A 144,179-nucleotide genomic window follows, 5' to 3' on the forward strand; every position below is an offset into this window, starting at 1 on the left:
GCGTGTCCACTCTATAATAAGCCATTTATTGAAAGCATGTCCAATGGCTGAGGTGGGCCGCACATATTGGGAGCCGGATCCTGTCCACTGAGGGTGTCAATTAGCCTAGTCTGATTATTCGATCCGGTTCCAGTGCAGTTTACATTTTGACAAGTGAAATCAAAATTGAATCAAATAGGAATCAATTAAAATCTTAATCATTTTGCATTCGATCCGATTTTATCGTTTTCTATTCAAAATTCATTATCCAATTCACAATCGGTTTACATGTGGTTTGTAGTTCTGATTTTGAAAAATAGTAACGAAAACAATCTCAGCTTTTCAAACTCTGTATATTCTCGTGTTTCTCCATTCTCTCTCGGTCTCCCCTACTCATATTTTTTTTTATGAGAAAATGAAATATATTCCAAAAAAAAAAATTACATCATAGGAGGAAAGGGGTGTTCCTCACGGATACACCATATAGTCTCCCCTACTCATGTTGTCTCCCATGCCTATATGATAAAACTAATAAGAGTAAATTACTTAGACCTCCCCTCACCTTTCTAACAAATACGCAAACCTCCCCTGCGTTTCTAACAATTATTCAAACCTCCCCTACTTTTCAAACTTGGTTGCACTTAACCCCAATTAGTTAGTATTTTAAGGTTAGTTAATGGCTAAATTTGAAAAACGAAGGAAACCTGACCATAGTACCTATTTTCCCCCTTTAGGAAGTTACCCTATTGCCCTTATGAATAGCTAACTCAATCCCAATCCCATCTTCATCTTCTACCTCCCAAAACCCCCTCAACTTAGTCAGCCCTAACCTACAAATCTGATCAATCGATCCACCCACCTCCCATCGTGTGCAGAGAAAGGAATGGGTTAATCCTTGCAGGCGAAAAACCATTAGGAAACCCTCGTTTTCTCTTGTCTCTTGGTGGAGGTCCCAATCACATACGATTGGTTAACACAGCGGAGATGCAGGGCAACCTTTGTCCCAGATTCTACAAATTGGGTTATTTGCAAGTTAAAAAAAATGGGATTTTTACTTTACCCTTCTTCTCTTCCGTCTGGATTGCTTCTCATTACAGGGCCATTCAAGATTAATAGTGTTCCTCTCCGCCATGTTAACCAATCGTATGTGATTGGGACCTCCACCAAGAGACAAGAGAAAAAGGAGGCTTTCCTTATGGTTTTTCACTAGCAAGGATCCCATTTATTTCTCTGCGCACAATGGGAGGTGGGTGGATCGATTGATCAGATTAGCATGTTAGGGCTGACTGAGATGAGGGGGTTTTGGTAGGTAGAAGATGAAGATGGGATTGGGATTGAGTTAGCTATTCATAAGGGCAATAGGGTAACTTCCTAAAAGGGAAAATAGGTAATATGGTAAGGTTTCCTTCATTTTTCAAATCTAGCTGTTAATTAATCATAAAATACTAACGGATTGGGGTTAAGTGCAATCAAGTTTGAAAAGTAAGGGAGGTTTGAGTAATTGTAAGAACCCCAGGGGAGCTTCACGGAATTATCAGAAATATTAGAGGAAGTCCACATTTTCTCCCATCCTTTTCCTTTTCCTGTTCCTTGTTTTCCCCTTTTTTTTCTTCTCCACCTTCACATGATAAACAAACAATCTCTTCCATTAACAAATAGGCTTTTGTTATTCTATTTTAACATAATCGATCATTTTCAATTCGTACTTGAACATATGTTCGATTGAGAATTCATCTAGCTCGATCCAAGTTCATTCAAACTGATCCCATAGAAACTCGGTCTTTTACTGCAAAGCGGCTTCTGAATCTAGGCACACTTGTGGAAGAAGAAAACGTCCTCGTAGAGATGTGCAAGTAAATTCACAAGAATCCCAGACAAGCCCCACAGGGACACCCTCTTCAGCTGACTTCGAAGCATTGAAAAAGCAAATGGTAGAACTCCAGCAGATGAAGGAAGGTTCTAGTTTCATTTTGACACCTATATCCATTGTTCATATAGTAAAGGTTAATTTTTCTTGCTGCAGTAATTTTTGAAGTGACCAAAAAAAATACAAGATTACTCAACAAAAGGTTTTTTTTTTTTTTTTTTTTTCAAAAGTAGCATGCCCCCCTCTCAAAATAAGGGGTTAAAATAACCAAATGTCCACCCCCCCTATTTAACTAATTGTCACCCTCCTCTCCCTAATAGGTGGTCAAAATGGCCAAAACAAATAAGATTAACATAAAAACGAAGAGAGCACAACAACTACATTATCCTCTATCATCACATTCAACTTCTTAATCATAGCAACATGCACGGGCATGCCTCCTCTCACAATAGGGATTGATGAAATGACCAAATGCCCCCTATTTAATGAATTGTCACCCTCCTCTCCCTAATTGGGGGTCGAAATGACCAAAACAAATAAGATTAACATAAAATCAAAAAAAGCACAACGGCTGCATTTTCCTCTATCATCACATTCAGCCTCTTAATCGTAGTGTGATAAGCTAGCTAAGAACCTCTCAATATTATATTTTAGGTTTACTCAATGTAAGTATTGGTATTACAAAACTACCTAGAATAGTATTCCTCACCCACCTATCTATACTTTATTTACATATTTACCCCCAACTTCTTCTACCTGTTGGGTTTAGTGGCTTTTATCTAGACCGGTTAATGGGTTTTGTTCAATGGTTTAGTTGGGTTGTTCATTAAAGTCTTCTAATGGAAGGTGAGGAGTCTTTAAGTGGTGAATCTTTGAAAGGAAGTTTGAGTCTTCCAAGAAGGTGGAAGAGTGTAGAGTCTTCCAAGTAGTAAAGTTTTCAAGAAGGTGGAGGTAAGGGTGTCAAAATGGAACCAAAACCGGTTGTCGGAACTGGAACCGACCGTTTACGATCAAACCAAACTGCATCGTATAAAAACGACGCGATTCTGATTTCATAGGTTCTATTACCGGTTCGGTTCGATTCAAAATCAAAAAACCGTCAGTTAACCGAATATAAACCGGGTAGAAAACCGAGATTAGGAATATTCTTATTTGTTTAAGGATGGGGTTAAGCATTCAAAAATATTAGGACTCCTTATTGAGAATTTTTTGAATTTCAGTTTGAGTGACAAATTCATGAAGGGTCGTCGGAAGGTTTAGTACGAGCATGTCCTAGACTTTATTAATGAATTGAGTGGGGTATGGATTGGTGATGTCCTTATGTTGGTTTTCCTTGCAGTACTTTGTGGCCTTGAATAATCACTTAAAATTATCATTGCAACTAGCATGTCTAAGTGAACTTTGCTTAGAGTTAGATGTGTATGAAACAGTATAATTTCTCCCACGTACATAACAAGGATATGGAAAATAAAATTAAAGGGTACAAAAGTGAAATTGATATTACGAACCGCATGTAAACCAGATAACGAAAACCGAATGGAACCACTAAAACCGCACCGCATATAAAGCTATTCTGATTTTGGGTGATTCTCATCCGGTGCGATTTTGATTTCTACCTTGCAAAATGTGCACCAAACCGGAACCACATCGTATAATCAAAACCGCACCAATTGAAACCCTTGGGTGGAGGCTTCCAAGAGAGTAGAATTGGTGGAGTTGGAGTCTTTCCCAACAAGGTAGAGGAGGAGTCTATAAAAGGAGAGAGGTATCTTTCCAAAAGAGATAGAGAGAAAAACAGAGAGATGCATAAGAGAGAAGAAGAGAGAAGTAAGTGAGAAACCAATACTGGAGAGACACCAAGAGAGAGAGAGTGTGTACAAGGAACTTGGGTTCGGGTATCAAATCATAAGGGTTGTACCATATTTTCTTCTCTTGTTCTTAATGGAAGTTTGATCTCACTCTGATGGACGTAGGTGGTATTGTTGAATCACTTAGATCTCTTATTTCTTGTGTGTATGCTTGTTTTTATTTTTGTTCTCAATGATCCTGCACACGCAATTTTGTTTATCGTAAATGACACTACAAGAAATCTCATTTTTGGCGTCGGTTTTTTCCCGTTGCCAAAAATCACAATCCGTTGCTAAAAATGTTAAAGGCGGTTTTCTAAGCCGTTGCATTAACTTTTGCCTTAAATGCCGCAGGCCAAAATAAGCAACGAAAAAATGGCTCCGTTGGCCGGGAAAAATATATTCTACGACAGTCATAATTATACCGTTGTACAAAACTTTATTTTTAGCAACGGTATATAATAAACCGTGGCCAAAGATCATATTATAGCAACAAAATAAAACATACTGTTGCAAAAAAATATGATTTTTTGCAACGGAATTAAACCGCAGTAAAAAATAAATATCTGTTGCCTTAGTGGTCAATATTGTTAGGCTTTTTAGCTACAGTAAAAAAAGTACCATCGCCAAATCTATAATAATAATAAATAAATAAAAAAAAACCATTTTTTTTGCACAATTATATATTACTTGTAATTACATCCATATACATTGTCCATTTGAAAAAAAAAAAATGAACCATACATCGAAATAAGAATAAGCCAATGAAACAAAAGAACATATCTACTTTCGGAGGACGGGCAAACTAGCTTTGTCTTCTCGAATAATACGTTGAAACTCCCCTGGGGGCTGACTCCCAAAATGGAAAACGTTGGAGCTAGCCGTTTCGCACACTAAGTTAGCAAGCCAATCTATTGCTCTATTACTCTCCCTGAAAGCAAAGGAGATAAGAGGCCGAGTTGAGACGCAAAGAGCCACGTACTGTCTCCTGAAACTAGTACCACCCCGTCCATAAATTACACCTTTTAAGATTGATCATTCTTACAGTAGCAGTAGAATCCAAATTAACCACAAAGCCTGCAAAACCCAAGTCGGAGCACAACTTCAAACCATCCCACAAAGCTCTAAGTTCAGCCACCGAGTTAGTGCATTCACCATAGTAGTCCGCGCATGAACTTGGACAACCGTGATATGAGGATATTTTACAGTATCCTCGACTCCCACAAAGCTCTCTTTCTTGAGGAGACAAGAGAAAAGAGAATAGTAACTACAGTGACCCTCATCAGTTGTATTTATAATACTCCCCAAACCCTAACCTACTTCCACAATAGGCCATGCCGGTCCAGTGCATCTCAATAAAATAAGTGACACACCTATGTATTTTGATTCCCATCAATGATTGACCCAATAGTTAATCAAGCCCACACATCGTCGTTGGAAAATATCTAACAGACCCTGTCCAACTTATCCCGTTCTGGGGTCATCGTGACAATAATATTGGGCTTTGACGGTATTTACATGCACTTCTCATACCTAATCTCCGAAAGCGTTTTCCCGGATTAAGGGCCCTTCGTCGAGCCTTTCCTTTAGTGTTTGAGGGAAGCACGACGCGCATATCGTGTCATTGCTCATCCATCTTCTAAAAGAGATTATTCTCTAACCCATAAAAATGATCTTCCAAAATTATCCTTGAAAACAATGATAAACCTTCTATGTGTTTCTGATTAACAACAATAATCAAATAGAACAGAATCAAGACACACGGATGCAAAAGTACTGATTAGCCATTTTGGATCCCTTTGATTCTGATCCGATAACCAACCAGATGATGATATATGTTTTGACCAAAGAACTTCTTAATGAAAATGAGATGTTATTTGATATTGACGTTCACTAAAATCATAGAGAGGAGCCATCAAGGGGATTCTCCTTGTTGGTGTGAATGTTTTACGAGTTTATTCTTTGAAGCTTCTCCCTGGTTGACTGACTACCATAGATGATTAACAGTCTTGGTGATAACTTGTAGTAATACCCAAGGAAAGAAAATCGTTTAGGTTAACATGTAGTTTATTAGAAAAAACATGAACACGTGCTTCCCTAGTCCTAATTCATTAGTGATAATATGAAATAATAACAAGGCATTTACATCTGTACGCATTCATTCTACTGTACAGAAAGAACCTCCTATGATGAATATTTTACCTGATTCGTCAACCTCCATCAAACCCTGACCTGCAATCCAATTTGGGATATAATTATCCAAAGACCCGTACACCCTATCGAAAAATGAAACTTGAAGAAACCCATCTAATGAATTTCTTTTTTTGGACGAATAGATAAATATATACAACAATTCCAAGGAAACAAAGAAGTTTCCAAATAAAGGTGTGAAAGAAAAAGGAAAACAACAACAACAATCATAGGTCCATAACCTTATCCCAACTAAATGGGGTCGGCTACATGGATTTGAGTGTTGTTGGTGAAGCCTGATTTGGCCCAGAAAGTACGGTTGAGACCTTCGGAGGGCCGTTTCGGCCTCGAAACGACCTCAGAATGCCGAAAAATGGTGGGGCTCCACGTCAAAGGTTGATTGAGTCATGTGTTATGTTTACTTTTGAGCCACGTGTTATGTTTTGGTCCGGCTCAAGTTTTTTGGCAATTTTTGGGCTAGGGGCATTTGTGTACTTTCTGGGGTTAGGGCTTCCCTATATAATGTTCTTATCTATTTGAGATAGGGTTATGAGGGTTTGTAACATTTTCAGAGAAAATAGTGAAACCAGTTCTACTGCTCGGCCGTGGATGTAGCTTCCATTTTGGAGGTGAATCACTTAAATCTCTGTGTTGTGTGTTGTGTGTGCTCTCTCTATTTTCGTTTTTCTTCTGCAAATCGCTATTCTGGGCGTTGTTTTCTTAACACCAAGAAGGGTAATGTTCCAAGAAGGCACTGTATGTTTGTTCCTAAGGGACTCTCTAGCGATGGGCCAAAAGTGGGTGGGCTTGGGAATGATCTCAAAGGAGAATATTGCATCCCATATTTGATTGATGGTTCAGGATTTGGAAGTCCATTTCCTAAGGTTACAGTCACTCAAAATTTGATATATTGCGGCACAAGATACAAGTTTCCCCACGGTCTCGTAGCTGGTCCTACCGCCACAGTACTTATAGAACCAATGCCACTCCTTGTCAAAAGGAAATGGCTGCTACATTGTCGGGGTGCACTTTCAGAGGAGGCCCTAGTTCTCACACTGATGCCGAGAAGGGATAAGAGAAAAATAGATGGGGAATGTCTCAGAAAAGGCAACATCTAGAAGACGATCTAAGAAAGCAAGTAGTAGGAAGGGAGTAGGTGGGCGCTCTCCAGGCTATGAAGTTGTGGCGAGGGATGTTGCTTTTGAACCAAACAATGTTGTGCCAAGGGACCATCGGAGCATTCTGACGAACCACATTCCAAATAGAGGAAATGGAGAACAAGCCCGAGGTTGTCACCATCCATATAATCATGTCACCGCTCCCTCGAGATCTCTTGGGGATACCTAGCAAGACTTCGGCTAGGGGAAGACTCAGGACCGGATTAGACATGATGCTGATTTCGATAGGCATGCTCTTGTTTCTGACACCCTTCATGATAAAGGCCTTACCCCGGTGTAAGACTAATTCCAAATTGAGAAAAATGACTTTGTCTGGGAATAGTAGCTTATGCACCTAGACATATTATGACACGAAATATCCGCCCTACCCCTATGAAAGGTAGAAATTCCACCCCTATTAATGCTTTGAAAGCAAGAATGTTTCATCTTGGGTCGGGTTTGCTTATTGGACAAATTTTAAACTCAACCCAGTGAACCCACCCATGACCAGTTGGAATAGCAATATTGTGATACATCTCTTATTGGTTGTTGCTAAGAGACACAAGGCAAGCCACCAACTAAATAAAGCCAAACTTTACCATATAGTTTGACCAAAATAAAAATTTATCATATTTTGCTATTAATACCCTACCTTTTTAGCATTTCACACAACCATTTTATAATATATTATGAGTATTATGGTATTAGACACTACCATTGTTTGGTAATTTAGTTTGCGAGTACCCACCAACCAAATAAATTAGTTGTATCTTCTCTTGACTTCAGTCAGCTTTACACAAAAGAAAGCGACTCTCTTAGCTCCTTCTCATATTTATATTCCATATTCCAAAGTAGACACATTCAATATCCTTACTTGTATATATATAAGCACTGGAGTCTCATCCACCCTATATTCACAGTCTTGTCTTTGAGCTTAAAGAAGATAAGCAGAAATGGCACTTTCCAAGTTTTCTTCTCATCCTCATCCCTATCTGCAATGCCTAGCCTGCTTAATCTTCTTCATTTTAAGTATTTTTGTTGTTAATTCACAAGCAGATGATCCTTCTTTGACACAGGATTACTATGCATCTTCATGTCCAACAGCAATAGAGATTGTTAGGAAAGAGATGGAATGTGCAGTGCTCTCTGATCCAGGCATGGCGGCTTCGATACTTCGGTTGCATTTCCATGACTGCTTTGTTCAGGTTTGGAGTTTACAAACTTCATGATTAGTGAAGTAATAAAAAAAAAAAAGTAATTAACACTAATTGTTACCATCTTTGAATCTGTTATTGTATGTTTGGACAGGGTTGTGATGGATCAGTTTTGTTAGATGACACAATCACACTACAAGGGGAGAAGAAAGCACCCCCTAACATTCATTCTCTGAAAGGTTTTAGGGTGATTGATAGGATCAAGAGCAAGCTTGAATATGAGTGCCCTAGTATTGTTTCATGTGCCGATATACTTACTATTGCAGCAAGAGATGCAGTTATCCTGGTAAGATTCTAACAGATCAACTCAGAGACATCGAGGGTAATAGTGATATTTTCTCAAATATGCTTATATCTTATACATGGGAGATGTTGAGACTTGGGTAGAACTCATCCTTAAAAGTTAGTCGTTAAGGAGAATGTGTCCAAGTACCTATAAGTTTCCACATCGGATTACTCACATCGATCCCATGTAAAATTATTAATTCCACCTTTCGCATGAAATCCCAACAATCTGCCCCTCCATGTGGGAGCTACTGCTGTGGGATTATTAATTCCGCTTTCTGCTTGGAAGACCAACATGAGGATCTTCATTCATTCCAATTTATTATTGTGTGTTTCGAATTCTTGTACTTGTTTCAAAGTCTGTCCTGCTCCGACATTTTTTGTGGTAACCCAAAGGGGATATTTTTTGAGGTATGTGATGGATCGACCTGACTTGGAGGAGTATTTCCTTGTTTTATTATCTTGTTGTGTAAGCAAAAGAAAGAAATGAGATTTGAGGTTTTTCGAGTTAGGATTTTCTAGGGAGAGTTCTTTGTGCGATTTTTGGTATTCTTGAGAGATCTCTATTGTATTTTTCTTCTATTACATACTGATCATCTTCAACTTCAACCGTGGATGTAGCACACCAAATTGGGGTTTGATCAAACTATGTTAAATCTTGTGTCATTCTTGTTTGAATTTGTTTTGTTTTTTTCATAAATTTTTGTTTTCTTAGGTTGGTGGGCCTTACTGGGATGTTCCTCTGGGTAGAAAGGATTCAAGAAGTGCAAGCTTCAGCCTAGCTACCACAAACATTCCTACTCCTGATCAAGGCCTTCTTACTCTCCTTGCAAATTTCATGGAGCAAGGCCTCTCAGTCACAGATATGGTTGCTCTTGTGGGTAAGAGAGATATGTCTTCTCATATAGCGCTTAAAGAAATCTTGATAGAATGGAGTACTGATTCTCCCTTGTAATTTGCAGGTGCTCACACCATTGGTGTGGCACAATGTCAGAACTTCCGAGCAAGAATCTATGGAGACTTTGAAGAAACTGCTAGCATGATGAATCCATTAACAAAGACATACCTCAACAATTTGAGATCTATTTGCCCTGCTATTGGAGGAGACAGTAACAAGACTGCAATGGACTATGTTACCCCTAATTATTTTGATAATTCAATCTATCAAATACTGCTGAGAGGGGAAGGATTGCTGAACTCTGATCAAGAAATGTATTCCAGTGTGTTGGCGTTTGAGACAAAGCAACTTGTTCAGAAGTATGCTGAAGATCAACTTGCTTTCTTCCAACAATTCTCAGATTCTATGGTGAAGATGGGAAATATTATCAATCCTGACAGCTTTATTACTGGGGAAGTAAGGAAGAATTGCCGATTTATTAACACATAAGCTTTTAAGTTAGTAATTGTTTTGGTTCTGGTCAGCCCATGCCACTCAGTAGCTACTTATCCATCTCAATCCATCAATCAAATGTAGTATTTTCCTAACTGTATGGGTTGGCTAGTGGAAGCTTGTCCAGTGTGTTATTTGTTTCAGAATGAGAATATGAAAAAATATATATTAGTTTCATTGGCTTGTGTTTTTTTTTTGTTTTTTTTTGTTGGATAAACAAAACCTTACTGATAAGAATTTGTAGTACACATGGATTCCAAATTACAAGTGTCCCAAAGCCATGGAATGGAAATAGACTAGATGGTCCTACATGTCAAAGACCGGGCCCTCTTTGCAATTGAGTCAGCCAAATCATTTTCCCTCCCGGCCATGGAATAACGGTGAAATTACAAGACTCAGTACTAGATGTCACAAAGAAATATCTTAGATAGTAGGAATCACTATAATTTGTGGGTCAGATGAGGATTTTGTTGTCAGATTCAATAATCAAATTGTAACAACTATCTTTAATAGCTTGAAGGATGCCTGATTGAATCGCCATTGCTTCACCCATACTCACTGTTGAAAATATAGCTGGTTCTGAGGTAGCATGGAGGGCCATTCCTCTATTGTCACTGTTATTTGATCTTCCCCGACCAAGGTTCCCAAGTCAATCCCTTACCTTTTGTCTCTGATTTCTATCATGATCCATTGAAATTTAACATCAATAACTCTGTTATCTTAATGAAGAAGACGAACATTCTCCTTCCACATCAGACATAGGCCTCCTGCACAAACAATGCAATTCTCATTTATCATGTATGTGTGCCGAGGTGGACAATCAGAGCGTTCTCATTTATTTCTAAGATTATCAAACTTAATAACATTCTAATTCCTTGACCACTGATTGTTGATTGATCATCTTCTATGCATAATGAAGCTCACCGCACAAACAATGCAAAAGCTCCAGAGTCGATAGAAAACGTTAAATCAAGCCCTTTAATCTATCTTATACTAGGCTGGCCCAATCTAACGTCCATACTTTAGAGTGGGCCCCATTAGGCACATAACAGACCACCACGCTTTCATAGCCATCGTCCTCAGCAGTTCTCACTCTGGTCGTAGGTAGCTCTTTCTTGATTCACTCTACTCTAGGTAGCCCTTCTTCTAAGTAGCCATTTTCGTGAATCGAACCCGTGACATGGTGACTGACTCTGTACCAAATATCAGGTACTTGATCGATATGTCAAAAGCTTCAGAGCTGATGAAACACTGTAAATCAAGCCCTTTAACCTATCACATACTAGGTTGGCACAATCTAGTGCCCATACAATAGAGTAGGCCTCATTAGGCACATAACATTTAGCTTCCTCTTCAAAACCCACATCAATAGTAAAAAGTCTTATTTAGTCATTTGATCCATTTCCCTCTTACAGATTTCCTCAAAATTGGGATTCAACCATGATCCAAGGGTAAGAGGACGAGCCAATGTTTGAAAGTGAACATTGATTGCTGATACACTCTAAATACTACATAAAATTGATTAATCCATTTTCCCCTTCCAACTCCACGCCACAATTGTTTCAAGGGTCATGGATTTGGCAACCGAAAACTGTACAGAAGTTGTGAATTTTCCTATTAAAATGACTAACATGATCAGGAAGTAAATCTAAAAATAAACACAAAAAAACAAAACAAAGAAACAAAACAAACAAAAAAAAAAGATAAATGAATTCTAAGGCTCTTTTTGGTATGATTTATGTTTCTATTTATCTGAACTATTTCTATTTTTGTAAGTATTTGGTATGTTTTATGATGCCTGTTTCTATTAATTATAAATTAAATAAATTAGAAACTAAAAATTATTGAAGAGCTACTTGTGATTTATTGCTACTAATTATTTGCTATTGTTTAACCGCGAACTATTGATAACAATTTTGCTCCCAACTCCATGATTCCGAGTGAAATTGTTTTTTTTTTTTTTTTTTTTTAATTACATGATTTTCTAGAATTAACTCCAGAATTAGTTCCAAATATTTGTTTTTTGGTGGAATTAATTCCAGAATTGATTCAGAACAAAATTAGCCTGCTATACAATTGATAGAATCACTCCAAATCCTACAATGATAATTACGAAAATGCCATTTTAAGTGTGCAAATGCAAATTTTCATATTCTTAACAAATGAGACACAAAAAACTGACACTGGTCAGCACTGAGCTATTCCCTAGGGTTTTGATACCAAGAGAAGACCAGCACCATCGCAATGAGTTTCATTGATCGCTGATCCAATAGCGTGGTGACGAAACCCTTGCTTGCTCGCTCTCAGATTCTCTCCAATGATGCATTCTCGTATGGGAACAGCCGCCCTTTACTAGTTTCGTCTCACGGAAATTGAAGCATTTCCTGGGGTTTTGTTGATTCTGTCTTCGGACGGGTTCCTGGTTTCTCGAACGAAACCCCTTCTCCGTCGCTTGTACATGTTTTTCTCCGCCATTGTGCGTGTTTTTTCTCCGCTGTTTTTGGCGTGCCATTTCCCCGCCGTTTGTGTGTGTAATTCTTCTCTTCTCTGTCCACCATGATCCTTGGAACCGTCGGCAACGATGCCAACGATGTTGCTAACGATGACGACGCATCCACCGCTCTGTTCAAGGATCATCACTGCCCCGTCTTTTTCGTTTTCCTTGTTTGTCTGTTTGCAGGTGATGTTGTCCTTGATGTTGGTGGCACTAAGTTTATAATTGACTCATAAGCTCCAGCCGCCGTTCAACCTTCACTATACCTCTCCTGTCGCCGGACGAATCTCCACTCGCCGATCTAGCAGATCCTTGCAGATCTGTTCAAAAGTAGGTTGTGGCAGTGTTTCAGATGATTTTTTTGCTGTCTATCGAAGCTCCACTCGTCGATCCAGCAGACCTTTGCTGATCTAGCAAGTCTGTTTGAAAGTAGACTATGGCAGTGTGTCGGCACGCGTGGGAAGTTTGGTGTCGGTCTATTTGGCACGTATGGCCCCCCTCTATTGGCACGTATGTGCATGCGCTTATCTTTAGTTGTGTCTGCAGCTTTCTGTCTAGGGATATGGTTGTAATCCATCCCCTACTCTAGATGGCCCAGTCAATGGCATGTGAGACTGGGTCAATCTCCACTCCTTGATTTTGGATACCATATATCCATACCTTGTGTTTATCACGTTCTCTATCTATCTTATGTATTTTGTTTTCCTTTGTTTGGCGTTGGGCGCACATGAATGAATAGCTTTCTTCTCTACCAAAAAAAAAAAAAATGAGACAACTTGCAAAATTGTCACTAACGATTTTCTAACCATTCCAAATCCTGTTCTTACCCAAAACAAAAAAAAAACAATTCCAAATACTGTTATCTATTAAATTGTTGTCACAAGTAGCAGCACAACAATTCCAAAATTGCCAACAACGATTTTTTTTGGGGGGTAAAATACTTAGTTTAATACCATCACGGTACTTTTAATTTGAATAATTTTTGGGGATAGAGAATACCACCCGGCTGCATAGTACACACTGCCGCTGCACTCTGACACAAGGGCGTACGAAATGACCTCCACACCCCCTAAACCCAAGAAATGATTAAAGGTGCGACGATCATTTTGCACACCCCTGTCAGGGTGCAGGGGTGGCATGTCTGGCGTGACCAATTGGCATTCTATCTCCCTTTTCTTGTAGTGTTGGGCAATTCCAGCCCCTAGAGCCAACCTTTGGCCACCGAACTGGTCCAGCTAGTGTTCGTACTACCAAGTTTGTACTTCAAGTTTGAAGTTTTGTGATTCCAACTTCCAACATCTACCAGATTCATTTTGCAAGGTGGGGTGTTTAGGACACAAAGTGACAAGATATATAACAAGGAAATCGAATCCTTTACGACACTTCTTCCCAATGTGGATGGTTTAAATCAAAGTCCAACAACAGGCAACATCATCATGTACTGATCCATACTCTGTATTCATTCTCTTTTGTTGAAATGTTTGGATTTAAATTCTCTCACACAAAACACAACAATCCAACCTGATAAAGAGAGAGAGAGAGAGAGAGATGGGCCATCTTAGGTGGTCCAATACAAAGATTCTCAAGCCCACTTGAGAGAATTTTTATATCCACAACATCAAAAGGGTTTTACACTTTACATTCGAAGAGAAAAGGAGAGCTTTTAAGCAAGCTTTAAAAACTCATAATGAATATCGGTCTTAACAATTCAAATCATTGCAGAATCTGAATTAATCGAAATCAGCCCTGATCGATTCCAAAGCCAAATGGTCCAATTATGCCATTTCCGACCTTGACTTCCTGAATTAAAAATAAATAAAAAGGAAATGATTTCTGCATAGGAGCGTGCGGCTTGCACCCAAACACAAAGGGAGACAACATGATTACCCTGTCCCCATGAAAGGTTAAAATGCCTACCTTGTTGATGCTTATGTGCATGCTCCCATTGGCCTTCATGCGCGTTCAGAGATCACACACCCCCACAGAGAACTCTTTCCCATAAAAATAAAAAAAAAGAAAAAGGATTTTTATCTGCTCCATTACTGACACGCTCCATTTTGCTCCATTACACTCTTAAATGATTGACACATGTATCTGAAAGATCCAACTGTCAGAAAACTATTAAAAATTTACTTTTTTTTTTTACTTTTGCATTTTAACTTTCAAATTTTTTACTTTTGGTTTTTCACTTTTTGATTTTTAGCTTTCCCTCTCATTCTCTCTTCCCTTTTCGGATGAAAAACCTTTCGTTTCTCTCTGTCAAGGGTATCACAGCCACGTAGTTGTCTTTAGCTGGACAGCTAGACCTTCTAGAATTCTCTTCCCACTTGCGTAACTACTTATGGTTATAATGTAATCACAATTAATGGTTCTGTTAGAGTTTGTTATAATGTACTAGTATAATCAATCTTAATATAAATACAAGGCTAGCTCTCCTGAGTACTGTGGAGAACTATTTTCATAAGATGCTATCATCGAGTCAAGGTTTCCTTTTTTTGTTTTTCTGACCAGCTGTCTGTCTTGTCACCATCATCTCTGCAATCATGCCTTTTTGTCAACATCATTTCTGTAATCTTGCCTTTTGTCACCATCATCTCTGCAATTTTGCCTTTAGTTTCTTCTTCTTTTCTATTTTCTCATCTCTTCATACGCATTATTGATGGGACACATCCGTGTCCGACGCCTGATCCATTGGTTGATTCTTCGGTGATTGATGTTGCGATTCTTGCCTGGCGTCTGCAAGATCAACTTCTTTTGAGTTGGATTCTCTCCTCTCTAACGGAGCTGGTTCTTGCACAGGTTGTTGGCTTCACCTCTTCTCAGGCTGTTTGACAGCATCTGGAGTCTTCGTTTGCTTCTCATTCTCAAGCGCGAATCAGGAAACTCCGGCTGAATCTTCATAATATCAAGAAAGGCGGTGTTACAATGAGCGCTTATCTTCTCAAGGTCAAGACCATTGTTGATGAGCTTGCTCTGGTTTCTAAACCAGTCTCTGATGAGGATCTCATTCTCTTCAGTCTTGATGGTCTTGGTTCTGAGTATGATGCTTTTGTCACCTTTGTTTCTACTAGAGATTCTCCTGTTCGCTTGTCCGATCTCCATGGTATGCTTCTGGTCGAGGAGATGCGCTCTCAGCATGCTCTAGCTAATATCACTAACACCTTTGCTCAAGTTGCTCAGACTACTCCTAAGCAGTAGTCCTCTATTCCGCCAACGATTGATCTAGGGAATCATCGTGGTTGTGGTCATTTTTATCAAGGAAATCGCCGTGATCGTGGCCGTTACTTTTATGATCCGCGTTCTCACAACAACAATTATCCTGCTCAGCAATTTCCTTTGCAGTCCAATAATGTTCCTTTCGGCCGATATGTTCTCTATCAGATCTGTGGTCGCAATGGCCATTCGGCTGCTTCATATTATCAACGGTATCATTGGATGTTGGTGTCTCTCCACAGCCTTCTGGTTCTTCGAATGCATTTTTGGTTGGTCATTCTGTTGGTGATCAGGTGTGGCATCATGATTCTGGAGCTACTAACCACATTACCTCAGATCTTGGGGCAGTACGCATTCACAGTCCTTATCAAGGATTTGATTCTGTGAAGATTGGAAATGACTCAGGTTTGCTTATCACTAACACTGGTCGCAACACTGTTTATCGCAATGGTTCTTCTTTTTCCCTTAAGGATATTCTTCATATACCTCAAATTCATACTAATTTGCTATCAATTAGTCGGTTTGCCTTGGGTAACAATGTATATTTCGAATTTCAGCCTTATCATTTCTATGTCAAGGATCCATCCTCGGGGAATATTCTGCTGCACGGACCGATTAGGGATGGCATGTATGAGACGGTTCTCTCTACCTCCAAGGATTCTTCTGCAAATAAGCTAGCACTTTCTGGTATTAAAGCTTCTACTGATCAATGGCATGCAAGGCTTGGTCACCCTTCCTTTTCAGTTGTTCGGCGAGTTCTTCATTAGGCTTCATTGTCGGTCTCCTCTCACTCTGTCTCCAATCTCTGTGTAACTTGTCAACTTGGTAAAGCACACAAGCTCCCTTTTTCTGCCTCGGTCTCTACAACATCTTCACCGCTCGAGCATGTGTACTTGGATTTATGGGGGCCAGATCCATTACTATCTGTTGAAGGGCATAGATACTACGTAATATTTATGGATGATTTTACAAGATTTGTCTGGTTTTATCCTTTAGCCAACAAGTCAGATGTACTCAGTACTTTTCAAATCTTCAAAGCTATGGTTGAGAATTTGTTTTGCACTAAAATCAAATATTTTCAGTCTGATTGGGGAGGCGAGTATCGGCCTCTCTCTCAGTTTTTGGCTTCCTTTGAAGTGATTCATCGTTTATCATGTCCTCACACCTCTGAGTAGACTGGGGTTGTGGAGCGCAAGCATCGCCATATTGTGGAAGTGGGTCTCACTCTCTTGATCCATAGTTCTCTACCTTTGTCCTACTGGTCGTTTGCGTTTGACACTGCTGTTTACTTAATCATCTTCCGACCTCAGTACTTCAGATGGACACACCCTACCATCGTTTGTTTGGTGATCACCCAGACTATGCTTTTCTTAAGACGTTTGGTTGTGCCTGTTGTCCTTTGCTCCGCCCTTACATCAATCATAAACTTCAATACCGGTCGGCTCAGTGCTTGTTTCAGGGTTATTCCTCTAAACACAAGGGGTATCGGTGTTTTAATCCAGCCATAGGTAAGCTTATCATTTCTCGCCATATTATTTTTGATGAGCTTTTGTTTCCTTTTCTTCCCACTTCTGGGACTACAGTCTCCTCTATTCTGCCCAATGCTTTCATTCCATTTTCTTCCCATCCGGTTTCTTCTTCTATGGGGGGGTTCTTCTATGGCTTCCCCTTCTGTGTCTTGTTCACCATTCCAACCACAGTCGGTTCCACCTCCAACTCTGATTTCACCTACTGTACTTCCAACTATAGCTACTACTATGCCTATTTCTTCTTCGCCTTCTTGGGGTGGTTCTGGCTCTTCATCTGTCCCACTCTGTGACTCTATAGTGCAGCCCATCAATTCTTCACCTGGGCCGCAATGTGACACCACTGTGCAGCTCAATGATTCTTCTTCTGGGTCTTTGTGTGTTCCTGCCATTGGGCCCATTAGTGTTGTGGTTCCACCTGTCTCTGCACGGCCCATCACCACTTCCCACCATTCTCATCCCATTGTGACTAGAACCTAGGATTGCACTCGTTTGCCAAAGGTTCCCAGGAGTTAGTATGCTTCCATCACGTTCAATCGACATGTTATTCTCAAGCATCCAAATCGGTTGAATGGCGGGCTGCTATGGCGGCAAAATTTGATGCCTTGATTCAGAATGGTACTTGGGTACTTACTCCTACCCCACCGAATTGCAATATTATTGGGTGCAAGTGGATTTTTAAGATAAAGAAGCGAGCTGATGGGTCAATTGAGTGATACAAAGCTCGTTTGATGGCCAAGGGTTTTAGTCAAGAGGTCGGGCTAGATTACACTAAGACTTTTAGTCCAGTGGTTAAGTCCACAACTATTTGCACGGTTCTTTCTACTGTTGTTTCCTTGGGCTGGACTTTGCGTCAGCTAAATGTTAATAATGCATTTCTCAATGGTTATATTTTGGAAGATTTGTATATGTCCCAACCACCGGGATTTGTAGATACTCGTTACCCGGATCATGTATGCAAGTTGAGGCACTCCTTGTATGGCCTCAAACAGGTCCCTCGGGCTTGGTTTCAGCGCCTTCATGATTTCTTGGTACGCATGGGCTTTGTCGCCTCTAAGACAGATGCCTCTTTATTTGTGTACCGTTCCGAGGGCATCCTTGCCTATCTACTTGTGTATGTGGATGATATTATTCTTGCCGGTAATTGATTCCAAAGCCAAATGGTCCAATAATGCCATTTTCGACCCTGACTTCCTAAACTAAAAATAAATAATAAGGAAATGGTTTCTGGGTAGGAGCGTGTCGCTTGCACCTAAACACAAAGGGAGACAACATGACTACCCTGTCCCCATGAAAGGTTAAAATGCATACCTTGTTGATGCTTATGTGCACGCTCCCATTGGCCTTCGTGCGCGTTCAGAGGTCACTCACCCCCACAGAGAACTCTTTCCCATAAAAATAAAATAAAAAGAAAAAGGATTTTTATCTGCTCCATTACTGACACGCTCCATTTTGCTCCATTACACTCTTAGATGATTGACACGTGTATCTGAAAGATCCAATGGTCAGAAAACTATTAAAAATTTACTTTTTTTTTTTTTTTACTTTTGCATTTTAACTTTCAGTTTTTTTACTTTTGGTTTTTCACTTTTTGATTTTTACCTTTCCCTCTCATTCTCTCTCCCCTTTCCCGACCTGAAACCTTTTGTTTCTCTTTGTCAAGGGTATCACAGCCACGTAGCTATCTTTAGTTGGACTGTTGGACCTTCTAGAATTCTCTTCCAACTTGCGTAAATACTTATGGTTATAATGTAATCACAATTAGTGGTTCTGTTAGAGTTTTTTTTTTTTTTTTTTTTTTTTTTTTTTTTTTTTGGTTGAAAGAAGATTCATTGAAAACCAGAGTCAGTACAAGCAGTGGCCTCTTTCTCACAGAGATTTAGAAGCCACAGAGTGGAAACTGGCCAATCCATCGGTGACTCAACCGACAGGGCCGACCGGGCCAAGGAGTCTGCAACCACATTAGACGACCTTGGAATAAAGCAAAAAAGACAGTCAACAAAAGAACTTTGAAGCTGAAGAATATCAAAGCCCACAGCATCAATTTCATAGTCGAAGCTTCTTGAATTCAGTTGTTGAATCAGGCTTAAGCAATCCGACTCCACCACAATATGAGATAAATGGAGTTTAGCCGCTTGAAGAAGACCCGTTCTAATAGCAAGCGCTTCAGCGTAAAGACTAGAATCACAGGAGGTACCTGAAGAAAAAGCATGTATAAGAATCCCCCGATGATCCCTGATGATGACCCCTAAACCTCCTTTACCAGAATTTTTAACCCATGCTGCATCACAGTTAATTTTAAGGAAAGGCTCATTAGGGGAAGTCCAAGAATGGGAGGAAGGAAAATTTCTCTCTTCAACTTCAATAGAGACTGAGGGAGGTTTGCAAACCACCGAAGAGAAATCTTGATGAGCTTTCTCAGCCATGGAAATAACTTGCTGTGGTGACCATTGCTTATTGTTGAAAATCAAATCGTTACGCGCCTTCCAAATGAACCAAAGTAAGAAAGAGGCCAGGGAGAATCGTTCTTGAGCCAGCTTTTTATCCCTGCTAAAAATAGGATTCCAGCACTGCAACCAATCGCTCATCTTATTGAAAGTAGGCATAGAGGTTAAGTGAGATAAGGATGAGCCAAACCAAACGGCTCTAGCAAAGGGACATGTAAGGAGCGTGTGACCAACTGTTTCCAAACTTTCCCCACATCTGTTATAATGTATTACTATAATCAATCTTAATATAAATACGAGGCTAGCTCTCCTGAGTACTGTGGAGAACTATTTTCATAACATGGTATCATCGAGTCAAGGTTTCCTTTTCTTGTTTTTCTAACCAGTTGGCTCTCTTGTCACCATCATCTCTGCAATCTTGCCTTTTTGTCAACATCATCTCTGCAATCTTGCCTTTTGTCACCATCATCTCTGCAATTTTGCCTTTAGTTTCTTCTTCTTTGCTATTTTCTCTTCTCTTCATGTACTTTTTTGATGGGACGCATCCGTGTCCGACCCCTGATCCATTGGTTGATTCTTTGGTGGTTGATGGTGCGATTCTTGCTTGGCGTCGGCAAGATCAACTTCTTTTGAGTTGGATTCTCTCCTCTCTGATGGAGCCGGTTCTTGCACAAGTTGTTGGCTTCACCTCTTCTCAAGTTGTTTGGCAGCATCTGGAGTCTTTGTTTGCTTCTCATTCTCAGGCTCGAATCATGCAACTCCGGCTGAATCTTCATAATATCAAGAAAGGCGGTGATACAATGAGCGCTTATCTTCTCAAGGTCAAGACCATTGTTGAAGAGCTTTCTCTGGTTTCTAAACTAGTCTCTGATGAGGATCTCATTCTCTTCACTCTTGGTGGTCTTGGTTCTGAGTATGGTGCTTTTGTCACCTTTGTTTCTACTAGAGATTTTCCTGTTTGCTTGTCCGATCTCCATGGTATGCTTCTGGTCGAGGAGATGCGCTTTCAGCATGCCCTGGCTCACTAACGCCTCTGCTCAAGTGGCTCAGACTACTCCTAAGAAGCAGTCCGCTGTTCCGCCAATGACTGATCCAGAGAATCGCCATGGTCGTGGTCATTTTTATCAAGGAAATCACCGTGGTCGTGGTCGTTACTTTTATGATATGTGTTCTCGCAACAACAATTATCCCTCAGCAATTTCCTCTGCAGTCCAATATGTTCCTTTTGGCTGATTTGTTCTCTATCAAATTTGTGGTCACAATGGCCATTCGGCTGCTTCATGTTATCAACAATATTCATCGGATGTGTCTCTCCATAGTCTTCTGGTTCTCCGAATGCAATTTTGACTGGTCATTCTATTGGTGATCAGGTGTGGAATCCTGATTCCGGAGCTACTAACCACATCACCTCAGATCTTGGGGAATTACGCATTCACAGTCCTTATCAAGGGTCTGATTTTGTGAAGATTGGAAATGGCTCATGTCACACCCCAAACCGCCCCCTGAGAGGATTAGGTAGGTGACCCGAATTGCATAACGACAATCCGCCAAATCCCATGGATCTAGAAGCAGTTAATGCATTCACGGTCCCACATTCGTAACATTACTACAAGTAAGATCAGAGTGCTGCAGATAATCTACAATTATAACAAAGAAAGAGAAAGCGTAGCGATACGGGAATGATGATGATATACATACATAAGTGAGTTTGACACATTCCCCATTACACCCACAAACTGAAGAAAAAAAAGCTGACCGATACATAAGCGAAAGGGAAATACATATATGTACAGGGCGAGATAACTCAACCCCAAAAGAAGAAAAGACTAAAAACTAAACAAAAGCAGGAATGGGGATAAACTTCTATCAAAAGCAAAAAGGGGTCCCTAAGACAAAAAGCATCAAGTGCGCCCCTCACTGGTGTTCATCAATGACTACTGAGAATGCATACATCATCAACACGACCTCCGCCGGAGTCCATACCAATAGCATCATAATCACGAGGGCTCTCCTCCTCGTAACGAGCCTCCATGCCACAGTGGCATCTGTCTGCACAATCATCTAGAAAGAAAAACATATATAACAAAGTGTGAGCCCCACTGAGCCCGTGAATAAAACATATCATCATGCATGCATATGCAACCACAATCCACATGATCCTATATGATATGCAAGTCAAGATTATTTAATTAGCCACCTAACAATACAGCTAAGGCAGGTTAGTGCTACTACAATCCCCAATACATGTATCCCTGATGTGGGCTTGGTTACCCCTTCCCGAGATACACCCATTGAGTTGTCGGAGAGAACCAGCCGGCTCCAGCATCTCCCTACCCAGGTCAGCCCGACCGGCCCTCTAGATTGAACTTGTGAGGTAACCGACTCAATATAATTCACCTTTCAGTGCTTCCCGACATGTAATTCGAGGATAAACTTTATGTGGCATATAGCTATGATTCACCTAGTGGTGCTTCCCAAGCTTGTAGCCCAAAGCTTCCCAACATATTTACCCTGGGGCGTCCCAGTTGTGCTGAGGCTTCCCGGCATAAACGCCTAAGGTTTTACGGTAGTCCTCACAGCCATCCAACACCTTAACCCCTGTTGGCAAGGGTGCGTAGCACGGGTGATGAAACTCTAACCCCATGTCTATATGGCATCGTATGAGTCGGGTGGTGTCAACCGTATCCCATACTATGGGCTACCACCGGCCTCATTTCCAAGTCGACTATGGCATCTAATCTAACATTTACAGTCATCATGATATATTCAAGCAGAATTGATCAACAGTCACACGATGTGTAATAATTGAGAAATTTGAATTTAATTAAATAACAAGCAATATAATTTAAGAATTTAGTTTCCGGCACAATAATATTGTTACACGTACATACACAATAATATTTCACTCACCTGGGTCTGGTTCTAAGAATTCAGTTGTAGTTTTAGTTCCGGCTGCAGTCTGGCTGTAGGCCTCGAGCGCGGGATCAAACCCTATATATAAATCAAAAATATGTCATTTAATATTTCAAGCTATTTTTGGATGTCCTAGGGTTGATCTAGGCTCATGGGTTGACTCGGTGTACATTTGATCATCACTTGGAATTCTCTGGGCCTTGCACTGGGCCTTAGGCTTATGTCCCGGTGCATCATCCAGAGATTGTGGCCTAGGGGTAGAATATTCATTTATCATAGTGGTACATGTTCCTAGGTTATATTAGTCTCACAGTATAATCCCCAACTTGACAGTGCTGCAAGACCATCACAGATAGGGTTTCCAAGCCCTGCGAGGCCTACTTGGGTACCCGAGGTGTTCATTCATGTGGACAGATGTGGGGAGGGGTGTTTTGGTCATTTACCACCTCCCAACACTGATTTATGGCCTATGGTTGAAGGTCCCCAGGTCAGATCAGCATTACAGTGAAATTTTATTCACTGGGCGATGTCTCTGGGTGATGTCTGCATCGCCTAGAGATTGCAAAATCGGAATCAGGCTGAGATTCCAAGGTTTTTAATTATGGGCAGTGCATGGATCTTCTCCCCATGCATGTTAGGTCATCTTGGACCCCCAGGGGTATAGATTGCACTAGTCCTTGTGGATTTTCACTTGGGCCCACCACTTGGCTGCCAGGAGCTGCCCAGACAGCCCAGTAAATAGTAACCCAACATATCTTTGGCTGCAAATCAAGGTTTTGACTGCATGCAAGGCTGGATTCATTTGTAAAACAGCAATCTATGGCTGCTACAACCTAGGGTTAGGTTTCATACAGCTAGGGCACACAATCTGGACCCCAAACTGCCTATTCTTAGTGTAACAGGGCAATGCAGCCTGGCACAACCCAGGTTTCGGTTCCAAATGTAAAACAGATATGCAAAATACCATAAAATGCTCAGATCCTTCATGCATCATGTTTGTATATTGGATCTGAGATGGTCCATGGCAGCCCCCAGCTGTTCTGGGCTGCCATTGGCCAGAATTGCATCAAAACTACAAAAATCCATGGAGAAGAATGGTAAACAGTAAGGTAGAAGGTAAGGGTAGGAATTTTATACCTGCACTGGTCTAGGGCTGCTCGAATTAGGGCCTTGGAGACAGGGCTGCTCTCTTCCTCCTTCTCCTTCTCTTTCCTTCTTCTTCTCCTTCTCTTTTCTCTCTTTTCTTTCTTCTCCTTCCCTCCACGGTTTCAATAGTGCCAAGAGGTCTAAATGAGCCTAAGGCACACCTATTTATAGCCCAACCCATAACTAGGGTCTGTTTGGCTCTTAAGGCCCCTTTTGAAAATGCATTTTTACTGCATTCTCAGTCATTCTGGGCACCCAGGTGGGGTCCACAGTGATCCAAGGGTATGAGGTGGTCCCTCAGACTTCCCTCAACCTATGGAGGGTGCCCATGTCCAATATGTGGTCCCCACAGATCAATTCATGGAAAAACTGCATTTTCCCACTCTAGGCGATGTCTCTGGGTGATGTCTGCATCGCCCCGAGAATTCAGCAAGGATGTATCTCTGTGGGCTTGCACAGGGGTTTGACTCAGGGTCAGGGCCTTGCACCCACATGTCACTCAGGGTCTTTTGCACTCATTTTCAGGTGTGGAACCCACATTTATGGAGAGGAGAGAGAATACCTGGAGTCTAAGCAATACATTATGTTGTGGGTCATGCAACTGCAGGGATCTGTAATCCATCTTCTGACAGGTATGTAGGAAGACATCCTCAGGGTTTCTTCATCAAATTCAATCACTGGAGTGATACTCCAAAGTGTTCTTGGATGCCATGTCAGGGATTCCTGTCCTTCAGTCAAGATTCCAGTCAGTCAGGGGCAGGGTTTGATAGCTCAAGTTTGCTTATCACTAACACTGGTCGCAGCACTATTTATCGCAATGGTTCTTCTTTTTCCCTTGAGGATATTCTTCATGTACCTCAAATTCATACTAATTTGCTATCAGTTCGTCTGTTTGCCTTGGGTAACAATGTATATTTTGAATTTCATCCTTATCATTTCTATGTCAAGGATCCATCCTTGGGGAATATTCTGTTGCACGGACCGATTAGGGATGGCCTGTATGAGATGGTTCTCTCTACCTTTAAGGATTCTTCTACCAATAAGCTAGCACTCTCTGGCATTAAATCTTCTACTGATCAATGGAATGCAAGGCTTAGTCACCATCGAAGTTGACGGTTGATCAAACCGGTACACATTTCACACTTAATTGGACTTTGAAATGATTTGATGTACAGTAACACCTTGGCATATATAAACCAGTCCATGTCATCGATTTATTGACTTCATCTAAGGTGGTTTCCAGTCTGGGAATGCAGTCATGCTTGATCCGGACTTGAAGGAGATCACACATTCTTCTACCTACGCAATTTGATGAATCAAGAAAAAGGTGCTTGCCTAATGCGACTCCGTTCGTTTGGAGATTCACTCCTCACTTCACTCGTCGAAAACAAGAGTCTTTCTTATAGATTGTGGAGTAAGATCTCAATCGGCAAGTCAAAAGATCAATCTCTTAGCCGGTCTAAGGTTACCTCCCTCATTTCCCATGTAGTTTTCCTTTTCAGTTGTTCGACGAGTTCTTCATCAGGCTTCATTGCTAGTCTCCTCTCACTCTGTCTCCAATCGCTGTGTAGCTTGTCAACTTGGTAAAGCACACAAGCTCCCTTTCTCTGCCTCGGTCTCTACAACATCTTACTCGAGCTTGTGTACTCGGATTTATGGGGGCCAGATCCATTACTGTCTGTTGAAGAACATAGATACTATGTAATATTCATGGATGTTTTTACAAGATTTGTCTGGTTTTATCCCTTAGCCAATAGGTCAGATGTACTTAGTACTTTACAAATCTTTAAAGCTATGGCTGAGAATTTGTTTTGCACTAAAACCAAGTATTTTTAGTCTGATTGGGGAGGCGAGTATCGGCCTCTCTCTCAATTTTTGGCTTCCTATGGAGTGATTTATCGTTTATCATGTCCTCACACCTTTGAGCAGAATGGGGCTGTGGAGCGCAAGCATCGCCATATTATGGAAGTGGGTCTCACTCTCTTGGCCCATAGTTCTCTACCTTTGTCCTACTGGTTGTATGCATTTGACACTGCTCTTTACTTACTTAATCGTCCTCCGACCTCAGTACTTCAAATGGACACACCCTACCATCGTTTGTTTGGTCATCACCCACACTATGCTTTTCTTAAGACGTTTGGCTGTGCCTATTATCCGTTGCTCCGCCCTTAAAACAATCATAAACTTCAGTATCGGTCGGCTTAGTGCTTGTTTTTGGGTTATTCCTCTAAACACAAACGGTATCAGTGTTTTAATCCAGCCACGGATAAGCTTATCATTTCTCACCATGTTATTTTTTATGAGCTTTTGTTTCATTTTCTTCCCACTTCTAGGACTACAGTCTCCTCTGTTCTACCTAGTGCTTTCATTCCATTTTCTTCCCATCCGATTTCTTCTTCTATGGGTTCTTCTTCTATGGCTTCCCCTTTTGTGTCTTATTCACCATTCCAACCACAGTCGGTTCCACCTCCAACTCTGATTTCACCTGTTATACTTCCAACTACAGCTCCTACTTTGCCTATTTCTTCTTCTCCTTCTTGGGCTGGTTCTGGTTCTTCATCTGTCCCACTCTATGACTCTATACTGCAGCCCATTAGTTCTTCACCTAGGCCGCAATGTGACACCACTGTGCAGCTCAATGATTCTTCTTCTGGGCCTTTGTGTGTTCCTGCTACTCGGCCCATTAGTGTTACGGTTCCACCTGTCTCTGCATGGCCCAACACCACTTCCCACCGTTCTCATCCGATGGTAACTAGAACCCAGGATGGCACTCGTTTGCCAAAGGTTCCCAGGAGTTATTATGCTTCCAAGCATACTTTACCATTGGCTTTTCTATCCACTGTGTCTTGTCCCGTTGAACCGATATGTTATTCTCAAACATCCAAATCGGCTGAATGGTGGGCTGCTATGGCGGCAGATTTGATGCCTCGTTCAGAATGGTACTTGGGTACTTACTCCTACCCCGTCGAATCGTAATATTATTGGGTACAAGTGGATTTTTAAGATAAAGAAGCAAGTTGATGGGTCAATTGAGGAATACAAAGCTCGTTTGGTGGCCAAGGGTTTTAGTCAAGAGGCCGGACTAGATTACATTGAGACTTTTAGTCTAGTGGTTAAGCCCACAACTATCTGCACGGTTCTTTCTATTGCTATTTCCTTAGGCTGGACTTTGCGTTCGTTAGACGTTAATAACGCCTTTCTCAATGGTTATATTTCGAAAGATTTGTATATGTCCCAACCACCAGGATTTGTAGATACTCGTTACCCGGATCATGTATGCAAGTTGAGGCGCTCCTTGTATGGCCTCAAACAGGTCCCTCGGGCCTGGTTTCAACGTCTTCATGATTTCTTGGTATGCATGGGCTTTGTCACCTCTAAGACCGATGCCTCTTTATTTGTGTATCGTTCTGACAGCATCCTTGCCTATCTACTCGTGTACGTGGATGATATTATTCTTACCAGTAACGATCCAGCCCATTTGGTTACTCTCATTACAACCTTGGGTAAGGAATTTGCTTTGAAAGATTTGGGGACCCTACAATATTTCTTGGGCATTGAGGTCACCCCTAATGCTAAAGGTCTGTAATTGACTCAGCAAAAATACATTTTTGATCTCCTTACTCGATTGCACATGGAGGGTTCCAAACCAATTTCTACACCTATATCTTCTACTACATGGTTATCACGCACTTCAAGTACTCTTCTTCCTGATCCAATGGAGTATCGGAGTATTGTAGGCGCCCTTCAATATGTTACATTGACTAGGCCAAATATAGTGTTTGCTGTTAATAAGGCATGTGAGTTTAGTGCTGCTCCTACTGATGAGCATTGGTTGGCTGTCAAGAGGATTTTGTGGTACCTAAAAGGAACTATTTCCATGGGCCTTCAGCTACATTCCTCTTCTACATGGGCCTTAAGTGCTTTTTTGGATGCTGATTGGGCTAGCTACCCTGATGATAAAAATATACGGGTGGGTATCTTGTATTTTTAGGCCTAAATCTTGTTTCTTAGCAATCTCGCAAATAGAATACTGTTGCACACTCTAGCACGGAGAGTGAGTATCGGGCTTTGGCCTTAGCCCCCACTGAGCTTAAGTGGCTATACTCCCTTTTGGGTGAACTTCATGCCTCTTTGGTCTCTTCCCCGGTTCTTTGGTGTGACAATGTGGGAGCAACCTATCTCACAGCTAATCCGGTTTCTCATCCCCGTACGAAACACATTGAGATTAATTTTCATTTCGTCCAGGATAAGGTGGCTAAAAAGGATTTTGTGGTTCGTTTTCTTTCTACCACTGATTAGCTAGTTGATATTCTAACAAAGGGACTTTCTTCTCCTCGGTTTACTTTGCTTCGTTCCAAACTCAACCATCACTCCAGGACTGGCGAGTTGGGTTTACGGGGGGATGTAAGGGTATCACAGCCACGTAGCTATCTTTAGCTGGACAGTTGGACCTTCTAGAATCTCTTCCCACTTGTGTAACTACTTTTGGTTATAATGTAATCACAGTTAGTGGTTTTGTTAGAGGTTGTTATAATGTATTACTATAATCAATCTTAATATAAATATAAGGATAGCTCTCCTGAGTACTGTGGAGAACTATTTTCATAACACTCTCTGGTCTCCGGCCACTCTGAAGAAAGTCTCCGCCAGAGATGGAGCACCTGTGATGTGAATAGCTAGGATTTCTGACGAGGTGTCTGGTCCAACCTCTTCCGTCTCCAACCTCTTTCATCTCTCTCTACTCTTCCCAATCTTAAGAGGAGAAGCAGCATTTGAGAAGAAAGAAGCAAGAAACCAGAGCTGCGTTTGCGATTGAGCCCCTGCTCCAACCTCTTCCATTTGCTAGTCTAGAAGCGCGACCAGAGCTCTGTTGGAGTACCCTGACTCGGTGAGTTATCACAACACCATCACTTGTGTTTTTTTTCTTTTTTTCTTTTTTTGTAAGTGAGATCGATGATGTGGCCCTCCCTTATCGATATGATTTCTTCCTTTAACAACGAAGTTACTCACTTGATGGCTTGGCCTTCAAGTTCTTCTTTGATAACCTATCTTTCTCTAAAGAACCACACCCATAATTTTTGCTTTTCTCTGAAAACCCATTATAGATTTCGAATTTTTCATCAAACCAAGTCAAATCCATGTTTCTATTCTTATCTAATAACTCATGTTGTAAATCCATTGATGACCGTACCTGCCCAGTGTGCTTTGACAAAGGCACCACTTGCTTGTGATCAGAATAGCTTAGAAAATCCTTATCAAATCCTTATAGGACTTTGTGGGAGTTTCTGCATAAGGAGTGCTAGCACTTCAAAAATGGCTAACACTGCTCCTCCTTTTTCTTCTTCCTCCTAGCCTCTCTTCATCTTTCACAGATTGAGTAGTGGATTTTGTTTTCTTCTTTTTAGAAGCTGCATGATTGAAAAATATAATTCAAAAGCTTAGCAAGTCTTCCACTAGGAGAATTGGGTTGCTTGTTTTTCTTCTCTTTGAATTGCTTTTCCACCTGATGGGCTTGGGAAGGAAGTGGGTTTTTTCCCATTTCATTTATTTAATTATGTCTTTATTTTTTATTCTTTGACAGAATTTTGCTCTCTTTTTATTGACCAATACAGCCGTTCTCACTCTTGGAACGTGCTATATTGGTTCCCTTCCATTTATATTTCCTACCATGTATTGTGCATTCCGTTTATATTCCCTACCATGTATTGTATTGATTTGTATATATTTCCTATCTTGTATATCCACATGTGATATGGACTGTTTCCTATTATCACATGTGGGATCTTGATCTATTGGGGATTCTCTAACCCTCTATTTATACTCCTTGTAAACCAATTGCTAAGATTGAGAATAATATCCTAATTACCTAGTCCAATATGGTATCAGAGCCATTAGGACCACCCCATTATGGTTTGCTTTCTTTCCCTGTTAATTGATTTCAGTTTTTCCTATTTGTTCAAGTCCCCACCATTTTTTTGAGGCAGATTTTTGTTATATGTATAAAGCCACTATGGCGGGCCTCTTTCCAATTTGTTCAGTTTTTCCTATTTCTTCAATTCTTAAGCTGTATTTTTCTCAAGCTTCACGGATATATGATCAATTGGATTAAGAAGAAAACTTGGATTTGGGAACTGAAACTGAGGATGAAAAGGACATAGTGAAGAAAATGATTATAGTTGCTCTATGGTGCATACAAATAATGCCTAATGATCGTCCTTCAATGAGCAAAGTTATAGAAATGCTAGAGGGCAGTGTAGAACTTCCGCAAATGCCACCCATACCCAGCTTAATACCTCCAGCTTAAGATTGGAAACTCATACATTTTGCTTTCCATGGTTTCAGGTATATGGTGCAAGGCCTATCAGAAGATGGTTGGAGAAGAGAGTGGTGACTGAGTTATTAAGGATGCTTGTACGGGACGAGATAGATGAGAACTCTATTGTCTATTGATGTTGGTCCTGGGGGGGAAAGGAGCTCGTTTACAGGGTGGAGAAGAATAGTAGTATTGTTAATGCAGCAATTGGTCAAAAGTTGGATATATTAATCGAAATACCAAATGGGCAAATACTGTTCTCTTCGATAGAAAAAAATACAGCAATTTTATAAGTTTTCTTGGTCATATCCAAAAAAAAAACAAATACACAATACTATTCTCTTCGAACCATACAAAAATCATTTGAATCCCACCAATACTGTTCTCTTCAAACCAAAGAAAGATCATTTGAATCCCACCAATACTATTCTCTTCGAACCATAAATTCTTCTCCACCCTATAACGAGCTCCTTCCCCCTAGGACCAGCATCAATGTAGACAATAGAGTTCTCATCTATCTTCTCCCGTACAAGCATCCTCGATAATTTAGTCACCACTCACTTCTCCAGCCATCTTCTGATAGGCCTTGCACCATATACCTGAAACCATGGAAAGCAGAATGTATGAGTTTCCAATCTTTAAAAATAAAATTATATTATGTACAGCAGCACATTTTCATTCTTCAGAAAAATACACATTGGGTCATAGCTTTCTGCAAGCACTATGTCCAGAGCAGCATATGAGACTGCTAACACAATACCCCCACCTGTACGTTGTGATGTCATTTTATGAATTTATTATCACTAACTTTGAATAGTTAAAAAGCTTCACTTTTACCTTTCATTTTACTATAATGAGACTAACTGGAGAGGGATGAAAACTTTCTTGAAGGTACCTATTGTTAGGGTTTAGGGTTTAAGCACAAGGTTGCTTAAAGCAATACACCATGAGTATCTAGTTTGGAATACCCAGACTGTTGCCTCCAGCTAGTATTTATAGGAAAACTAGGGTTTAGGTCAGATGGACTAATTACTAGATTGCCCCTAACAGCCTGAATATTAATACAAGTTGGATTATATTAGAACATATGAAGGGATATTACATTAATATCCTTACAATCTCCTCCTATGTTCTATATATATCCACCACACATGTATAGAAACCATTGTTCAATTAGTAATTGAATCGATATAAATTGAATAAGTTGAATATCAATAATCCAATAAATCAAATAAGTAAACTTCAAGAAATAAAACTAGGGTTTTAGGTCAAAACTAAACCCAACAATAAATTCGAAGTTCCATAAACAAGTGGCTAAATCAAAAGAAATAGTCAAAAAGAAAAAGTCCTTATAATCCATGTGACTTTATTCATCAAGTAAGTCATCCTCATCGAGATTCAGATTCAACCGTTCTCCTCCATCTTTGTCATTCTCTATAATTTGTCAAATATGAATTTTATAAAATAATATGAATTCAATCATTTGCACAATAGTATCTAGTTCAACAATAAGAACTTAGTACATTTCATATATGGCTGAAGGTAAATAAAAAATAATAAGCATCATCATCAAGTTTTTTTACAAGAACTCGATCTTATATAGTCTCTATCATAAGGACTATACCATGTTTCCATTTGTAATACTGTGTTCGTCATATCAGTCATAGATTTATGTTGTATCATCAAATTTGGAATGGTACACAATACTACGAAAGACATGTCATCAAATTTGGAATGACATAAAGACTAGCACAATATCATTGAAACTTATCAGACATTTTCCATATTTCTTTGTGGAATAACAAAATAAGAAAATTTCACATGAAAATTTGCTACACCATCAAATTTGAAATGGCTTCACAAACCCCCATACTTAGTAACCAAACTAAATTATCTGAAACATGTAACCTGTTCCGAATGCTTACCAAGGCTAGATGAGATTCGAATAATTCAAAATAATACTGGGTTAGGTTAAGACCTGACTGAATGGTCTTTAACCCCATCTCCCCCGTAGTTTTGAATGTTCGATCTTTGTTCAATCCCTTTGTAAGGGTATCTGCCATATTATCCTTTTATCTCACATCAATCAAAGTGATAATCCCTTGTTCTGTTCGATAATTCAGCATGGCCTATTTCAGCCTAATGTGTCTCCTCTTACCAATAAAGAGTGAGTTATTCACTATCGCCTTTGTTGCTTGATTATCACATAATATAGATATAGAGTTTAACTTAAAACTCCTCAATGGAATATCCATGATCAGATCCTTTATCCACTTTGCTTCATCTCCTGCAGAAGCTAGAGCATAAAGTTTTGATTCCATAGACGACAGAGCAATATCAATCTGTCTCTTGGACTTCCATGCTACAGCTGCTCTTCCTAGTGTAAATATATAACCACCGGTGGATCTGCTATCTCCCAAATCTGAGCACCAAGATGCATCAAAATATCTTTCTAAAGTTGGAGGATGTCCAGTATAACATAGAGCAAAGCCTAGAGTATCCTTAAGGTATCTCATCAACCTCATTAGGCTATCCCAATGCTCTTTTTTAGGATTACTAGTGAAACGACTCAGCATGCCTACCGTAAAGGCTATGTCTGGCCTAATGCAACTCATTGCATACATGAGACTACCAATCACTTTAGAATATTCTAACTGATTCATGGTGTCACCTGTGTTAGGTTTCAACCTTTTGTTATAGTCATAGGGTGTCTCAATCGGTTTACAATCACTGTATCCCCAACTAGAAAGTAGCCTCTCAATGTAATGAGACTGACTAAGGGTGATCCCTTGCTCACTGAAGCTTACTCTCATCCCAAGAATGGTGTCTACTACACCAAGATCTTTCATATCAAATTCTTTGGACAAGGTTTCTTTAATGTCTCTCACTACAGAGAGATCAGAACCTAGAATCAATATGTCGTTTACATACAAGCAAATAATTGCGACCTTGTTTGACTCAGACAAAAAATAAAGGCACTTATCTAAGTTACTGGTTTGAAAACTAAGGCTCTTTACTGTCTTGTCAAACTTCTAATGCCACAATTTAGGTGCTTATTTAAGACCATAGAGAGATTTGTTCAATTTACAAACTCTTTTTTCAGAACCTTCCATGACAAGCCCTTCAGACTGGTTCATGTAGATTTCTTCGATTAGGTCTCCATTAAGGAAAGCCGTTTTTACATCCATTTGATGCACAACATAGTGCTCAATAGATGCTATGGTAAGAAGAATCCTTATCGTTGCCAAATGGCAGATCGGAGAGTAGATGTCAAAATAATCTATCCCTCTCACCTGGGCATAGTCCTTAGCTACTAACCATGCTTTATACCTGGCTATGGACCCATCCGGATTAAGTTTCTTCTTCAGTACCCACTTACACCCTATTGTCTTGGCCCCTCTAGGCAGATCAACAAGGTGCCAGGTCTCATTCTACATTAAAGAGCTCATTTTCTCATCAATGGCTTTTTTCCATAGCAGTGAGTCCGTAGATCTCATCGCTTCCTTATAGGTGGATGGATCAACCTCTAGTTGGTAGGTCACAAAATCCTCATCAAAATCTTTGGGTACTCAATCTCTAGTAGATACTCTTCTAGATTCTGATTCAGTAACCATTGTGGGTTGAGTATGAGAAATAATTGGTTCAGTATCCATGGGTGATTCTGTAACCATTTCTGTCAGACCAGACAAGGTTAGGCCTTTATCTCTGAGGAATTTATCTTCAAAGAATATAGCATCCCTAGATTCTATCACCACATTGGTTGATAGATCCAAAAATCGGTCTGCAGCACTGTCTTCTGCACAACTTAGATACACATAAGTGTTTATTCTAGTTTCCATCTTAGGTCTCTTAGGGTCTTGTATCCTAACATAAGCTATACAGTCCCAAACCTTAAGAGTGTCATATCTACGGGGATGGTTATGCCATAGTTCATAAGTTGTAGAAGTCAGTTTTGAATGTGGTAGTCTATTTAGAATATGATTTGCAGTCAACACTGCTTCTCCCCAATAGCAAGAGGGCATGCCAGCTGTCAATAAAATGGAGTTTAACATCTCTGTTAATGCCTTGTTCTTTTTTTCAGCTATACCATTTGATTGAGGTGAGTAAGGAATAGTAGTTTCGAGGATTATGCCCATAGAGGCACAGAATTCCTTGAACTCTGTTAATTTGTATTCTCCTCCCTTATCACTTCTAAATCTTTTAATTTCTAAGTTCAACTGATTTTCTACACTATTCTTGAAAATTTTAAAATTTTCAAATGCTTCATCTTTAGATTTTAACAGATATAAATGACAATATCTAGAAAATCGTCTATAAATGTTATCAAAAATTTTCGACCTCCTCTAGTTGTGTAGCTTTTAAAGTCACAAATGTCAGAATGTATAAGTTCAAGAAGTTGAGTGCTCTAAGAAACATCTGTTAAATCTAATTGAAGTGTCTAATGGTAAATTATGAGTTTTAGCTAGTTTGAGCATTTTCTTATAGTCCGTATGTTCTAACCTACAGTGTAGTATTTTGGGATCAAGTGAAGTATGGTTAACCTGGTTTATTATCTCATTAGCTAAACTCAACCTAAACATACCATTCAAATTGTAAATATATCCAAAATACAAAGAGTTAACAGACAGTGTTACTCTACCACTATTAAAGATAATAGACATGCTAGCATCAAGCAAAATTCTAATTGAAATTAAATTCTTTTCAAAACCAGGAAAGATTTTAACATTTTTTAAAGTAAGATTTTACCTGATGAAAGAACCAAGTTCGATGTCCCTTGTTGAATCACTTCCACAATGTCTTCATTTTTAATAGTGACAGTCTCTGCTACTTAAACAACATCAGTGAGCATGACTGCCATTCTTTTTAAAGTTAGTCTTTTTGGCCTCCAACTGTTGGGGTTCTTTCTTAGGTGGCTTGGACTGCCTAGGATTTTTCTTGGATTGTGAAACCAAATTGGAAGATGCCTGTTGTTGTTTTACCATCTTCAAGTTATTCCTGGCTCTATTCTCATCTTTGATTCTAATGAACCGTTTGAGATCATCCAGCCCCACTTGTGTTTTCTTCCTATGCATCTCAGTTTTAAAGGAATGCCAGGTAGAGGGTAACTTAAAAATAATTGCATCCACTAAGAATGCATCAATAACAGGGATATTTTCTTAGTTCAGTTTTGTTCTCAAGTTCTCAAAATCTGTTTCTTGAGGAAGTATTTCCTTGTCTTCTTGAAACTTAAAATCTATAAACTTGTCAACCAAGTGAGTTTTTGATAGGTCCTCCTCCTTTTTGAATTGGGCTTCTAAGTTTTTTCAAATCTCTTTTGCAATCTCATATTTACTATAGGTCTCTGCCAGCCTATCTGACAGACAGTTCAATAGGTAGTCTTTGCAAAAGTTCTCATCACTTATCCATTGGGCTTCAATTATGTTCGTACAATCAGAAAAAGTATTTACCATAGTGTAGAAAATATTAAGGTACTTCAGTCCAAACTGAGTCCTCCTTTTCCAAGAACTGAACTCAGAGCCACTAAAACTTTCTAATTTGATCATCTCAATTAGAACAACATGTTTCTACATTATTATGTGATTTGTTTATATGCCCAAGGAAAAACTCAAATAAAAATAAATGCTCCAAGGAACAATCACACCTGAGATGGAGAACCCTGGATTTAGACGGCGGAGGAAAGGATGATGGTGGTGTAGCAACGTCGATATTCGTGACATACATGCTAGTGCTGGCTGCTGGCGCGGGTGTTGACAGCTCGCGAGTAGTGGTTGAACCCAAAAACAATTTCTGCCAAAAGATCGTTGCCCACTTTCTCCCTTCTTTTCTTTTTTTTTTTTTTTTTTTTTTTTTTTTTGTGAATAACAATCAATCAAACGTGCAATCTTGATTGAAGACCAACACAATAAAGCCAAAACAGAAGGAAAACAAATTCTGCCAACGTTTTTTGGCGTTCTAACTTTTTTATTTTTTTGTGTAATAATGATCAAATCAAAAGTCACTCTTTTATCTCTTTCACTTTTGTGGCAATCAAAGAAATCAAAAGAAAACCTTTAAGAAAACTTGGTGACTTTGGCTTTTGGAATTGAATCAAAAGCAAATGTCCTTTCTTAATGGGTTTTTTTTTCTTTGTTTTTACTAAAGCTTTTGATAAAACCAAAAAAGGTGCAGAAAATCTTTGACAAATAAAAGGTTTTGAAGATCAACACGCACTAACCAGAACATTGAAATCCAAAATCGATCAAACGAGGAGCCGGCAAAACCGTGATTCTGTATAATGCACAACTAACCAGAAGAAAAAAAATTTCTGCATACTTCCAATCACCAACGAACGATCACTTTTCCACACTTTCTAGAAATCGATCTTCAAAAGACCAGAATCGTCAACGATAGATCACCAATGTCGAAAATCGATCTCTCAAGAAGCCATTACCGTGGATACGATCACCAAAACCAATCACACAAACTCTAAAGCCGATCAAAGAGGAAAACAAAATTAATCTAATGCTTTTAGATTGTTAGGGTTTAGGGTTTAAGCACAAGGTTGTTTAAAGCATTACACCCTAAGTATCTAGTTTGGAATACCCAAACTGTTGCCACCAACTAGTATTTATAGGAAAACTAGGGTTTAGGTTAGATGGACTAATTACTAGATTACCCCTCATAGCCTAAGTATTAATACAAGTAGGATTATATTAGAACATATGAAGGGACATTACATCAATACCCTTACACCTATGCTTGTCGTCCCCCCTCCCCAGCACCCCCATATGAGGATGAGGGTTTCTGAAAGGTTTCATTTAGTTTCATTCTGAACACAAAAGTAGCAGTTTCAAATGAGGAAGAGGGCTTTTGAAAGCCTGGGTGCTTCTAGGACACCCCTTCCACATAAGAAGTTAAAGCAGGTCAAGCATGGATTATGAGAAGAACCCATAAGCTAAAAACATGAAGCCTGAGAAAAATAAAGTAATTCCAATTGTCAATAATCCATAAAAAAAAGGTACAGCAAGTGAGCCCACCAATATTCATATGAAGTTACAATTTTCTGGCCATATCCATTAAAAAAAAAAAAAAAACAGATTAACTATGTTGCAAGTGAGCCCACCAATACTCTTCTCCTTCCCAAATAAGAAGTTACCATTTTCTGGCCATATCCATTAAAAAAAAGGATTAATGGCAAGCAAGTGGACCCACCAATATTGTTCCCTTCGAACCATATGGATGAGAAAAAAAATACTAAGGACTATATCTAACAAAGCCAATTGATGCATGCTATAAATTGTATCCCCAATTTGGGGGGGGGGGGATAGACCCATTTTCTAAGGACTTTCAAATCAAAGAAATCAATGCACAACAAATGTTGATGAATAATTCAAGTACTGAAATACATCGATCAAACGAACATCTAGAACATAATATCAAAAACTTAAGGAAGAATCACGAGACAAGTCAAACAACATTACTCAGATTTTAGGACAATTAACTTCCCTCCCACAGTAACAATGTAAGAAAAAACGCAAAGTTGAAACTAAGGGGCACCATTATTTAGGATAAAAACTAAAAATGAATACAAGAATACTTACAGATAATTTCACACCACAAATTCTAATGGCTCTGATACCAATGTCAATAAGTTACCACTCGTTAGGGTGTCACCTAAACGAAGATGGGAACTCAGCAAAAGGATCTCGTACGAATTTGGTTACAAGATTTACTAACTCGAACGATCTTCTACAATCTCTAGATATCTTGAAAGGCTTCTCCATGGAGAACTCTACACCGTAAATCCTTGGGAACAGATGGAATCCTACAGAGAATACTTTAGTAACTTGGTGAACAAGATTGACAGTGAGAGAGAGATCTCAATGATGCAAGAATGCAATTAGGTTTTGGGATGACTTGATTATATTTATACATAATCAGTCCCCACCTCCTCATAGTGTTCCACTCTAAATAGCACACACACAGAGGGACGAGACCCAAAGAGGGAAGACCACCTCCTTAGTGGCCAACCCAACTGGTCCACTTGGCTGCCCCATGGGTGGACGCCAAACCCGAAATGGGTCTGCCCATATTCGGTTAACAAGTTACATATCAAAGGTCACCCTCATCCAATTAATGATCCTCTCATCTGATCTCATGTTTTATCATGCATCCTCTTAGACCCATCACCCGTGCAACTTTTGGTAGTATTGGATTTTTTATATATTATTGTATTGTCATATGAGTAACTTTAATTGAATTAAAATTTAATATGTGAGCAAGGGACTTTGGGATCTACTTATCCATAAAATTTCAATTCCACCTATAGCACTCCCGAAATAGGATGTGTATTTTTAACATACAAACAACCACATCTCTTCTTTTTACACATAAAATAATGGGGCTACTAGCCAGAGAGGAGGTCAGTCGACGAAAATGGATATTTATCCAACTCCGGTTAAAAACACATATTACTATGGGGCTACTAGCCAGAGAGGAGGTCAGTCACACCTAATTGGCTAATTATGTTAATTGCAAATAGTGCACCTTAGTTTTGTTAATAATCATAAAACCCGTAATTGATAGAAAATATTACATATAGGTCCCTCCACTTTACGATATCCCACAATAGACCTTAAGACATGAAATTAAATTACTGTCACCACCCTAGTCCATTGAACAATTAGTATAAATTAAACCATTGTTGGAAAACTAGGTTTTGACTCGGACGAGTCACCCGAGTTGAGTCAAAAAATTAGGATTCCTGGTCAAGAGTCAAGGAGACTCGGCCAAGTATAAAAAAAGACAGGACTCGGTCCGAGTCACCATGAGTTTCAATTAACTCAAAGTTTGTGCCGAGTCATACTGGAATCATCTGAATGTAGTCAAGCAACTCTCTTCCCCCTCTGTCCCCCCTCCCTCCGTCAATCTCGTTACCACCGATTGGAAGTTTGGAATACAACATTCTACTTATCCCTCTTGCTCAACCGCTATTGTTATTGCTATTCTGTAACTGACACTCCCTTCGTCTCTGCTATTGCCCTTTTTCCACCGTTGCTACTACTACTCCGCCACTACTTCTGTTAGTCCATCGTTGTTACCTTTCCCTTCATTGCTGTTGTTGCCCCTCCCTTCAAATTGACCTCCCTTTATTTTCTGGAATCCCCTACTCTCTCTTTGCTGCCGCTGCCCCTCTATTAGCCGTTATTTTTTACTCCTCCATTCGAATGAACCACAGAAAATACTATCGCCATTCTTTCACCATTTTTCTATATTGAAGAAGTCTTGATTCTTGAAGAAAGAAATCTTGGTTAATGGGAAAAAGTATTAAAGAAGTGAATAGAGCATTATTGTTTGGTTTCCAAGGAGTCAACACGTCTATAGTCTACAAAGTAGGGAGTACACAGTACTTTATTAATGCCCATCTACTCATCACTGTCAGTTTTATTAGTATTTAATTTATTAAAATAAATGTAATAAAAAAGATTCATGACTCGTTCAAGACCAGGTTTGACTCGCCAAGTTTTGTGGAGGGCGAGTCGAGTCACAAAACTTGATTTTCCAACAATGGATTAAACGTTTAAAATATATATTTATTAAATAATAATAATTTTATAGATTCTTTTTATAAACCACAAAGCTCATAATTTTTGTCCAATTAAGTTCAGGATTCTCTCTCTCGATATTTTCTCTACATGGGAAGTGGATTCCTTAGTTAGGGTCACTCTTGTCCACAGGTAGACATAGTAGACCCAGTGTAGTGATGTATATTCAGTCGAATGTAAGCATCAAACTTATGCACACTAAAGTACACTGTGTTGGTCTGCAACGATAAAGACCTGTCAGGTTTGGGGACCACACAACTATATGAGAACTCATTTACACTAAACATCCGACAATAGACTATGCCAAGTTCTCAAATTATCAAGTACGATACACACACTAAAGTATACTCATATTTGTGTCTGGAATCTCCATTCTTAAAAACATACAATATAGCAACTATGCAAACAGAGAGTCCAACTTCATCCCTAGTCACGAACGCTTTGAGATCTTACTTTAGGCACACAATCACTTATATGTAACTATGAATTAATTAAAACAAATAATTTATTTGGATTTGATGAACACTATATCCAACAATTATAACATGGAAATTTAGACTCTGCTGGTAACATTTCTTAGATACTGATATACCAAAAATAACCCCTTCATAGGGACTGACACGTGGCAAGGAAAAGACAAGCTAACGATGATAGTTACCAGATATTTATAATCTTCGTTCGGTGATTACAAGTAGCCTCATCATTATAGGGCTATTACCTTAAAAGGTATAGACTCATACCTACGAATAAAGCAAATATATGATCTATGGGCACATTTATGGTGAGAGACTAGGATGATGACTTACACCGCTCCTGTCTTGTACGCATCTCATCTACTTAGAGGCAAGGCCGAATAATACAACCTAAGACAATGACGTGCAAGGTAGGTTCACACTTGGCCGCTCCAAGGTCCATCGAAGGTCATGGTTGCTCAACTTACTGAGCACATCAACATTTATTACAAACATCCCAAGGTTTAAAGTATCGGTATCGCGTATCATATCAAAAAGTGATTTTAAGAGACATACCATATTGTACTGTATTATATCATACCGTATTAAAGATATGTATCGTATGCTACGGATACACATGGAAATGGTCAAGGTAAACATGGAAATACACTTTTGGAGTGAAAAAACAATATAAATAAGCAATATATAACATGCATAATGCATAAACACTAAAATGAAGAACAACGTATAACGAGACAAGAGACTTTCATCGATTTGAGTACAAATCCTTGCAAATGATCAAGTTAGATGTATCAACAAACTTAGTTTTACCTAAATCTATCGTATAGCCAGAAAAAATAGTATTAAAACCAAGATTTAAATACAAAGATCAAGTTTTTCTGAAACCTACCTTTTTATGTGAAATCTCATTTTTCCATGAAATCTCTTTCAATCTCTGATCTCAAAAACAAAATCATAGTCTAATAGTCTCATGGGCTTTTAATGGTTGTATTACCATGTATCAGTTGGTATTGACCGTGTCGGTATGTACGTAGCGAGTTGTATCGGTTTGTATTGAGCCATATCGGCCGATACATACCGATATGTATCGATACTCTCACAGAACCTTTAACGTATGTATCTCACATATCACTACTTATTGATCTGTACATATCATATTGTATCAGTCCATATCGGTCGATACAATACGATACCAATTAAGACATACTATTTTCTAAAACAAAAGATATATATTGGTATGTATCGTATTGGTATTGACCGATACCGATACGTATCGGTCTGTATCGTATCATATCCGTCGATACTTTAAACAATGGGACATCCCCTTTGACAGATTGGTTTAACCTTTAATGTTAATCTTGAGGTCTATCATCATACACGCCAAGATATTGTGGATCCTCCATCATCATGACAAGTTAGATCACCTCTCAAGTTCTTCTATAAATACGAGACATGGGCTCTAGGTAAAAGGGCTGAAACAGTTGATATTCATCTCTTCTTCTCATAAGTTCATAGCTTTTTTCTCTTTGACCGATTACTCTAAGAACTGACTTAGGCATCGAAGGATCCCGAAAATCTGCACATCCATTTACTAGACAGCCAAAATCCTCACATAGATTTTATACGCAACGAATATGTTCACTAGGAGCAATGGGGAAATGTATAGGAGAAGAAACCAAATGGTGCCTTGTTCGTGCTACTAAAAATCTTGTGAAAATCCGATTGTTGTGCCCTTTTCTTGTAGTGTTGGGCAATTCCAGCCACTACAGCCAACCCTTAGCCATAAAGCTGGCCCAGCTAGTGTTCGTACTAAAACTATTTCAGCCGAAGTTTATGACTGTACCAAGAATGCCATGCTTCAATTCATTGCATGATGCAACTAAAAAGGTTAGGGCCACATTATTCCTCCCTTTGCTTTTGTCTAACTCACTGCAACTTTATGATCCATCAGTGCAAACCAATGCAATCTGAGCATCACTCATTGAACATCTGGTCGGATGGCCCCTCTATCACTGCAGGACCCAATGGGAGCATGCGTGCAAGTATAATTGGTTTTGAGATTTCTATTTTTCATAGAAGTGGGGTAATCATTTCGTGCCCCACTATGTCTAGACACAGGGGCCATGCCAATAAGTAGCATTCTTTATACCTAGTTTTACTAATATTTTTTTGTTTTCATTTGTAAATTCAAGTTTGAAGTTAGGAGAAAGTTTTTATCCACTCATAGGGTACGGTTAGTCAAAAGATGGATGAATATTATTAGGGAAAAAGAATGCTAAGTACTTAAGGGATCAGGTTCTCGTACGGTATGAGACCGCCTCACAAGCATACAAATGGAATCCACCATAGGTGGGACCCACATGGTGAATTCCATCAGTACTCCTGTTAAGCGTTTTTGTACGAGAACCTGATCCCAACTCTGCTAAGTACTGGTCATGTGATTCCTATGCCTAGACATAGGACCGGGTGAATTTACTGTTCAACCCACAATGAAATGAAAAATCCTGAGGCCCAGTTAGGCACATCCCCCTATGCACACTCTCATTGGGCCCACACTTGTGCCAACGCTAGACGCCCATATTGCATCTTAATTGTTCCATGAGAGAGAGAGAGAGAGAGAGAGAGAGAGAGAGAGAGAGAGATGGGTCATCTTAGATGGTCCTATACAAAGATTCCCAAGCCCACTTGTGAGAAGTGGATAGAACACGGAAAGGGCCAAAGGGGTTTGCACTTTACACCCAACGAGAAAGGAGAGGTTTTAAGCAAGCTTTAAAAACTCATAATGAATATCGGTTTTAACAATTCAAATCATCTCATAATCAGTCAAAATGGGTCAAACTCGGATGTGCATGTCTTGACTCGGCCTAACTTGACTGGACCGGTATACATAGAATCTGAGTTAATTGGAATGGGCACTGATCAATTCCAAGCCGGATGGTCCAATAATGCCGTTTCCGATCCTTAGTTTCAATATGGTTAACCAACGAAGTCAAATCTCCAATTATGTAATCAAATTGACTTTAATGCCAAATAAAAAGGATATTATGAGATTGTTTAGCACAAATCCTATCTTTTTATTGACTTCAGGTAAGAGTAGTGACCTTCCAGGCGTCACTATGCTAGTGAAGTACAACACTTTATTATTTGCTATTTAATGTTGTTGTTGTTGTTTTTTTTTTTTTTTTCTTATCTTGTGTGTGCAAGTCCTTATTGAGGACCCAATAGCCAAATTTTAGTTCAAAGAAAGTTGTTCAAACCTTGATTAAAAGTTGGAACAGAAAACGCTACTTAGGCGCTTGCAGTGCGCTGCCCTTGCGCCCAGACATAAGGGTTGCATAGTGACAGTCGTGCCTCAGGAATTTTTGTTTTTCCATGTGAGCACATTGATCATTCCACGTGCCTTTGTGTCTGGGCGTTCTTTCGCTCTTAAAAGTTTTAATAAAATTATCAAAATGACATCAAATGGAGATGAATAAAAAATACAACATGGCATCTCTTGTAATTTTAGCTACTTCCTTTACTCAATTTTAACTGAAATTATTCCAATGAGATGCTTGTCGGGCCCTCTATCACATGGACTAACTCATGTAATGTCGTGTGGCAAATATTGAATTTAATAGTTCATTAGGCATAATGATGGGAAAAAAACCATTTTATTTAAGGGAGTATCAACACCTCTATTGATGTATTTAGAATTTGACACGTTTTTTTAATTGTCCATTATCTTATTTCCAAAAGTATTTTTAAAGATAGAGGATAAATGGATTTTGAACCTTCGCCTCGACTATTACTTACATCTAAAGAATCCTAAGCCGAATGAACATCTCCAATTTTCTTGAACCAACATATCATGTAGTTTTTATCGAACCATAAAATAAACTAAAAGTGACATATCGTTGTCTCATACATATGAAATGACATTATTACCCTCATTGAAAAAAAGTATGTGTCATATTAAAAGGGTAAAAAAAATAGAAAAATTACAACTTATAACCTTCTCTTATTAGCCAGTTTGAAGATTTTAATGTTCCTTAAGTAAGGATTTCAATTACTGACTGACTTTTCATCGTTGGTTCTATTCCCAGGTTCAAACAGGCAAATCCTACTAATTCTTGAACCCGACTGAGTTAATTAGACCCACCCAGTTCAATCTGATCCATTTTGCCAATTCTTCTCAAATCACTAAAACGGTTGTGTATGATCCAATAACAAAAGTCTAATCCAATGATAACTTCATATTCCAGCTAGGCAATTAAGATCCAGTCATTTCACGTACAGCTACCCATTGGACAATTACACCTAGAGTTTCAATTATTTGTAGTACGGTAAGACTGGGTCCACACACGGAAGAAATCTTATTGATGTGATTCACAAGCGGTGACTCAATAGTCTAAATGTTAGCTGGTTCATGGTTGGCCAATTGGCAATAGAAAAATATAGCATGTGTAGGGTTAACGCATGGTTTTGTCTTGTCCATGCTTTCGGTGACCTGCTCTACTTGGTACTTTGCACTTTGCACTTCTTCTTCTTTCTTTTCTTCGTTTTTTTTTTTTTATTTTGGGAAATATCATTCCCTCCCCGCTAAGTTTCCTTAATATCAATTCAATACCCAAGTTTTGAAAAATGATAATGCCCTCCCCTGCTTTTTAAATATTCTATCAATCGTACTCTAACCGTTAAAAAATGCCATTAAGTGATGACATAGCATGTACAAAATTTCTAAAACCCCAAAATATCCTTAATATAATTTTATTCTAATTTTGCCCTCCCCTACTTTCCCTTTTGATCTTCTTTCTCCCATTTCCTCTTCTTCTTCTTCTTCTTCTTCTTCCGCCACCACCCCCCTCTGGAACCCCTTTCCCCACCATCTCTCGATCATTCTGTGATGATGCCCTTCTTCTCCGTCGAGCTCTACAACCAGGTGAATGCCCACATCGATTTGAACTTCTTCTCCGTTGAGCTTTGCAACCATGTGACTCCAAGCATACTCATCGAACGATAAAACTCTGATGATGCCCTTCTGCTTCTCCGTTGAGCTCTGCAACCAGGTGAATGCCCACATCGATCTGAGCTTCTTCTTCTCCATCGAGCTCTGCAACCAGGTGAATGCCCACATCGATCTGAACTTCTTCTTCTCCGTCGAGCTCTACAACCAGGTGATTCCAAGCATACTCATCGAACGAAGCCCTAAATCCCCAAATCGAAGAAGATAAAATCCCCCAGAATTCCTTTTCTTTAAGGTGTCAGAGGAAGCTTGGATTCGCTTCAGTCCCTCGTCTTTGTTAAAATATTCTTTCTTTGTTCGTTAGTTTCATTGAACTACTCTCCTTGTTATATTGGTTATTTGTTCTTCTGATCTTGAAGAATATAGAAGAAATAATAAAACCCAGATCAGAAATTCCAATATCTGAAATGGGTTTTACTGGGAATGGGTTTTGATTCTAAAACGGGTGCCCCCGTTCGTTAATTCCTTGCAGGGCAGTTTTTCGAGATGGGTGTTGGAGATTTCTAGGTTTTGATCATTTTCCTTGGCTTCTGCTTCCAAGCTCGGGTCTTGAATTCTCAGAACATGACCTGCAACTCTAAAAGTTGACTCAACAAGAAGAAGACCAAGTCATCAGACTTCCTGGACAACCTGTAGTGAAATTCAAACAGTATGTTGGGTATATTACTGTGAATGAAAGTCATGGAAGAGCACTGTTCTATTGGTTCTTTGAAGCCACAAATAAGCCTGAGAAGAAACCTCTCCTTCTATGGCTTAATGGAGGTATTAATTTTAACTCATTTCTGATTTCTCCTTAGTTGGATTCAATAATTAGGTTATAAGTGTTTGAAACTATTGGGTTTTTTCTTAAATGAATCTCCAAATAACTCTTTACACAGGAAAATTGGGATTTTAGGTTAAGTTTCTTTTCTTGATGGGCTGGATTTTGATGAATCTATGGCTTTTGTTGCTTATTCTGACGGGAGGCCGGTAGTGGTTATGGACATCGTGAGGGCAGCGGCGGTGGTGCATACAGCAGTGGTGGTGACCGTGGCTACTGGAAGAAGAAAAAAGAGAAAAGAGAATAAATAAGAAAGAATTGAGGTTAGAGACGAGGGTAATATTATCTTTTCAGATGGTGTTTTAATAGAGTTAGTTACTTAGAGTACGGTTGATAGAATCTTTAAAAAGTAGGGGAGTGGGAAGATATTTTTCAAAACTTGGGATTGGTTGATATTAAGGAAACTTAGAGGGGAGGGCGATGATATTTTCCCTTTTATTTATTTATTTTTGTGAGGGGGGTGGGGGGCTGATTGCCGTTTGGATTGAAGAATGCGGGCGTAACCTATCAACGGCTGGTGAATAAGATCTTCAAGAATCAAATCGGACGGAATATGGAGCTATATGTAGACGACATGTTGGTGAAGAGCATGGAGCGAGAAAAGCATATAATCGACCTCGAAGAAGCCTTTCAGGTCCTGAGAAAATACAACATGAAACTGAACCCCTCAAAATGTGCTTTCAGAGTCACCTCGGGCAAGTTCCTAGGGTTCACGGTGTCAAAGCAGCGGATTGAAGCAAATCCCTCCAAGATTGAGGCAATCCAAGGAATGGCTTCCCCCCGGACAATCAAAGAACTGCAAGAATTGATAGGGCACATTGTTTCACTAGGTTGATTCATGTCCAAATCAGCTGATAAGTGCCTACCGTTCTTCAAGGCCTTGAAGCATGCCAAACAGTTCCAAAGGACAGATGAATGTGAAGAAGCCTTCCAACAACTCAAATAATACCTGTCGTCACCACCGATGCTGACTAAGCATGCCAAACAGTTCCAAAGGACAGATGAATGCGAAGAAGCCTTCCAACAACTCAAATAATACTTGTCGTCACCACCGATGCTGACTAAGCCTGAAGCAGGAGAAGAGCTACAATTATACCTGGCGGTCTCTCAGGTGGTAGTAAGCGTGGCTCTCATCCAAGAAGAGAAGAAAACCCAAAGCCCAGTGTACTATGTTAGCCAAGTGTTGTTGGATGCAGAGACAAGATACCAAAAGGTAGAGTGCTTACGCACTTATTGTGGCCGCTTGAAAACTCCGCACATACTTCTAGGTGCATACTATTGTGGTACAAACAGACCAACCGCTAAAGAAGATCCTACAGAAGCCGGAATTCTCTGGTAGGCTAGTGAACTAGATGATAGAGCTGGGCAAATTTGATATCCATTACAAACCAAGGACCGCCATCAAAGCCCAAGCGTTGGTTGACTTTGTGGTTGAAAGCACTCTCCAGAAAAAAGATGGAGAGGAGAAAGAGCAAATAGCGGCTTGGACCATGTTCATCGACGGGGCATCGAATTCTTCAGGAAGCGGAGCAAGGCTAATACTAACCAGCCCAGAAGAGTTCAAGGTAGAATACGCCCTGTGATTCGCCTTCCCAGCATCCAAAGAACCTGGAATGATGGGATACTTAAAAATGGTGAAAGAAAAAATAGTCGGTTTTGAAGAGTTCCAAGCCCGCCAAATCTGTAGGAAAGAAAATGCAAGTATCGTTGCCTTGTCTAAATTGGCAACATCCGACTTCGCTCACTTAGGGCAAATGGTTTACATCGAAGTGCTACTACATCCAAGCATTGAAGAATTATCAACGGTCCTATCGATCGCAGAAGAACCATGCCGGATGGATCCAATCATCACCTATCTGTAGGGGGCACCCTACCAGAAGATAGGGAAGAAGAGAAAATGATACGGGATAGATGGAACCCTGTACAAGAGGGGCCATACAATGCCCTACCTCAGATGCATAAGACCATCCGAAACTGAATATGCTATGCGGGAAGTACACGAGGGGATCTACGGGTAGCATCTGGGGGGTAGAGCCCTGGCACAAAAGATTATAAGGCATGGTTACCACTGGCCACATCTACTACAACATGCAATGGAGTTTGTCAGGAAGTGCGCAAAGTGCCTAATGTACGCACCGATTTCACACCAGCCCACAACTCAACTAAGGTCGATCGCTAGCCCGGTACCCTTCGCTATTTGGGGAATGGACATCCTCGGCCCTTTTCCTGTGACATCTCGGCAACGAAAGTTCGTAGCAGTCGCAAGCGACTATTTCATGAAATGCATAGAGGCCTAACCACTGGCCGTCATCACCGAGAAGAACATGGAGAAGTTTTTTCGGGAGTCAATGATATACAGATTTTGCATACCCCAGGCATTGGTAGCCAACAACTGCAAGCAATTCGACAATGCTGAATTCAACGACTTCTGCAAGACCTACGAAATTGAGCACAAAAGCACTTTAGTTGGATACCCTCAAGCAAACAGCCAAACCGAAGTGATGAACAGGACGATCCTAGATGGGATCAAAAAGAAGTTGGACGATGCCAAGGGGCTTTGGGAAGAAGATTTACTCAACATCTTATGGGCTTACAGGACAACTAGTCGCACTGCCACAGAAGAAACGCCATTCAGGCTCACATATGGCACTGAAGCAAAAGCAGTGATTCCCGTAGAGGTTGGGCTCCCCTTACCCCGGGTAGCGCACTATACTAGAAAGCAAACAATGAAGACATGCGGGCAAACCTAGATACCATCGAAGAAGTGCATGAAAGATTCCAGCTCAGGATGGTGGCATACCAACAGAGGGTTGCCAAATATTACAACACTCATGTCAAAGAGAGGGTTTTTTAGCCCGGTGACCTTGTACTCAGAAAGACGGAGGTTTCTGACCCAAGGCATCAAGGAAAGCTCGCGCCTAACTGGGAAGGACCTTATAGAGTTGCCACAGTATTAAAGCCAGGCACTTACCACTTGGAAACTTTGGGGGGCAAGGAGATACCCAGTTTCTGGAACTCGGAGAACCTCAAGAAGTACTACAATTAGAAGCATCTGCCATGCTACCAGTCCAACTACTCAGATTTTTCAGTCACCTAGCTTATATTTCTTGTAATTTCCTTTTCATTAATATAGTTGCTTTCGGGCCAATGCACATGCCTGTCTTATCCCTCAAGTAAAGCAAATTGATCATTGTTTTTGTCAATGTCAGAATGTGTACTGTAAATACACCGAGGGGACACCCCGGCTAAGCCCTCCAACATGTAGAACATGTCGAGGGGTAATCTCGACTAAGCCCTCCAACGGGTAGAACACGCCGAGGGGACACTGTTATACCCGTACCCAAAATACACCCTAATTCTCCGGGCCAAGTTGAACTTTCATTGGTAGATGTTACAACGCTACCAACGATCAACACCTGTGACCTTGGGCCGTGACAGTCAAGGAGATAAGTGGAATAAAAGGGTGGAATTTCAATGTGATGGGTGATGTGACTGCATGAAGGTGAGCATTTAATCCTTAAATATCATGTGTATGTGCTCCCTTCGTAACCCTCGAAAGGTGGGCCAAAGCCCGAAGTTTATTGCCTTGCGTTTACCCTATTTCTGCAGGGCTGGACCCTGGATTGGACTCACAGGGCTGAATCCACCCATGTTGTAAGACTTAATTTTTGGGTAAAGTCTTGTGGGACCCACTTGTCCCATGTCTCAAACTTTGTGGTGGTGTCCCCAGTCATGATGGACCCCACCCTCTTTAGTTCTATTTGTGTTGGGCCTTAAAAGTGGGCCCTAAAGACCCAACTTAAACTAAAAAATGGATTTTGAGACTTAAGGACCAAACAAACAAGCCCTCACTTAACCTAGCTATAAATAGAAGTCATGACCATTAAATGGTCATAACTTCAGCAACCTACCTAGAGCCGTGGAAACAAAGAAGGGAAAGGAAAGAAGAAAGAAGAGAAGGAAAGCTAGGAGGGAGATTGGAGGAAGATTTAGGGCTCATGGAGCTTAACCATAGGTGCTTCTTCTTTTTTTGGCTCAGGTAAGCTCTTGGGTCTCTCTCTATCTCCTTTATTTCTTTTGGGTTTGGGGAAGAACCGTTGAGGTTGGGGGTTTCGACCTAGGGTTCAACTTGGAACCCAAGGATGTTTATGGTTTAGGTATCTTACCTTATTGGGGGCTTAAAGCTCACCTCCAAGACCTCTCTTTACCTTCTATTGGAATTTATTTCTTAGATCTAGGGTTCTTGATGGAGAAACCCTAGTTTTGGATCATTTGAAATGTTTTACTCATGTAGCATCTACACCAGCGTGGGGGCCAAGAGAGCGCACATTGGAGCATCAACATGAATGTATTTTTTATTTCAAGAGGAGTTGGGTGGTAATTATGCACGCTCATGTGTCTCGCGCAGGAGCCACACAACTGAATAACGTTCTTTTTTCCTTTAAAATTTTGTGATACCTTCAGTGTAATCAATTCAACCCAAGGGTATATCCAATTATTTGGGATTTACTGAATGAATCACAATCTGCCAGTCTATGTAGGACAATGTATACAAAATACGTAAGGTAGAAAAATAAAATAACAGATACAGTCAAATGTAGGAGTCTGCTTATTTTCTTTCATGGTTTAATCACCATAGATTGTCACACTCCGCCCCTTGACAATACGACTGGATATTCGCAGATATCCAACTAGGCCTACCAGGATCTGTACATGCAGTGTTCTAGGCTCACAAACCCACATATCATACACCAATTCAATAAATAACAACGGAAGCATTATAACAATAAGGAATCATATATATTAGCTAAGGTGATAAAAGTAGTTTAACAGTATTATACCAAAATTCAATGTACCAAGACATAACCATTAATTATATATCCCAGTTTTTATACAATCCAAAAGTCTAGATATCCAAAATACCCAAAAAGAACTATGAACACTACCACACCATGATCACGGTGCTACATAATTACAGTCGTCACAGGTGCATCCTAGCTCATGCTCATCGGGCTTTGGGGCCCACCAATCTCTTCCATCTCCGTGGAGAGAACAACTACATCCGTGCTCAAAGTATCCATCAGACCTGCATCATCATCTAAAAAAAGAGGCACACATGAGGTGTGAGCTTCAACAAGCCTAGTGAGGGGATGGAACATGCAAGCAATCACAAATAGTCCATGAAATGAAAGGATGTATGATTCCATTTTTGTTAGTAACCTAACAATACAACTAAATCACTGGTTAAGTGCCACCTAGTCTCGAAATTGTCTATTGGTTACTCAGTGATATCAAACCTCGATTTCATAATAGGAACCTGTCGGTCCCCGAATGAGCCATAGGTCACCCAACAAACCCCAATAACCCATCCTGGCGCCACGGTCCTGGAATCAAACATCGGTTACACGGGTTCGGTCTGCCTCCGACAACAATCGCATCGTACCACAGATATGGTATCTCGGAATAATCTCATCAAGCCTACTATAATGGGTTACCAACATCTATTCCCCTGTTGGCAAGGGGTCGTGGCACAAGATTTGTATATCTTAGTAGTATTCATTTCTATCATGAACAATTGGTATATGCATATGCAAATATTTAAGGCTGACGATGATAGTATCAGAATTACCCTTGGCCACACTTCTAACCCATCTCCTTAAACATTCACACACCATACAACATAGTATGGTAAATGCGATAATGTAACAAGTATTTCTAATGTAAATGGCATGACTAAATACAACATGGTATGGCAAACTAAATACCAGAATCCTCCCTCGGCCACATCGGGTTCCATCATACATACTCAATTCACATATCAAACAAAGAATTATAATTGACGACATAAGTAACATCATAACAATAATTTAACATAAACATTTATAGCAATCATTAAAATAAATGCACTTGCATGCGACATTCTAATCTAAAAATACTCCTCAAATTAAATCAAACCAAATCCACTCATCTTATCTGTTGACTTGGTGAAGATCCCAGGTAGAAAATCTCAAATGCACTGCGATTAGCTCTCACCAGGTGTCTTGTTTCTACCCTATGTTCAAGTGTGAAAAAGTGTCATTAAATATCCCCAAAATACCCCTCAAAGGGTCCCTCACAAGTCTCATTGCATAGCCCTATACAAGGTCAAAGTTGACCTAATCAGTTGGTGACACTGATTGGCCACCTAACCCTATCGATAGATCAGGTAGAAGCTTAAGGATTTTGGCCACAAAGCAGCTGACGGATCACCTTAGGATGAACCAATTGGTCAGTTGGGATAAACCAGCTCTTCTAGTGGGCTGATCTCAGCCTTAGGATGGTTCTACCACCTCCAATGGCCAATGGCTCGATAATTCATGTAGTTTATCCTCAAATTAACTCAATAAATCATTCTACTACAAGGGAAATCATCCGTGGAGGATCCAACTAGACCTACCAGGATCCGCACGTGCAGTGTTCAAGGCTCACAAACCCACACATCATACATCAATTCAATAAATAATAATAGAAGCATTATAATAATAAGGAATCATATATAAGGGTTAGCTAAGGTGATAAAAATAGTTTAACAATATTATTCCAAAATTCAATATACTAAGACATAACCATTAATTACATATCCCAGTGTATATACAATCCAAAAGTCTCAATATCCAAAATATCCAAAAAAGAATTATAAACATTGCACACCATGGTCATGGTGCTCCGTAAGCACAACCATCTTAGGCGCATCCTGGCTCATTCTCATCGGGCTCTGGGGCCCACCAATCTCCTTCCATCTTGTCCATCAGACTTGCATCATCATCTAAAATAATAAGGCACACACATAGTGTGACCTTCAACAAGCCCAGTGAGGAGATGGAACATACAAGCAATCACAAATAATCCATGAAATGAATGGATGCATGATTCAATTTTTATTAGTAACATAACAATACAACTAAGTCACCAGGTAAGTGCCACTATAACCTAAAGGGTAATATTCCTGGTCTTGAAATCGTCCATTGGTCACCCAACAATATCAAACCCCGATTGCATAATAGGAGCCTGTCGATCTCCGAATGAGCCATGAGTCACCCAGCAAACCCCAAGAACCCATCCTGGCGCCACGGTCCTGGAATCAAACATCGGTCACTTGGGCTCAATCTGCCTCTGACAACAATCACATCATATCGCGGATATGGTATATTAGAATAACCTCATCAAGCCTACCATAATGGGTTATCCAACATCTAGCCCCTTGTTGCCAAGGGGTCGTGGCACAGGTTTTGTATATCCTATTCGTATACATTTCTATCATGAACAATTGGTTATATGCATATGCAAATATTCAAGGCCAGCAATGACAGTACCGAAATTACTCTCGGTACATTGCCAAACCGTCTCCTTAAACATTCACATACCATACAACAGAGTATGGCAAATGCAGTACCAGAATCCACCATTGTTCACACCACAAACCCATTTTCAAGTCCTAATGCAACAAGTATTTCTAATGCAAATGACATGACTAAATACAACATGATATGGCAACCTTGGTACCAAAATCTTCCCTTGGCCACATCAATTCCATCATACATACTCAATTCATATATCGAACAAAGAATTATAATTAACGACATAAGTAACATCATATAAATAATTTAAGATAAATATTTCAAGTATAGAAATCATTAAAATAAATGTACATGCATGTAAAATACAACAGATTATCTAATCTAAAAACACTCTGCAAATTAAATCAAACCAAAACAACTCATCTTGTTCGCTAACTTGGTGAAGATCTTCGATAGAAAATCCCAAACACACTGATATTCGCTCTCATGTGGTGAAAAAGTGTCATTAATATCCCCAAAATACATCTCAAAGGGTCTCTCACAAGTCCTATTGCATAACCCTATACAAGGTCAAAGTTGACCTAACCAGTTGATGACAGCCAGCTGGCCACCCAACTCTGTTGGTAGATTAGGCAAAAGCTCAGGGTTTTTGGCCACAGAGCAGCCGGTTGGTCACCCTAGGTCGAACCGGTTGGTTGGTTGGGATCAACTGGTTCTCACAGTGGACTGATCTTAGCCTTAGGTTGGTTCTACCACCTCCAATGGCCAATGGCTTGATAGTTTATGCAGGTCACCCTCAAATTAGCTCAATATATCATCCTACAACAAGGGGAAACCATCCATGGAGGATCCAAGACCATTCCATTGGTCAATGGCAATCAAATAGAGTTCCAATTTGAGGAAAATATCAAAACATTGGGGGGATTTAGCAATCCTAAGCTATACAAGCTATAAGAGAGTATAAATCTCACAAATAAACCCTACAAGCTATAAGAGAGTATAAATCTCACAAATAAACCCTAGAGTATGAATTACATGAAGAGATCAGTACATTTTTACAAAACTACAATAATTAGGAGAGATTCCATGATTAGTTCCTAAGTAGAAATGTGGGGGAAAGGCTGAGGATCTCACCCACAAGCCTAGATCTTCCAATAACTTGCTGGAGATTGAAGTCCTTCCTTCTTCCAAGTTCTTCTTCCTTCCTTTTCCAGCTTCCCCAATTTCTTTTCACCAATTTGATATGAAATAAGTTGAGAAGTGATGCCACTCTCCTATTTATAGACCCAGGCACTTGAAGCCTCTTTGGCATGGTGTTTCCCAAGTTCTAAAACTATATCAAATTCCATTTAAGCCCTAGTGGGTCCATCACCTTAGCTCCATTTTTTGGCATGGATTATCGGCATAATCGACAACATTGGGGATCACAAAGGTGTGGGATCAATTCCCCAAAATGTTGGGTCCCACAGTCACAACATCACATAGTTGTGCTATCAAGACTACTGGTTGGTCTTGATCAGTCGACTGTGATCAACCGGCTACTGATTGGAGTTTGGTTTAGCTGGGTTTTACCCGAGTCTATCTACCCACTTTCAAGGTTATTTGATCAATGATTGAACATCATCCTTAAAACAAGACAAAAAGAAGGAGAAAGAATGCTACCTAGTCATGCAGTGCACGCCACCCCTGTGCTTTAACACGGGTATGGGTGCAATGATCAATTCGCACGCCCCCTTGCCAGGGTGTAGGAGCAGCGTACGCTGGGCGACCAGGTGGCATTCTCTTTCCCAAAAAGCAATTAGGATTGTTATCAAACAACAGCTTCTCTACTCTCCTTAGTCATTCACTCCCATCGCATCACGGAGTCTCCATCTATTTGCGGTTTTTTTTTTTTTCTTTTTTTTGGATAATCTCCATCTATTTGCGTTGGGGTTGTTTATAATTAGCGGTCTTCGAGCGGTGACTTGAAAAACGAACAAAAAAAAAAGTTAAAAAGGGTTAAAATCAGGAATAAAAATAAAATATATAAAGCCCTTCTCTCTCTCGCTCCAGTGTGGGTCTTTGCTCCTCTTATTAGCTCTTACTGACTCCCGAGTATTGTTTGAACTCTGCACAGCGAAACTCTCCAGAATCCTAACTGCCAGTGAATCAACCCCAAAGATCACTCTTCATCATATTCATTCAAATATTAACAAATATATATAGAGAGAGATAGAGAAGAAAAGAAATCCCACGAAAAAGCTCAGGCGATCGCTTCTTTCCGCTTCTTCAGAGTTGGTTAGTGTCGTCGTCGTCATCCTCATCATCATCTCGATTTAATTCTGATCATTCTGTTATGGATCAGTTCTTCCATCATTTTACATTCTGGTTAATCGTTTTTTTTCTTGTTTTTTTATTTTTTATTTTTTATGTTGATGTTTAGCTCGTTTGGGTGATACTAGATCCGGGTTGTAAGTTTTGAAGAACAGATACGTCTAAAAGTGTTTATGCCCATGTTTTAATTTACCTTTTCTTCGTATGGATTTTCTGTACTTGATTCCTTTCGGGTCTGTGCACGATATGTTCTTTGGTTTTGGTGCGAGAAATGACTTACAGTTTTTGTAATTTAATCTTATGGTGCCGCTTTTTGTTATTTTTTTATTTTAGTAGTAAGTTCAAAGAACGAAGATAGTTTTTCTGTTTGGAGGGAGGGGGTTGGGTTAATTTCTGATGCACAATGTTGCTTCCTTCTTTTATTTGTACTGGAATCTATTTTATGGTGAACGGTGAGTACCTGTTGGATTTTATCGTAGCGTGGATATTTAGAGTTTACATTCATTGGATACGTTCACTTAGGAGCAATGTGAACAGTAGAAATGCATACGGGTAAGAATCCAAATGGTCCATTGTTGTGTGAAATGTAAGCTTTCTTTTGAGAGATCTAGCTTTGTAGCTTATTGACAACAAAGAACCTCTGAGTCCAACCTTACCAGCAGCAGTCCATTGAGAACAGAGCTGCAGAGTTACCTTGACACTCTGGTTGATATGTAATATCTTTGTTGTGTAGCCCTTTGGAATCCTGGGATTGCATTACTGCTCTTTTCTGCTTTCTTCTTTATGTGTTGATAGAAAATTTGGGTTCTGGAATTGCTAGCATAACTTGAGTTCTTTTCCTGTATAAAGCTGGGAGGTGACAAACATCTGAAACAGTAATGCATTATCAAGCTAAATTTTGAACCGTCTGACTGCCTTCATATTCAAGGATGACGGCATGATTTGTTCATACACATGAAATGAAGAGTTCACTGTAGAGACTATATCCTGGACCAATAAGTTTCCAAGCCCATTACTATGCTAAGATTGAAAATAATCTTAATTAGTTACAACTGCACTATCATGTGATCTTTAGATGAGAGTATGAAGGAAAATCTGTACATTGCTTCTAGCAAACCATCAAATATATCAGCGATGGTGTTTTTTTTTTTTTTTTGGGGGGGGAGGAATTCAGTTGGCATTTTCTTTTTCTTTCTCAATTCTCCACTGAGTCCAAGGAGTTTTATTCTCGTTTATTGAGTTGCCTTTCTCTCCCAATCTGCCCTTCCTCTGAACCACCATGCTGTGTGAATGTTATTACCTTTATTAGCTGTACTGTGTGTCATGCTTGATGACTTGTTTACTTGAAAAGTAACATACTTCTTAAGAAAGTCATGAAGGATTTTATTTGTTTGGGATTGAATAGAGAGCTCAATTAGCCAACATTTGTACTGCAAGTCTGCAACCATGAGGTTGGGAATCCACTCCCAACTGACTGACCGAAAAGTAAAAGCTGTTCTCTTTAGAACTGATTAGAGAGTCCTCGTCGTCACTGTTGTTCTGTGGGTTGAATGTTCAATGACATATATTGTAGTAATATCCATCAATTCTTTGAGATTTTCTTCTTGCCTTTATTGTACATACTTTCATAACATATGCAGCAAGATGCTTAACTTTGAATTTCTCATCTCTTACACTGCCCAATTACATGGGCATGGCATGGCTGTCGGAGTCCAACATGGTTGGTGCCGAAAACTATATGCATTAATGTCAGTGCGACTCTTCATCATTACAGAAATTTCAGAAAATTAAGGTTCTTATTCTATAGGGTGTGAAGATGATCTTATCCTATTGAGATCTTTCATTTGATTGCTTTTGACATTTAATTTTGTTAAACTGTTAAACATAATTAACCTTAGATGTTTCTTTTCTGTTTTTTCCTCCATCACAGGGAAACCCAACATATCTTCAGGTTTCAAATGGCTCAAGATAATTCTGGTGCAGAATCACCTCATAGGAAACAAGGTCTCTTAAGAGATCAGGTCCAGTTGGTAAAACGAAAGGACTCTGATCGGTATGAGATTGCCCCAATCCCAGATCCACTGTCATTTGAGAAGGGTTTTTTTATAGTCATCCGTGCCTGCCAGTTGTTGGCCCAAAAGAACGATGGGATAATATTTGTAGGGGTAGCAGGTCCCTCTGGGGCTGGGAAAACTGTATTTACTGAAAAGGTACTCAATTTTATGCCTAGCATTGCTGTCATATCAATGGACAACTACAATGATGCCAGTCGAATTATTGATGGCAACTTTGATGGTAAAATTTACTTTTATTTTAGTCATTCTGCTTTTTGGCTTCCTTTCTGGAGATAGTTTGATAAATTGCTTCTTATAACTTTTGAACTTGAAGTTTTTTGTTGTAAGCTTTCTTATATTATGGACAACTTTCTTCTTGATTTTTTCTATTCTTGGCTGATTATCTTAGCAGGCCACCATGAATCCCCGGCATCCTCCGGATAAAGGTAAAGCTCACGCGACACCACATCGCAAGAGAAGAGGCTTTTTTCTTGCTCTTGCGATGTGGTGTCGCGTGAGCTTTACCTTTATCCGGAGGATGTCGGGGATTCATGGTGGCCTGCTAAGATAATCAGCCAAGAAATTGTTAGTACCTTTAATATGGACAATTTCATATTGATATTGATTAATAAAATTGGCCCAATTAATCTGGCGAGAATTAGTTTCTTTATTTTTGGTTTTCAAAAAATCACGTACCGCTTGGTTATCAGTACGAATCAAAAACTTCTCAGGTAAAAGAAATATTCTAAACCGTTGAATAGCATTAACAATGGCTAGAATCTCTTTCTCATAAATATTATAATTCTGTTGAGCAGGGGTGAATTTGCCAGAGTTATAGCCGCAAATTTGCTCGTGAGAAGGGTTTTTAAGGGGACGTGCTTTCAGGACACAGCCCCAATGTTCATTGCTAGCATCTGTTTCCAAAATTAGGAGATCACCAGCAAGAGGGAAATAAACCGAGGGACAGGATTGTGCAATCTCGGCTTGAATGTCGAGGACTGTCTGTGTGTCAGACTTGGTCCAAGTGAAGTCAACATCTTTTTTCAATTTTAATAAAAGACTTTGTTCTTTTGAAGAGAGGTCCTTTATGTAAGTTCGTCCATAATTCAGAATTCCGAGGAATTGCTGGAGATGTTGTTTGTCTCGTAAGACAGAGGGAAAATCCTTAATTTTTATAAGGATGAGTCCGTGATCAGTAAGGATGAGACCTAAAAATTCGATTCGAGTTTTTTCGAGTTCGAATTTCTTCCAATGATACCGTTTCTTCTTCCGAGAGAAAGGAAAGGGTTTAGACTTAGACTTGGAGACGTGAGATGGTTTTGTACCAAACTCAAACTCATTGTTAAGAAGATCCTTGCAGAGGCCAGGGGGGACCTTCTGTTTTAACTGTTTGGCTGCACGTGCCTTTAAACAGTGATCAAGGATGTGGCGAAACACGAAATTGATTCGGTTGCCAAGGGTATCAACGCTTTTGGAGTCGTTGATGAATTGGGGATATGTCGTGTGACATAATTCATCCCAAGGAGGAGGGAGTTTAGGAAAGAATTGTTCTTTCCAATAGTCAGTTTTTGAATGATCTAACAACTGAAAAAGAGACATGTATTTTTTAGAAAAAGCTTCAAATTCATTTAAATTATTTAGCTTAATCTTAGTGAGGTTGAAACTGACATCTTCTCCAAGCTTGTCAGGGTGATGGTAACCACAAAATTCTGATTTTAAGATTTTTGTGAATTCGACCAAGATTTTCTCAAAGTTTGAGACATAGGTGAGGAGGGTAGTTTTGGTAACTTTTCTATCTTCGGTCTGGTCAAATTTTTTAATGAATTGCAAGACATCACCTGTAGATTTCTTGTGAAATATATTTCTTTGGAAGTACCAATTTTTATTATGATTGGTTCTGCAGAAAAATAATTTATCCTAAAGAAAGGTCTATAAGCAATAGTTAGGCTTGAGTTTTCAAGTGATTGAACAACTTTCTGCAAAGATTCTATTGGAGTAGATGACTAAAATGAGTTGTGCAACTAAAAATTTTCACTGTTAGTAGTTATGTTGTAATCCATAGTGGTGTAGTTCGTGCTAGACAATAAGTGTACTAAAATTCCTTATGTCTGTTGGTTGTCTAGAAAGTGTGGGAGATTCCGGGCGGTTGCTAGGTGCCCAACACCTTTTCAGCCTGTAAATTTTACACTTACCCAGAGACTGGACAGACCTTACCTTATCCATTACTGAATCAAATATAGGCCTTCCCTTGAAAAGGGGTGACATTCATGGGGTCCTAGACCCTTATTTAGGTGGCGACTCCCTTTAGACGGAAAAGAGATTATCCTAATCCCTCTCTCTCTTGAGACAACCTCAAATTCGGACGACAACATTCGAAGACGAACCACTGTCTTGAGGATGTATTACTCCCCCCACACCAAAAAGGGGGAAGAGTATGTACAGTTGAAAGGTGGTACAAAATCATACCTCGCGACCCCACAGTTAGCGACCCTATTGGGGACGTCAAGACTCTTGTTTGTAGACCCTTCATGTGTGTATTGTTTATAATTTAGGCTGGTGTTCGAAGTGAAGTCATGCGACGAGGATGTTCATATTGTGTTCTGACCCCAGGGAAGTGTGTCACAATACGACATTCTAAGATCAATTGATAACCGCTTCCGCCACGATGTGTTCGAAATGGGACCTTGGCGAGGATGCTTTTTCATACTTTCTTGCTATTTAGTTGTTTGAGAACATTGTGGGGGATAGATCTTTTCCTACTCACTCTCTCATTCTCCAAATAGGGATTGATGAATCCAACCAAAATGGTGGGATTTTGTGAGATAGTATCTTAAACCTTAAAAATGGTGGGTCCCTCTCATTCTCATGCAATATCTTATTACAGCCAAACATCAGTGTGGGAAAATATGTCATTTCTTCCATATCTCTTCACTTTTTTACACTATTACACTTTCACTTTCACATACACATCACATTCTCTTGAAAACCAAACACAGCCCATGTGAAAGAAGTGGGCGAAATGAATAGCTTCATAAGGCATCTGGTTGAGTGAGTTTGTAGATTATCTTGATACAAATAGAGGCAATTATCTTTGACTAGGTACCCTATACATTGTTGACCTTTTAATACAAATATCTTCATTCTTCACCTCTTGGATAAAATTTAGTTTAGAATGGTTTCTGATTAGGTATGAGATGCTTAAGCTAACCCACTGCTCTGTGTCTGTCATCAACATGCATTGTCCTGGATAAACAAGTAACTGTAAATGCCATCAGCTATGTTTGTTGCATGGTTCGAAATTTTGGTTTCAACAAAGGTCGAAACGAAACCTAGGTCAACTCACTAGGTATGCAGAATTTCGACCAAAAATTTGATTTCGACTTGGTTTCTGTATCATTTCATCTAAAACGATACAAAACCTTGCATATAAAACACTGTTTTGGTCAAAATGGGTCAAAATTTTGATCCATTTTGTGAGTTTCGAGTGGTTTCGCCTGTTAGAGGGAAAAATTCCAATAACTCCTAGGTATTTTTTTGCCAAATCACCTACATTTCTTTGTAGAACAAAGTGTTGGGGGACTATTACAACGCATCTACAACAACGATTTGTCACATCTTTTCATAGTTTTTGCAAGATTTAAAATTAGAGGTATACCCTGTTTCCGCAAATATCTCGAGCCTACACAGAATTCTATGTGGTACTGACATAGAGTTGGAGCCTGGAGGAATGGTTTTGTTGGGGTGTCTTAACTTTGGTTGTACAATTGTACTTGAGTACTTGTAAAATTTGTACATTTGTACTGTATTTGTAACACTATGACATTGTGTAATATTAAATGATTTTTCTTCATTCCTAAGGCATATTGTAGTTGTTTTCATTGAATTTTGCATGTTCTAATACTAAATTATGTATAGAATGAGCTATATTTGGAAAAGTATACGGCAGGGTACGACATACACTACCAGTCTAGGATATGAAACCGAACTATCATTTTGGATGTTTTCTTTTACAATCTAAAGGTTCTATTATGTTTAGAGATGCTTAATTAGGGTTTCCTTGAACCATCAGGTTAGAATATGACCATTTGACCACCAAAATGGCCAGCCGAAACATGCAGAGTTTGGGTTGAAACCCGAAATATTTCAGTTTCGACCAGAATTGAAACAAGTTTGAAACCAAAATCTCAAACCTTGGTCTGTTGTACTATAGTAAAAGGATAAGGTGGAGGCCATAAGGACATCAATGGAGGCAATGAGCAATGATTTGGCGACTGATTGTCTTACAGAACTATCACTATACAGGATGGAAGGATAGTACAGGATTTCTAGCCAAGTACCAAACAATTGGATATGGCTTGGATGATGGCAGCGATGTTTATATTTTGCTTTCCTCCCTTTATGATGACTACCTACTTATTTGTGCTCTGAAGCACTATATGTCTATTGTCTACAATATTTTTAGTCATTCCTTTCTGGCTGTTGCAAATCAATGGGTTTTTCTTATCTCCAAGCAAATGACGTGTTAAAAGAAACTGATTACATGTGGATATCCTTCTCTAGGGCCATGTGGATGTGTTGATTTTAAAATTGCAAAGTTTGGATTTATATTCTTCTAAGTTTTGTATGAGTCCACATATATCTGGCAGACCACCATCTAAAAGATCTTATCGATTGTGTTATGGAAAGTAACCTTGTTTGTGTACCTTTTCATTTGATGCTGAATTTACGCAATTCTAATATGGAAGTCCTAAATATAAATCCTGTAGCTTGATTACTTTTGAATATTGGTATTACTAGGGAACTTCAATAAAATTAAGGTGGATTAATGATGAAAAGTGGGGGCATAATGCCTCCAAACTCTAATGTTTTTCATTTTATGTACCAGACCCTCGCCTGACGGATTATGATACATTGCTTGAGAACATCAATGGTCTAAAAGAAGGAAAGGCTGTTCAGGTGCCAATATATGATTTCAAGTCTAGCAGCCGCATAGGATACAGGTTAGATTTCTCATTATTTGATTATCCAAATAATACTCAAACTATAACCGCATAATTCATTCATATAGTTGTCAAGCAACACTAGGACTTTGGGTATTTTGTCAGCATCAAGGAAGGTACTCCCAAAAGTACCAAAGGAGGAGGAAGAATCTGGTTCAGTAACTCAGTAACTCAGCGTTGTGGTTATGAGTTAACTCAGCATTGTCCACCCAATTGTGGGTGATTATTTAGTAGTTTTATCCTTTTATCTATTTATTTTATTATTTTGTTAATTGTATGAACTGGAATGGGATTTATATGTTCCAGTTTCATTTGGAGTCTGTTGTCTTTATTTAATAAAGCGTTTCAGTTCAAATACAACTTCTCTTCTTACTTACGGCGTAGGAGTTCTATTGCTAGTTGTTTTGTTATTGTTTTACTTCATTATATGTAAGGAAGTTGTATCCTATCAGTTGTAAACTATCTAATGGCTAATCTGAAACAACGTACACTATTCTATAAATAAATAAGAAGGTAAACAGCCTCCCCACAATTTTGCTGTTATTTGAAAGCTGGATTTGCCTTCTTTGTTCTGTGGGATTCAGAAATTTCAGTTGTGAGATGCAACTACTTCTTGGTGTGATGCTGAGGTTGGCTGATGAGATGTTAGCCTAGTTCCAGGTGTGATGCTTAGTTCATATCCTTTAGTATATTCCTCCATTCTTGTAGCCTATCTATTATTGATTCAGTTTAGTAGTTTCTGGTTTTCTGTCCAGTGCTTATTCATATTATAGTTGCTCAAATTTTTGTTCTCATCGATTACATCTGAGTTTTCAAATCAAGCTTCATAATTGAAAATTGGATTTCATTCTAGACATTCATATGATTGCAAAATCTGATCTTTGATTATGTTTTGATAGAGTCCTATTGGCTTTTGCTACTCAACTTTTTGGAATTCTCAGGTCTAGTTTTTATTTTCGGCCATGGTTTCAGATTTTGTTTCTGATGCAGGCAGGGAGTACCTCACTTACTCCCGCAAGAAGAAGAAGAAGAACCAGGCCTTTATTGGCCATGGTTCATCATGGAGCCTTTGGCTTGAAGAAGATTAAGTCCAGTCCAGTTCGTGGGCTTAGTGTTAGTTGTTTATTTTAATTTAAACTCTCTCACCTTGCATGGGATGTTTCCTTTTGGAGTTTGGTTTCCTATTTGAGTTGTGTTTGCTATTACAAAGTGGGATTCTTCATTCCTAATCAGATTAGGAGTGTGTTATTAGTTTTCTTTAAAAGCAAGTGTTTGTGAGGGCCTTGCCCATGATTTGATGAATTAGAAAGTTTTTGTCTTCTTCATGAGGCTGCTGAGAGAATCAGTGTACTGTAGGAAACAGTGAGAGTGAGAACCTCTGGTTCGATTGGAGGGATTCCTAGTAGAGAAATCAAGTTATATCTCCATTATCCTTGCTCTGTTTTTCCATGTAAGTTGCTGTTTATTTTTTTTCAAAATACAGTGGGTTTAATCTGTTTCGGTGAGTTAATCCTCTACTGTTACCAATGTTGATACACTGTCATTGGTGGCAGTAAATTTTTAGCACGGACTACCAACAACTATCCAGAGACAGTCCTATTTTAGAACCCTTTTTGTCAAATCAAACAGAGGAAACAGCCTCTCCACAATTTTATTGTTATTTGAAAGCTGTCCTTGCTTTTTTTGTTGTGTTATTCTGTGGGATTCAGAATCTTCAGTTGTGAGATGCAACTGCTCATTGGTGTGATGCTAAGGTCAGCTGATGGGATGTTAGCCTTGTTCCAGGTAGGACGCTTGGTTCATACCTTCCTTCTATTCTTCCATTCATCTAGCCTATCTATCTTTGATTCATATTCTAGTTGCTGGAATTTTCTGTTCTCATTGTTTTCATCTGGTTTTCAAATCAAGCTTCATAATTAACAATCGGATTTCATTCTAGACATTTCTATCATTGCAAAATCTGATCTAATTATGGTTTGATAGAGTCCTATAGCTACTCAACTTGCTGGAATTCTCGGATTTGGTTTCTATTTTCGGTTATGGATTCAGATTTTTTTTCAGCTTGATATCTTATCGAGATTCCTTTAATACCGTTTTGATCCCATCATAACCTGAGATTGTTTTTCTATTCTAGAACCCTCTTTTAGTATCCTATTCCTAGTAGGACATTATCATAGTTTCAGATCAGACCATAGGATCTAAACCAAACTTTGAGGAGTTATTCCCCTCCCTATTTCAGACCTTCGACCAGAATGTTGTTTCCATTTGAGTTCTGATTTCAACTTATTAAAACTTTCTTGAATCTGGTCTTTTATTTCTTCACTACGATTCTGGTTTCTATTACTTAGTGACCTTATGTGACTAAAAACCCATCAATGTCTCTGTAATTGTGTATACATAAGCTCATATAACTGCAACAATTTTCTTTTTGACATTCCTCCTGTAGTAGGTTTTATGATTTTCATATCTTATGCTTGTATTTTGCTGATAAGTCCTTTCAATGCTTATATTTTGGTGATAAGTCCTTTCAAGTTTTTCTTTGTCTTTTCATTTTAAACATTGGATTTGATTAAATGTCTTCCTCCTTGGATCCATTTATTAGCTAGTTTTAATTATATTTTTGCACATATCCCTGCAGGACAGTTGAAGTCCCGAGCTCCCGCATTGTTATTATTGAAGGAATCTATGCTTTAAGTGAAAGACTACGGCCTGCTCTAGATCTTCGAGTATCTGTCACAGGCGGAGTGCACTTTGACCTAGTTAAACGAGTCTTACGAGATATACAACGTGCTGGCCAAGAACCAGAAGAAATAATCCAGCAAATCTCTGAAACGGTTCTTTTACTAATCCCATGTTAGATATATTTCTTTTGGAAAATATTGGATTTTTTTCTTTCTTCGAGCTTATCAAGGTTCTTCTTGATTAAGCATCTAAAGCTTCTATTTCTTAGTTCTCAAACAAAATATTCTACGTAGGTATATCCAATGTATAAGGCTTTTATTGAGCCAGATCTCCAAACGGCACATATAAAAATTATCAACAAGTTCAACCCGTTCACAGGATTCCAGAACCCTACTTATATTTTAAAGGTTAGTTCCATTCATTTTTTATCAACTATTATGCATCTCTCACAAGCGAAAGTCACTTTACTGATTAGTTCTATTATTGTCTTCATTAAGCACTGAGTGCTTTCTATTATTGTAGTCACTAAGGACTCCAAGTCTGGAACAAATCAAGACTGTTGTTTCCCAAGAACATACAGAAACTATGGAGGAGACCTATGATATATTTCTTCTGCCACCAGGAGAAGATCCAGAAGCATGCCAATCATATCTGAGAATGCGGAACAGGGATGGCAAGTACAATCTTATGTTTGAGGTTTGTCAATCTTGAGCTTAAGCTTCTTTGTCAGAACAAAGTTTAAGTTTGCACACTTGAATGCTCATCCTTCTTTAGAAATAATTAATCAAAATTTCTAGTGTTGGTTTATATAAGTCAGAAAAGAGACACAGTACATATGTATGGATCCTGATGTTCTATGTGTTGGTTCCTGTGGGAATCCAAGAGGGGGGTGAGTTGGCTAATGTGGAAAGATTGAGTAAATTAAATTTTTTTCCAAAACAGTAAGATGAATGGTAGTAAAGAAAAGAGAAAACGTGTTAGAGAGAGAGACAATAATTTTGTATTGGTTCAGCAACTTGCATATTTCGTTTGAGGGTTTTTTCCTTTAGTTCTTTAGTGACTCAATTAGGGTTCTGAGTTACAAACATAAGGATACAAGCAAGGTTTTAAGTATCCTTTCATACCTGCCAATACTTACTGATACGTATTGTATCTTTAAGGTACCGATACGATATGGTGCCGATACAATACCTAATAAAATTGGTACAAGTACATGTAAGAAACCAACAACAACAACAATTCAGCCTTATCCCAACTAGATGGGGTTGGCTACATGGATCCTTTCAAGACAAAGTATGGAAAACTGAGGTCCTCACAAGGGAAAGGGAAGTAAGAGAAATAAAGTTTAAAACTAAAGAACTGAGAGAAGAAAAGTTAGAAAAAGAAAATGAAAAATGAAAAATGAAAAATGAAAAATGAAAAATGAAAAGTGAGAAATGAGAGTAAGAGGAAAGATGCTAGCGCAGGAAAACAGGAAAATCTCGGCTAAATGGTGTTGACAACGTGAATCTTTGCCCTCCAATATGCTCTATCTGAGGTCATACTTGGTACAAGGCCCAGGCTATGCATGTCATTCTTCACAACCTCACCTATGGTCATTTTAGGCCTGCTCCTAGCTCTTTTAGCTCCTTCAATCGGGATCAGATCACTCCTTACTGGGGCATCCCCAAGCCTCCGTTTTACATGGCCACACCATCTTAGGTGACATTCTCGTAGCTTGTCGCTGATCAGGGTAACTCCCACATCAGTTCTAATGCGTTCGTTCCTCACTTTATCCTTCCTAGTCATCCTCATCTCTGCCACACACAATTTCGCTATGTGGCACTTCTTAACTGCCCAACATTCTGCCCCATACATCATAGCTGGTTGGACAACAATCCTATAGAACTTTCCTTTGAGTTTTAAAGGAATGTGGTGGTCACATAGTACTCGAGTCTCCCCTCTCCACTTCATCCATCCCACTTTAATTCTTTGTGATACATTATCATCTATGTCACCTTCTTTGTTTATAATAGACCGCATATATCTAAAATAGTCACTTGGTGGCATCTCTCTTTCCTCAATTTTCACCATGTCATTATCCATCATAGTGTAACTAAAGTTACACCTCATATACTCCGTCTTTGATCTGCTAATCTTAAAACCTTTTGTTTCCAAGGTTGATCTCCACATCTCTAACTTAGTGTTAATCCTTGCTTTTGTCTCATCTACCAAAACGATATCGTCGGCAAAGAGCATACACCAAAATACCTCGTCTTGGATGTTCTTGGTTAATTCATCCATGATAAGCGCAAACAAATAAGGGCTTAGGGCTGAACCTTGATGTAACCCAACCGTAATTGGGAATTCCTTGCCCTGTCCTTCCACTGATCTCACACTAGTCACCACACCCTCATACATATCTTAATAACATCTATATATTTGCTCGACACCCCTCTTCGCAAGAACAAGCCGGATTAAATCTCTAGGGACTCTGTCATAGGCTTTCACCAGGTCAATAAATATCATATGGAGATCCTTCTTGCTTGCTCTATACCGTTCCATGAGCCTCATTAATAGGTAGATAGCTTTTGTGGTGGATCCACCTGGCATAAAACCAAATTGATTCTTTGAGATATGAGTCTCTTTTCTTAGACGGGCTTCAATAACCTTCTCCCAAAGTTATATAGTATAACTCATTAGTTTTATGCTTCTATAGTTATTATAGCTCTAAACATCCCCCTTATTTTTTTAGACCAGAACTACAATGCCTCTCCTCCATTCATCTGGCATTTTTCTTGTACTTATAATCTTGTTATATAACTTGGTTAGCCAAGATACCCCACAAACTCCAAGGGCCTTCCACACTTCTATTGGAATCTCGTCTAGGCCTGGTGTCTTGCCTACTTTTTTTAAGGCATCTCTAACTTCCACCACACAAACCTTTCGTACATATCTATGATGTGTGATGTCTTGATGAGTACTGCCATTAACTGGTTCAATCAAACTCGAACTATCTCCATTTAATAATTCACAAATATACTCATCTCATCTCCTCACAATGTCCTCATCCCTTACCAAGACTCTTCCATCTTCCCTTTTTATACATCTCACCTGGTCGAAACCGCTACTCTTCCTTTCTCTCATTTTATAAAATAGTTTTTTCCCCATCTTTTATATTTAATCAATTGAATGCACTTGTCTTGTCGTACTTTTTCTCCTTTTTATACTTGTTATATTTAAATATTACTTAGTTATAGTGTTTTATGCTTCAAAACTATATTTTGCATATACCCTAAGGATTTCCATATATTTTTTGACCATTTTCATATGTATCTTTAGCATATCTTGTGTTACCCCGATACGTGTCTTAAAATCACCCTTTCAATACAATACCCAATACCAATATTTTAAACCTTGGATACAACAACTACAAGCAAAAACCCTATGCTATGGAGCCTGATTACAGCTTGATTTCCTTCCAAGACTTCAGTCTTCAACTCTTGATGCCATAGTTGTCAAAGCGCTAGGCGATCCAAGGCATTAGAGGGCCAGCTGAGTGCTTAGGTGACAAGGTGCCCGCCTAGGAATGCCTAAGCACCCTAGGCGCTTTAGTATTTTTTAATGTATATTCTCGTAAGATTTGTCATTATCTCAATCTTAAAATGTCTAGGAAGACTTTGGATACCTTATACATTAATTTTTTACTCCTGTTCTTTTTGGTTATAATAAGATAGAATATTAATATATTAAAATACGATAAAAAAATATATTATTAAAGAAATGGGGGGGGGGGGATTGAGGGCATTCTCGATGGATTTTCCCCAAATACTAATTAAAGATGGGAGGAGTTGAGGGCATTCTTGATGTTGATGGATTTTAGAAGCGGGGACTGGAGGGCCAGGGGGAATAGTGGAGCAAAAACCACTCATCCTCCCGAAAATGTGCTGTATGCAAAATTTCGAAAGAATCACGGCTTTATGGCTGACTATTCTTGATGAAGCTGTGACAACGTTGAAGGGAGTGACAGTGGCGCTGGAACTCAAACAGGTACACTCCCTCCTCTTTCTTCTTCTTCTTTTTTGTCTTTTATGATGATAGCGTGGCAATGGCCGCTGCAACTTCTCTTTGTTGTTTCCTTCTTATCGGGGGTGGGGAAGTTGAGTTTCAGGGGTGCATGTGCTGCCGACACCAAAGCGCCTTGGGAAATATGGCGACAGCTTGCCTTGTCCAAGATTTTCCACCCGGACGCCTAAGTGGTGCCTAGGCGATGCTTTGACAACTATGCTTGATGCCTTTGGGTCTTGGTGAACCTTTCTACTATAAATCTTTAAGCATCTATGGCTTTGCTCACAACAGGTGCTTGCTTAACAGATGATGAATCTCTTGGAGGCTCCTTTATAGCTTGGGATTGATTAGAGATTGTAAAGCTCAATAACATAGTTCTAAAATTCGGCGAGATCTCGGAAAACTTGTACATCTTTGGCAATCTTCTTAATACAAGTCAGCATCTCATCCCACATTGCATTGGTGTCTCCCTCAAAGTCCCACTTTCGTTGTTTGACCACATTATCAGTAAGTTGCCTTAGGGACTCCCCTTTTAATCTCCACCACCTTATCCTAGAGTACGTTCCTTCCTATGCGTCTGTGCACTGGGACACATATCTAGGACCACCAGTCTATGTTGGGTGGTTAGGCTTTCTTCATGGATAACCTTACAGTCCTTGCACATCATTTTGTCTACCCTTCTTGTTAGGGATAACCTTACAGTCCTTATGCTTCTACATGCTTGATGGAACATATATATAATTTTCATAATATCACAAAATCATAATTTAATGCATGACTTTTATTTCATGGAATAAAGAATCGATAAGCAATCATGCCTTGAGACATACAATTCCAAGGTAAGATGGGGAAATCCATTTCATATTGCTTTTAATTTAAAGGTCAAGTCAGCATATGACTTGCCAAATATAATGAATGATAGGGCATACCGTTGATACTAAGGCCATCAAACTACTCACACTTGGTGAGCACCTTCGATATGCTCGAAGGGAATCTTGCACTGTCACTTCCACAACTTTGGTGAGAAATATTGCTCTGTCATTCTCACAATTTTGGTGGAAACCTCACAACTTTGGTGAGAAAATCTTGGTGTGACTGCTACCTGGTCTTTCCCACAACTTTTGTGGAAACCTCACAACTTTGGCAAGGCCTACCATGCCCTATCCAGCATCTATCCCCCTGTTGGCAAGGGGTGGCAGTCATGGGGTCTTTTCTTTCCAATTCCATATCCAGTCATGTTTCCATTTCCATCCTTTTATTCCATATCCATGGATATCATTTCATCCTTGATTTCATCTTAACATCAATGATAAACATTACTCAAATCAAACAGAAATGAGCGATAAAACATTATTCATCAAAATAACCAAATAATAATTTTTAAAGGAAACATTGTAAACCAAAGTGGTTTATTCCAATTTTTGAATTTTGTGGGTTTTTGGGACTAGTAACCTAGTCTTACATTACAAAGTTCGACTCACCTCAACCTTTCTTGGCAACTATAACTTCCAAACCTCCAATGACACTTGAGCAAGCAAGACCTCCTATAGAGGGGTAAGTTAAATTTTATTAGGGTCTCAAGATTGGTCTAAGCCTACTTGGTAAAATCCCACAAAACCAGTTGAAAAGATCCCAAAATTACTCCTTTTTGGTCATCCGGTCGAAGCTACCGGTTTACTGCTCCCATACGGATGCAACTCCTAAGTCTCTGTTTTACAGGGTCTGTTCACAGTGAGCAACCAGAGACAATCCGGTTGACCACATATGGGTCCAGTCACAGCTTGCTCAAAGGCTTCTGCAACATCTGGTCGACCACCTGCTCGAAAATTTCTACTTGTAATGGCAGTTCTTCAGCTGGTTTGTTGGGTTTTCAAAGGGATTTTCAACCCTTCCTTAACTAATCCGAAATACCTTTCATTCCCTTTTACTTCTCAATTCCTCTCTTTCAAACTAGGAAGATGAAATCACAGAAATTGGAGGAGAAGCTCTTGGCTAAAAGAATCTCAAAACAGAGCGCTCAAACCCAGAAACTTTAAAACTAAAGTTTGTACTTACCTCTTGAAGAATCCAATCCCACTCTTAGCTTTAGCCCTCCAAGTTCCTATCTTTCTTGGTTTAAAATTTCAGTCCTCAAAGTTTGTAGAATTCCATTGCTCTCCTTCTCTTTCTTCTCTTTTTCTCTAAGATTTTCACCTCCTCTTCACAAGAAAGAATCCCTTTTTGATATTATTCTCTTTTCCGTTCAAATGCAGCTTTCAACTCTCACAGAACCTACTTGTCCTCCCTTTCTTCTTCCTCAAGCTCTTTCCTTCTTCAATAATAAGAACTTCCTTCAATCCCTTATGAATCCTTTCAACAATCACTCAAGAACTTCACTCACAGCTTTCTATTCGTCCAAGGAAATGAGCCCTCTTTAGGAGGTAGTATATACTTCTGGACCCACTGGTAAAGGAAGACTCCCGAGATGATTGGTGAAAAGCTCTCTTTTGTGCTCTTTCTTGTTTTCAAATGGAACCAAGCAAATATGTGGGAGACATCCAATGTATAATGCTCTCTCTCATTTTCTACATATCTATATCTATAAAAAGGAATGGAAGTACGGTTAGAAGAGGGGTAGTTTGGGGAAACAACAAAAACAACAAAGAAAAACAAACAAATATATATATATATTTTAGCCAATAGAGTGCATGCATGCTCTGCCTAACTTTTTGTGTTTCCAGAATAGCCCTTGACTTTAATCCCAAATCTCCATGCAACCAACAACTCAAATGAACCCAGTTTGTTCAACTTGAATCCCAGCCCTTAAGATTTTAGATCGAATCAAATCCATATAACTCTTATAATTTCCAAACCATTGAATCCATTAAATCCTAATTCAGGTCAAGTAATTCAGAGTGAACCCAAATTAACCCATTTAATTCAAATGCAACTCAATTGAGATTAAATCGGTTCTCGCTTTTATGCCTAATTTAATTAATTCCATATAGTCCTTATAAGCCCAATTCAATTTAGTTAATTCCAACCATAGGCATCATCAATTTAATTTACATGGGTTCATGCAATTAACCCTATACTCTAATTAAATCAAATGTTCATGTACTTCAAGTGCACATGCTATGATTCTTACTAAATCTTTTAAGTAAATCTTAGATACCTATGATAAATTCCATGCAACGAATTTAAATGCCATTTCACAATTTAAAATTTTCTTACCTAACCCTTATGTATTATTTCCATTTTCCGATGTTCAGCGGAACCTGGTCTGGACAACCTGATGACACCAACAAAATACTATTATATTGATAAATACGTAACGGGGTATTACAGATTTATCGAAGTAAAGATTCTGGCAATAAATTATGTATAGATGATGATGCTACCAGTAGAAGCTAAATAGTAAGAAAGAAGTAAATAAAATTTTTGTTCTATTAAACAGAACAGCATATTCAGTCCGCCATAGTGTCAGCTAAGATTGTGACTCTATTACAGCTATACTATGTATCAAATGTATGTTTTTGTTGATTCTAAAATTTCTAGCACTGTGCACCAAGGCCTCCAAGCACTTTGAGAGGCAGAAGGTGCAGGGTGATGCACATGTCTAACTGAAGGAAGGCACATTTTTTGTTTGTAAGAAAAAGTATATAGTAATTATTAAAAATTAGAAGTAACCTATGATACATATAAATGATAAAGCTAGTTTCAAATAACACACAATATTCCATGCAGTATGACACTAGCATCACCAAACTTTACAAAATTAAAAATAATTATGGTCAAGTACATAACAGGTGTAAAACGTAAAGATTTAGTATTATAACTTATCCAATTTGAAAAAAATTATTGAGTAGGTTTTATTTGCTAAACCAGAACTAGCCCTTTGTAATGGTCAAACAAAGGCTATACTTTGTTTGCTTCAATAAATTTGCTCAACCACGAAGGCGAACAGAGGTACACGGGGTGCATTTATCTCCTGTTCTATTTGCACTTGGTCATGTGTTAGAGACAATATTATAAACTCTTGTGACTCCTTGCCATTTCGGTTGTGAAATAATTGTTATGGCTTATGAAATGTCCTTTTACAACATTGGGCTTATCCGATGTGAAATTGTTATAGAAATATAAAGTCATAGTTGTCAAGGCATCGCCTAGGCATCCAAGCTCTTTCTTGGGTCCAAGGCGATAACACGCCTTGTTGACACTTCACGAGCTTACGTTGCTTTATGTTTATTGTTTTTTATTTTTGGATAAATAAAAATGTTTATTGTTTTGTTTTTTGATGAATATGCTTATATTATATGTTTGTTTTCTCATATTAGGCCATTAGTAGCATAATTATATTATTGAATTCATATGAATTTTTATGTTGCATATAAACATAGTTATATAAAACCATCATTGTTATATTCCATATAGTTATATACTGCATGCCGAGGGCGCCCCTCCAATGCCTTTGGTCGCTTAGTTGCCTTGACTCTATGTATAAAACACCCTTTTCTTTGTATGGTGTTGCTCCTTGCTCCTTTCTCTTTGTTTTGTTTCAAATGAATTCTGTGTTCCAAGACGAAATGTTGTGAAAAGGAAGTATAAGTTAAGGGGCAAGAAATGTGCAACATATGGTGGAAACTAAATTAACTCCCAAGTAGGATTTTCTTGTATCCTTTTCTTTTTGCACTTTGTTGTGCCCTTGTTGCTAGCCTGGATGAATGTTCTAGGAACTTTAATTACCTGGTTACATGATGTAGCATAGTCTTTGCATATTGAAGTTTGCCTTATAGAATTACTTTTGACTAGTGGAAATAAAGCATCATTTTAACTGAGAGGGGGGGGGGGGGATATGGGGAATCGAAATAAAGCCTCATCTTTACTTTTTTGACACAGGAATGGGTAACAGATATTCCATTCATCATATCTCCAAGAATATCTTTTGAAGTTAGCGTGCGCCTTCTTGGTGGGTTGATGGCCTTGGGGTACACTATAGCAGCCATCCTGAAAAGAAGCAGCCATGTATTCTATGATGATAGGATTTGTGTGAAGATTGATTGGCTAGAACAACTGAATCGTCACTATGTTCAGGTACATCAAATCTGATTTACTCTGATGAGAAGTATATATTTTTCTCATCCCATTCCAGGCTTTAATAGTCTAACGTATATTTTGTTTCTTTCATACACTTGATTGTTAATTTACATCTTTGTGTCAAATATGGTGCTAACTGCTAAGTTTTGTGTGTAGTTTAGTTAACCTAGAAGGGCATTTACATTGATGAACAGTGTTCCTATGTTGGTGGTCCAGCTTTTAACCAATACTATGTATTAAGAAAACCATGTTCCTTCCATTATACATTCAAGAAAATTTATGTTCTCCCTTTTCCATATGCTGCCACATTTTTAATGCTCTATTTTGAGGGTATTAAATTGCCTACATTGGTAGAATATTAAAATGCCATTTTCTGATAATTTCGTTTGAACATAGGATTTTAGGATCCAGCATGACAGGTTTAGACTCTGGGAGGGGGTGAACGGAAGAACTAGTCATGGGTCAATTCTCAGAGTGGGAGTACTATGGAAACTTTTGGTGGCTGTAGTAAGTAGTGGGGAAAAAAGGGAGAAACTAGTTATGTATTAATTTTAGTGATAGAAGCATGATGACAACTGTTGGTGGTTACAAAAAGAAGTGCTCTTAAAAGGAAGGAATTATAGAGAGCTCTAGAGGTAATTTGGTTCTCCAATTAAAAGTTTGCTGCCACTAAAAACATAGCGTTCCTTTGAAAAGGAGAAACGAAGTGTTTAAGTCCCTTTCTGCATACCCTGGACACCACAAGCAAGTCAGAGCCATCATCCCATTCATTGCAAATGGGGGTTCATAGTTGCCTGGCCTTGATCACCTTGCGTCCAAGCCCCCTCCAATGCCTTGGGTCACCTAGAAGTCATGAAAATTGTGGATGGGTTTAAGATATCAACTATATGTTGCACTCTTTGGATGGTTGGAGGTGATATGGCTAAAGGTGCAGAGAAAATGTCCATTCTTTTTATAGTCGAGTGGCAATAAGGTTTTTGCAGGATATCTGTGGTACACATGTATATTTGTTATGTATGATTGGACAATAGTGGCTATTTTTCGCTTTCTTTTGAGAGTTGAGGAAATATGTGGCTAGTCAATGAAGAAATTTGTCTTTTTTAAATTTGAGAAGATACTATTACCAAAAAAAAAATAAAATTTGAGGAGATACACTTTTTGGTCTTAATTTTCTTCAGTCTCACCTTTTGGTGTATGATCTGCGGTTGATACATTTGCTTTATGGTCTACTCCTGCCCTGACCTTGGATATCCTAATAAAAGATTGATTGTTACAGTAATCAGGATATATTAACAGCTTTTTTTATTTTCACCATTTTCTTACAGGACTATCCATGTTTGGATGTTACATAGTTCTAAGATTTGTATGTGTTACATGGTTAAGAGATTTGTACTGACTTAGAATATACTGGTTTTTATAACAAGGTGCAAGGAAGAGACCGTTTATATGTGAAATTTATTGCGGAGCAACTGGGCTTGGAAGGTTCATATGTCCCTCGTACTTACATAGAACAGATTCAATTGGAAAAGCTTGTAAATGAAGTTATGGTATGACATTTTTTGAAACATTTGTTGGACTGCTATTCTTTGCTTGCCTTCTGGTTGTTCTCACATGATAATTCCGCAGGCATTACCTGATGATTTGAAGACAAAGCTAAGCATAGATGATGATCTGGTTTCGAGCCCCAAAGAAGCACTTTCTCGAGCCTCTGCAGATAGGGTTGCCATAAGAAATAAGCATCTGAAAAGGTACTCATTTTACCCCTACATTATAGTTCCAGTGCTTCATCAAAAATAGGTGTTGGCTTGATAAAACTTTTTTGGATGTGAAGGACCTTCCCAAGTTGTTCATATGTTTATGATTGGTGAATTTGAGAATTCACGACTCCATCTTTCATGTTTTGGAACTTTTGATTGATTTTCTTGTAACTGATGATAGTCAATTTACCAGTCAATCCAGAAACAGAGTTACCCACCTCTCCTGGAAATTCTAGCTAGTAATATTTATTTTTCTATTTTAAAATTCTTTTGAGTACAAAGACCATCTTTTCCTAAATTTTTGTATGAATCTGGCTGCCTGAAAATTTTAAATTAATGTTGTATCCATTATGTATTTTCGGCAGTGGTATGTCACACTCGTATTCAACACAAGGGGACAAGAATCTATCAAAGTTGACGAGACTAGCTGTCACCAACAGAAGCTTTAATGGAAGAAACCAGGAGTCATCTGCAATGATGGCTAACCAGGTGAGTTCCTGAATGTCTGAAGAAACTAATTCTTATGTCTATGATATTGGTAAATTGATCAAACACTCTGCAAAAAGCTCTTGGTTTTTGCTCATCAGCTTTCCTTTGGATTGTTTTAGGGAGTCGTTACTCAACTCTCAGAACAAATTTCCACTCTGAATGAGAGGATGGATGAATTTACATCTCGGATCGAAGAGCTAAATTCGAAGTTAACTATGGGGAAAGTTTCTGCTAGCCAGCAAAACTTGGCTCTGCAAGCAGAAGCCTGCAATGGCTCTGGACCCACTTCACTCTTTGTCTCTGGGCTGGGCAATGGTTCCTTGACTGGATCCCTACTACCCAACTCCTCATCTTCCTCCCAGCTTGCTAAAGAGTCTCCGCTAATGGAAGAGGTACCATGGAAATTCTCATTTCTTCTAAATTATTTTTGTTTCTCGTTTTTCCCTTCTTGTTCAAGTCCATATGAGAGATGAGTCTACTATTGTTTGGAGGGGGCATATGGAGCTTTAGTAAAGAGATGTGTCATGGCCTAAACAAGGGTTATGACTCATCAAGGTTCAAAAACTCATCTCGAGGAGGTGTCTCGTCCAGATCGAGATTCTTGAGATCTTTGCGAGAGCCATGAGACGGTGCATTTATTTTATTTTATTTTTTTTGTGTTTCGGTGGGAAAATGGCTATAGTTGGCTCTGAAACTTCAAGAGAAGCTTGTTTTAGATTTAATAAACATATTTAAATCTTCAAATTGTAAAAAAAAAAAAACCCAATTTTGTGCTTTGGATTTGCATCCTTGGTTGGCAGTGAACATCGAATCCTTATTTAATATTTGCTTGTACACATTGTTGAGTGCTATGAGACATAATGGGCAAATAAAACAAGTAAATTATGCAATAATGGATGAAGAGACATAATAGTGAATATTTATTTAAGAAATAGTCAAGGACTAAAGTAAAAACTACAAAGTATAGTGATGAGTGAACAATGCATATTAAATAGACACTCAAGTACAGTGAATAATACATATGTTGTAGACACCATAGTCTTCCATGTCCCAATAATACAATATTGTGAGTACTGTCTATTGATATGAACTATGACATGCTGGATCAAGTCTACTCATGGTTCTATGGAACCGATGTGCATTGTCTTCTGTCTGCATGACATATGAATGCCACATCATAGTGCTCAAGAAGAAACAAGAGTAGTTTCTTCTCAAGCAGTTTGAGATATCCGATATTTTTTAGATTTCACCGAAATTTTAGGTCGAGTTTACCAAAACCATGCAAATTTAGGTCTTGTAAGAGAACTTGTCTCGACCAGGTCGAGATTCTCGAGTTTTCCGAGATCTCGGTGAGTTTTAGAACTGTGACTTATTAGTGTCAAATATGTGCTCTTACTATAGTTGCCATGGTGCCTAGGCGAACCAAAGCATGGATGGGAACCTAGGCACTCGCCTAGGTGATGCCTTTTTGAACATAGTTTTCATGGCAACATGGCGAGCCGAGGTGGTGGCCAGCAACTTGTCGCCTTGGTGCCCAGGTGGTCAAGTCGTTTTATAAGGAGAGTTTTGTGCAAAACACTAAACTTGTTCCTCTTAGTTTCTAAAGGGAATGAATTCTTTCCCTTTTACGAAAATATAAGATGGCTAATGTGTAAAATAAAAAGGAAAAAAGAACTCTGTCCAGGAGCAGAGCACCTGTGCCCAGACACAAGGTGGGGCGATATGACCCCTCTGCCCCCCCTAAAAGTCCAAAGGCCCTGTTGATGTCTCAGTGTGTGTTCCACGCTCCTGGACAGAAAACTCTTCCCCAATAAAAAATATCAATTTTTGCACTCAAATCTAAAAGAAATAGATGCCAAATGGAAGCAGCAATTGCAGCTTCTCTTCCTCTCCTTGATGCCAGCCAAATAAAAAATATCAACTTTTTTACTCAAACATTAAGAAAAAGAGACCAAATAGAAGCAGCAGTTGCAGCATCTGTTACTCTCTTCTTCGATGCCGGATGATGATGGAGACAACTTCAATTGTTCGGAAGACAGAGAGCAAGAAACTGAGACAGGTAAGTTCCTCCTCCTGTTAGTGCTATAGTGTCAATGAGAGCTGTGGCTGCTACTGCTTCATCCTCCTTGCACCTCTGATGCTGCTGCGGTTGTGGCAGTGATGGCGGCCTTTGAGGTTGTAGTGCTGCTGCTTCCGGCTTCCTTTCTTGTTCCCTGTTTTCTCTATTTTCTCTCCATCTCCCTTCCTTTCCTTCCTGTTCCCCCAATTTCCTCCCCCTTTTCCTCATTTTTTCCCTTTCTTTTTCCTCTATTTTTTGTTGGGTGCCTTGAATAATATGGGAATGCCTAAACCTATGGCTCTCACAACTGAAATGTCTATATAGTTTGTAGCTAAATATTTAATATTTAACTAAAATTAGTTTGTCAAATACATTACACTATGCAGATTGGTAAGTAGCTACAATGCTGGTATTATCAGTTAATTTATGCACCATTTGAGGGATGAAATTTTAATGAGAAAGAATTTATTTTAATCAACTGAGAAAATGGGCAGGTGGTATGAGGTGACATTGGAAAGTTACCATAAAACTTCCAACCTTAATATAAGAGGGCAGAAAAAAACAAATCTGATAATGAAAATTTCAAAATGGTGAAGAAAAGGTGCGCAGGATGATTGAACTTGTTGCTGGTATAAGTATAATATTTTTTCGCCTAATGCATGATAACTGAACTGCTGGATGACGAAGGTTGTAGCATTGTCAGAGAAGTTAAGAGTCTATTCAATACTGGCCTTGAAGTTCTGCTTTTTTGTGACTATGCTTTTTATTTTGATGTGTCACCTTTCTGATGGCCATCTGTTCATGGATCCATACTGCTCAGGTTGGTGACTGACCTCTTGTGCCCTGCCTGAGATTCATCAGTTGAGCTTAGCCTTCTTTTTGGATGGCTCAGATGTTAATAGTTTTAACTTCAGGGTCACACAAGCATGTATAGTTCACTTGGGTATGATGTGCGGCCTAAATCCCATCTGAAAGTAGCTACAGATGATGGTGCAGTGCGTGAATTGGCCTTGTGTATATTCACCCTCCCTTCAAACTCTATTGAAATCATTGAATATGCAAGGAATCCACTGATGGTCTAGTTCTAGTCCAAGCAACAAGTGGCATATAATCTGGGTAACTAGGCAATATACACAAGGCCAATTCACGCACTGCACCATCATCTGTAATGTCGATAGCTTGTCATTGCAGAGACCAGGGATTGAGCCCTGGCTTCACCCTCCCCTCTTCTCAAATGGATATATTCATCATAAAAATAAATAATGTTGTCAATAGAGTTTGTTAATTAATAGATGACTGATGTGATTTTAGCAGTTCATGTTGAGAAGAGTTACTAAACTCATGTTGCTGAGTTATATTTTTCATGCTTCTCCTTAAATCTACTTCTGATTTTGTGATGTTCCATTTTGAACAGATATTGATTATTTCACGAGGACAACGCCAAATTATGCATCAATTAGACAATCTCAGAAGTTTTCTTCATGAGAACTTGGGAGAATGTTATCGTCATGGGAAAACAGACAGGAAAAGCAGGTTGGTCGATGTTGAATTTGTTGCGGTACCTCTGATCTCAACATTGGTGATTGGGGGTTTGGGTATATTTTTATTCAGATTTCTGTCCCGAAATTAAGACCACCACCAAATATTGGTTCATTTTTAGGATTTTGTTTGGTGTTACATTACATGTTATTTTTAGCAGTCTACACTTCTGCTCGGGAAGACAATTGATCAAGTTGACTGATCAATCATTAGAGGTTCTGGAAGCAGCCCATAGCTTTCAAGGTTCTCTTGAGGTTTGAAAAGAAGGGTAGTTGCAAGTTTGTAAATTCCCTTTTTGTTATCTCAAAATATAAAAGGAAATAGTTTCAATTTCAATAAGTAAACTTGCAAATGTTGTAAGTGCATAGTATTTGGTTGAATTTACTTAACCTTCCTGATATAGCAGACTCTTGTGTGGATGAAGCATTTAGGACAAGAGAGTTTTTGTTTTCATGAAAATTCAGGTCGAGGGTTGGTCCAGAGGTTCTTGTGCTGTGTACAAGTAGACTGCCATCTCGCAAGCAAGATTTATTGGATGCAGTACTGCTTCTTTAGTGTTTTTGCATTATAGCCCAGCCTATAGATCATGTAAACGGCTTTTTAAGACAGTTATTTCCACACTATCTTGTTCAAACAAGATAATGCATATAGTCTTGCGAAAAGTTGTCTCCGGGATACAATGCCCCTTCACACTCGTATTGAATAAGAGTGTCCTCGTCAACAACACATATTCACATATAAATTTTCTGACACAAACAAAAGGCTATTAAAAGAAAATAACACCTCACAAGCTTTCAAACTCAACAAATGACTTTGCTAAAAACCTGAGTAATGAGACATATGAAGTAAGAAAGATGATTGAGGGAGAGGAAATCCCCATACACGTCAGGGTATGGTCTAGGGAAGGTATTAAGCACTCTGGTCTTTTAAAAGTTGCTTTCTTGGATAATTGGTGTTTTTGTTATCTATTAATGCACAAGTAATATCATATTGAATGACCATATAAACAACTAAAAAAGGAAAAGGGTTAAGAATAGAGTTCTACAAAACATATCTTAAAAATATAACTAACGCCTTTGGAGAGGTGATAGTTGCAGGAGTGAGCGCCGAGAGAGAAGGTGATAGTTGCAGAGCGAGAGAGAAGCTGAGAGTTGCAAAGAGTGAATGCCTTTGGAAACTCGAGTGTTATCTTTGGGAAATTGTGAATCACGGTCTCAATCGAGTATTGCACACCCAAAATTTTGTTTCTGTTTTTTCAGCACAACAATTTTTTGTGCCATTATTGGCCATCAAAACAGTGCCAAGACTCCAGTTCATATCAAAAGCACAAAAAATGGACCGGTGTTACCATACAAGTTTTACCCCATTTCTATTCCAAAAAAAAAAAAAAAAAAAAAAAAAAATTGAAATGGCACGTTACCATATAAAGTCTAAGGCTGCGTTTGGTAACGGTCTGAACAAAGAACGCCCGTTCTTGACTAAGAACGTTCTTTTGCGTTCTTCGTCTGGAACGGCGTTCTGAGACCAAAAATAACCATTTGGTAACGTTCTCAAGAACGCTGTTCAGAACGGAAATGGTGTTTGGTAAAATTTGTTCAGAACAGTTTTGATGTTAATTACAATAATGCCATCCTTACCTCAAAATACATGTTTCTCTACAAACATAAATTAAAATTGTCTCATAAGTTCCTTATTTAACATAGATTAAAATATCTAATAAATTCCTAAACTTAACATAATTTAAAATATGTCTATAATTAAAATATGTCAACTTATAGTTAATTAAAGTCATTAAATTACAACTTTGACAACCTCTCTCATGATTTAATTTTCTTCTTTCTTCAAGTCTAACTTGGTAAGACCTTTAAGGATGTCTTTGAACATCTTCACATGATTCTCCGAGGATGTAATTGCACTCTTGCAATAACCTTCCAGAAATTTCGAAGAAGACGGAGCGGATACGGTGTTGAGCCCGAGGGACAAACCATCGATACATTAGTCGTTGGCTAGAAGATGAGGTCATGCCTTCTTCTATCGATTGAAAAAATTCACATCCGCAATTATCACTCTATAAAATCCAAATGAAGTTACATAAACAAGCCATAGTTTGGTCAAACATATACAAAAGAAACTCATTCAAATCACATTCTTGCATTGTCTCTCTCGATTGAATATCTAGTTTGGTCAAACAAATACAAAAGAAACTCATGTAAGTTGCGCCATCCTACAACTTATGGCCAATTCATTTGCAATGTTTATCCGCAATCCATTCATGATTCTTGCACTCTCTCTCGATTGAGAGTAGACATAGATGTATCATAAGGCAAGTGTACGAGATTCGGTGGATCTATGACTACTTTGTCATCAGCACTTAAACCAGCAATATTTTGTCTCGCCTCTTGTTAATCACGAATAAAATTATGCAACCCCACAGGCCATCACAATGTAAGTCGATCTCGATTGAGTAACTAGTCATATGTCTTAATATTCTAAACCTATTTTCGGAACCCCAAATGTACGCTCAATTACATTCAAGTGAGGAATGTCCGTAGTTGAACAGCTCTTTAGCAGTCTTTGGGTTTCTCCACTCCCTTGTAGTCCGGAATATGGTACCTCTCACCTCGAAATGGAGTTAAGTAACCAACTTGACTTGCATACCCGAGTCTACAACATAATATTTTCCTACACATACAAACCATTGTAAGGAAAAACTCAACTTTACCAATAAGTACTTCATATATCAGTAGAATTAAATGGGTTTTACCTTGGTGGATGTGGGAACTGTAATGTTGGATCTCTCCTTGCACGTTCAAATATACGACAATCATTAGCGCTGCCCTCCCAACCCGCATAAACATACGTGAATCGCATATCAAAAGAACATATACACATCACGTTTTGTGTGGTAATGCCCTTCGATTTACGTAGCGAGTAGCATCTTGTTGAGGCACTATGGCACTAATATGACTACCATCTATTGCTCCAATACAATCCTAAAAACAGATTTCATAAAATAAACTTGTCATACTAAAATAAGAAAAATTTAAATAATTGAATTTTCATACTTGTATTGATTGTATATTACCTTAAAGAAAGGATAGTATTTTGGTTTTGATTGCATGTCTAACTGAATTTTCGGATGTCCGGTGGTGTGATCATTTCTTTTGCCAATTTTCCCATAGCCATTAAAACACGCTTGAATGTACGGCTAATGGTCTCTCCGAATGTTGAAACTCCTCTTGAATATCCCGATTAGAGAAACCCCTTCCTACTATCATCATAAACATGGCTATTTGTTCATCCACCCTTAAATATCGATTGTCTTTTAACCACTTTCTAGACATCATCGGTGTACATAGATTTTGGAAGACATGTCTTTCCATGCTAAACTTCACGAAGCAACGGTCCGCATGACCACTCAAAACTTCATGGACCATAATTGATCCCGGATGTCTACCATCCCTACAAGGTTCTCTTGTATATAGAGATTGTTCGGCAACTAAAGTTGCGCTACCATTATCAAGTCATCCTCATCACTTGAAGAGTCATTCTGAACTGGTATATTGTTGTCATGACCGCTAAATATACACAACAAGTAATAAACTTTTAATATAATACGATAAGTAAATTGTTTCAAACATAACTAAAAAAATACAAGATTGTATCATCATACCATCCAAATTAAACATAACACAACCTAAATTGTTTGAGACCACCACACGAGAATTTAAAAAATACAAGATTGTATCATCATACCATCCAAATTAAACATAACATAAGTAAATTGTTTCAAACAACCACACGATTTAAATAACATCACCCTATAACTCCTCCAATGACCACATCCTCTGTCAGGCCTACAACCAATGAATGACTCCCTCCACGGTCCTGACTCCTAATTTGTTTTAAGGCTTTCGGATACATGTCCTTACTTATATCGAGTATCTCATCAAGGACACGTGTACATGCCAAAACACTAGTATCGATAGGAGTCACCGAAGTGCCATGGCCGTAAACTTGAGTAGCCTCGACTTGCGGTTGCCTTCTCTATCTTTATCCGACATAACTTCCCAACATATCCCAAAGCGGTTGTCACACTACCACTCATACTTCGCTTCGTTTAGTGTTGGAGTTCTATCTTGTTTATGGACTGTAGTAGCTTCCTCAACCTCATTGACTTCAAAGTCATCTAGACCCATTGGAGTGGTGTGGGTTGGTGTAGGTATTTCATCATCAACATCTAGATCATCAATCTCGAGCTTGTCACCCGAGTCTTGCGTGTTATCCAAATGACCATCTCCACGGGCATAAGAATCTCCAAATATAATTTGGAGTTCGGACCAATGTGCCAAACCTTGATGCCTAAATTTTTTCCATCCTGAATTTGCCTATATACAATATCAAATAAATTATTAGATATTTACTACATAATCAACATAAGACTAAATATAATAGTTTAGATCAAACCAAAGAAGATATTAGTATAGTATTTACCGCTATAGCTTTATCCCAAACCTTTGTCATCGTCAACGATGGCTATGCCGGGTGATTGAGTTCCATCCAAATCCTGTAGTTTGAAGTAATGACTTGAAACTTCCATAATCTATCCTCATCTTGTTGAACTTGTTCCTTATCATTCCCTATCGAACACCCTACCAAGAGTGGTTTCCAACCGTCGAATATCATCCCACCCATTCTTCTTTGAAGGTTGCCCCACTCTTGTTGCCCCTTACATTATCTACCATCAACCGAACTAGTAAGGCAACCTCGGTAGTGGACCAAGATACGGACCAACTTTTGATTTTCCTTTTGACCTTGATGAAGTAGCCATAATATCTGAATAATACGGCAAAAAGACGGCCACATTTTTTCGTGTGGAAATCAAATTAAAAGAAGATTAGTTAAGAAAAGAAATTACAAAATCCATAACCTTCTTTGAGGCCCAACAATGCAATTGAAGTTTCAACATTGCTAGTAATGACAAATTGAGAACCCATGGACTAAAATCAAACCAGTTGTTATGCTACGAGAATCTTTGAAAAAATTTCATCATGACTACACTATGAAACCACATGGAGAAGTTGCATCTCGTCCACAACTTGGTTGGTTAAAAACTTGAAAAAAATACCTTGAAATGTACATAAAAATTGACTTAAATGTATACATATGTGACCTAAATTGACGTAAAAATGTACTCTCTAGTTTCATTCTCTTGCTAATCACTTGAAAACCAACTGTTGGATCTTCATCCTACTTTGAGGGACTGAGGTACTATTAGTTAGCTACATGTGATCTAGATTGGGGCTTACTTTTGGTGTTTAACCTTCTGGTTTTGAGTCTTATAAATTCTGCGTGTTGGGTTAGAATCACCTTCAGCTTCTCCCTACCAGAATTTTTTATTCAGCTTATCTATCTCCCTTGGTTGTACAAATAGGGATAAGGAAAAATTTTCCAACTTTGAATTCTTTTCCTCACCTTATCAAACAAAGAGTCAAAACATAAACTTTTTTTTATTCAACTTGCCTATAAAAAGGGATTTCCAAGATCTCACTCCTTTTTTGACATAGTGCTAACACCCAAATATAATAAGAAATCTCCTTTTTTCAAACTAGAAGTACTGAACGGCTAAAAACAACAGCAGATTGCATTTTATCTTCTAAAACAACAGCAGTTTGGGCTTTGGAGTTTGGACCTCATGGTTGAAATCTAGGGTTTGGACTTTGGATTTTGATAAACCCAAAGTCATGGAGGGCTAGACCCTCACTCTTTTATCTATAACTTGGAGAAAACAACATGATAGAAGGTGGTTCGGATATATGCAAATCGGTACCCCGAGCAGGACATAAAAGCAGAGAAAATTTCGAATTGAGGGAAAAGTCAGAAAAATCCGAATTCGGATAGTGATAATCCTGGTCGGTTCCTTCTCTTAATGATATTGTAGACCTTGTTGTCAAAAAAAAATAGGTGTCTTCCTCATCACCACCTACATCATCATCTTCAAGTGATTCATCACACTTGATCTTACTTGAATGATGTTTCGATCAATAGATATAATTCTTATATGAATGTAATAGAAAGAACCATTTGGGTGTTCCATTAGTTATATTGACATATCATTCTTAAATGAATGTATAATTCTTAAGCAATCAGATTTCCTTGAAGCTATATAAATGTATTACTCCTAAATAAAACCATTTGACCTTGAATCACCTTAAACAAGAAACTACAAAACCAGATTAACTAAGAAGATAATGAATTCAATGACTGGAGCATACAATTAAGATGAACCAAAATCATTTTCTAGTTGACAAAAAATTATACCTTCACATTAGTCCTTTTTAAAATACTATGAAACAGATTAAGGACTACGGGAAAGAGAAAGGAACCAAGCTGGCCTTCAATAACCATTGAGAAAGGCGATCATGGAATCTCGGGTTCAATACAAGATGCCAAGGCAACGAATTAATCGAGCACTTTCTACGGTGAAAAAGTATTTGGTGATGTTCCACGGTAGCACAAATGATCCATCTCAACAATGAAGAGTGAATGGAAGTTGGTTTGCTTCTTAGATTATACCGAGTACATATATCGGATATAAGTACATTAAAATGGATGTCATTTTTACAATGAAAAAGTCTTTGATGTGCACGAGTCCATAACTATGCAAAATCTAGCACAGCCCAACTAGCCATTCAAAGCCAACATAAACATTAACTTAGCATAAAACAGCCATTACGAAGACGGATCGAGAGAACTACGGATCTACTACCTTCACAAACCAGCATCCCCAAAATCCCCAAAATCCCTAACATCCATCCAGACCTCAAAATCAAATATTTCAACAGATCCAAAATCATACCTTTGGCGATTACTTCTAATTTTACGATTGTAGATCCAAAACACGAGATTCCCTGAGACACAAATGGGAGGAAAAAATTCAGTCCTCGCCAAAATCACAATCTAACAACGATTGACAAGAGAGAGAGAGACAGAGAGAGCGTGAGGGAAAGAACGAGCAAAGAGAGACAGAGATAGCGAGATAGAGAGTGAGACAGGAGAGAGCGAGCGAGCAGAGAGAGAAAGAGAGGATGAGAGAGGAAGATACACAGAGAAAGGAAGAGAGAGCGTGAAGGAGAGAGCGAGAGAGAGAAACCATTGTACTGCGGTGGTTCGAGCGTTTCCCTTCTCTTCCTTCCCCTCCTCTTCTCCCGATTGCGTTTCTTTCGATTGTGAAGTCACGGGTTTTGCTCGATAGCCTTCTCGATTTGTTCTTTGTTCTTTGCGGCCGTCTCCAAGGCGGTCTAAAGAACGTTCTTTACTTCAAAAATGCCAGTACGGTCTTTAAAGAATAAAAAAACGAACCGATAAGCCAAACACTTTTTCATATTTTTTGTTCTTTTTGAACAAAAGAAGCATTCGAAACCTTGTTGACCGTTACCAAACGCAGCCTAAGTATCCTTGACACTCGTCTTAGCAACATTTTGGCTTGAACAATTGAAACAACATCAAAGGTGGTGTTCCTATCCTTACTCTAGAAAACTCAAACTCTGGTTCTCCCACCGGTCTAAACACCAACAATTTCTCAAAAGAATGAACATTTGACATTGTAAGCAGCCAGCCAATCCATGCCCAAAATTACATCAAAATCTTCCATGTCTAATAATATCAAGTCTGCCCTCAAACTTCTATCCTCAACATCCACTATACATGATATATACATCATACATTAGGTTTGTCTCTAATCCTCTCCAAAGGGTATAGTGACGCACAACTAGTGGCAAAAAAAAAAAAAAGATAAAAGGAATGCGTAGATCTGAAATCAAACAATCGGCATGCAAGCATTTCAGAAACATTAATTATACCTTCCAAAAACATTCACTACATAGAAATGGAATTTCATACACAACACAGGTCATATCTTTAATAAAAGAAACAAAAGGATCTGATACCTGCAACCATTGATTGGGAGGCCTCTGCATCATGAGCTATTGTAGCAAACACCCTTCCAGCAGCTCTTTGTTTCTGGTTATCCCAATTCTCTCTCTTGCCTTGGTTTTGCTGATTTTCCTGGGCACCTTGTGGGTTTTGTCTCCACTGATAGTTCCCACCTAGGCAGCCCTTTGCATAATGGCTTGGCTTCCCGCATCTAAAACATATCTTAGTTCCTTCGAGACACTCTCCTCTGTGGTTCTTTCCACACTTGGGACATGATAAACCCAAATTCCTACTGACCAATCGGGATCCGCCACATGTCCCAGCCCAAGGGAGTGGGCCATCCCAAGATCGGTGGAGAACCAGCTCACACATGAACCGCAAGGACACTCACAGGCGTGGCCTCCTCACAGGCGCGACCTCCTCACCAGGCGCGGCCTCCTCACGGGTGCGGCCTCCAGCCTCTATTGGGCACGCCTCCTCACGCGCGACCTCCTCATCACGGGCGCGGCCTCCTCACGGGTGTGGCCTCGGGCGCGGTCTCATCACGGCGGCGCGGGCCTCACCAGGCATGGCCTCACCAGGCGCGGCCTCACAAGCATGGCCTATAGACGTCAAATCCCTGATCCAAGACCAAGCCACTACCATTGCCATCAACAAGACATGCACCATCTCAAGGACTCTAGGCCACTGCCTATGAGGCACGTCATTCTGACGGACTCAAACATCAAAGATCCTATCACCACACGCAGGTGTCTATCTACTAAGGACCCCAACACCACTGGGACACTACCTCCCTTAGGGAGGCCACCAACTAAGGAAGAGCCCTGCTACTAAGAGACTCTATCAACTACACGATCACTCGCCATCGAACTGGGACTCTCCACACCGCCACACTCTACTATAAAAGAGAAGGTATTCTACCCTATAATCATCTTGAATTCTATCATTCATCTGTTTGCTCAAAGAGGTCTAACTTAGGCATCGGAGAGTCTTAGGCCGGAACCACACCGGTTCTCCTTGGTTACCTTGGTCCTTTTGCAAGTTACGGCACTCAAGGGACCACCGAACGATTTCCTGACGCAACAGATTGGCGCCATCTGTGGGAACGACGCTAGCCATCGTACCTACTAGCTCGATTCCACCATCACTCAATGGCACCATGGGGTAAGAAGACCGCTCCCTCCACCGTCAATGCTGTGAAGGAGGGGAACGGATCACCTCCTCAAGAGAGCTTGTGTCGCAGAGCCAATAACCATGTCTCTCAGGAGAGGGAGGTCCCAGAGAATGAACAGGTTGAGGTAGCCGACCTCAACCCTGAAGCAGCCGTGGAGCTAGTACCTGACCCTAATGCACCAGCGATTGTGGGTTAGATCAATGACTTGCAACGGCAGATCCTCAATGACCAACGACTCTTTCGAGACTACCTGAGGCAGCGCGCGACGTCCCACTGTCATAGAGCGTTGCCACCACTAAGGATGGAACTTGTCCCTCGACAGGAGCAAAACCTTAGGAGGTCACCTCCCAAGGGTGAAAAGTCAGAGAGGTTCACTGGGCGTGCAAGTCCCACTCACCAGCAAGGGGATCCCTCCCAGCATCCCAGGAGAATGTCGGACCTCCCAGTACGTTCAGGACGTGGGAGGACACCAACACACATGTCCATGGTACCTAGCCCAAAAGGGTCGATCAAGAAGTCGGTGCTCCAAGGTCGACTAGGAGGAAGTCACATACCAAGGCAGAGCCGGACCTACCTAGAAGAGAGTCCCTCATGTTCAGGCCAAGGTTCGTCGCGCCGTGACCACACACCATCCCGTCAAAACTTACGATAGGAGGGAACTTCAAGGAGAGGTGGAGAGCGAGGTCACAACGAATACCCTGCCAGGCGTGAAGGGTAGTCACGGGAAGAGAAGCTAGACAAAAGACTACAAGATTTGGCTGAGAAGTTGGAAGGACTGAAGAAGCAGACCAAGGGCAAGACACACTCGATACCTGGACAACACCCATTCTCGACAGAGATCATGGCAGCCACACTCCCCTCCAGGTTCAGGTTACCCACCTTCAAACTCTACAGTGGAACCACGGACCCCAATGATCACATCAACTACTTCAATGGGATGATGACCCTATATGGGGATCAGACATGGTCTCCTGTCGAGCATTCCCTGCATCCCTCAAGGGTGCAGCTACCTCATGGTTTTCTAGACTACGACTGAGGTCGATAGGTTCGTTTGCAGAGTTATGTGAACAATTCGTCACCCGCTTCCGGAGTAGCATCCAGTAGAAGAAGACCACAATCAATCTACTGAACGTGGTACAGAACCCTGGGGAGTCCCTCAGGGAGTACGTCACCAGGTTCACCAAGGAGTCTTTAGAGGTCAGAGACTTAGACGATCAGACCCAGTATATAGCCTTGGTTGGGGGCACCAGAGACCTGGACTTGATCAAGGACCTGGTGCGACATGAGACCAGGACCATGAAGGAGGTTCTGGAGCGGTGTAACGAGTTTGCCAACATGGCCGAGGCACTACAAGCTCGTAAGAAGGTGATCGATGCCAAGCCATAGGATAACAAGAGATCGACGCCGAACGACCTTAAAGAGAGCAAGAGATCGAAGATCGAGCGTCGATAGGAGAAGGGCGACCACCAGTCAGGAAGGACCGACTGTAGCCCAGAGAGAAGTGACCAACCAAGCAGCCCTGAGTTCACACCCCTGAATACCACCAGGTCTCAGATCCAGGACCGTGACCCATGCTAGTAGGACCTGAGAAGCATAATCCCAACAAGTACTATCTCTTCCATAAAGACACCGGGCATGACATAGAGGATTGCATTCAACTAAAAAGGGAGATAGAACCGCTTGTGAGGGTAGGGAGTTTGAACAAGTATGTGAAAGGAAGATGCAAGGCCGTTCGAGCCAAGGAGGTTGAGGTCATGACCGAGAAAGAGAAGAATCAAGAAGGGAAGAAAGAAGGATAGATCGAGATAGGAAAAGAGATCGCCCCGAAGAAAGGAGTGATACAGCAAAGCCAAGTGGCACCAAAGGAGCCCCCATCCTCACTATACTAGGAGGACCAGGGCAGGAGTCTACTAGGAAGGTCAAAGCCCATGCCAGGTTTGTGGGAGTAGCAGAGAAGCCAAACGAGGTAACCAAGACCGAGACAGTAATATCCTTCTCGGATGCAGACTTGGAAGGTGTGAGCTTTCCACATGAAGATGCCCTAGTAGTGCAGGTAGAGATAGCCAACCAACCAGTGCACATGGTGCTAATAGATACAGGGGCGTCCGTGGACGTGCTCTCATTGGAAGCCTACCGCCAATTTGGGTTCGAGGATGACCAACTCAAGCCAGAGCCCACCTACCACTATGGATTTTCGGGCACCACCGCCTCCATCAGAGGTACTATAGAGCTGCCCGTTACCTTCGGAGAGCACCCTCGACAATTGACCGTCATGGTGAACTTCATGGTCGTCAGGTCCGTGGTGTCATTCAACGGCCTCTTAGGGCGACCATCTCTGATAGCTCTTAGAGGAGTTGTATCGCCACTCCACTTGAAGATGAAGTTCTCCACCGAGAATGGGGTGGGCGAAGTCCGAGGAGACCAGAAGAAAGCCAGAGAATGTTAGACGACCTTCATCAAAGAACAATGATAGCACCTGTGGAATGAAGCTGTGCATGGAGAACCTTGTCAGCGACTAGAGAGATCAATAGACAAAGAGAAGAGGAAGGCCAGTGGAGGACCTCGTCCCATGGCCGCTTCGTAAGGACAATCCTTCCAAGGTCATACAGGTTGGCTCACCGTTGAGCAAGGAACAAAAGGACGAGCTTGGGTGTCTCCTCCAAGAAAACATGGATGTCTTTGCATGGTCGACCTCCGACATGCCAGGCATACCCCGGTCCATAGTCGAACACAAGCCACACATAGACTCAGCCAGGAAGCCCGTCCAACAGAATTGACAAAATTTTACCCATGACCAACAGGCAGCCATTGAGTTTTGAGTTTGAGGTTCGAGGTCCGAGGTCCGAGGTCTGAGGTAGAAGTTCGTGAGGGGTCAAGGTCAAGGTTCGGGTAAGGATGTGTCTGTGGCTAAAAACCAAATCAAGTCAATATCAATAAAAAAAAATAAAAAAGGCCACGGTCAAGGGCCGTAGGAGACAGGCCATGGGCGAGGTACGAGGTTTGAGGTCAAGGTTCGAAGTCGAGGATTGAGGTCCGAGGTCCGAGGTTGGAGTTCGTGAAGGTTCAAGGTCGAGGTTCGAGCAAAGACGTGTCTATGGCCAAAGACCAATTCGAGTCAATACAAAAAAAAAAAGGGCCATGGCCAAGGGCAGTAGGCGACAGGCCATGGGCATGGACGAGGTTCGAGGTTCGAGGTCCAAGGTCTGAGGTCAAAGTTCATGAGGGTTCAAGGTGAGGGTTCAAGGTCAAGGTTCGAGCAAAGGTGTGTTCGTGGCCAAAGAACAATTCGAGTCAATATCAACAAAAAAAGAAAAGAAAAGAAAGGGGAAGTACGAGACGTCATATTTAATGCAAGTTTGACGTTTAGAGGCAGAGTTCGAGAAGTTTGGGGAGTTCGAGATGGTTCGAATACCAAGGATCGAATACTAAGGGTCGAGATTGAGGAGGGGCCAAGCTAGATGGACCCTATACTCAACTACCTACAGAACGACGTCCTATCAGAGGACAAGGTTGAGGCAAGAAAGATAAGGATGAGAGCTGCAAAGTACACGGTCGTGGACGGGGTACTATATAAGAGAGGAGTCACTGCACCACTACTCAGGTTCCTAGGACCCAAGGGAGCTAAGTACTCCCTGGCAGAGGTCCATAAGGGGATATGCGGAAGCCACATGGGAGGGCGAGCGCTAGCCTACAAAGTCCTCCGCCAGGGGTTCTACTGGCTACGGATGTAAGAAGAAGCCATACAGTATGCCAAGATTTGCGAGAAATATCAATTGTTCGCCCCAGTACCCCATCTAACCACCACCAAATTGACATCCAAAGTTCAAGGCTCTTTTGCCAACTCTACAACATTGACTATCGGCCTGTATCAGTAGCCTACCCACAGGCCAATGGTCAGGTGGGGTGACAAACAGAACACTGCTAGAAGGAGTTAAGGAGGGCTAGAGCATCACAGCCAAGGAATGAGGCACGCGAATGACCAACTGGGAAGGACCCTACATAATTTCCAAGTAGATATGCTCAAGGACTTACCGCTTGAAAATTTCGGGGTCCAAGAAGGTAGACCATGCCTGGAGCTCAGAGCATCTGAAGAAATACTACCAGTAGAGTAGCATTAGTCGACTTTCAGCTAGTATCGCATTCCATTTTCAAGAATGATTTGAAATTTTTTGGGAGTTTGAAGTAAATAGTTTGTTCAGGGCTACATCCGTCCACTTTTGCAGTCTACTTCAGCACTTTCAAGCACCAAGGTTCGTAGACCACCAAGGAGCAATGCCACCAAGGTCCGTAAACCACCAAGGTCCTTAGACCACTAAGGCGCAATGCCACTAAGGTCCGTAGACCACCAAGGCGCAATGGCACCAAGGTCCATAGACCACTAAGGTGCAATGCCACCAAGGTTCGTAGACCACCAAGACGCAATGCCACCAAGGTTCGTAGACCACCAAGGTGCAATGCCACGAAGGTCCGTAGACCACCAAGGCACAATGCGACCAAGGTCTGTAGAGCACCAATGCATAATGCCACCAAGGTCCATAGACTACCAAGGCACAATGCCACCAAGGTCCGTAGACCACCAAGGCGCAATGCCACCAAGGTCCGTAGACCACCAAGGCACAATACCACCAAAGTCCGTAGACCACCAAGGCGCAATGCCACCAAGGTCCACGGACCACCGAGGCATAAGGCCACCAAAGTCCACAGACCCCTAAGGCTCGAGGTCACCAAGGTTGAACGACTACCAAGGCCTATCTGCCACATACAAAGGATGAGGAACAAAAACACCCAGAAGGGAGGCAAAGAATTCAACCGTAAATATCTAAAGTAGGAAGCGACAATAATTATAGGCCAAGTGACTAAGTGACCAAGTGACCGAGGCCAAACGATAGACTGAAAAACGATCAAGGGGCCACGGCCAAAGGGCCATGGTCGACAGCCATGGGTGACCAAGTCACGGACAAAAAAAAAAAAAAAAAAAAAAAAAAAAAATAATATATATATATATATGAGACATACTAGAGAGGGTGAACAACACCAACAGGCGCCAACGGGCGAGGATGGGTGCCAACAGTCGTGGACGAGCACCAATGGGCGTGGACAGTAGAGCGGCGCCAGCGGGCGCAAATAGGCCGAGGTACAAGTAAAGGACGTGAGACCGAGGCACGGGCGACATGGGCACAAGGAGGCGACAAGCTCATGATCGAGACCGCGGATGAGATCAAGATCAAGAGTAAGCAACACTAAGTAGGCCAAGGTTGGGCAAGCCACCAGGAAGGCTAAGGGCTAATAGCCAAGAAAGGAAGAGACTAGAGGAGAGCAAGGAGACAAAGCTTCAAAACAAAAATGAAAAAGCTACTCTCTTGAACACTCCGTTCCAAGAGAGTGGGGGGCAACTGATAAACCCAAATTCCTACTGACCAATCAGGAGCTGCCATGTGTCCCAGCCCAAGGGAGTGGGCCGTCCCAGGACAGGTGGAGAACCAGCTCAGACATGAACCGTAAGGACACTCACAGGTGTGGCCTCCTCGCAGGCATGGCCTCCTCACAGGTGTGACCTCCTCATCAGGCGCAACCTCTCTGGGTGCGGCCTCCTCACGGGCGTGGCCTCCAGCCTCTCTAGGTGCGGCCTCCTTATGGGTGCGGCCTCCAGCCTCTCTGGACGTGGCCTCCTCACGGGCCTGGCCTCTAGGTGCTGCCTCATCACAGGCGTGACCTCATGGCAGGCGCGGCCTCACCAGGCGTGGCCCCACCAGGCACGGCCTCGCAGGCGCGGCCTGGTAGGCGCGACCTCACAAGCATGGCCTACAGACGTCAGATCCCTGATCCAAGACCAAGCCACTACCGCTGCCATCAACAAGACATGCACCATCTCAAGGACTCTAGGCCACCGCCTATGAGGCACGTCATCCTGACGGACTCAAACATCAAAGATCCTATCACCACACGCAGGTGTCTATCTACTAAGGACCCCAACACCACTGGGACACTACCTCCCTTAGGGAGGCCACCAACTAAGGAAGAGCCCTGCTACCCAGGGACTCTATCAACTACACGATCACTCGCCATCGAACTGGGACTCTCCACACCGCCATACTCTACTATAAAAGGGAAGGTATTCTACCCCATAATCATCTTGAATTCTATCATTCATCTGTTTGCTCAGAGAGGTCTAACTTAGGCATCAGAGAGTCACCCACACCGGTTCTCCTTTGTCACCCTGGTCCTTTTATAGGTTACGATACTCGAGGGACCACCGAACTATTTCCTGACGCAATAGGACACATAACCTAAGGCTTCAAGCATTAATACCCATTTTTCTGGCCTTTGGATGCAACTCCCTTATAAGAATTGGGCTTGAACTTCTTCCTCTGACCCCACCCTCAACCTAAATAGAATCCCTCTCAGTAACCTCATATATTTAGGATTTTCGCACCACTTCAGCAAAAGTCTCTAACTGAAGGGTGGCCACAGTCATACTAATCTCGGGCCTCAAATCCTGATCAAAATGATGAGCCCATCATGCCCTCTGTGCTAACTAAGTTCGGTGCAAACTTAGATAGTTCTTCAAATTTTCTTTTATAAGCCATCATTGATTAGGATCCTTGGGTGAGTTGCATAAAATCCATTGCCTTTTTTTGTCTTATGCATGGAGGAAAGTATTTGTTGTCGAAGCCTGTTTTGAATCCATCCCAAGTCAATTTCTTGCCCCCTGCCTCTAGAATGGGCATGGCCATCTGCCACCACTAATCTACCTCTCCATATAGTATTAATGTGGCACACACTACTTTTTGCTCATCAATGCACTTGATCAGATTGAAGATTTTCTCCATCTCCTTGATATACGATGGCTACTATCGGATCCAAACTCACTCCCTTAAATGGGATAGGTGCGACCTCCTAAAGTTCCTCATCACCTTTATATCATCAGTCCCTAACCTTGGCTAACGGGTACCACTACTACCTACTTGTCTACCTTGATCAAGTTGGTGCTAGTTAACCCTAACAAAATTACCTATGGGCCCCAGAAACTGCTGAAACTTTGGTGGCCCTTGATGTTCTGGCATCTTAAGGCTTGCAGGAGGATTTACAGGATGATTCCTAGTCCTCCTTTTGATGGCATTATACTTGGCCACAAAAATAGGATAGTCTTAAAATCTTAAAACATAATACCTTATCTCATTAGCATAGAGTCCTATTACGTTAGCAATCCTATGCCATCAGATCACGAGTCTACAAAACCTATTCAACTCTTGCTTTGATACCAAGGCTTGTCACAACCCCAATCAAAATACCTCAAGTTCTTCTTTTTTCAATCCAATTTCTCTAGTTACAAAAAGCACTCAATTAGGTAGTTCCCTCCTTGTTTAAACCTTTATTAGCTCCCTTTTCCATTTCCTTTCCTTCCCTTGCACAGATCTTAGGCTAAAGCCACTTAAAATTTTAAACCCAATATCATGCACAGTTACTATTGGTTTGAAACCAACGACGCAGCGGAACAGATCGAAGAACATCGACAACAAAGGTGCAATCACTCAAGCAAAGGAACATAGGGCTCATCAGAGGAAGAAGCATGTGCAGCGAAAGTATCACCTGATCAGGGAGATCATCTAACAGGGTGATGTAACTGTCATGAAGGTTGACTCAGCAGCAATGTGTCAGATCCCATGATCAAAGGCTTAGCACCTGTTGTGTTTTTGAAACATGTAGATTTTATTGGTGTAAGGCATATGGGAGATTGGCTTTGATGTACAAGTGGGAGATTGTTGGATATGTGTCCATCAAACCCGGTTAATAATAAAATGTTTATTTTTTTACGCATGACATGTACTTTTATTGGGCTTATAAGTTGTTCCATGGGTTTTCACCCAAAACGGTTCTCAACTAGGGACAACACCGGACATCTTGTTCATATGCTCGTCACATTGTATGTTACCAGAAATGAGTTTTCGGATGCATAAATGTGGGTAATCATACTGTGTGTATAGAAAAGAATCTGGTAAGAATCTTGCATGTGCTACTGCCAGTTGTGTGAGAACGAGATTTGTACCTGTCATTTGAACTTTGACCTGAGAGATCCTATTCATTACAATGCTGGGTCACTTGTTTTATTAAGCCAATGGTTGATGTCCTATAGACTATATATTGGCGCACTGGACACATGATCACGCGTTGTTAATGAAAGAGATGCCCAACATGGAATCCACTACCGTTAATTCAAGAATATCAAGAAGAGAGAAAGTCTGTGATGGATCAGACAGGAATTTGGTACCAGTGTCTTTTTTGCAAATTGTTTACAAAACTATTTTGTAATATAAAAAATAATTATTTATGTTTAAATTTATTCAAATATTTTTTTTTGGATTACGATCACAGAATTTCTGAAATGAACTTATACAATGAGTTGGGGGTTGGTAGTATTTAATTACATGTCCTATAGCTCAATATGGGATATTAGATTAGTGGAAGGTTTTATTTGCAAATTAAAGAGTTTAATTCTGCAAGATAATTATTGAGAATATTAATTGGTTAATTATCTTTTTAATATGCTAAGTAGGATTTACATCCTTGACTTTCATATTGTTGGCATATTCATAAAGATAACAATCCCTTTTAGATTCTACCTCTTCCCAGTATGGAAGCAAAGACGTTGTGAAAAAATAGAAGTTGGAGATTTTCATCAAATTATAAAATATTGGTTTTGGAAACCATGCCTGAGAAAAGAAATTTGACAAGTTGCAATTTTAGAAAATGCACATGACCAAGGTGTGATCCCTTTTGGGATCCAAAAAAATAAATAAGGAGAGGAGGAGAGCTCCATGATTTGGGAGTCTCTCCAACTTTCTCTGACAATTTCTCTTATCCATCCCCTCCTCTTGTGTGAATATGAGTGCTAGGGTTTATGGAACCTTAATATTTGGTGAGCAGAACATAACTTTATTTTTACGGACGATCAACGACGACAAGGCGTTGATTAAGCCAATCCATCTCTTGCTTTGGTTTGGAAGAGCTATTACCTGGAGGAGGAGCTTCACTTGTGGCTCTAAGGTAACCAAACCCTTCCCCGTGTTATTTTTGTTATCTGATTTTGAATGCAAAAATGCACAATACAAGGGGATTGGATCTTTGACAAGATCGGGTATAACACCGAGATCGCTCAAGAATTTCTTTAATCAAAGTGCTTCTTTGGCTGCATCATTGCATGCAATGTACTCAGCTTCAGTGGTAGAATCGGCTGTAGACTTTTGTTTTGCACTCGTCCATATAACACCTCCACCACCCATCATGAAAATCATCCATGACGTGGATTTTCTATCATCTTTGCCAGTTTAAAAATCCTAGATTTCATAATCAGTATGTTGCGATGGTCAATAAAACCCTAATTGATTTCAACATCGCTACTGGAGAAAAAGTTTCATCATAATCCACACCCTCTTGTTGGGTGTATCCTTTAGCCATCAGTCTTGCCTTGAATCTTTCAACATTTCCATCAATGTCTCTCTTCCACTTGCATCCAATGGTCCTGATGCCTTGTGGTGGATCAACTAGAGTCCAGACATTATTTGAGTGCATTGAATTGATTTCAGAGCGCATAGCTTCCAGCCACTTATTTGCATCTACATCTTTAAGTGCCTCAGAATAAGTATACGAATCATCATTCATCTTAGTAGAGACCATGTGGAACTCTTCCATAGTCTTTTCTTCTTTTGTAAGAAGACCGAAACGTTCAGGTCGCCTAATAGGCCTCCCACGATGCCGAGGCTCTTGAGTGCTGATTGGTAGAGGGTTTAAGTCAACTAGGTCATCTGCTGGGATTGTCAAATCCAGTTCAGAAGAAAATTCTTCTATAACCATTGGTTCAGTTCTTTTAGAGATTAGGTCCTCCTCAAAGAAAGTAACATGCTTACTAATGATGACCTTTTATTCAGTGGGGTTATAGAAATAGTAACCTATCATGCTCTTAGGGGTAACCTAAGAAAAAAATCTAGAAGTTCGGGATTTCAACTTATCTGTCTGTTGCTTACGAACATGTGTAGGACAAACCCAGACCATAAAATGATTTAGGCTAGGCTTGTAACCATAATTTGAATGGGGCTTTAGGTACATATTTGGTTGGTACCTTATTCAAAATATAAATCGCAGTCTCTAGAGCATACTCCCAAAAAGATAAAGGTAGCTCACTAAAAGTGAGCATGGTCCTGACCAAGTCCAACAAGGTCCTACTGCGCCTTTCTGACATACCATTTTGTTGTGGCGTACTACGGTTTGTCTATGGTGACACAATTCCTTTTGAAGTAAGATATCCTTTGAACTCATCTGATAAATATTCTCCTCCTTGATCTAATCGAAGGGACTTGATGCGCTTGACTAATTGTTTTTCGACCTCTGCCTAAAACTCTTTGAACTTTTCAAAAGTTATAGACTTTTTGCTCATCAAGTAGATATAGCCATACCTAGAGTAGTCATCAATAAAAGTCACAGAGTATTTGAAACCATATATCACTTTAATATTCATGGGTTCATACACGTCAATATGTATAAGTTCGAACTGACCATTTGCTCTCTTGCCTTTATTGCTGAAGGGTTTTTTGATCATTTTGTTTTGAAGGCACGATTCACAAGTTGGGTAAGGTTCAAATTTTAATATGACCTAACTTGAGATGCCATAGGTATGTAGTACTCATTGGAGCTCTCTTACGTTTCAAATCAACATTTGAAACCTCATTCGTTCTTACAAGGGAATATAAAAAATACAAACCATTTTGCGAATATTCCAAAATTATGAATTTATTATTCAAATGAATTGTTAGAGAAACATTAAAGGAAAAACTATAACCGTCTTTAACTATTTCAGAGACAGAAATGATGTTCATCTTAAAAGAAGGAACGTGATAACAATCCTTCAACAAAATATTACCAAAACCAAATTCTAAACTAAAATCTCCAATAGACATCGCTATGGCTTCAGCTCTAGTGTCCATCCTTAGACGCACTTCATTCATGTCCAGTATTTTGGTTACTTTGAACCCCTGCAACATATTACAGACATGGACAATGGATCCAGTATACACCAACCAGGAGTTAAATCGCTCAAAAGACAAGTTTGACTCATAAATGATCAGAGTGGTAAAATAACATTTTTTAGGTGTTCCATCCGACTTCTTCTTAGTGGCCAGGTAAACATGACAATTTCTTTTCTAGTGATCCTCCTTAGAACAAAAGAAGCATTTCCCCTTAGGTTTTGCAATTTTCTTTTGTATCTTTTCACCCTTGCCCTTAAGACTCTTACCCTTGTTCTTCTTCCCTTTATTTTTGGAATTTGAACCTTTGACTTTTATGACATTGACCTCACCCTTTTCCTTTAAGTGCTTTCTCCACCTCTTGTAACATATTACCCACCTCAGTCAACTCAGCATCCGACCTATTCATGTTGAAGTTGCTGACGAAAGGGCTAGCTATATGCTGAATGGAGAGAGTTGAAGATCACATTTCTTTTGTACTTATCAGTGAAGGAAGTATCCAGGGTTTTTAGCTTCTCGAACAAATTTCTCATCTTCATGACATGATCGATGACTAGATTTTCCTCTTTCATCTTGGTATTATGGATAAGACCAACAAACTCATGGTGCTCATGCACATCAGTCTTATTGAAAAGTTCCTTGAGCTTATCCATCATACCTTTGGCAGAGGTTATGTCTTTCATAGAGTTAGTGATCGATTTATCAACCGATCTAAGGATGTATAGCATAGCCTTTGAATCACATGAATGAAAGTATTTGTAGTCTTCATGCTGATCATAATCACCATCAACGGGTTTTTGAGGGGCCACTTCATCAAGAACTGTAGACAGACATTCCGTAGTCAAGAGTAACATAATACTCGAATGTCAGTCATTATAATTGGGTTCTTTCAATTTGTAGTCATTGATAAGGGTCAGAAGGGTAGAGTTAACGAAGGTCGTCATCACATAAATATCTACACATGTATAAGATATAATCAAACGCATGAACATAAAAATGAAACCATTGAATTCCAGCAGATGAAACAAAGACAATGGTTTTTCACAATTCAAGATTCCCTCTTATCTTGTAAAGTGAATTGAACAAACCAATCTTTGCACACACAACTTACCCTATTGAGAATCATTACACATACGGTGATTGGGTGAACTATGCTGTCCGCCTCCAAGACTTCCAATATCATTGTCCACCTGAGTGTCTTGTCCAGATCCTATCGGTTGACACACACTTAAGTCATGTATTTTCTTATCTAATCGGATTGAATCATAGTGTCATGAGAGAGGCCCATTATTGCAGTGTCCCCTCACTACCTGTGTCCATTTCCTATCCAATGGGAAGTAGTGACCGTTGACATCAAAACTTTGACAACGTCCTATCAACTCTATTGTGGGGGTCGAACTATCAACCTCTACATCCACTATATTGATAAGGGGCCATGGATATGATCTATTGGTTAAGATTCATCCATATCACACATATTTTTGTACAGTTGAGGGTAATCGCAGAGCACATTCATATATCATCATATATCACACATCATATGCATGTTTACTAACAATTAACTATGGTTATGGGATCACTAGGTTAGTGGAAATAATAATGAATTATTACTCCTACTAAAAAAGAAAATTAAATTAATTTTTTTAATATGGAAACCATGCATTTTATGTATCATGATGATGCACACAACTTGCACCAACTCCATAATCAACATCTGCTGTGAATCTCTATCTCCATGAGACATCGTATGCGATCCTCCACCTTTTCGTACGTCATAAAGTCTCCACCGGTTGAAATTACATTAAAAAATAAATTGCAACCTATGTCTATCACTTTCCTTTCATAAAGAAACTCCCTTGGATAAACCAACCCACCATTTAGGCTGCCCAAGGGGCGGAGTATATGATTTTATAAAAAAGGAGGAGAGAGATAGAGATAGAGAGAGAGAGCACAACATATCACATCCACATTCCATTCATCATATGAACAATAGCTATCCACATATATAAGTTTAAAAGTTTAAATCCATTCTCATAACTGCAACATATATATAGACATAGGGATCCCCATGAAAGACACCTCTTATGTGTACAAGAACGTACATCTTATGTACACAAACATTAACCATTAAACACTTTAATGAACGTCCACCCTAGCCCCCAAAATAAGGATCATCCAAACACTTTGTAGATGATAAAATACAACCCATAAAAGTATATATAATTTAATTCCAAAATAAACACTTTACCTTTTTTAAATCCCACAAGTATGGGTGAAGAGATATTTTTCTTCACCCCCCTTTTTCCTCAATATATAAGTATTATAGTTACAATACCTAAACCTTTTTCAATTTTTTTTTTGTTTTTGTTTTTCTGCAGGTACTATACCTGTTAGAGGAAGAAAAATGGCCGCAACAACCATGCAAGGCTACAGCCTGCATGCATGCACACATGCAGCAACCATCGCATGTAGGCAGATGGCCATGCACGCTGGCTGCTGCTTTGCACGCAGCTGTAGGGATGGGGGCTGGGGATCACATGGCCTGGGGCCCATGTGGTAGAGGGTCTTTTGGCTTGGGTTATTGTGGCAGGGGGCCTAATGGCCTAGGGTCTACACGATAGAGGGCCTTGAGCCTAGATGCCTTGCAACCAAAAAAGGGCCAGGCGACTAAGGGGGTTGCGAGCAGTGGCCTTGCTCCCAGGGAGTAGATGGCCTATGTGTATGAAGCCAGTGTGCATGCAACCTGGGTGCATTCGGCTTGGGTGCCTAGTAGCCAGGTCATGTGCATCCCAAAACTTTTTTATTATTGCAAGAATTAAAATATAAATTTAAATCCCCAAAATAAAAAATTATTCTTCCATCAACCATTGATGGGTGATCATGGGGAATCTTATGTGCATCAAACCAAGTCCAAATACGAATGGAAAATTGTCGCTTTGGTACCAATTGTTGGTTTGAAACCAATGGCGTAGCGGAACGGATCGAAAAACATCACTTTTGCATTTCAAATCGAATAACAAAAATAATACGGGAAAGGGTTTGGTTTACTTAGAGCCGCAAGTGAAGCTCATCTTCCAGGTAATATCTCTTTCACATCAAAGCAATAGATGGGTTGGCTTGATCAATGCCTTGCCGTTGCCAATCGCCTGCAAAAATAGAGTAAAGTTGTGCTTACCAAATATTAGAGTTTCATAAACCCTAGCACTCACACTCACACTCACACAAGAGGAGAGGAGGGAGAAAAGAAATTGTGGGAGAGAGGTGGAGAAACTCCAAAACCGTGGAGCTCTCCTCCTCCCCTTATTTATATTTTTGGATCCCAAAAGGGATCACACCTTGGTCATGTGCATTATCTAAAATTGCAATTTGCCAAATTTCTTTTCTCAAGCATGGTTTCTAAAGCCAATATTTTCTTTTTTTGCTAAAGATCAGCAAGAATCATAAAAGATAAAAAAAGAATACAAGAATATAATGTCCAGGCATACCCGGATAGGTACAGAAACAAAAAGCTAAGGCCAAAGGCCTATAGCCAAAGAGAAGATAAAAAACAACCAAGGCTCAAAGCACTAAGCCCCACAGGAAACACTAATCGAATCTGAACCTACCCTTTGCATCATCAGATAAAATTCTCCAAGCTGAAGGAGGGAAATCAGAGACCTAAGGAGAGGACACTCCACTCTTTGCCACTACCTTAGCGAGGAAATCTGCTATTGGATTAGCTTCACGGAAACAGTGAGAGATCTTCCAATGGATTGAAAGAAGATAAGGCTGCAATCCTAACCATTGCTGCCTAACAAACCAAGGGATCGAACCCGCATGGAGAGACTTCACGACTGATATGGAGTCACATTCTACCCATAACCGAGTCACCCCCATTTCCTTCGCTCTCAACAGACCATGCATCACGGCCATGAACTTAGACACATAATTAGTCTTTGTGCCAAAGAAGAAACAGTAAGCTGACACCAAGGCTGCTCGATCATCTCTAAGAATACCATCAGCCTCGGCCCTACCTGGGTTTCCAAAAGAACACCCATCTGTGTTAAGCTTCACCCATCCTCTAGGGGGATTGAACCAACGCACTTCCGTAATGACCTAAGCAGGCTTTGGAATCACAGGAATGTCTAAACTTCTACCACAAGACAGATCAAGCACAGAGGAGACCGGGTAGGAAAATTCCCTAGAAACCTCCCTCAGAGACACAAGAAAAGTGGAGAAGAGATCATCCAGCCCCTTGGCATTCCCCTCAAATTTCCTGCAGTTTCGTTTGGACCATAAGTAATACAGAATTAGAAACACAGCGGACAACCAAGCATCTCTCATGGGCACAGAACTGGCTTTCCTTTTCCACCACCTAAAGAACTTCAAAAGGGTCAAGGAACCCGACCATTGAACATGAAAGAGGAACAAAAACCTCTCCCAAAAGCACCAACCAAGAGGGCACTCCAAAAAAATATGAACATCCGATTCCACTTGGACCTTACAAAATTCACAGCGAGAAACCAAGGAAACCCCTTTGCGAGATATCGCCATGTTCGTGGGTGTTTTACCATGCAGCAACCACCAAGCAAAGCATGAATGTCTAGGTAAGAAGAACTAATTCCACACCAAGCTACACTAAGGGACTTGAGTCCCTTTCTTCCTAAGCATCTCCCAAGATGATTTAACAGAGAACACCCCCGATGGGGTGATACCCCACGAGCAAGAATCCGACAAACCTGGACTGGGCAGAATGATGCCATTTATCACGGAAAAAATATCCTTCAGAAAGGATGATCGGACCTGCGAGAGGGGCCATGAGCCATCAACAATGAAGTCAGAAACCCTGACATCTTTATCCAAGAAGAGATCCGCACCTAGACCAAAAGCATCGGCAATCGATTCACTTCCTAGTCAACGATCCTTCCAAAAGCGGATAGATTTGCCATTTCCAATAATCCACCTTTCATGCTGTTTAACAAAGTCCCATACTTTACGGATACCAGGTAAGATCGATGAGGACAAGGAGAGAGGCTTTAGGCAGCCATCAGAGGAGAGAAACCTCGATTGCATGAATTTACAAACCATGGAATCATCATGCAGAATCGACCAAGCTAGCTTACACAACAATGCCTTATTAATGTCCTAGAGACGACGGATGCCCAACCCTCCTTCCACTTTAGGCATGCAAATAGCATCCCACTTGACTGTCACAGCTCTTCTAGCCTCAATGTCACCCGACCAAATAAAATTCCGGATCCACCCCTCCATAAGGGACACAAGGGAGGCGGGCCACCAATAAACCGAAAAGATGTGCACCGGAAGACTAAGCATCACAGACCTCACAAGCTCCACTCTACCTGCAAAAGATAGAAGCTTGCCTTTCCAACCTGACAGGCGCTGCTTAAATTTATCAACCAGCGGCATCATTTTCTCCCTAGTAACCCTTCCCTTGAAAATCTTTGCACCCAAGTATCTGGTAGGGAGGTTCCACAAGGGGACCTTGAGCAAATCCGAGATCCGCCGTCTTCTGGAAGGGGCTTGAGCAAAACCAATATTTTCTAATTTGGTAAAAATCTCCAACTTCTATTGTTTCACAACATCTTTGCTTCCATAATGGAAAGAGGTAGAATCTAAAAGAGATTGCTATCTCTATAAATATGCCAACAACATGAAAGTCAGGGATGTGAATCCGACTTGTTATATTAAAAAGATAATTAATCAACTAATATTCCCATAAATTGTCTTGCACAATTAAACTCTTTAATTTGCAAGTAAGACCTTCCACTGATCCAATATCCTATAATGAGCTATAAGACATGTAATTAAATACTGTCAACCTCCAATACTATCATTACATAATTGGGAATGGTGCCTCTAATCTACTTTGGCTTGACCCTTGTGATGCAACTTCGTTGGAAGCTACGGATCGAGAGAGTCATGAACACATTGTACTGGATGTATAACTACGAACAACACGAAACAGTCTATGGTTTTAAGGGGTTTAACATTACTCTTTAAGGACATAGGAAGATTGCAACTCTTCATGGATGCAAAGGTTCCGATAAAGAACTCAATGGTTGAATAAACTAAATTCAATTTAATTCTTCACTAAGTTTAGTGCCCAAAGAAGTTACATATAAATAGAGAAAAATAAAAAATTTCAATCTCAATCTCTACCCCCTAAAGATCCTACGATTAAGATTAAACAGAAGTTGACAAGAAAAATTGCAAACAGATATCTAGGTAACCCTAATCATATTGGGATCCATAGTACATAAAAAAACTAAAAATAAAATAGAAGAAATAAAGGGTAAAGGGAGTTGTTGAAAAATTTGGTCAAGAGGAATTCTATACTCAAATCATTCCAAAGTGGAGAACTCTAAAAACCTTGGAAGTGGTTGGGAGAAGTAAAAAATCTTCCAACTTGGAGAGTCCATCCACGACTCTTATCTTCTTAAAGTGACGGCTTCTCTTGTAGACTTCATTCCTAAAAAATAGGAGAAGAAATTGAGCTTGCGATTAGGACTCCTCCAATGCTTCCTCCAAAGTCAACATCTTTCCTGATAAATAACGTTGAGAAGATTATCTCAATCACTAACTCTCCAAATAAGAGCACAACTTGCCAATGTCAGCCCTTTCAAAGATGAAAAGTGGTCCAAGTTTACATGGAGATAAAATCAGTGATATGCCTCCAAACATCATAGAAAACATCCTTTCCCGTTTGACTATAAAGGAAGCTATGAGAACAAGCATCTTATAAAAAAACTGGAGATATAACTGGGTTACTCTTCCAGAACTTATATTTGATTGTTCCCTCGAACATGATTTGATAAACTGAAATGATAAGCTTGCAAGATTTATTGATGGAGTTCTCTCGCTTCATAGGCCCAATCTGCAAGTTCGAGATCTCTCGTCTCTGGATTCCATATTCCCCAGATATAATAGAAAAGTGGATACTATGCCTGTCAAGAAATTATACACAAAAATTAATCCTTTGTTTGCAGCCCCAGTATGAGCATTATGAGTTACTATCATCTCTCTACTCTTGTGATCAACTTACTCATTTGGAAGTCAATTATTGCACAGTTAGACATCCACTAATGTTTGCAAGCTTTAAGTCCCTACAGAGCCTATTTCTTTATGAAGTTGATTGTGTCGGCTTCACATTTGAGAATCTGATTTCCAGGTGCCCAATACTTGAGAAACTGATAATAGAAGGGTTTACAAGTTCCATTGACCTAATTATCAATGCTCCTAAGCTGCAAGAGTTGGTCATTACTGGTTTTTGCAAGGTTATGCAAAATATAAGCTTCAAGCTGCTTCTCTTGTGGACTTCATTCCTGAAAAATAGGAGAAGACAGGAGATGCCAAAATCGTTGGACTTGAGGTGGCAGCTAGGACTCCTTCAAGGCTTCCTCCAATGTTAGCATCTTTCCCAATAAATAGGATTGAGAAGATTATCTCAATCTCTAACTCTCGAAATCAGTAATGCTTGAGATTAGCTTCCAAAAATATAGAAATATTTTCCGTGGAGTGCTCTTCCACAAAATAGAAAAGTTATTCCTCAATCACTTTTCTAAAAAATAGGAAAGTGGCTAGCAATATCTCCTACCTGCTTGTTGTGTTCACACTTCTAAAAGCCAAATTTTGCATTGCTTGGTTCAATCTAAACTGTTGATGTGGACTTGCCAAATTGGGCCTGCATCACCTTGGCACCTGGCAAGAGTTCTTCTCAATAAATTTGGTGATCACATCCATGATGATGCTGGCTTTGATAGATCGGAAGGGGTGCAATCCATTCTTGTTGATGGTAGATGGATCCATGGTCCTCCCACTTCATCAGACCTTAGCTTGGTTTGGGGGAAGCTTGGTAGTATCAACAAACGTAATAACTTGGGGGAGTACTCAGTCAGTTGATCGGCTTCTTCATCCAGTTTATTCTCCAATAAATCAGCTTGGAACATTGTGAGGTGTTTAGACCCAAAGGTTGAATTGGCCTTTGCGATATGGTTCAGGTCTTATATTCCTAGGCACTAGGCTTCCATGGAGATGTTTGGTGAATGGTCTCCCTTCTAGGATCACCTTTGAAAGCATATGATATTGGTTGCTCCCTTTTGCAGCTTCTTTTGGATAAGTTTAGAGAGTAGGGACCACTGAGTAGGGACCACTTATTCTTTGAGCTCCTTTACCCAAAAGATTTGGAGAAATATTCAAAGTCTTTGTTCTCCTTCTTGAAGATCTTCGGGCAGCATTCTTTTAGAAGCTATTTGTATTGGAAAGATCTTCAAGGGAGATTCTATGGGGTGTATTGCCAAGCTGGCATTCTGTGCTATGATTGCCCATATTTGGAAGGAGAGAGACTTCCGTTTATTTTTCAATAAGATGAAGACGCTGCCTTGCATCATTGGAGACATCATTACGGATGTAGATGATAAGTGTGGAGTTGTTACTCTTAAGGGGAGGCAATCCCCTAGGAACCTCTACCTTGTTGTTGGTGCTCTTTGGCTTTTGATTTAGATGTCTTTGTAGTGCCTTTCAGGTCTAGTGGCTTTTGTGAACTTCTGAGTCTTGAGGGTTCCTCCTGGTGCCTCAGCTTGGCTGCCTTGCTGTTGTAATTACTTTCCTTCCTTTTCAATAAATTGATACTACCTAAAAAAAAAAAAAAAAACTTATTAGACCAATATTGAGTTACCAGTTTTGTGGTCTCTCAATATTGACTTACAGTAACTCAATTTTGGTCTAATAATAATTCATGCTATTTCATCAAAGAAAATAAATGCAACAAAAGGATGAAATTAAATTGAGTATAGAGGGGTATATTTTAGTTTTTGCCTTCTGAGTGAAAAAAAAAAAAAAACATTTAAAAACTCCAAATCCCTTAAATTCCTAAAGATATTCCAAGAACTAGAAAATGGTTTTTCGAACCCCTTAGACATGTGATGGATTGTTTATTTTGTAAGAAATATAGTGACATTTTGCAGAGTTGTGTTTGATATATTTCCACTAAAATGACTCGATTTCTGACCTAAACATTAAACTTTTTTAGGGATAAGATAACTCACATTAATTTGGAGTTCTTGCAAGTTTGGAGCACTTCTAATCAAGCATCCCACTGAGATCATATGTAAATCATTAAAGCAGATTTCCAGACCCAATTTCTTGAGATGATTTAAAGTATTTGGAAGCATCTTCGGTATCAAATCCACAGCGAAGAACTACATAAACAACATGCAAGAAATAGGTGTCTGAGAATTTATTTAAATGAATACAGGGAAATGCACCAAATAATATTCATGAAATCATCTTACTTTCAAAAAATTCCCACCCACAGAAAGCATCTCAACAGCAACAAGACTTCCAAAAATCTTCATCAAACGGGAAGTTTGTCTAGATTATGATTCATAAGTACTCCTCTGAAACCAAAACATTGCAAATCATGCTAGAAGTGGGGTGTTGTTGAAGCATATATTTTGTGTAACCTTGAAAAAACCAGTAACGGCCAACTCTTGCAGCTTAGGAGCATTGATAATTAGGTCAATGGAACTTGTACACCCTTCTATTGTCGGTCTCTCAAGTACTGGACACATGGAATCAGATTCTCAAATGTGAAGCCAACACAAACAACTTCATAAAGAAAAAGGCTCTGGATGGACTTAAAGCTTGCAAACGTTGGTGGACATACATCTAAGTGTGCAAAAACCGAGTTCCAAATGAGCCAGTTGTTCACAAGAGTAGAGAGATGATAGTAACTCATAATGCTCATACCAGGGATCCAAACACAGGATTAATTTCTTGATAGGCATAGCATCCACTTATCTATTATATCTGAAGAATATGGAATCCAGAGATGAGAGATCTCGAACTTGCAGATTGGGCCTCTATGAAACGAGAGAACTCCATCAATAAATCTTACAAGCTTATCATTTCGGTTTATCAAATCATGTCCGAGGGAAGAATCGAATATACATTCTGGAAGAGTAACCCAATTATATCTCCAGTTTTTGATGAGATGCTTGTTCTCACAGCTTCTTTTGTAGTCGGACAGGAAAGGATGTTTTCTCTGATGTTTGGAGGCATATCACTGATTTTATCTCCATGTAAACTTGGACCCCTTTTCATCTTTGAAAGGGATGACATTGGCAAGTTGTAATGTTATTTGCTTCTGACATCCAAAATAGATTATGTTAGCAGATCCAACTAACATAAACAATATTGAAATAAAAATGAAACCACAAATTAGAAAGAAAAAACTCATCAACAATAACAAAAAGTTCTTAAAAGGGGGAAAATTTCGCAGATGACATGACACATATAATCATCTTATAAATTCTCATCTGTTTCCTCAAAAGGGATGAGAAGTAAATTCGAACACCAACGAGAACGTATGAAATGCTAAGCAAACCTAATGAACATATTTCTTAGATCAACTCACAAGAAGAAGCTAAAACTTTTTCTTTAAAAGCTTTTCAATTACATTTTTGATCAACTAGATCGATAAACATACCTGCCGTTTTATTGACCCGAAATTGCAGTTATCCTACTCTCGTAGGAGGGCAGAGATTGTATATCAGGGGTAACATGGTGCGATGCACCAGTGTCTGGGTACAACGTTAGGGCAGAGGAAGGATTGTAGGGATGGGGGTAGTGTGGGGTGGGGAATAATGGGGGAGCGGCATAGTGAGCAGTTGGAGATAGATGAGACACGGTGGGGGTAATAAGCTGGGTGGTATTTAGATGGAGATGAGGAGGAGGGAGGAAGGGAGGGGGGGCAATAGGGTGGTAGAAGCAATCACAATTGTTTGTGCTATGGTTGTTCCGGTTGCATATAGGGCACCACTGACGGTACCCTTGTGGGGAAAAGTGACCACCGCAACGACCACTGCCACAACCACCACGGTAACCACGACCACCGCGACCATTGTGATTACCATGTCCGCCACTACCAGAGGAACCAAAGCCGGCTGAGTTGGAGGAATGTGTGAGCTAAAAGAGATTGAGATTGGATTGGATTCTACATGAGATATGGGTTCCTATACAAGAGATTGTGATGACTAAGGTTTTTATAAGAAGAAAGATCTCGCATATTGAGTTTCCTAGAATAAGAGAACTGCAATATCCGTCAATTCGTTTTAACTCTCAATTCAAAGCTTAGGGACTGAGACCCTTCAACGGCCTCACCTCTGCAACTGATTGCCTTCACGGTTACGAACGAACATGATTTCTTCCACTACCGTTCTACCATTTCACAGCTTTCCTCCCGTAGGGTTTTTAACTTTTCAAATGAGCGTTACTTTGGGATGGTCGATACATGCATAATGATTATGAGCGTTACTTTGGGATGGTCGTTACATGCATAACGCTTATCCCCTTGGCCTTTAGCTTTCTTATATAGGGACTGTATGGGCCCCTTTCTTTTTTACCTATTGAAATCCTATACGACAAGTGTAAAAAGTAATTCCCCCTTTGACTGTTTTCTTGCATGACAGACAAATGGATCACTCTAGCCATTGGATAGATAAGGAATTTCATGAATGGAGAATATCTCAAAATTTAAACAACAAACTTCTCTAAATTACTATCATTACTCTATACTTACCTATATTTATTGAAATTACCCTACCTTAAACTTATTTTCTGATACTCCCCTGCTTTTAAACTTTTACATCTCCTTCTACCCTCATGTTCTTAAATACCCAGGTTGTCCTTCCTTTTCACCTAGCATAACCTACCATTTTTCTTCTATTTTTTATTATTTTTGTCATTAAAATAGTAAAAAATGAAAGCACCCACCCGCTTCTTCTCTCTCCCGTTTCTTACTCCATTCGATTTTTTTTTTGTTTTTTCTTCAATCTTTCTATTTAATTAATTTGTTATTCAACATTTCATCCTCATCGTTCTTCTTTGAACAAATTGACCTGATCCTCACCGTGATCCAGTTCTTCTCCTTTGTCTCTGTTACAGGTGCGTTCCCTTCTCTAAAACCGATCCATCTGTCATGGATTCTCAATTGAAATCGCCAAGAAGGCAAAGACAATTCGATGATTGATCTTGTGTCGTTCTATCCCATGGCTGCGTGGTTGAGGACAGATGGAGATGGTCGTGTAGAGATCAATTGTAATGGAGTGGGAGGGTTGCCTTCTGCTTCTGCGAATATAAAGAGGGAGAAGAAGAGCGACGACTCGAGAATCGCAGTGTAGGTTAATAAAAAATAAAAACCATGGAAAGGTAAATTGAATAAAAAGAGGAAGAGAGAAGAAATGAGGTGCTTCGAAGAGAGTCAATCTGTTCCATGGTTTTAGTGCACGGTATCGGAATGGGTATCAGTAACCTGGGTATCAGTAACTCGCAAAACCGATACGATACCAATACGGTATCTGCCTGGATCAGCTGTATCGGACAAAATTACCCTTGAATCTCCTTAAAAAATGAGTTTTCTAACCATTTTACCCCTTTAGCTTTCTTATATAGGGGCTGTGTGGGACCCTTTATTTTTAATTATTGAACTAAGGAGAAAATAAATCTTACACCACCAGTGTAAAAGGTAATTCCTGCTTTGACTGTTTTCTTGCAAGACAGACTCAAAGGGATCATTTTGACCATTGGATGGAGAATATGTCGAAGTATAAAGAAACTTCTATATCTTTCCTTTTTATGTTGGTAAAAAGAAACTTCTCCACTAATTTATGGCATATAGAGCTTTTTCCTTTTGTTCCCCCTCAATGATCCATCTTCTTCAAATAAACATCAAGGGGCAATTTGATAAATGGAGTTTGATTACTAAAATTAACCAATAAACACGTCGATTTTTTTCTCTGTTTCATGTGGCTGTGACATGCAAAGCTATGCTACAGGAGTGTGGATTTCTTAGAAGAGCTCTGATTGATTATGGTTTCAATTTATATTGGATACACAAAATCATGTGTATTGAATCACCTCAACTCTTATATTGTTGAATGGCACTCCTCTGTTCGCTCCTTGTGTTTGCTAGACCAAGAATATTTTCAATAGAATTTCATTTATTTTTTTTAGATCAATTGGTTCAAGATTCAAATAAATTTGGTTTGGATCATATCTGAATGTATATCGGAAGACAACGGAAGAAAGATCAAGAACCAAGCTTTTGGTTACGAGCACATAAACAAATCTTCTTCAATCTCTAGATAGCTTGAAAGTCTTCTCCATAGAGAACTCAACACCACAAATCCTTGGGAAGAGATGAAATCCCATAGAGAACACAAATACTTGCAGAGTAGAGAGAGAGAGAGAGAGAGGAAATTTGGTTTCCAGCTATGTGGCCTTTGAGTTAGAGGTCTTCTATTTGTAATCAAAACCCTAAGCCCCCCCCTCCTTTTAGACTCATACTAGGAATCGACCAAAGAGGGGGGGGGGGGGGAGAGAGTCAAGCACTTAAGTGGCCGGCTCTCTCTCCCACGCACGGGTTGGGTCCGACCTACCCCTTATGGGCTGCTTGGACCGGGTCTTGGACCCATGTCCGTTCTACATCTCCCACTCGCCCACACAGGGCGCGATAGATCAACTATGCATCCACATTTATCTCAATTGTGTAACTCTTTATATAGGAAATGAGGCGAGCGACCTAACGAGATAATATGGGGTAGGAGTACTATATCAAGTTTCCATTTAACCAAAATAGCACATCACTAACAAACAATCTCGAAACCCCAAACGATCCAATTACACTAGATCTAGCACTTTCAATCCCTCAGGATGTGCAGTGCCAACCCTATGTCAATCCAATTGTTCCCAACAACTTTCCCAATTGTGTCCCGATGAACTGCATCATCCATGATCCTAAGGAGTACCTCAAAGTAGCATCATTGGGCATCCTCTTCATCATGAAATTGTCTCAGGTAATTAACAAGGGTATTGAAGGATTAATATAATCTATATGGCTCACACAGTGACGAAGCAGGGATCCATTCAGTCGCTCTCACTATCGATCGGTATAAGCACATACAATATGATATGTATGCTATGTCGTAACTCCCTCTGAGGTGGCTATGTCACTCTCGAAAACATAAACGACATATAGATCTTAGTCTAATCACTATACCCCGCGCCTAACCGGAGTTTCTAGTGCAGTCACCCTCATGGTTTTTGCCTAAAACCTCACATTCGGCTTTCCACAGGCTACGTAGAAGTGTGGTATCTTCCAAGTTGGACTAAATAAGGTCTCATCTTAGCTTTAATTAAGGCATCGTGAAGCACAAATGCTCATGGGCTCATCTTGCTTGCTATCTACAAGCGCTAAGGCAAGTCACCGTGTGAGTGGGTCGACTCAATGCCTGGTGACATCTTTACAATAACAAATGAATGTGTACATACAATATCGCTCAAACAAATATATCTCATAAATAAATGAAAGAGAGATACAAATAAATATACATCCATAAAAGTGTTCCAAAGTAAAATACATATCAAATCCATCTCAGTCCCAAGTTCTTGACTAGGTTGGCCGGCAGCTCCAATCACTTCCAAGTCCTTTGATGGACACCCTGAGTCCTTTGAAGGGATGGATATGCCCCATTCAATATCTAAACTCCTATTGACAAGGGTAGTAGTCATATGGGATCTCTACTATTCATTTAGTTACATTTCATTTCTATTCTTTCTTTGATTACTCTTCCAGCTCATTCCATCCCTTCCAAGTCCTTTGATGGAAGCCCCAAGTCCATTGATGGGAACCCTAACTCCTTTGACAGAGTGGGCATCCATGAACCTTTAAAGTCATAGTTTTCTTTATTGTGTTTCACAAGTCCTTTGATGGGAAAGAGCTGTATAAAACATGCATTTCCTTACATTCTTATCATTTGTTCTTTCATTCATGAGGGTGCTTATCATTTATTCTTTCATTCATTAACATACAATACCCTATTCTTACTGTCTTTAAAAATCACACCATAATAAGATCATGCTCATACTATTTCACACATGTCAAATCATAAACTCATACATTTTATTTTATTTAAAACCCACCATGATGTAATGCCATCACTCAATAAACATGTATAATAACAGCCTAGACCATGAAGTGACATAAAAATCTCGATGATATGACAGAATTCCAGTCACTTTTACTGTTTTGGGCAACTACGATTTTCAACATCCAAAGTCACTAGAGTCACCTAGGTACCTACATAAAATTAACTTATAGAGAAAATCACTTGTACACTCCCTGTACTATGGCCCGAAAGCTTGATAAATTCAATTTTTTAAATAATTACTTGATGCCCCATGAAATCATGGTGTTAGTCTGTTGTTAGTGGTTGAATGGAAAAGTACATTTTATCCTTATGAGTTATTCAATTGAAACTTGTGAAGATAAAATGACCAACTTATCCCTTAAAGGTTTTAATCTAAAAAAATCCAAATTGATTCAATCCATCGCGGCGGCGAAGGTAAAGGTGAAGAAGAAGACTGAAATTTTTGCCAAGGCTCACCACTGCAACCTTCGACGACTAGTTAAACCAAATGCATTTGTGAATCCTTGAAGACGGAGAAGACCTGCAGCCATTACTCTTTCGGAGAAGCTTTGTAGAGACAAACCAGAGAGACCCTTTATGTGAAAACTGCATCTGGAGAGAGGAAGAAAAGAAAAGGCAGTAGAAGTACAAGTTTTTGTGTTCCAGATGTATTAGGTTCTTCTCTCTCTACGTCCCTCTCTATCTCACCCTCATATGTAGACACACATGCACGTTGATAGGTTTTGTTTGGATTTGAAAGTTAATCACGTTTTCTTGTGAGTTTTTGTTTGAAACTCTTAGATCTACGTTGTCATTGTGCTCTTTCTATTAGCAAAACTACTTATTAATGGCAATAAACCTCTGCTTCCCCCTTATTTGTCGAACTTCTTACTTGATAAATTCTTCAAATCTTGTGTTCTCTTATGAAGCCTTGGGAATTACTGGGGCTTGGGAAGTTTTTAATCATCTTATTAATTCAACCTCCTATTTATATTTTTTTTATCTAAAAAAATTGACTTTGTTTATTCATAGATCTGAGTACCTCCTTGCTCGCTTCCTCTTTCTGCTGCTTTTGTGTTGTTCATAAATTTCATATTGCCCCTGGATTCTGTTGCACGCCTCACACCAGAACCAGCAGCATAATAAGTCCCACCAGCTTCATCCTTACACCTCAGTCTCACATCAGCACCATCAACGCCATCACTGCTGCCACATCTCCACTCGCCAGGTACTTACACCAGCCCTGCAAATGGAGTTGCAGTTGATCAGAATGGGCTGAAGTAATGATTGAAGTCATTTAGAAAAAAGGGCAATTTGGTTAAAGGGTAAAAGGGTCACTTCACTACTTTAAAGGGTAGTTAGAGCATTTAGGATTTTTATAACCCATGAAGTCATTAATAAACAGTGACTAACTAACGGACATGGGCTACTTGTAAGAAATTTTAAAATGCAGGGGGTGTTCAAGTAATAGTTAAGCCTGGGCTTGGCCTACCCCCATCCCTAGAGGAGACAACCCATTTATGGTTCTAGTCGAGAAGAGATGTAAAAGGAAGGATCAAGAATGTCATATATCTCAGGACCTAGATCAGTTCCCGATGAACAAGTAAGAATTGCCTCAACAAAAATTAAGTCCATCGGGGTCTTCCATCTTTAAATTTAGGTTCCGACTCAATTTACTGTCCTCTCCGATTGGCAAACATCAAAGGAGAAGAAGGCGGAGGGTATTAGCAGCCGTTTCCAGTTGTTGTTCCCCTCCCAAGGGCAGGTTCTTACACGTTACTCACCCTTCCGCCATGGGAAACAACCCTATTCCTAATAGATTGACCCCAAAATAGCACATCCAAATTATAAGAAATCCTAGAGAAGCCACAATTGTGGAATTTGAACCTTGCAAATTTTTTTTTGTTCGAGTATGTAAATAAATCGCGAATAAAAGTTGAGGATGACAAGCAATCGAGCCATAGTACATTAGGTCATTTTCACAAGTGAACCTAACCTAGTAGGTGATACACCACAATTCTCATTAAAAATCCTTAAAATTATCCCTTAGGGTCATCAAGTCAAAGTAACCGGTTGACTACTTATCATCCAGGTACAATCAGTTAACTACAAGGTCGCACCGGTTCCTGGGGAAAACCTGCTTGTGAGAGCAGTATTGTGACCTTTCTCCCATATTTTCTGTGGGGTTCCCACTTCTCTCATCCATAACTCACTGTAGGGCTACATATAGACTCAAAACGATAAAGAAACTTGTCGTAATATGGGATATAAGGGTAGAATTGTCCTAGGTGTTCATCTTGGCAATTGGGGCAAAGGTTTCTTGATAGTCTAGGCCAAATGTTTGGGTAAACCCCCTAGCAACCAATCTAGCTTTGTATCGCTCCACTGTGCCATCAGAGTTCTGTTTGACAGTTAACACCCACTTGCAACTGACTGTTTTTTTTTGGGGAGGAAGTGGTACTAAGTCCCAAGTGCCATTTTTTGCCCTTTCTTCCTCCATAGCTGCCTTCCATTTAGGATCTTGAAGAGCCTCCTGCAAGTTCTTAGGAATAGAAACAGAGGACAAGGAAATCACAAATGCTTGATAAACAGGAGAAAGAGACTCATACGACACCACCTGAGAAATAGGATGCTGTGACAAGATCTAACCCATTTGCAAAGTGCAATGGGTAAGTCCAAAGAAGGATATGAAATAAATGGAAGAGGAGATGGGTCAGAAATATTACCTGGAGATGATGGATTTGGATCAGCTAAAGTATTGTCAAGTTGCAACCCACAGCGAGAGCGTTGGCAGGTGTATGTTTGAATAACCAGTGGTGGAATAATAGTAGGTTGAGTTTCCTATGGAATGGAAGACTCCCCCTGAACCAAAGAAGAAGTTTACCTAGATGTCAATGAGACACAATCATATGTCTGTTTATAATAAATACTTTGAAAGTACAAGGATAGAAATGCCCCTAGGGCAACATAACATAAAACACCTAGGAAAATTCTACCCTTATATCCCATATTACAACAAAACTAAAAAAGAATCTCAAGGAGGTAGAATTCGCATTTTGAATGACTCAAAACACCCTCTTCCAAGCTTTGTCCTTTGGTCCCTTTTAGATTTTATACTAAAAGAACCTTATAAAATTTACATGCTTTATCTTAATATAGTTTTGCTGACCTTCAGCAAAAAAAATCATAAATAGTAGTAAAAATATCTTATCTTATTGGAAATTTGAATCTAACCCTGGTGAAAAGAAATGTAGATGATCAACAATGATGCCAATTGAATTTTAAAGGATAACATAAGCAATTACGGTGCCCATCTCAGCTAAAATGTTATACCACATAGTGGTATTTCTAGTTTCTAATTCTTGTTGCCAATGTTATTTATATATCACTAGGATGGAGAAGACCAGCCATAAAATCCAACCTATGTGATATGCCGGTATTTTGAGCTTACGATTCCTCTTGTGTCACGCCCCAAAACTGTGTAATGAAGGAACTAATTATCCATTTAATTTAACAGTCATTTTGTCTTAAAAATTTAATCCAAAAATGAGTAACAAACATACACTTCCAACTACTTATACCCCCAACAAAAAAAAAAGCACATACTTATTAGCTTCGCTAGTTGCAAGGATTTGAGTAGGGTGGAATATTCTATGCTTAAAATGGATATCCTGCAGGTAACTTCTCAGATAATTCATATGGCTGTTACTACTAACGGAATGTCTATTTCCTTTATGTGTTACTTTGTTTATGGGTTACATAGTGTGAATGAGAGGAAAGAGTTATGGAGGTCGTTGAATTCTATTTCTGAAGGTATTCGTGAGCCGTGGGCTGCTTTAGGAGATTTTACTGTTGTGACAAACCATAAGGAGGTGAAGGGCCGATTTAACATGCGGTGGATGAGTTTAACAAATTCATTTTGTCCACTGGCCTTCTTGAGATCAAGGGGAAAGGAGAAGAGTTTACCTGGTGCAATGGGCAAAATGGGGCTAGTAGGATCAACTGCAAGCTAGGCTGTGTGCTCATTAATACGTTGTGGTTTGATTAATTGAGGGGTTCTACAATAGAAAATCTCCCTCCTGGAGTGTCTGACCATAACCCTATCTGTTTGACCATATTTGATGCGAAGAAATTTGGGCCTTAGCCTTTAAAGTTCTTTAACGCTTGGGCTAAGAGAAGTGATTTTCTTGAGGTGGTCTGTTAGGGATAGAGAGAGGTAGTTCACCCAAATCTAAATCCTCTCTCTTGTGTTTCTGATGTGCCTAAAACATGTTAAGAAGTTGTTGAAAACTTAAAACAATTTTTTTCTCCCTTCTGTTTTTTTTTCTTTTGCTAAAAGGTCATTTATATTAACGTCATCTTTGGTATAGTTTTTATTTTTTATTTTTGGTCAAAAAGAAATTTCTGATTGCATTTGGTATCATTTATGGAGTTTGTTTCTATTTTAAAAGGATTGAAAGAATACAAAAACCAAAAAGGGGTTGAAACTCATTTATGATTTTTCGCTATTTGTGCAGCAATTTAATGAACATGTGCTAATTAGTCCCAAAATGGAAGGGTAAAATAGTCATCTACTTTGGGTTTTAGAAAATCAAGCCCTCCACCCCTCCTCCTTAATTTTTCCTGCAACTCCACACGCCCCCTCATCTTCTTCTTCCAGCCTCATCCACGAGCTCCTGATCATGTTCCTATAAAATTTACAGTTTAATTTTTTATACACCACACTTTACCTACCCAATCTAGGCGTGACAAGTGGAATGATTCGGAATATAAGTGACCGAGCCACGACCAGGATAGGGCAGACCACTAGCGAAACGGTTATACTAGTCTAGACACGTCAACAAAATCAGTTAAGAACTTCTAGTGGATGGAGGCTGATAACCGTAATTGATGGGCGAGAAGATCTTGGATCTCTCTTTTTTAAGGGTTTCCTAATCCGAGCACAGGGTGACCACCGTACAGGGAAGAGCCCACTGGCGAATCCAAAGGAAGATTAGAGAAAGGAGGTTGGAGAGAAAATTGTATACGTAAGGGTCTTCGCACCCATGTAAAGACATTCTTTGATCAATAGAGAAATCAAGAAACCCTAAAGAGTATTCTTCGTTTTTCATAATCTTTTTCTAGCCTAATCTAGCTTGAAAGTTGCAGTGTTTGACGATTTCCCTCAGGCATCATTCTTTGTGCAACATTCTTTGGTGCCGTCTGTGGGAACAAAGAATAAGCACCTGTGAGGATTCCATCATGACAAACACCCGGAATCAATCGAAGATTTCTAGGGCTGCTGCCGCCGCTGCTCCTACCACAGATGATCCAATCCTAGAGGTGAACGAATCCCAGCAAGAGGAGTCTCAGCCAAGACTTCCCGGAGACCCGCCGCGGTACATAACGGTGGAACAATTTGATGAGATGCAGGCTCAGTGGCAGGGCAAGATGGATCAGATGGTAGAGCTGCAACGCGATTTCTTACAAGGAATCCCAATACCACCACACCCACTGCAGCCAAGGGAAAGAACCCCTCCCTTGAGCATAGCAAGAACCACAGCAACGGGAATAATGCTCGGTGGAAGGATAAAGGAGTCCAAGGGAACAACAAGTGCTAGGGCTCCCAGATGACCAAGGTCGAACAAGGTTTGAACAATAAAGTGTTGGAGTTGCGGGATCAAATTTAGGAGGTCATGAGAGGAAAGAACCTAGCCTAAATCACAACTTCCACTTCACTATCGATTTGGCCTTTACTGACGAGATCCGAGCGGAACCTCAACCGAAAGGATTCAAGATTTCTGCGATCGAGTAGTATGCAGGTATGGCTGATCTAGAAGATCACCTGGAAACTTTTAAGTCATTGATGTTCTTTCAGGATGCCTCGAACGCCATAATGTGTAGGGCGTTCCCCTCTACCTTGAAGGGGCGGCGAGACAATGGTTCTCGGGCCTCCGGCCACGCTCCCTGACCAACTTCGTGGAGCTTGGGCGGGCTTTTCTTGCCCACTTCGTGAGTAGTAGAGTCCATAAGAAGACAGTCGCCAATCTTTTGGCAATAAAGCAGCGCCTTGATGAGTCTATCAGAGACTTTCTCACGAGATTCAACAAGGAGGCGCTGGAGGTGTGAAACTTAGACCAGATCGTGAAGTTCCAAGCTCTACGCAACGGCATCAGGGATGTCAAGTTAAAGAGGTCCCTGATCATGGATGAACCAACGGACATGTATGAACTCTTCTCGTGCTACGAAAGCACATCAACCTGGTTGAAGTTCTTGTAGCTGAACAAGAAAAAGAAGGCAAACCCGAGAGGAAAAGTCAAGAAAAGAAAGATGACCAGGTTGGGGAGAATGGCCCGAAACATGGCAGAGAATAGAAGGAGGGGAAGAGAAATAGAGATGACAAGGCCTAGGTTACAAAGAATGATTTAGGCCTAGAGCCAGTTTACACGGCCCTCACACACAACGGGCATAAATCTTGAATGAGATAAAGGACCAGGTGACCTTACGTTGGCTTCTCAAGATGATCAAACCCGCGCACGAACGTAATAAGAGCAAATACTGCAGATTTCATCAAGACCATGGTCACGATACCAAGGACTGTAGGCAGTTGAAGGACAAGATTGAAGCCCTCATCCAGAGGGGCCATTTGAGCCGATATGTCAAGAAAGATGGTAATGAAAGGAGGCAGGAATATCGTTCCCGGGAGTTAGAGGAGAAGGCCAAATCACCTGCTCGAATGGATAGGGAAGATCGGGAAAGGGGGAAACGATATACCGAGAATGCCCCACTCATAGAAATTGCCACAATATAAGGGGGCCCAGGACTGGGAGGTGAGTCCTCCAACTCTAGAAAGAATCATGCTCGGTACGTGTTCCAAACGGAAGTGCTCGGTAAAATGAGAAGAACCGAGCATCAAATCACATTCTCGGATGAAGATTTATCTGACATACAATCTCCCCACGATGATGCCTTGGTAATCAAAATAACTATTGCCAACTGGCTATCGCTAGGGTCCTTGTGGATAATGAAAGCTCGGTTGACATCCTGTATTATGGCCCAGTTGAAAAAATGCACCTGAAACCCGAGATGCTGAAGAGGGTTGAATCTCCTTTGTATAGATTCAATGGAGCCCCTGTACATGTAGAGGGGTCAATTGAATTGTTGGTACGATAGGGACAAAACCCAAACTCTCTACGGTGATGATGATGGTGAAGGTGAATTCTACCCACAACGGGATACTAGGATGACCATGACTCAACACTCTACGGGCCATTATCTCCACCCCTCACCTGGTGATGAAGCTCCCTACCGATCAGAGAATCGGAGAATACCAGGGAAGCCGGATAACCTCTCAAAAATGCTATGAGGGTTACTTGAGGGCCAAGGGTAAGGAACCTCAGACACTCCTAATTAACCCTGAAGATGGTCAGGACAACCCCATATATGAAAGAACCGAACCAGCGGAGGTTTTGGTCCCCATAGAAATCATTGAAGGAGATGGGAGCCATACCATGCAAATTGGGGCAAGCCTGAGCGGCAAGTAGAGGAACAGCCATGTGGATTTCTTAAGGACCAACGCTGATATATTCGCATGGTCGAAATCTAACATGCCCAGAGTAGATCGGGAGTTGGCCAAACACAGGCTCAATGTGTATCCGACCTCTAAGTCAATTTTTCAGAAGAAGAGGACCTTTGCCCCAGAACGACCAGAGAAGGTGATTGAAGAGGTGATCAAGCTATTAGAAGCAGGGTTCATAGAAGAGGTCATCTACCCAAAATGGCTTTCCAATGTTGTAATGGTGCCCAAGCCTAACGACAAATGGCGGATGTGTATCGATTTCACTGATTTGAATAAAGCATGCCCTAAAGACTACTACCCTTTGCCTCGTATTGATTTGCTAATAGATGCAACTGCTGGTCATAAAATGTTAAGTTTTATGGATGCCTATTCCAGATATAATCAGATTAGAATGTATGAATCAGATATCTTGAAGACTTACTTCATCGTCAGAAGGGATACCTACTATTACACTCGTATGCCCTTTGAATTGAAAAAATGCAGGAGCCACCTATCAACACTAGGTGAATCACATCTTTAAAGGTTAAATAGGGTGCAATATGGAAGTCTATGTAGATGATATGCTGGTAAAGAGCTTGAAGGCATCGAACCATGTCACCGACCTGGAGGAGGCATTCCAAGTCTTGAGGAAAAGCAAAATGAAGTTGAACCCGACCAAGTGTGCCTTTGGGGTTACCTCAGGGAAATTCCTCGATTTTATGGTCTCGAGAAGGGGAATAGAGGCTAATCCAAGAAAAATCCAAGCTATACTAGAAATGCGACCACCGGGCAGAGTTAAGGACCTATAAGGACTAACAAGGAGAGTGGCGGTGCTTGGGAGGTTTGTCTCGGCTTCTGGAGATTGTTGGTTCCCTTTCTTTAAGGCATTGAAAAACAAAGCCCGGGAGAGACAGGCAAAGGGAACTAAGCTAACTTTTGAATGGACAGAAGAACGTCAAACAACGTTCACAGAATTGAAAAAGTATTTGACCAACCCACCACTCTTGACCAAGCCGGACCCAGGAGACACTCTTCAGCTCTATTTGGCCATTACCAAGGTCACGGTGAGCGTGGTATTAATCCGAGGAGATGGTCAGGTGCAAAGGTCAATCTACTATGTCAGCAAGGTGCTCTTAGACGCAGAAGCTAGATATAGCCACATCGAGAAGTATGTTTATGCTCTGGTAATGGCCGCATGAAAGCTAAGACCCTACTTTCAAGCCTATACCATAGAGGTAATAACAAACCAGCCTTTGAAGAAAATTCTGGCCAAACATGACCATTCTAGACGACTGGTGGCGTGGTCGGTAGAACTTGGAGAACTTGACATCTAATACAAGCCCCGTACTACCATCAAGGCTCAGGCATTCACAAACTTCGTCGTCGAGTGCACTTTACCAAATGATGAGGTGGCACTAGAGGATGGTGCTATGGAATTAACGGAATGGACTTTGTATGTGGACGGCTCATCCAACAGCTACGGATGTGGTGTAGGCCTAAAATTGACAAGTCTAAGAGGGTTCTTAATGCAGTACGCGCTAAGATTTGAGTTCCAAACCATGAATAATGGATCCGAGTATACAGCCCTAATTGCTATTTTGAATCTGGCAAAGAGTCTAATGATAAAGACTCTCACCGTGTACAACGATTTTCAGTTAGTGGTTAATCAAGTGAATGGAGAATATGAAGTGAAGGAACTGCGCATGGTGCAATATCTAGGGAAGGTACACAACCTAATTGATGGGTTTTCTTACTTTCAAATATTACAGGTGCCCCGAACACAGATCGCCTCTGTCGATGCGCTCTCAAGGCTAGCCACCTTGGAGTTTCAAGAGCTAGGCCAAACGGTGTACATAGATGTTCTTAGTGCACCAAGTATAGAAGAAACTGAGGACATACTCCCCATTGAAGTTGAGCCTTACTGGATGGACCCCCTCATTGCCTATCTCTAAGGGGGCATGCTCACAACAAACAAAGAAGAAGCCAAAAAGACAAGAATGAGAGTAACATGGTACACAATGATCGGGGGAGTACTATAAAAGAAGGCTTATGCTATGCCCTATTTGAAATGCCTCAGGCCATCCGAAGCAGAATACGTCCTTAGGGAAATCTATACAGGCATTTGTGGACAACACTTGGGGGCATAGCGTTGGTTCACAAGGTCAACAGGCAAGGGTACTTTTGGCCATATTTATGAAAAGAAACAATGAGTTTTGTACGCAAATGCATCAAATGCCAAACCTTCGCACCGATCACACGTCAATCGGCAACGGAGCTCACTTCCATCTCTAGTCCATTACCTTTCATACAATGGGGGATAGACATTCTAGGTCCATTCCCAAAGGTGTTGGGAGGTAAACAATTTGTGGTAGTGGTAGTTGATTACTTCACCAAATGGGTTAAGGTAGAGGCATTCGCATTAATCTCAACTGCGAAGGTGTGGAAGTTCTTCCTCCATTCCATCATATACAAATATGGCATTCTGAGAACCCTTATTACAGATAACGGAAAGCAATTTGAGCAAAATTTTAAGGAATTTAGTGATCAGTATGAGATTCAGCTATGTAAGACCTTGGTGGCACATCCCCAATCTAACGGCTTGGTAGAAGCCATGAACAAAATCTTACTAGATGAGATCAAAAGAAGTTGGAGACTGCCAAAGGGTTATGGGTGGAGGAGCTGTCGAGCATTTTATGGGCATACCGAACCACCACCAAACTCGCAACAGGCGAAACACCATTTATGTTGACATATGGGACTGAGGCAGTGATCCCTGTGGATTAGGAGAGACTTCACTGAGGGTACAACTCTACAATCCGGGTCACCTACCTAATCCTCCCAGGGGGTGGTTTGGGGTGTGACATGAACATTATGGCCAGTGTATCAAATGTATTAAAGAAAAGGAACAAAATGTTGATTCTTATTGAAAGCAAGTAGAATGAAGGTGAAGAAAACAACAAATTTCAGCTCTTCTTTCACCTTCAAGCTTCTTTGCCTTATTAGCTACTATCGTCTGGGAATACAGAAAAGTTCCACAGATTGCAATGGCAGATCCCAAAGCATTCAAAGGTCTCACAGGATTCTTGAAAACCAGAATTGATGAGACAATCACAACCACACTCTTCATTGTGTTTCCCACTGAGAATGTCAATGGAGTAATCTGATCAAGAGCTTGGTAAGAGGACTGATTATATAAATGGTAGAAGACACCAGATATGATCACCCACAGATACAAGGTCGATGGTTTCACAACAGCCAGTAGATCTCTTCTATAGCCTTCAACCCATTGAGACCCTTCAACAGACACAACAACTAGAAAAAGATAGAGTAGTGAAACTATAGTTATCCTTCCATATAAGTTCAGTCCATTTACTTCTTTGAAGCTCTGTAAGCTCTTTTTTGAACAAATGTTTCTAAGAATGAATCCCATATTACCAATGAGAGTTCCCCACATGCCTTGAAAGTTGAAGAGATCTGTCATCATCCTAGGGTCATTAATGTCTGACCTTTATAGAACGAAGTCAATAATGCCTCCACCTATTGTGGGATACCCCTCACAAACATCCGCACCGAACAAAGGATTGAGAGTGGGTGTGGGCAAACTCGATCGTACAAATATATAAAGTGATGTGTTGGGGTTCTTAACAAAGGTGGTAATTCCTATTTAGACTAGTAAATTGGGGACATCTCAAATCAAAACGTGTTCAAATAAACCTTCGTAGTGACCTGCAGCCAAATGGCTTTCTGTAAAAATGCACTTCGTCGTTATTGACGTATATAGAGTTTCACTCAAATAAAAACTCTATATATGGTTGATTTGTTTAGGATTCATTCTCACTTTCCTATTATCACATGTGCACAATCTCTTCTCTTTCCATTATCTTATATAGGGAATCCGATCTCTAGGCTTACCCTAATCTCATGTATAAATATATCTTTACCATCAATGAAAACTCAACTGAGAATTCTCAAATCTAATCATTGGAGGTCCCATTCAAGCAGTACTAATCAGAATCTATTGCAAGTCTACATCAGCAATTGAAGCCCCATTTCCCTATATCGATCTCAATTTTAGGGTTTTCTAAAACCCTGACTAAAATCGATTTTAGGGTTAGGGCTGTCCTATCAAACTAATTTTTTAAGGGGAGTCTTATACATAGCAGAGAAGTATTCAACCCAAATTTCAGCATCATTCATGGATTATTTTTTTTGACAAAATTCAGGTTTCTTCCTTATGGCAAATTTCTACAACTATCAACCTCTATTTTTCTAGTTCCTATGTGGCTGGCTGCATCAATTACTATTAGATCTGTTGAGTTATTTATCTTATAATTGTTGGTTCTATTGAGCTTTACTACACCACTTGTTGGTTTTATTGCTTGGCTTCTGTAAGCATGACTGATTAACTTGTTACTGCTGCCTTTATGAGGACTGCTACTGCCTTACTCTTGAGACTGAGTATCCTACTATTGGAGATCGAAGTTCTTCCACATTATTGAAGGTCGAATCTACTACCCTGGAGATCAGTTTATTTGGGATTACAACAATGTGTTCATGGTTATTGGTTGCGACTATGAATCTATTCAGTTGTGTGAAGCTTTTCTATTGGTTCATATCCAGCTTACTTTGAGAGTTTGATCTTAGCATTGTTCTCTAACTCAGGTTTGATCCAAGTTTTTTTTTGAGGTTACTATGTCAATTCTGCCCAGATATCTTCATCAGTTCTATTCAACATATGGGTGTCTATAGATTGGAGTTTTGCACAGTAGTTCTTCCTAGTTTGACGATTGATCAAACCTTGAAGATTGGAGCCTTTCTTTGCTTCAAATCAGATTTGTTTTTCTTATATTAGATTAGATATGAATATTGGAGTTTGGTGTTTCTTCCCTGCAGGAGTTTCCATCTAAGGAGTTTGTTTGATCGTTTGAAGATGGTTGAAAATTTATATGTTACATTATTTTTCTCAATGATTCTTTATCCTACTGCCTTTTCACTTACCCATCTCCCATACCATACCTTTAGCTTTTACCCATAACCACTTTGGAAGTTTATGGTATACTCTAATTTATCATTCCTTCCTTTTCCATTCCCATAGCATATTGCCATTACCTCTTACAAAATCTCTGTTATGTCCATGTGTACTACTACATGTGAGGGGGAGATAATGTACAATACACTTGCAGACATTGTAGAAGCAAAACTTGCAGGAACATTTGTGGCAAAACATAGAAGATCAAATTTTTCCACCATTGCCAGTGGGTATTTTTTTGTTATTGGGTTGAACTTGTCGTAAGGGGGAGATTGAAGTTTTGAAGCATATTGAAGATATTTGGTTGTTGCCTGCCTATTTGAGGATTTTCAATTTAGTTGATTCAATTGTTTTCGCTGCCTGATTAAAGTTATTTCGTTGCTTAATGCCCTAGTTTTTCACTTCAAGATTTTATGTCACTATGACACTGAGATTCATCACTGGACAGCTATTGAAGATTGGTGAAAACTTTGCTGATAAAGTCTGCCCAAGTTTTGAAGATCAATTATTTCAAGTTCTTGAAGGTTTATTTGGAGTGTTAGCATTTTTTTCTTATTAGTTCCAGCTGGAGCTTCTTTACTTATTTGTATACTCCAGCTTGAGGGGGAGTGTTGGAATATGTATACCAGAATACCATGGGGGTATTCTGAACTTTTGGGTGTTTTATTTATTCTTTATTTATGTATTTATGAGTAAGGGTAGAAATGTAATTAGGCTATGACACTATTCACATGAATAGTATCGTTAACACTATCGTGAATAGTGTTTTCCCTTGTAATCTCTTTTATTATTATAAATAGAGAGCTTGACTGATCTCATTGATCATTCAAGCCATTCTCCCATTCTTTACTAACATTTCTTCATTTGAGTGACACACCACTTGAGGTCTGGTATTAGATTGTGGGATTTGTGAGACGTGGATGTTTGTAAGGTAATTGATAAGGCAAAGTAATGTATGCCAACTCATTGTAATCAATAGGTGCATATAAAGCCCCTTGGCCCAATGTTTATCAAGCATTCTTTTATCACAAATTTTGGGATGTCACAAGTACTGATATATTGCATATGGTTCATTCCTTCTTTAATTCTTATACCTTACCTCTTGGATGTAACCATTTGCTAATATGCATGACACCCAAAAAGGAGAATGCTACATCGGCAATTGACTTCAAACCTATTAGTCTGTGTACTATGTCTTACAAAATCTTGACGAAAATTATGGCTAATAGGCTTCGAAACTTTCTCCCCTCCTTTATATTACCTTTTCAAGCTATCTTCATCCCTGGTAGACAGATAAAAGACGACATCACCATTGCCTAGGAAATTTTTTTACAACTCAACAAGATAAAAGGAAAGACTTGCTATGTGGCTAAAATCTATGACAGAGTAGAATGGCCTCTCATTTGCAACTTTTTCAAATATTGGGGATTGAACAACAAAAGGACCTCCCTCTTTCACTCCCTCATACCTTCCACTTCCTTCTCTTTCAAAATTGAAGGGAGTCCTTTTGATTTTTTTAAACCCTCAAGAGGTCTTAGCTACAAGGTTGCCCTTTAAGTCCTTATCTCTTTTTGTTGGTTATGGAGGTCTTTTCTAGACTCTTAGCAGCCTATAGAGACTTAGGAATGTTCAAGGGGTTTAAGATTTCTAAAAGTGCCCCGAAAATCTCTCACCTATTTTTTGCAGATGACACTTTCATCTTTTGTAGGATGAATGAAGAAGATATTCTCATTATTAAATCAATTCTAAAACTTTTCTCTGACCTATCAGGTCAAGAGATCAATTTTCGAAAAGTGAGATTTTCTTTAGAAAAAATGTGAACATTTTGCAGAGAAAGAAACTTTGTTCTCTCCTTCGAATGTCAAAAGTGGCCCCAAGCTCTCTCTATTTGGGAGCTAAATTATGTCACTCTCGTTCAAAATGTAAGGATCTGGACTATATTGTGAAAGGGGTAAGCTCTAAACTCTCCATTTGGAAATCAAACTCTTTATCTTATGCTGGAAGGAGAATTTTGATTCAATCTGTATTAGCATCTACCCCATCTTATCTTATGTCTTGTTTTTTGTTCCCATTGAAAGTCTGTAAATCCCTTGATTCTATTTATCTTAAATTCTGGAACAATGATATTGGCACCAGGAAGAAAGCCCACTCAATTAGTTGGAATAAAATTTGTACCCCCACTCATTTTGGTGGCCTGGGCCTTCGTAAATCGTTGACCCACAACACAACCCTAATTTTAAAACTTGACTAGCGACTCCTGAAAGAGTAATCATCTCCATGGGATAAAACTTTCAAAGCCAGGTACTTCCCTCGGATTTCCCTTTTTAATCCAAAAACCCTTTCAAAAAAAAGGATCTTGGACATGGAATGGCATTGTTGCCTCACTACCAGACCTGAAAAAAATTTGTTTTCTCACAAATAGGTAATGGAAAATAATACATATTGCTGGTATGACCCGTGGATTCAATCAATCCCGGGGCTCTTAATACCAACAGAGATTCCTCTTGTCCCTTTAGTAAAGTTAAGGATTTAATTTCTAACAATGTATGGGATTCTGCATTTCTCAATAATTGCTTTCTTGATGTTCTTATTGATGAAATCTTGAAGATCAATATTTCAGAATCTGATGATCAATGGAGATGCTCCTTATCTAGTATTGGGTTGTTTTCCACTCAACTCGTGGCCAAGTTCATTGGTGCAACTAATCACTCTAGCCCCATTCTTATCAAATGGTGGCAATTTTTTGAAAAATTAACAACCATCCGAAATCTAAAATGTTCTTTTGGCGTGTCTTAAATGCAAGACTACCTATCAAAGCTACTATCTTGAAATGGATGTCCGTCGAGCCTACATGTGTTTTCTACAGCTATTGGGATGAATCCAATTGGCATCTTTTTTTGTCATGTAATTGGACTATGCGTATCTGGGCATCAGGCCCTCTCAGATTGAGAGCAAAGCATCTCTCCAGCCCTTCAATGGTACATCTGTGTACTTCTCTCCTTTATTTTAATGTCTTTGATAAACAATCTTTCATTTGGTTTTTTTTTTTTTCCTGTTTTTATTATTACATGCTATTTTGCTTGGAATGTATGGAACAAAATAATTAAAAGGTTAGCCAGAGCTGATCCTTAGTTGGTTCTCAGGGATGTACTCAAATGGCTTTCTAATTTAAACATTCACCCTCCATCCCTTACATCAACCTTAACTGCATCTCCACTAACCATACACCTCACCTATGTGATGCATCAGGAATCTAACACCGATTTACAATTCCCTGGTTTAATTTGTGCAGGCATATATGACCCTCAACTAAGATTAACCGGTTGGGCTTTTTGCATTTTGCTAGCTGGACAAAATGTTTTAACATCTGCAGGTTGCCTCACAACAACTGATGCAATGGAAGCAAAATTATATGGGCTTCTACAGGGGTGAAAACATGCGGAGGAAGCTAAGATCAACCTCAAAGATATTTGGTGTTACAATAGAGAACTTTGCTCCTATCTGCATCTGTCTGACTATATGCAAGGTTCAAAAACTCGAGTCTCAGTGCCAACTCGGACCCTTGAAAAATCGAGTTGAGCCGAGATCTCCGCGAGATCGAGCCGAGTTGATGCACTTTTTTTTTTCTCGACTCGAACCCTCATCTCGGTGGGTTTTAGACCTAGTTTGGGTCTGAAACTTGGTTTTCAGCCTATTTTAGGCCATTTAAATACAATGGCACTATCAGATTTTGCAAAAACAAAGTCCAAATAGGAGTTTCAGTTAGTGGGAAAGCAGGACAGACATTTACTTATGCTAGAAACCAGGACAGACACAGGACGAACACACTTATTTATGTCTAATACCATTTAAGTGAATGCTTTTGTATTTGTATTTCATTTACTTAAGATATTATTCATAAATAAGCAAATACCCCTCTATTTGAATCCAATAAAAGTAGTTAAAAAATCAAATTCCAAAAGAAAAAAAAGTCAATCCCTCAGTTCAAGAACAAAAACTGGATTTTCAGCGGTAGGTGCAATTTTCAACTTTCTAATGCTGGGGTTTTTCTCAAATCTAAAAATTCCATAAATCTTAATATGGTAAAACATTGCTAAAAACCAAAAGTGCGGTAAAATATTCATTTGTTTTGATGTCCAAAAATATATTTTCATTCAGAGTGATTTTAACAGTATTCGCGCACATCGAATTAAGTTTGACCGATACATAACTCCTTCAATATAAATCAAATTTAAGCAATCTTGGACTTGTATTAGAGTTAAATGGAGTAGTAATGAACTTGTTTATAATATAGTTAAACTTTTGGCTCTCAATGCCCTGAATGATCACTGTAATCCATCTCACCAAAACTATGATGTAAATTTCCCCCTTAATTCTACCCAAAAATAAAAAAATACCCCTTAATTTAGATATTTTATCTTTTTCATTAAAAAAACCACATCATTGTAATCAAATCCTCACAATTTCAATGCATCCAAACACAATTTGTGAAAGGGATTTTCAATCCCATGGATTTATAAATTTATCCAAACATTGGAATTTCAATTGAAGTCGCACACCTGGGTGCCACTTTTGGTTAAACATTGGTTTTTTTTTGGTGAAAATTGGTTAAACATTGTTTTGCTATCGGACTCGAATAGCTCTCTTTGTGACCATCAGATTCGAATCGGATGGTGTCTATCATCTATGTAAGAAATTTATTTTAGTCATTTTCACAGCTCGACTAATTCAGTGGGAGGGGGCAGACAGAGAGAACCATCATCAACTATCCACCATCAACCATGTCGTTCATGAAGGGAGATCTTCTGACAAAAACTAGGAAGCTCGTGAAAGGTCTTGCCAAGGCCAAGCCCGTATGGCTTAAAGCCATGGAAGAGTTCGTTACCTTGCCCCTTCTTCACTTCATATATACCCTATATTCTTTTCTTAATGTGTGTTTGGTGTTGTCATTGAGATTGATTTCTCAGTTCCATTTCTGAAAATTATATTATGTTCTGTGATTCTATCCTTACAAAAGAGTTTTAACAGATTGATTACATGAAACATGTCATTGGTTTCTTGAATTGCTTAAACATTAAGATGTACAATCGTGGTTCTGATGAAGAAATGATTGATGGGTGTTTAACTTTAATCGTGTTTACAATGGTTTTGGTGGAGAGAAAGCCAGAGGGGTGTCTTTCTTCTTAATTAGGGTACTGAGCTAAGTAAGGGATTTGTGTTTTCTGTCATGGCACTCAAAGACAAAGTGGGTCACAATCCTGGAGAAGTTCGAATCTTTCATGATTTCTCTAGGCTTCAACTAATATTTGTTTTTTTATCTGTTTACTTTTTGGTATTCATGTCTATATCGGTTCAATAACTTCCAGATTTGATTTTATGATCTGCCCTGGTTATTGACTTGAAGCTGTCTCTTGTTGTGTGTATATGTGTGTTGGGGGACATTGGGGGAGTTGATGTTACCAAATGGGTCTGAGCAGTCAAATTTTTTTTTTTTTTATATCTTTACAACAGGGTTTCTCCAACAAAGGAAGGAAAAAAAAAATTAGAATAGAGATTATGGACTTAAAAATTCTGTTGAGCTTGCTTAATTTTTATTTCCATTACTTGTTTGGTGCTTAAATTGAGATATCTATTTACACAAGTGCTAGAGAACAAATTATTTCCTACATGAGAGTTTCTATTTTGATTTCTTGTTATGTATTGGTTATATATGACATCCTTACATATGGTTAAATTGCACCATCCAGGGCTCCACCTGTGACATTCCCTCGTACTGATGGAAAAGTGGAGAAAATCAGTCTTCCTGAGGATATCTATATAAAGAAGTTCTTTCAAAAACATCCAGATTCTAAATATGAAGATGCTATCAGGTATTCCCTCCTTAAAGATGCATGTTTTCTCTTTTTGTTTCTCTATCTGTTTATCTTCCAGCACTTGTACATACAAAAATTATTTACCATTCTTTTTCTAAAAAGAAAAAAAAAATGTTCTGTACGTATCTTGTTCTATAACAAGTATTACGAAATAGGGATGCTCCTATGCTGTTTTCGAACTCTTATTATTTGCAGTTCAGATCTTGCTGCCTTATTTTTCTTGGATATGGTAACTACTTTTATTCAAGAGACCAAAAACAGGAGGAGCCTTTGAATAATTTGGGACATAATAGCAGATAAGAATTAGGAAAGACTGCGTAAAATGATAAATCCCTGAATGTATAGAGTCCGTTAATGTCCACACTTTGCTCACTGCCAGGCAGGCTATCCCAAATAACCAGGTGTTTCTGGAAGATTGAAGGAAAATGAGATGTTCGTGGGCCTCCAAATCCAGGAACATCCAATGGATCATTGCACTCAAGTCTGCCTTCATCTCCAAAGAAAGCAATTGAGAGGTGTGAAGTAAATAAGAATAAGAAAATGCCAAGACCATAAGTGGTCATGGATTTTCCAACTGCCAGGGATGCTGCAGTAGTCTGGATTCTTTGCATAGTTATCACTGCAATGGAAAGCCCTAAATTTTCAAGGCTTGATTATAATTTATAGGGAAAATATCATTCCCCTCCCCTCTAAGTTTGCCTAATATCAATCCAGTACCCAAGTTTTGAAAAATATCTACCCCCTCCCCTACTTTATAAAGATTCTATCAACCATACCCTAAGTGACTAACGGTGTTAAAATAAGAGTTTAAAAGATGATATTACCCTTTAATTGGAGTTAAAAAAGGTGTCTGGGGTGGGACCCACCCCTTCTTCATCCTAAACCCCATAATACCCTTAATGTGATTTCATTCCAATTTTACCCTCCTCAACCCCAAAACTCCTTTTGCGGCTTCTTCCCAAAAAACCTTGTGTTCTTCTTCTTCAACCCCAAAACAAGAACCTTGAGTGTATGAATTCATCGAGCGTGCAAGCTTTCCCACTGCATGTACCCTTGAGATGGTATCGCTCTTAATCGAATTCAAACCCCTAACCTATAGTGTTTTTTTAACTATAAACTAGGTTTTCCTAACTGAATCTGAATCTCTTAATCCATTCATATTCGTTCTGTTTCAAAAAATCCCCAATGCGTGGCTCTTTTTTCCACCAAATCACCAAACTTAATTTCTTCTTTCTGACGGGTTGACACAAAGTTCAGAAATTTAAAAACCCTTCAACGAAGCTTAGGAATGCAATTTTGAATCAGTTCCCCTGTTTCTGGCAGTTCCATTATCCAATTTGGACATTTGGAACTGCTTAGGGGCTATTTGGAAGAATGGATTATGTGGGTCATGCATCCTACCACTAGACCTCACATCCACCGCTGGATAACAAAATTCTTTTTCTTGAATTTCCATTTTTCCAATTTTTTTTTTTTTAATATTAGCGAGCTTCTCTGGTTTCTGGTTCTAAGTTCCTTTTCTGACTTCCTTCCTTCCCTCTTTCTTAGAATCTCATTGGGTAGCAAATTCCTACTGCATCCGTGTGATGGGTTGTCCAAGTCTACCTTCAAGAACTGTTGGGTGATTTCTGAAAGGCTTGAAGTTTGAAGTAATATATAGTCTAGGTGTTTCATGAAGATTTTTGAACTGGGTTTTTTTCTCAAACTTGCAGTGGTTGTGACCGTGAATGACTCTTTCTATTTTCAGATAGGTAGAGGCATTGTAGATGTGGAGGGTGTTCTTTCCAAAATAGAAATAATTGTGGTCGTGAATGACTCTCATGGATTGACTTCCCTTGATATTTAGCTTCTTTTGTACAGATCCAATGGTTGGTTCAAACTTGCTCTTGGAAATAGTTCTTGTCAAGAACAGAAAGGAGTTGCAGAGCAAAGTTTTGAGTATAATTTGAAAGCAGAGAAATACCCAGGATAGTTAGAAGATTAGAAGAAGATGCCAATGCGTCACTCTCCATCTCCCATCCCTCTCCTTCGACCCCACTGAAACCGCAAATCCACCTTCCCTTTCCCTTCTATCCCACTATATAGCAGCGAAAAAATAAAGTTGAAACCCTTCTGCAAACTAATCGAACCACCCCTTCTTCTCATTTTTTCCCAGAACCAACCCCACTGTCTTCCTTTTCCAAAAACCCCAATCCAACACTCCTTGGGTCCACCAGAACCAGAAAAACAAAAAAGAGTGAGAAGAAGAAGAGCAGAGAGGGCGAGAGAGAGTACAGAACCAAAAATAGAAAACCCTTTCTCTATGTTCTTCTCCACCCCCCTAAAACCCCTCCGTTTTCAACCAACAAGTCTTCTCAGATTTGTCACTGGAGCACTGCTACTTTCCCGTCGTCTCGCTTGACTTCATCACTTCCGGTAGGTCCAATGAAATCTTTGCAAATAAACGACATCATCATGAACATCTGAAGGCTCTGGTTTACAATGGAGGGATCTCTTCAGAGAAGACCAAAGTGTTTGGGTTGAAGAGGGCAAAATTGGAATAATATAACATTAAGGGTATTATGGGGTTTTACAAATTTTGTATATGCCACATCATCCCTTAATGGCATTTTTTAATGGTTAGGGTACGGTTGATAGAATCTTTATAAAGTAGGGGAGGGGGATGATATTTTTCAAAACTTGGGTACTGGATTGATATTAGGCAAACTTAGAGGGGAGGGGGATGATATTTTCCCTAATTTATATTATTGACTGTTGTTTTCAGAAGAACTTTATTTCCTTTTTTTTGTTGTTTGGGGGTGGGGGCACACAGAGTTCTCTCTAAGATGCTGCATTGTCAACTGACCTCTTGAATGTTCTCTTTCGGTCTTTCCTTCTTCACAGTAATATTTGATCTAGTTTTCATGAGATGCAGCATTGCTACTCTTTTCCTTTTTTTTTTCCCCCCTGAGCCAGGTTCAAGATTCAGTGATTGTACATGCATGTCACATAATTGGTGAGCTATATGTAGACCTGGATCATAGAAACTTTAATTCTGATTCAATTGATAAGCTTATCAGAACTTTCTCATGGAATTAGAGTCAATTCTCATAGCCTGTGAAAACTGATTTCATTCTGGTAGCCTGTGCAACTGACTGAAGTAATGTTCTAATCTGCATAAAGGTCCCCCAAGACTGCTGATGTATCCTTCTACCGTTCAATGTTTACATACTGTATTCATTAGGTTTAGTGCCTGTTTCTCTAGTTGCATTACTACTTATGCCATTTCTCATTGGATATTAAATGTTGCATAGCCACAACACATGCTAATTCACTTGGGAAATTATGCATTGTGTAGCCATATTTTTTAAGTGTTGGTCTTGGGTTAAATAACTGTTCTTGTTTTAGATCGGTTTTTTGTGCCATTAGCATGGATCCATGGTATTCACAGACATATTAGTCTCATTAATACATTTTGGTAATGAGAAGTATTATGTTGTGGTTATGGAATACTTTCGAGTCATTTTCAGGGCTGGATCTTGTTATCTTGGGGTAGAAAAAGAAAAAAATATCTTTAATGATTGATCGGACTTGCAAATGATGATGTTATCGTAATTCAACAGGTTTTGTGGCTTTGAACCCCCTCCAGCTCGTGTCTTTGGTTGGCGAGTACTTGAGCTGAAAGAACAGGGAGTGAGCGAGGAGGAAGCGATGGCTGTTGCTGATGTATGTATAAATCGTTTGATAATACTAGACTGTTTTCTTTAGGAGTGTGTCCTATATCATCACTCTTATCTACTTTTTTTATTTTATTTATTTTTTACTTTGCCGAGTGTAGATGGAATACCGATCAGAAAAGAAAGCAAAGAAGCAAGCATATAAACGGCTGAAGCAGATTGCACGTCTCCAAGGAAAGAAACCTCCACCTAACCCATATCCAAGTGCTATCAAGGAAATACAGGCTGAAGAGAGGAAGTATGTTCGTGACCGTTTCTTCAATCCCAAGATACGAGAAGTCGTGCAGAAATTGAAAGAAGAAAAGGCAGCTGAGATGCAAGAAAGAATGAGCAGAGGTGGTTGGTAATTTCAATTTGCCTGACATAGGCAAGCATCTGTGGCTTCTTAAACCCAAGCCTAATAAAATATTGGCCTGTAGGGGTCAAGCCATATTTAGGATCTTTACGATGGGGTTAATTTTATTTTGTAGGGATGTTGATCTTGCATTATGAAGTGTTTGGCCATGTAAGATTTTGTAAGATGGGGCAGATGACAAATTCCTCACCTTATTCGATTCGGTCCATTAATTTTATTTGTTTAAAATGCAAGCTTTTTCTAATTTCTTATAAATAGTAATTTTTTGATGAGTTCTTAGAAATGGTACTTGAAGTGAATGCATGCCAAACAAATGACCAAGAGGGGTTCCTCAATATTACATGGCTTGCTCAGCCAACTTGTTTTTGTTTTTTTGTTTTTTTTTGTTTTGTAATCAGTTATGATGGTTTCATGAAAATGTTCGTTGGATTGTTAATATGGAATCTCACTCCTTTTGGCTTTATGGAGCATGTGGACCAAGGAGAAAAACTACATGGACAAATAAATGCCCATTTTGGTTAAGTATTCTTTTGTAAGTATGTGTGGGTAGTTTGTAAGTTTTTTTCTCTTAGTGATGGGTTGTGATGGTTTGAGGTTATGTTCATGAGCTGCAATGTTTATCTGTTAATGGTTCAGACATATATATTTGAAGCCAAGGATAGATTTGGTCATTTCTCTTTATTTTGCTTGGGACTTGTTTCTTCATCTTACAGTTAACATAGCTTCATTACTTATCGAGCTACCACGAGGACCATATCTACTCAGCCATTGCTGTGGATAAGGAAATTATTGGTGTTTCCATGTGTTACTTGTATTGGAAAATATGAATAATCTTTTCTTCCCATGCCCCTTCTCAAATTCTGTTTGTAAGGGTTTGGTGAATAACTTTTGTTTTCAATAAAGAATAATTAGATTTTTTTTATAGTGAGTGGATATGAGTCTTCCGCGTGAATTTTGAAGGAACAAGTCCTCTCTGATTAAGGATATCAAAAAAAAAGAACATTTAAGTGAATTCAAGGCTGAAAAGAGAAGCTCCTCTGTCATGCGGGGGAAGAAGTTAGTCATGCTCGAGTCTATTGCATTTTCCCTCTTTGGATACACTGCCTCTCATTTCAAATTATTTCAATCTCACCATGATTTTACTTAAAAAGCTGCAATCAATTTCTATGGGAGACAAACGAGCATGATAAGTAGTTCCATTGGTTTCATGGACTCAGTTATGTAGATTAAAATCGAAAGGGGATCTAGGATTTAAATATCCTAAGCTTCAGAATTCAGCTTTTCTCTCTAATTTGGTGTGGAGGTTGTGGGTATTCCTCGACTCATGGTGGGCGCAACAAACGGAGGTTATTTACTAACCTCACTCAGATTTTCTCAATCCTTGCCTAGGCAATCGCCACTGTTGGGCATGGCGCAGCATTTTATGTGGTAGGGAAGTTCTTCTTGGTGGCCTAGTTTGGGTGGTTGGGAATGGTACTAGAGTGTGCATTTGGGGAGATAAATGCATTCCTTCTTTCCAAAATTTCAAATCCCAACACCCTCAGCTGCTGAGTTGCTCTCTCAAGTGGATATCTGATCTAACTGATCGATGTTGATAATAGAGGTTGGAACTCGGCTATGCTTTAGCAGAGATTTGCCCCTTCCAACATTGAAGCCATTGGAATCACAATGAGGGTGATCCAAGGATCAACCACACCTAAAACTATGAACCGATCCTGATTTTCTAAAACTTACAAAGGAGTTTCCCATAAACAACAGTAAATTGCTCTTCGCTTTCAACTCACCATCAGGATCCTCACTCTTCTTTAATGTACTCAGTCTACATCTCTACCTCCCTATCTCTCTGAGTCTCTCTATCTCCCGACTCTTTATCTCCTCTCTCCCTTCACTCGTGGGATAAGGGGAGCCCCTTTTCTCGCTCATTTTTACCCTCTTTCCACCTTCCCCCTGTGCTTCTCTAGTACCACTTTTTTCTCCCTTTCCCCCCTCCCCCCGCCCCCTCATCTCTCTTCCACATGCCTTTTGCTTTCCACTTTTATTTGTCTTCTTCTTCACCTCTCTCTTTCTGAGTTCGCTTTTTCAAGATTTTTGAGGCTGGTGACTTGGGCCATCTCCAACAATCCTGTGCTATCCCTGTACCTGGTGCTCTTGGTGCTTCCCCACTCTGTCATTCTCCGATTCTGTCCTCTACTGCTTCTCCTAATCCATCTCGTGGTTTGGGCCTCCATCAAACTTCTAACAGTCGACCTAACCCATCTTTTGGTTGTGGTTCTCGGTCTTTCTGCTCGAGTTTGAGGGCTCCTAAATCCTCTATGAATTCATCTTCTAATATTGAGGTAAATAATATCTCTCAATCACATCTCAAAGGCAGTAAGCCTTCTCCGTTTTCTTTCTTTAGCTATATTGTGAGTTTTCCTAAACCCAACCGAGATATTCTACTTGATCGGAGCAGTGTTCCTCTGCTCTTATATAAAGGAAGTTTCTTTGCTGAGTTGGCTTCGGCTAGAGAACAAGATATAGTTTTCTCTCATTCCCCTTGGTGGTTTGGGCATAACCTGTTGCACTTAGTTTCTCACTCTCTCTATGATTCCTATTATGCTAAAGAACAAGATTTTATCCCTATTGAGGGTGTGGGTTTAGTCCCACATCGGTGTGTGATGTGTGTGTGTTGTGTTTATCCGTCATTCCACGGTCCTAAAAATCAGTTAATCTTTTGGAATTGGTGTGTAGTTTGTGTGATTATACTTTCATCAAAAATTTTTTTTTATCCCTATTTGGTTACAAATCCTTAATGTCCCTCCTAAATATTTCTTTGATGAGGCTTTCAAACAAGTTGTCTCTTGGATTTGGAAAATGGTTGAAATCCATTTGAACCCTATGGAACTGGGGCTTCCTCCATGGACAACCTGTATCAAGATACTCTTTAAGAAAAAAAGGCTTACTTGTGTTTCAAATACAATCCGAAATAAAGGAGGCAAATCTTGTACTGTTCATATAAAGTGTGAGTTCTTCTCTATTTGTTCTCTTTATTCACTCGGCCGAGTTTTGTCATTATGCTGTGAATTCCTCTACGGTGAAACTCCCACAACTTGGGTTCTTTGAATCCACCCTTACTACTCCAATCATGGTAAATTTCTGCTCCTCTTTAGTTATGCCTCTTGGACGATCTGAAACAAGTTCAAGATATTTCTCTACTTTCCCTTGTACATCTTTATCATCCATTGATGTTGGACTGGAACAAAATCTTTCTCAAGCTGAGAGAGTATGTGTGATGGACTTGAGGGGCAGTTGGGATGAGTGTCTACCCTTGGTTGAGTTCGTCTACAGTAACAGTTATCAGTCCATCATCGACATGGCACCATATGAGGCATTTTATGGTAGGAAGTGCAAATCATTTTATTTATTGGAGTGATGTCGGAGAGGGCAAGATTTTGAGGCCAAAGATAGTACAGAGAACTAGTGAGGAGGTGGAGATGATTCAGAGATGGATTTGAACAACCGAGAGCCGATAGAAGTGCTATGCGGATAATAGGAGGACCATTGAAGTTTGAGATAGGCGACATGGTATTTTTGAAGGTGGCCTCAATAAAAGAGGTCATGAGATTAGGGAAAAGTACAAGCTAAGCCCAAGGTTTGTGGGTCCATTTGAGGTCTAGTGTGCACAATGTCTTCCACGTGTCGATGCTTAAGAAATATATGGCAGATCCTACTCCCATTTTAAGCTATGAGCCCCTTACAACTGAAAGAAGACCTGTCATATGAAGGGGTACATGTTCATATTTTGGAACACAAAGAACAAGTACTTAGGAACTGGACCATTCCCTTGGTTAAGGTGTTGTGAGGGAATCACTCAATTCAAGAGGCATCCAAGGAATGTGAGGAAGACATGCGTTCCAATCATCCTCACCTCTTCGATGATTAAGTATATCCAATTTTGAGGATGAAATTTATTTTAGGGGGGGAGGATGTAACACCCCGCTATTTAAATGCATCTTCAATTTTTTTTATGATGTCAGAAGGTACTATTCGGAGCCGGATTCGATGGATGCTGGCAAGGGACGTGTGATTACCCAAGGATGAGAATTGGAATTCAAATTCGTAGCCAATTTAAATTCTATAATAATGAATTAATAATATAACTATGATGAGTTATTTACATTATATAAATGTATTTGAACTATGATTGTGGTATAGAATTAATTAGATTTATATGATTAATCTAATTAAGAAATTTACCCATCTTTTAATTAAGAATAAATGAAATATGAATTCTTTCATTTAAGAATTAAGTGGGTAAGTTGAATTAATTAGTTTAATTGGGTATCAATGGGTTCAATTTAGAACCACTTGGTCTAATATGGGTTCAACTAGGAACCATTGGGTTGAATTGGGTTTTAGTGGTTTAATTGGTTGAAATGGTTTGATGTGGTTATCCATGGGTTAGTTTGAATAGTAAATAAGGTGAAAGTAAAGGGTTAGAAGGTAAAATTATAATTGAGGGGTACCTTACCTGATAAAAATGCATTAAAATTAATAGAGAAAGCACAATCACGTTGGAAAAAGAAGAACATTAAAACCACCATCAATCTGAGACTCAAGATGAAAAAATAGCAAAGCAGAAAAGCAAATAGAGTAATCCTCAAGGAGCAAATCAAAAAAATACAAAGTTCAAGGAAACTAGCACAAAGGCTCAACAATTTGAAAAGAAAAGCTCGAAACACCCGTAATCCCACCAGACACACAAAAAAAAAAAGGACTTGAGTTGAGACCCTTGTGTCTTCAACCATGGCCAAGTTCTGAACTATGACGTTAACTTAATACACTCTCTGAGCTTGCGACCTCAATAGCGACCTCCTCAATAACGACCTCTTCATTTCTGACCTCCTCAACAAAGACCTCCTCAATAGCGACCTCCTCGTTAGCGATCTCATCAATAACAACCTCATCAGGAGTGTGTTCAACTTCATCTCACGTAGGAACCTCGTCTTGCACCGCAGGAAGGCGCTTGAGACCACTTTGTTCGACTTCCTCAACTTTAGTAACAAGACCCTTAGTCCCCACACCAGCACCTACCGAGACACCAACCTTAAGCGCATCCACCGTCTCCATACCCTCGTCTGCGCCATCTCTACCAACCTCAACCTCGTCTTCATCATACAACAACAATTCAGCCTTATCCCAATTAAATGGAGTCGACTACATGGATCCTTTCAAAACAAATTAAGGAAAAACTGAGGTCCTCATGAAGGGAAAGGAAGGTTAGAGGAATAAAGAATAAAAATGAAGAAAAGAGATAAGAGAAGTGATAAGTGGACAATGAAAGTAAGAGGAAAGAGGATAGCCCAGTAAATCAGGAAAATCTCAACTACATGGTGTTGACAACATGGATCCTTGCCCTCCAATAGGCTCTATCTGTTACATTAAGAAATCGCTCAGCGGTCCTTCGAGTGTCGTAACCTGCAAAAGACCCTAGGGTGACAAAGGAGAACCGGTGTGGCTCCGGCCTAGGACTCTTCGATGCCTAAGTTAGATCTCTCTGAGCAAACAGATGAATAGTAGTATTCAAGTTGAGTTAAGATGTCCCCTATATATGGGGTTGTGTACCTTGCCTTTTATAGCAGTGTATGGCGGGGTGGAGAGTCCTAGTTGATGTAGAGTGTTTGCCGTGGGTGATAGAGTCCCTGAGTAGCAGGGCTCCTCCTTGATAGGTTGTCTTCCCGTGAAACGTGGTGTCACGATAGACCTGGTAGTTGTCTTCCTGTAAGAAATAGTGTCCTTGATAGACTTCGCATCCTTGGTGGATAGACCTCATCTAAGTGGTAGATGAGGTTCCTAGTAAATGAGTCCGTTCATACTACGTGACTCAATAAGCGGTGGCCTAGAGTCCTTGGTGATGCGATCCATGTCTTGTTGATGGCAGTGATGACTGCCGTGTTGGAGGGAGACTGTGCCCCGGGGATGACGTATCCGGGGAAGCCATGCCCGGGGTGTTCGCCCAAGGTGGTTAGCTCCCAGGGGAGGTCCATGCCCCCAAGGGTGTTGGTGGATGGTGCCTGCGGTTGGTCCTTCACTGGCCCTGTTTTGGTTTCCTTTCTTAGTCCGGGGACACGTGGCGACCTCTGATTGGTTGGACTGATTTTGGGTTCATCATTTGTCCCCCACTCTCTTGGAACAACTTGCTCAAGAGAGTATGTTTGAGTTTAAAAATTATACCGCAAGCGTACGGGTCAATCGTAGCTACGGGTCGAACACAAGGAGATATACGCCACTTTATTTAACTAACTTAAAAGTAATGCAAAGTGAACCAAATTAAACTGTTAAATTAAACTAATGAAACTAATGAAAATTAATGCATCCTAA

General features: G+C 39.7%; 4 protein-coding genes and 1 long non-coding RNA gene across 6 annotated transcripts; 3 read left to right on the forward strand and 2 right to left on the reverse strand.

Annotated features, from left to right (window-relative positions):
* The first annotated feature begins 7,948 nt into the window (after window positions 1-7,948).
* On the forward strand, window positions 7,949-9,971 carry LOC122664006 (peroxidase 11). Its single transcript, XM_043859681.1, has 4 exons — window positions 7,949-8,245; window positions 8,349-8,540; window positions 9,255-9,420; window positions 9,502-9,971. Exons 1-4 carry the CDS (start codon window positions 7,994-7,996, stop codon window positions 9,924-9,926), a joined length of 1,035 nt encoding a protein of 344 aa, XP_043715616.1. The 5' UTR covers window positions 7,949-7,993; the 3' UTR covers window positions 9,927-9,971.
* A 15,801-nt stretch (window positions 9,972-25,772) lies between these two features.
* Window positions 25,773-28,901, reverse strand: LOC122663969. Its single transcript, XR_006333253.1, has 3 exons — window positions 28,714-28,901; window positions 26,624-26,625; window positions 25,773-25,785 (listed from the first exon to the last, which is right to left on the reverse strand). It is a non-coding gene; the product is annotated as an uncharacterized LOC122663969 (long non-coding RNA).
* Window positions 28,902-55,289: 26,388 nt separating this feature from the next.
* On the forward strand, window positions 55,290-93,395 carry LOC122665262 (inorganic pyrophosphatase TTM2-like). 2 transcript variants are annotated; one of them, XM_043861367.1, is made up of 14 exons: window positions 55,290-55,477; window positions 57,444-57,808; window positions 62,453-62,567; window positions 65,206-65,401; window positions 65,543-65,656; window positions 65,772-65,945; window positions 74,175-74,369; window positions 75,797-75,919; window positions 75,999-76,120; window positions 76,495-76,618; window positions 76,738-77,010; window positions 80,092-80,343; window positions 82,528-82,529; window positions 93,385-93,395. In XM_043861367.1, exons 2-12 carry the CDS (start codon window positions 57,472-57,474, stop codon window positions 80,305-80,307), a joined length of 1,989 nt encoding a protein of 662 aa, XP_043717302.1. In that variant the 5' UTR covers window positions 55,290-55,477; window positions 57,444-57,471; the 3' UTR covers window positions 80,308-80,343; window positions 82,528-82,529; window positions 93,385-93,395. The 2 variants fall into 2 exon arrangements, with proteins under 2 accessions (XP_043717302.1, XP_043717301.1); XM_043861366.1 differs by lacking the exons at window positions 82,528-82,529; window positions 93,385-93,395 and having other exon boundaries at window positions 80,092-80,573.
* A 32,371-nt stretch (window positions 93,396-125,766) lies between these two features.
* Window positions 125,767-126,300, reverse strand: LOC122665633 (xylulose 5-phosphate/phosphate translocator, chloroplastic-like). Its single transcript, XM_043861784.1, has one exon. It carries the CDS (start codon window positions 126,298-126,300, stop codon window positions 125,767-125,769), a length of 534 nt encoding a protein of 177 aa, XP_043717719.1.
* Window positions 126,301-132,615: 6,315 nt separating this feature from the next.
* Window positions 132,616-138,069, forward strand: LOC122663855. The gene is made up of 4 exons (XM_043859506.1): window positions 132,616-132,751; window positions 133,623-133,745; window positions 137,351-137,453; window positions 137,566-138,069. The coding sequence occupies exons 1-4, from the start codon at window positions 132,657-132,659 to the stop codon at window positions 137,809-137,811; spliced, it is 567 nt and encodes a 188-aa protein (XP_043715441.1). The 5' UTR covers window positions 132,616-132,656; the 3' UTR covers window positions 137,812-138,069.
* The last annotated feature ends 6,110 nt before the right edge of the window (window positions 138,070-144,179 follow it).

This window comes from Telopea speciosissima, chromosome 6, assembly GCF_018873765.1.
Source record: "Telopea speciosissima isolate NSW1024214 ecotype Mountain lineage chromosome 6, Tspe_v1, whole genome shotgun sequence".
NCBI lineage: Eukaryota > Viridiplantae > Streptophyta > Magnoliopsida > Proteales > Proteaceae > Telopea > Telopea speciosissima.

What these genes read in the sequence shown, in the direction of transcription:
- LOC122663855 (XM_043859506.1), top strand. Translation starts at nt 132,657, where the DNA reads ATGTCGTTCATGAAGGGAGATCTTCTGACAAAAACTAGGAAGCTCGTG. An exon ending in TGGCTTAAAGCCATGGAAGA is followed by an intron (nt 132,752 to 133,622) that starts GTTCGTTACCTT and finishes TGCACCATCCAG; the next exon opens with GGCTCCACCTGTGACATTCC. An exon ending in AAGCGATGGCTGTTGCTGAT is followed by an intron (nt 137,454 to 137,565) that starts GTATGTATAAAT and finishes TGCCGAGTGTAG; the next exon opens with ATGGAATACCGATCAGAAAA.
- LOC122665262 (XM_043861367.1), top strand. Translation starts at nt 57,472, where the DNA reads ATGGCTCAAGATAATTCTGGTGCAGAATCACCTCATAGGAAACAAGGT. An exon ending in ACCCTACTTATATTTTAAAG is followed by an intron (nt 65,657 to 65,771) that starts GTTAGTTCCATT and finishes CTATTATTGTAG; the next exon opens with TCACTAAGGACTCCAAGTCT. An exon ending in AGAAATAAGCATCTGAAAAG is followed by an intron (nt 76,121 to 76,494) that starts GTACTCATTTTA and finishes TATTTTCGGCAG; the next exon opens with TGGTATGTCACACTCGTATT.
- LOC122665633 (XM_043861784.1), bottom strand. Translation starts at nt 126,300, where the DNA reads ATGTGGGGAACTCTCATTGGTAATATGGGATTCATTCTTAGAAACATT.
- LOC122664006 (XM_043859681.1), top strand. Translation starts at nt 7,994, where the DNA reads ATGGCACTTTCCAAGTTTTCTTCTCATCCTCATCCCTATCTGCAATGC. An exon ending in CAAGAGATGCAGTTATCCTG is followed by an intron (nt 8,541 to 9,254) that starts GTAAGATTCTAA and finishes TTGTTTTCTTAG; the next exon opens with GTTGGTGGGCCTTACTGGGA. An exon ending in AGATATGGTTGCTCTTGTGG is followed by an intron (nt 9,421 to 9,501) that starts GTAAGAGAGATA and finishes TGTAATTTGCAG; the next exon opens with GTGCTCACACCATTGGTGTG.